Source organism: Oncorhynchus mykiss, chromosome 6, assembly GCF_013265735.2.
Source record: "Oncorhynchus mykiss isolate Arlee chromosome 6, USDA_OmykA_1.1, whole genome shotgun sequence".
Lineage (NCBI taxonomy): Eukaryota > Metazoa > Chordata > Actinopteri > Salmoniformes > Salmonidae > Oncorhynchus > Oncorhynchus mykiss.
The window spans coordinates 33796220-33940398 of record NC_048570.1 but is presented as its reverse complement, the minus strand read 5'-3'; the positions used below and the strand labels follow the sequence as shown (position 1 = coordinate 33940398).

At 42.2% G+C, this 144179-nt stretch overlaps 2 protein-coding genes across 8 annotated transcripts; both read left to right on the top strand.

Annotated features, from left to right (window-relative positions):
* The first annotated feature begins 13353 nt into the window (after positions 1–13353).
* On the top strand, positions 13354–57755 carry kcnip3a (Kv channel interacting protein 3a, calsenilin). 5 transcript variants are annotated; one of them, XM_036979966.1, is made up of 9 exons: positions 13354–13456; positions 34470–34644; positions 41710–41712; positions 52259–52383; positions 52650–52719; positions 53010–53188; positions 53611–53715; positions 53893–53955; positions 56869–57755. In XM_036979966.1, the coding sequence occupies exons 1-9, from the start codon at positions 13451–13453 to the stop codon at positions 56914–56916; spliced, it is 774 nt and encodes a 257-aa protein (XP_036835861.1). In that variant the 5' UTR covers positions 13354–13450; the 3' UTR covers positions 56917–57755. The 5 variants fall into 5 exon arrangements, with proteins under 5 accessions (XP_036835861.1, XP_021461949.1, XP_036835863.1 ...); XM_021606274.2 differs by lacking the exon at positions 41710–41712; XM_036979968.1 differs by lacking the exons at positions 13354–13456; positions 34470–34644; positions 41710–41712 and adding exons at positions 43737–44195; positions 51399–51411 and having other exon boundaries at positions 52266–52383.
* A 5538-nt stretch (positions 57756–63293) lies between these two features.
* LOC110525827 (solute carrier family 23 member 2) lies at positions 63294–140117 on the top strand. Of its 3 annotated transcripts, XM_036979964.1 has the most exons (16): positions 63294–63609; positions 105955–106062; positions 108973–109175; positions 113261–113359; positions 114080–114196; positions 118169–118326; positions 125451–125539; positions 126101–126171; positions 126647–126828; positions 127526–127646; positions 137147–137303; positions 137465–137612; positions 137760–137865; positions 138045–138312; positions 138447–138542; positions 138749–140117. In XM_036979964.1, exons 2-16 carry the CDS (start codon positions 106014–106016, stop codon positions 139018–139020), a joined length of 2136 nt encoding a protein of 711 aa, XP_036835859.1. In that variant the 5' UTR covers positions 63294–63609; positions 105955–106013; the 3' UTR covers positions 139021–140117. The 3 variants fall into 3 exon arrangements, with proteins under 3 accessions (XP_036835859.1, XP_021461947.1, XP_021461946.1); XM_021606272.2 differs by lacking the exon at positions 105955–106062 and having other exon boundaries at positions 108976–109175; XM_021606271.2 differs by lacking the exon at positions 105955–106062.
* The last annotated feature ends 4062 nt before the right edge of the window (positions 140118–144179 follow it).

The following is a 144179-nucleotide window of genomic DNA, read 5'->3' as shown; positions in this document are numbered from 1 at the left end:
CAACGAGAGCATACAGGTCGCAATGGCGAGTAGTATATGAGGCTTTGGTGACAAAACGGATGGCACTGTGATAGACTGCATCCAATTTGCTGAGTAGAGTGTTGGAGGCTATTTTATTAAATGACATCGCCGAAGTCAAGGATCAGCAGGATAGTCAGTTTTACGAGGGTATGTTTGGCAGCATGAGTGAAGGAGGCTTTGTTGCGAAATAGGAAGCCAATTCTAGATTTAATTTTGAATTGGAGATGCTTAATATGAGTCTGGGAGGAGAGTTTACAGTCTAGCCAGACACCTAGGTATTTATAATTGTCTACATATTCTGAGTCAGAACCGTCCAGAGTAGTGATGCTAGGCGGGCGGGTGCGGGCAGCGATCGGTTGAAGAGCATGCATTTAGTTTTACTAGCGTTTAAGAGAAGTTGGAGGCCACGGAAGGAGTGTTGTATGGCAGTGAAGCTTGTTTGGAGGTCTGTTAACACAGTGTCCAAAGAAGGGCCAGATGTATACAGAATGGTGTCGTCTGCATAGAGGTGGATCAAAGAATCACACGCAGCAAGAGCGACATCATTGATATATACAGAGAAAAGAGTTGGCCCAAGAATTGAACTCTGTGGCACCCCCATAGAGACTGCCAGAGGTCCGGGCAACAGGCCCTCCGATTTGGCACACTAAACTCTATCTGAGAAGTAGTTGGTGAACCAGGCGAGGCAGTCATTTGAGAAACCAAGGCTGTTGAGTCTGCCGATAAGAATGCGGTGATTGACAGAGTCGAAAGCCTTGGCCAGGTCGATGAAGACGGCAGTACTGCACAGTACTGTTTTTTATCGATGGTGGTTATGATATTGTTTAGGTCCTTGAGCGTGGCTGAGGTACACCCTTGACCCGCTCGGAAACCGGATTGCGTGCGGAGACAGTACGGTGGGATTTGAGATGGTTGGTGATCTGTTTGTTCACCTGGCTTTTGAAGACTAGAAAGTCAGGGCAGGATGGATATAGGTCTGTAACAGTTTGGGTCTAGAGTGTCTCCCTCTTTGAAGAGGGGGATGACCGCGGCCGCTTTCCAATCTTTCGGAATCTCAGACAATACGAAAGAGAGGTTGAACAGACTAGTAAGTAGACCAAAGTAATATATTTGGGCCAAATAACTCACACCGGAATCGGTCTGAGCCCAAAGTAATATATTTGGGCCAGATAACTCTCACCGGAATTGGCCCGACCCCCAAGTAATACATTTGGGCCAGATAACTCACACCAGAATCGGTCCGAGCTCAATCGCTGCATCCTAGCCATAAGTAATACTGCCTAAGGCGACCCAGACCCAGGCCACAAGACGTCGGCCGAGTCTGACTCGCAGCCGAGTGCCCCGACTCTCAGCCGGAATCAGCCCAGATCCACTGTGCCATCTGGGTGGCTCTCGTGCTAGAAAAGGTTGGCGATCTCTGCCTTAATCCAAATTGATTTATAGTTAACTTGTCCGACCGTGCGGGAATCAAACTCACATGGATTAGCATATGAATTAGATGTCCTCTTTGTCCACATTTTGTCAATCATATTTCCTAAGGACTTGAGATAGGAGAGGATAAAAAAAAGAGTGGAGAAAGGGAGAAGGGATGGAGAGAAGAAAAGAGAGAACTCATGTTTTAGTTCAACTAGGCATCAAGAGGAATGAACTGAAGTGAGAGGAGATTGAATGGAAATGTTGTGTGTGTCGTGCGTGCACGTAATTGTGCATGTGTGCTTGCGTGTGTGTGTTTGTAGGCTATTGTGGTGTAGGACAGCCAGACCCTGGTTATTTTTATCCTACCAGCCAAAGGCAGGGTCCACAGAGGGTAAAAGCACTTTAATGCTCCATGTTACACACACACTGTAACGGCTGTCGTTGGTGGAAGAAGGTGAGGACCAAGGTGCAGCGTGGTTAGTGTTCATGATGTTTAATAAACTAAACAGAACACTAAATGACCAAAAACAACACTGCGCGTGAACGACACAAAACAGTTCTGTATGGTAGACACAGAAAACAACTACCCACACCCATAGTGGGAAAACAGGCTGCCTAAGTATGGTTCTCATTCAGAAACAACGATTGCCAGCTGCCTCTGATTGGGAACCATACCAAGCCAAACACATAGAAATAGAAAACATAGAACACAAAACATAGAATGCCCACCCCAACTCACGCCCTGACTCAACTAAAATAGAGACATAATAAAGGAACTAAGGTCAGGACGTGACACACACACACACACACAGAGCAGCCCAAACTTCTATCTCTCTTTTATCAACACTGTATGCAAAAGGTTTTATTGTCTTCTCAGAAATCTTGCCTTCTCTGTGTTGCTCCCCACATCCCCAATTCCGTCACACTTCTGTAAAGCAGTAGGTGCTGTTGTGATGACATCCTGTAGGTCTGATATCTGATTGGAAGTTAGCTCAACAGTAATGCTATTGGTCAATAACTCAGATTTGGAATCTAAACATGGTCAAATGGTAATAAAAGGGTTTTAGCTTCACTGTGTCTCTCTTTCTCTGACCTTTGTTCCTGACCTGCTGTGGTTAGATATACAGTCTTTCTCCCTCTCCCATGAGCTATGGGCCATGGCTCAAGACATGGATTCCTTGTCTCTCTCTCCCTGTCTGATCATGTCTATATACTAAATTCCTTGATTAATGTCAGCATTGCCTTGTAACTTAAGCTTATGCCTTGTATAATGTTATCATTCATTTTACAATGTCATTAAATCTATTTGCCTTTAGTATTTTACTCTCAGACCAATTCTCACTAGTCAACATCAACTCTTTGCCTAATCCTTGCTTGCAGTCAGATTATGAAGTCAGATAATTAATTTAATATCATTTGTTAACATACAAATTAGATACTCTTATCATGGGTCGCATGTGATGTATAAATAAAAGACATAGGCTATATAATATATATTAACTCACGCACACACACACACAGGTCTCCCCCACTTTTCTCTGCTCTTCCTTCCTCACACCCTCACAGTTCCATCTCTGTCCCTCTTTCCCTGCATCCCTCGTTCCGCTACTTAGCAACAGTTTCCAGGGTTACAAAGTTTCTCCATCCATCGCCCCCTCCCCACCTCCAAGATAAGTCTCTGACTGTCCCTGAGCTATGTTCTGTCCACTTCCTAAAGCTCCACCATGAAGGCTTTATTGAAGGCTAAACATGTTGGTTTTAATGAGAAGTAAATACCTTTTATTGAACTTCCATCTTCCTCCCAAAGTAATCTTTATGGAAGTGTAGATTCTGTCCACTTTGTACATGGTCTTTCTCATGGATCAAACTGGTTGTTTGGCTGTTCATTGATTTTGACCAATACATCTTTATGTCTCATAGCCATCTTTATCTATTTGATTTTGAATTTTAGGTCCCTTGTAGGTATAACAAAACAAACAAAATATATATATATATATATATATATATATATATATACAGTATCAGACAAAAGTTTGGATTCTTTAAAGTAGCCACCCTTTGCCTTGATGACTGCTTTTCACATTCTTGGATTTCTCTCAACCAGCTTCATTAGGAATGCTTTTCCGACAGTCTTGAAGGAGTTCCCGCATATGCTGAGCACTTGTTGGCTGCTTTTCCATCACTCTTCTTGGTCAAATAGTTCTTACACAGCCTGGAGGTGTGTTTTGAATCATTGCCCTGTTGCAAAACAAATGATCGTCCCACTAAGCGCCAACCAGATGAGATGGTGTATTACTGCAGAATGCTGTGGTAGCCATGCTGGTTAAGTGTGCCTTGAATTCTAAATAAATCACTGACAGTGTCACCAGCAAAGCACCCCCATACCATCACACCTCCTCCTCCATGCTTCACGGTGGGAACCACACGTGGGGAGATCATTCATTCACCTACTCTGTGTCTCACAAAGACATGGCGGTCGGAACCAAAAATGTCAAATTTGGACTCATCTGACCAAAAGACAGATTTCCACCGGTCTGATGTCCATTGCTCATGTTTCTTGGCCCAAGCAAGTCTCTCCTTATTATTGGTGTCCTTTAGTAGTGGTTTCTTTCCAGCAATTTGACCATGAAGGCTTGATTCACGCAGTCTCCTCTGAACAGTTGATTTTGAGATGTGTCTGTTACTTGAACTCTGTGAAGCATTTATTTGGGCTGCAATCTGAGGTGCAGTTAACTCTAATGACCTTATCCTCTGCAGCGGAGGTAATTCTGGGTCTTCCTTTCCTGTGGCGGTACTCATGAGACCCAGTTTCATCGTAGCACATGATGGTTTTTGCAACTGCACTTGAAGAGACATTAAGAGTTTTTGACATTTTCCGTATTGACTGACCTTCATGTCTTAAAGTAATGACGGACTGTCGTTTCTCTTTGCTTATTTGAGCTGTTCTTGACATAATATGAAATATGAAAAATAGGGCTATCTTCTGTATACCACCCCTACCTTGTCACAACACAACTGACTGGCTGAAATGCATTAAGAAGGAAATACATTTTAAAAATGAACTTTTAACAAGGCACACCTGTTAATTGAAATTCATTCCAGGTGACTACCTCATGAAGCTGGTTGAGAGAAAACCAAGAGTGTACAAATATGTCATCAAGTTAATGGGTGGCTACTTTGAAGAATCTCAAATATAAAATATATTATGATTTGTTTAACACAATTTTGTTACTACATGATTCCATATGTGTTATTTCATAGTTTTGATGTCTTCACTATTATTCTACAATGTAGAAAATAACAATAAAACATATTGAAAAAAATATTTAATCAAATATATAACTTTGTCTTTACTGCTATAGCCCATAGAAACGCATTGAGTAACACATTCATAAATGGCAAAACAGACAGTCAAAAAGTAGGAGACATAATGAGATATAAGAAAGCTAAGCAAATATATATATACAGTGCCTTGCGAAAGTATTCGGCCCCCTTGAACTTTGCGACCTTTTGCCACATTTCAGGCTTCAAACATAAAGATATAAAACTGTATTTTTTTGTGAAGAATCAACAACAAGTGGGACACAATCATGAAGTGGAACGACATTTATTGGATATTTCAAACTTTTTTAACAAATCAAAAACTGAAAAATTGGGCGTGCAAAATTATTCAGCCCCCTTAAGTTAATACTTTGTAGCGCCACCTTTTGCTGCGATTACAGCTGTAAGTCGCTTGGGGTATGTCTCTATCAGTTTTGCACATCGAGAGACTGAATTTTTTTCCCATTCCTCCTTGCAAAACAGCTCGAGCTCAGTGAGGTTGGAAGGAGAGCATTTGTGAACCGCAGTTTTCAGTTCTTTCCACAGATTCTCGATTGGATTCAGGTCTGGACTTTGACTTGGCTATTCTAACACCTGGATATGTTTATTTTTGAACCATTCCATTGTAGATTTTGCTTTATGTTTTGGATCATTGTCTTGTTGGAAGACAAATCTCCGTCCCAGTCTCAGGTCTTTTGCAGACTCCATCAGGTTTTCTTCCAGAATGGTCCTGTATTTGGCTCCATCCATCTCCCCATCAATTTTAACCATCTTCCCTGTCCCTGCTGAATAAAAGCATGCCCAAACTACGATGCTGCCACCACCATGTTTGACAGTGGGGATGGTGTGTTCAGCTGTGTTGCTTTTACGCCAAACATAACGTTTTGCATTGTTGCCAAAACGTTCAATTTTGGTTTCATCTGACCAGAGCACCTTCTTCCACATGTTTGGTGTGTCTCCCAGGTGGCTTGTGGCAAACTTTAAACAACACTTTTTATGGATATCTTTAAGAAATGGCTTTCTTCTTGCCACTCTTCCATAAAGGCCAGATTTGTGCAATATACGACTGATTGTTGTCCTATGGACAGAGTCTCCCACCTCAGCTGTAGATCTCTGCAGTTCATCCAGAGTGATCATGGGCCTCTTGGCTGCATCTCTGATCAGTCTTCTCCTTGTATGAGCTGAAAGTTTAGAGGGACGGCCAGGTCTTGGTAGATTTGCAGAGGTCTGATACTCCTTCCATTTCAATATTATCGCTTGCACAGTGCTCCTTGGGATGTTTAAAGCTTGGGAAATCTTTTTGTATCCAAATCCGGCTTTTAACTTCTTCACAACAGTATCTCGGACCTGCCTGGTGTGTTCTTTGGTCTTCATGATGCTCTCTGCGCTTTTAACGGACCTCTGAGACTATCACAGTGCAGGTGCATTTATACGGAGACTTGATTACACACAGGTGGATTGTATTTATCATCATTAGTCATTTAGGTCAACATTGGATCATTCAGAGATCCTCACTGAACTTCTGGAGAGAGTTTGCTGCACTGAAAGTAAAGGGGCTGAATAATTTTGCACGCCCAATTTTTCAGTTTTTGATTTGTTAAAAAAGTTTTAAATATCCAATAAATGTCGTTCCACTTCATGATTGTGTCCCACTTGTTGTTGATTCTTCACAAAAAAATACAGTTTTATATCTTTATGTTTGAAGCCTGAAATGTGGCAAAAGGTCGCAAAGTTCAAGGGGGCCGAATACTTTCGCAAGGCACTGTATATATTTTTTTTTTACACTTTCCATACTTCAATGTAAAAAAAAACCTGGTACCGGTTACTATCAGATGAGTCCCGTGATACTTGTGGGGGTCGTAGAACCGAATGTAGAGCAAAACAGAGAACACCATCGTGTGACTCTTTCCGTACGTGCGTGTGTCTGTAGTGGGGTAATATGTATCAATTATTAGTTATCAAACCGTTCGGATGCTATAGACGTTTTCATGAGAAGATCGATTTTCGGCATGTCTCATGGTCTGACAGACACCGCTGTAGCTCGGCCACATTTTCCACCACAGATGTGGATGCGGTGGATTGATACGCAACCCATGCGTGAGTGTGTATGTGTGTGTGCGTGCGTGCATGTGTGCGTGTGTAGCGATGATCTCTACTATCATGTACTGACTTCTATGTGAAAACGTTTTCTGTCTGTCACACACACACACACACACACACACACACACACACACTGAGGAACATGAGGGCATGTCCTATTAGATAAAACCAGTTTGATGTGGTTTATGGAGACTTCAGCTTGTTAGATCAGTGCATGTTGTGTTTCTACAAAGGAATCTGGTAATCAGTGTAAAGCTACTTTATAATATTTAATTGAATGTTTATTTGTCTTGTTGATAAGATGGTAAAGTCCTGCATGGTCTAGTTTGGGAGCAGTACCAGTACTTACTGTACTGGGCTGTGCTGTTGTGAGCTAGGGATGGCTCAACGAGTGAAATATCTCCGCTAAAAACTTCAGTCCATAATCTGCTATGAGGACTTTTTCAATTATGTGAAGTGAAATAATTTTGCGGTTGAGATGGAATCGACCCTAACTCGGATTATTTGCCCTGCCGAGCCACTCAATCTTCTAATAACTGTAATCCTTCCTCAATGTAGCTATAGACATACACACTGCTACGTGCACGCACATGTGTGTGTGTGAGTCAGTGGTCTGCAGTGAAGGATCCGTGTGTGTAATGAGTATTGACCCAAGGAAGACCGCTTGCACTGGGTAATATGGCTACAAAAGAGAGAGGGAAGGCTGATGGCAAGCGAGATAGAGACAAAGAGAGACACCCTCACAGACAGCCATTTCAGTGAACAGTGTACAGTAGTGTGAGTGTACAGCAGTAGATGACTGATTAATTATGCACAACACATAGACATCTATGTTTGGTTCAGATTTGGTGCGTTCCGGCCTTGATTAAGTTAATAATTGTTATGTTGGATTCACATCTCCAACTAAAGGAAAAAGTTCAAGAATAGGATTAAGCCAGTGGCTCAGATAGAACTATTCAAGCAGTAGATGCATCTCCTTTAAATGTTTCAATAATGGTTGCGTTGTCCACAACAATTGAATACTGCTTTTGTAATACAGTGAATAGCCTGAAGTTGATGTAACAGTATTTATTCAACCTTTTAATAAGTTACACATCCATGGCCACATTTGGAGTTTTACTGTGTTCTATAAATGTATTCTTATGTGATCAAAGAAAGTGTGCATTTTCAGAATTGCAAGTCTGTGGAGATCTTCACAAGTGCTATAATAATCTGCCCAGAATCTCAAACCACATTGATCCTTTGTACTTTTAATGTAATCGCAACTGCAATCCAGGTAATTTGGTTATGCTATTAGCTGAAGCACAGGGATAACACATTAAACTGTTGTATAAATAAAGTAAATAACATTTAATTACCCATTTGAACTTTGTTGCGCTTTTAAATTGATTAAAGTGCAGTGATTACACATTTAGTTGACAACTAAACCAAAAATCAGACATTGTTTTCCCCTTGGAATTTTGTTGAGCTTTTAGATTGTTGTTTTAGATTGTTGAATGCATGATAACACATTGGGAATTCAACAAACGTTTGCCACCCACTCTTTGTGAGTGGGTGAATCTACAAAAGGTTGTAATCTCATTGATCAATGGCTCAACCAAATATTACCCAATTTTCCAAGTCTAAATGTTGTGGTCTGCCCAGTGGGTAGGCAGTATTTCTTAAACTTACAGAAGGCAAATCATTTCTGCAAAATGAAATATAAATGTTGATATTGGATGGAATGGGTCTTTACTTCAAGATTATTGGGTTGTGATGTATTTCTGATACCTTTTAATACTTTTTCTGCGAGATGTTTTCTAAGACCCCTTTTCCATCTGTTTGACCATAAATCAAAGAAAGCCGTTGCTTATTCCACATTTTTAGCATGGAAAATGGTTGAAACGTTTATATATGCTTTATAAATAGACTCTTAGCTTTCCTTTGACACCACATTTTAACTTGACATGTTAGAGCTCATGGGGCTTTTTACATGGAAATGGCTTTAGCTAAAGTAGGACAACAGCTGGGACAACCTTTTTGCCCTCACTCACATGACCTCTGTTTATGGTTTCCTTATCAAATAATTTATTGGTCGCGTACACAGTTTCGCAGATGTTATTGCAGGTGCAATGAAATGTTTGGAATGCTAGCACCTAACAGTGCACCAATAAAAAGTTATCAAAAACTACAAACAAGAAATCAATCAGTAATCCAAATGCAACTCATGCGAATATACACCAAAAATATATTAAGTAAGAATATGTACAGTAGTATACAGTGCCTTCGGAAAGTATTCAGGCCCCTTGACTTTTTACACGTTTTGTTAGGTTACAGCCTTATTCTAAAATATATATTTTTTTAATCCTTCATCAATCTACACACAATACCCCATAATGACAAAGATTAATAAAAAACTGATATCACATTTACATAAGTATTCAGATCCAAAGTATTCAGTACTTTGTTGAAGCACCTTTGGCAGCGATTACAGCTTTGAGTCTTCTTGGGGTATGACACAACAAGCTTGCCACATCTGTATTTGGGGAGTTTTGACCATTCTTCTCTGCAGATCCTCTCAAGCTCTGTCAGGTTGGATGGGGAGCGTTAATGCACAGCTAGTTTCAGGTCTCTTCAGAGATGTTCGATCGGGTTCAAGTCTGGGCTCTGGCTGGGCCACTCAAGGACATTCAGAGACTTGTCCCAAAGCCACTCCTTCATGAGGTAGTCACCTGGAATGCATTTCAATTAACAGGTGTGCCTTCTTAATGTGTTTGAGCTAATCAGTTGTGTTGTGACAAGGTAGGGGTGGTATACAGAAGATAACCCTATCTGGTAAAAGACCAAGTCTATATTATTGGCAAGAACAGCTCAAATAAACAAAGATAAATGACAGTCCATCATTACTTTAAGACATGAAGGTCAGTCAATACGGACAATTTCAAGATATTTTAAAGTTTCTTCAAGTGCAGTCGCAAAAACCATCAAGCACTATGATTAAACTGGCTCTCATGAGGACCGCCACAGGAAAGGAAGACCCAGAGTTACCTATACTGCAGAGGATACATTCATTAGAGTTACCAGCCTCAGAAATTGCAGCCCAAATAAATGCTTCACAGAGTTCAAGTAACAGACACATCTCAACATGAACTGTTCAGAGGAGGCTGCGTGAATCAGGCCTTCATGGTCGAATTGCTGCAAAGAAACCACTACTAAAGGACACCAATAATAAGAAGAGACTTGCTTGGGCCCAGAAACACGAGCAATGGACATTAGCCCAGTGGAAATCTGTCCTTTGGTCTCATGAGTCTAAATTTGAGATTTTTGGTTCCAACCACTCTGTCTTTGTGAGACGCAGAGTAGGTAAACGGATGATCTCCGCATGTGTGGTTCCCACCATGAAGCATGGAGGAGGAGGTGTTACGGTGTGGGGGTGCTTTGCTGGTGACACAGTCAGTGATTTATTTAGAATTCAAGGCACACTTAACCAGCATGGCTACCACAGCATTCTTCAGCAATACGCCATCCCATCCAGGCTGTGTAAGGGCTATTTGACCGAGAAGGAGAGTGATGGAGTGCTGCATCAGATGACCTGGCCTCCACAACCACCCGGCCTCAACCCAATTGAGATGGTTTGGGATAATTTGGACCGCAGAGTGAAGGAAAAGCATCCAACAAGTGCTCAGCATATGTGGGAACTCCTTCAAGACTGTTGGAAAAGCATTCTAGGTAAAGCTGGTTGAGAGAATGCTAAGAGTGTGCAAAGCTGTCATCAAGGCAAAGGGTGGAAACTTTGAAGAATCTAAAATACAGTGGGGAAAAAAAGTATTTAGTCAGCCACCAATTGTGCAAGTTCTGTAATATTCATCATAGGTACACTTCAACTATGACAGACAAAATGAGGAAAAAAAATCCATAAAATCACATTGTAGTATTTTTAATGAATTTATTTGCAAATTATGGTGGAAAATGAGTATTTAGTCAATAACAAAAGTTTATCTCAATACTTTGTACATGATTCCACATGTATTTCAGAGTTTTGATGTCTTCACAATTTTTCTTCAATGTAGAAAATGTTAACAATATATAAAAAAAAAACCTTGAATGAGTAGGTGTGTCCATACTTTTGACTGGTACTGTATCTGGGGAAGGGTATAAAACAATTGCTAGAATGTTGAAAGTTTCCAAGAGCACAGTGGTCTTCATCATTGGGAAATGTAAAAAAAAAAAAATATGGAACTACCCATACTCTGCCTGAGCTGGCTGCCCGACCAAAATGAGAAACTGGGCAAGAAGGACCTTGGTCAGGGAGGTTCCTTACCTGAGATAGGAGAACCTGCCAGAAGGACAACAGTCCCTACAACACTATACCAATCTGGGCTTTATGGGAGAGTGGCCAGACGGAAGCCACTCATGAGAAAAAGGCACATGACAGCACGCATGGAGTTTGCAAAAAAGCACATGAAAGACTGCGATCATGAGGCAAAAGATTATGTGGTCTGATGAGACAAAAATGTTACTCTGTGGCCTGAATGCAATGCGCTCTGTCTGGAGAAAACCAGGCACAGCTGTCTTACCTGTCTAACACCGTTCCTTCTGTGAAGCATGGTGGTGGCAGCATTATGCTATGGGGATGCTTTTCAGTGGCAGGGACTGGGAGACTGGTAAGGATAAAGGGAACAATGAATGGAGACAAATACAGGCCAATCCTTGATGAGTGCAAACGACCTTAGACTGGAGCGAAGATTTACATTCCAACAGGACAATGACCCCAAGCATACAGCCAAAGTAACACTGGAACGGCTTCAGAACAATAATATGCAACTCCTTGAGTGGCCCAGCCAAAGCCCAGACTTGTAGCCCATTGAAAATCTGTGGAAAGTCTTAAAGAGTGTTGTTCACCACAGCTCCCAATCTAATTTAACAGAGCTTGACAACATCTGAAAAGAAGAATGGGAGAAAATCCCCAAATCCAGATGTGCAAAGCTGATACAGACATACCCAAGTTGACTCAAAACTGTAATTGCCACCAAAGGTGTTTCTACAAAATATTGACTGAGGGGCGTGAATACTTATGTATATGAGATATATCTGTGTGTAATGTTTTATAAATGTACAAAAATGTCTAAAAACATTTTTTCACTTTGTCATTGTGAGGTATTGTGTGTAGATTGGTGAGAAAAAAATGATAATTTAATTCATTTTGAATTCAGGCTGTACCCAACAAAATGTGGAATAAGTCATGGTTATGAATACTTTCTGAAGGCAGTGTATATTAGAATGAGCTATGTGAAGAGTACAGTATACACAGTGTGAAAAACTATATAAAAGAAACGTGAAACTTGAATTGTCCAGTGTTTAATGACTCTATATACTGTAAGTGTGTGTGTTTATGAGTATAGGCGTATGTGTGTGAGTGTATATGTGAGTACAAGTCTGTCTGTCTGTCTGTCTGTCTGTCTGTCTGTCTGTCTGTCTGTCTGTTTCTTTCTTTCTAACTACAGGAGATGGTGTGATGGCCTGGATTCAGTCGAGGCTTTGATGCTCTTGTACTGTCTCTGTCGGCTAGATGGTAGCAGAGAGAATAGACCGTGACCTGGGTGGCCATAGTGCAGGGTCACTGTACTAGGAAGTAGAGTATGTTCAGAGTATATTACGTTTGTGCCTGTGACTCCTGCAGGCTATCTTAACTTGTTATTATGCAATAAACACTTCCAGAAAATGACTGACCTGATTGATTGCTATTCCACCCAGGTCTCTCTCTCACGCCTCTCTCCTACTCCCCCCCCCCCCTTTCTCTCTCTCAATCTCCCAATCCACCACCAATCTCTCTCTCTCTCCTTTCTCCTCTTTCTTTCTCTCCCTTCCCTCTCTCACACCCTCTTTCAATCCAATCCAATGTCTCTGCCCCCTTTTTCTCTCACACCCTCCCTCCTATCTTCCTCTCTCCATTTATTCCCCCCCCCCTCTCTGACACCTTCTCCCACTCCAACCCCTTTCTCTCTCTCTCTCTCCCCCTTTCTTTGCCCCTGGCAGCCTCAGACCAAGCCTAGGTCTCCTAAATGTATTTGGTTTTCACAGAGCAGGGTTTTAATTGTGTTTCTGTACCAACCATCACACACAAACACATACTCATAATTATACACATACACGCGCCACTGTCTTTCCCGTCTTCTCCACCTGAGGAGAATAAATTGGATGCAAATGAAACAGTAATGAAAGAAGAGCCCTTTTTGTGGGAAAATAATTCCCCTCGCAGCTCCCAGTTGATGCTTTAACAATCCATTACTTTGTGAGTTTTTCAAATTTACGAAACTGCAACTGTTCTCTCCTCAAATACGTATATTAAATTGCGTTTATATTTACATATTCAAATTGATTATGGAAAAGGCAAACGGCACAGTCCATAAAACGGTTAGAGTTCGAGAGAGCACCGTCCTCCTCGCGCCCCCTCTCTCGCTCTCACTCTCTCTGACACTCCCCCTTCCATCTCTCTCTCCGTGCAGTGAGATTCCTGGGGACATCACAGCGCGAGGCAAGTCTGCTTTGAGGAGAGCGCAAGGACAGATTAACCCTTCATATCGGAGAGCAAGCCTACTTCACATTAGACAACATGCAGGTAAACAAACTCAACTTCATTCATTCTATTAAAGTGGTCATGGTTGTTTTACATTTTAGCCTACCATTGCTTCTGAAATTGCGCGTCAATCCAAAACTGCATGTTTCACACCTTATAGGGGCAATCCGCAATAAAAAACTGAGGGATGGGGCTATAGAAAGAGCTATGGATGCAATGACTGACCATTCATGATTTAAAAAGTATAGTTTTTGAGGCTATACAGTGACGTTTACATTGACTTTGTTTCCAAACATTGGAGTAAAACAACCTTATTTTGGGGGTTCTGTTGTGGTAAGACAGTTTAACTAAGCTCATGAGGCATTTATAAATTACATTCTTCAAGAATCAATGGGTACATATCATTAATTTATTTACTGTAAATCCAAAAAGGAATGTAGCAACTGCAGATTGCCCCTTTAATAATTCGGAAGAGAAATTGCTATAAGTCATAGTAGCCTAAACAAATAGACAACTTGTTGAGTGTTTGATTCCGTCCTTCCATCCACATGTCCTTCAGCAGCACATTTCGCCCTATTTTAGCCAAAGCAGAGAAGTTAAGTAATTAGCCTGCTGGTAATTCTACAGTGCTGTGTGTCTTCTTGGGCTGGGGCGCACGCTTTTAGCGCGTACGGCACAGGGACCTCATTCTCGGCTGCTTCCAGTGAGGTGTCACAGAGAATCATGTCTTCCACCGCGAATGTGCTGTCTCTCTCTTTCTCTCTCTCTCTCCCTCGCGCTCTCTGTGTGTCTGTGTGTGTGTGTGGGCGTATGTGTGTGGGTTTGTGTTTGTGTGTGAGTGTGTGTCTTCCAATTTTTGGTGACTAGGACCGTATAGTCACCCCACCTGGGTCTATTGTGATGATTCATGTGTGAGCCTGACTATAAATCTTTAAATAGTCTGGTTTATAGAGGACTGTATTACCCTGTGTGTGAGAGTATTTGTTACTGTGTTTTATGTTACTGTTTGAATCACAGTTTCACAGTTTCAGAAAGAATTTCTGAGAATTGGGAGTGGACAGACATCATACACATTTGAGTGGTCTGGTAAGATTGGATCCTAAGTAGACATGGATTTAGTGTATTTATCACAAGTACACTACTTGTCACAAGTACACTACATTCCTCAAGCCTTACAATAGGGGGTGACAGTACAGAGATGTTGGTACAGGGATGTGGGCAGGGTAGAGAGTTTCTTTTAAATATTTACCTCCTGCGATTGGGTGAAGTGTAATAAATCAATCAATTGATCAAATTATTGGTAAAAAAGCTGATTGTTCCACAGAGGTGTTGGCTCAGGCTGGAGTGAGGGGTTGTGTGTGTATGCATGTGTGTGTGTATGTTTGTGCATGCGTGCATTTGTGGGCTTGTTATGTGCATGTGGCGACTTGTGATTTGAGTCATCATCGCGTGTTGATGCTAACTAGCTTGGAGTGGAAGATTGAGACAGGGCTGGCTCTGGGCTCAGAGAAACCTTTCCTCACTCTCTCCCTCTCTCTCTATTTCTCTCTCTTTCTCCCTCTCTCACTCTCACCCACTCGTTCTCTCTCTCTCACTCTCTGGGTCATTCCACCAAATTTGTGCTTTTTGCATCCCTTTGATATTTTAGGTAGAAATTGTGCACCAATATTGCATTTGAAAAGCCTGTTATATCAAATGAAGTGCCCTCTAATATAGACCACATGGAGAATTCAATAAATCAGATGTTTTATATGAATAAATACTTGCTAAAGTGCCCAAATTGTGCATTTAGACATGCCCCTCCGTGCCCCCTCTGTTACTTCGAGGAAGATTTTGACATGCCCCTCCGTGCCCCCTCTGTTACTTCGAGGAAGATTTTGACATGCCCCTCCGTGCCCCTCTGTTACTTCGAGGAAGATTTTGACATGCCCCTCCGTGCCCCCTCTGTTACTTCAAGGAAGATTTTGACATGCCCCTCCGTGCCCCCTCTGTTACTTCGAGGAAGATTTTGACATGCCCCTCCGTGCCCCCTCTGTTACTTCGAGGAAGATTTTGACATGCCCCTCCGTGCCCCCTCTGTTACTTCGAGGAAGATTTTGACATGCCCCTCCGTGCCCCCTCTGTTACTTCGAGGAAGATTTTGACATGCCCCTCCGTGCCCCCTCTGTTACTTCGAGGAAGATTTTCATCCACTTTAACCTCAACATTTCTCCAAGTTTTCACCATCATTGTAAACCTTAGTAATGTTGTTGCTGTGACAAAGTTATTTCTGAAGATGATTATTTCTATCATGTGATTAGTGATTACTCTCGTTTTAATATGGTGAAACTATTCCTTTTAAAATATTTATTTATAAAGAAACATTGAACATACAATAGTGAAATCGTGGTATAAAAGCTGGTGAGCTGGTTCTACTCTTTTTGGTAATTTGCTGGTGTTTTGTGGTGGAAAACTGAGCGAGTCGAGCATAACATGCTAACTCTGTTACCCATAGATAGACAGGGTAGAAATGTTTTTGCAATTTACATTTTGTTCTGAAGCTTGCATTCAAATGCCACTCCTTGTTTGATTTGATTTGAACATTTTATAATACATAAAGAAGCCACACCAGGCAACCAATACATGTACCAAAATTGCCGAAGATTATACACACAAAAAGTCTAAGACTTGTTTCTGTTGTGGTCCTCTATTGGTAGGCAAGTGGCTGCAGGGCAATCAGACACAAGGTCCACATATTTAGATTTATACAAAAAAAGCTAACACAATAGGCTTCCATTGTCCCTGTCACAACAGGATTTATGGCTGATTTAAGGTGAACTTGTTTCTCCCTCACTCCCTCTCTCTCTCTCTCTCTCTCTATCTTTCTCCCTCACTCCCTCTCTCTCTCTGTCTATCTTTCTCCCTCACTCCCTCTCTCTCTCTGTCTATCTTTCTCCCTCACTCCATCTCTCTCTCTCTGTCTATCTTTCTCCCTCACTCTCTCTCTCTCTCTCTGTCTGTCTTTCTCCCTCACTCCCTCTCTCTCTCTGTCTTTCTCACTCACTCTCTCTCTCTGTCTATCTTTCTCCCTCACTCACTGACTCTCTCTCTCTGTCTGTCTTTCTCCCTCACTCACTCCCCCCCCCCTCTCTCTCTCTCTCTCTCTCTCTCTCACACTCTCTCTCTCTGTCTGTCTGTCTTTCTCCCTTACTCCCTCTCTCTCTGCAGGCATGGCTGACATTGATGAGCTGTTGACATTTTGAAGTTTAAGTAAACAATAATGTGATATTTACATGTGTACAGTATTTACATAGATAGTTTTTAGTATTGAAGTAAGAGCGTTCGTCTAGTGCTGTAATTCAGGGGGACTTATTCAAGACAGACACCTTATTCAGCTTTCATCTTTTTTATTCAAGAACCATCTGTCTGTCTGTCTGTGTCCCTGTCTCCTTCCCTCTGTCCATTCTTACCTGTTCTCTGTTATAATCAGGTCTATACCAGGGCTGACCAACCAAGGATCTAGAGCCCAGGTTCCAGCTCTTTACTACACTAATTGTGATCTAAGTTGAAGACTATGTTTAGTTCATTATCTGAGTCAGGTATTAGTGCTGGGCTGGAACAAAGGTGTGCACACACTGTAGCCTTTACACACCTGTACAGTAGGAGCAGAATGAAATTACACTCCCAGTCAGCATCACATGGCTTTACACGTACAAGTTCATTTTAAAGCACAGACATTTTCCCTAGCTCTGTCAGTCCTCATCACTCAAAACACACACACACACGCACGCACATGGACGCACGCACATGGACGCACGCACACACACACACACACACACACACACACACACACACACACACACACACACACACACACACACACACACACACACACACACACACACACACACACACACACACACACACACGCAGGTGCATGCAAATACACCTGTTCAAACAAATTGGGGTCTTGCAACCACATCCCCTAGAGAGGCACACACACACACAGCACTGTGGTACTGAGTGACTGGAGCTACAAAGGGAGAGATTTACACAAGCTAAAACATCATTAGAATAGTACTAAAGATTACACAGAATTTAGAATCAGTGCACAACATGAATAGAAAGACTATAGTTTATATAGTACACAAAGAATGTGGGGCAGCAGGTAGCCTAGTGGTTAGAGCGTTCGACTAGTAACCGAAAGGTTGCAAGATCAAATCACAGAGCTGACAAGTTAAAAATCTGTCGTTCTGCCCCTGAACAAGGCAGTTAACCCACTGTTCCTAGGACATAATTAAAAATAAGAATTTGTTCTTAACTGACTTGCCTAGTTAAATTAAGGTCAATTAAATGTTGATGGAAAAGTTTCCATTCTTGATTTCTTTACAGGTTGAGCTCACATTGATCAACGTCCGCCCAGTACCCTGCCCTGAACCTTACTCACTGTTCTAGCCGGCTACTACCCAGTACCCTGCCCTGAACCTTACTCACTGTTCTAGCCGGCTACTACCCAGTACCCTGCCCTGAACCTTACTCACTGTTCTAGCCGGCTACCACCCAGTACCCTGCCCTGAGCCTTACTCACTGTTCTTGCCGGCTACCACCCAGTACCCTGCCCTGAACCTTACTCACTGTTCTAGCCGGTTACCACCCAGTACCCTGCCCTGAACCTTAATCACTGTTCTAGCCGGCTACCACCCAGTACCCTGCCCTGAGCCTTACTCACTGTTCTAGCTGGCTACCACCCAGTACTCTGCCCTGAACCTTAGAGACTGCTGCCCTATGTACAGTTGAAGTCGGAAGTTTACATGCAACTTAGACAAATACATTTAAACTCAGTTTTTCACAATTCCTAACTTTTAATCCTAGTAAAGAATTCCTAGTCTTAGGTCAGTTAGTTCACATTCTTAAAATAAGGTGGTTATCCTGTCAGAATAATAGTAGTTAGAATTATTTATTTCAGCTTTTATTTATTTCATCACATTCCCAGTGGGTCAGAAGCTTACATACACTCAATTAGTATTTGGTAGCATTGTCATTAAATTGTTTAACTTGGGTCAAACGTTTCGGGTTACCTTCCACAAGCATCCTACAATAAGTTGGGTGAATTTTGGCCCATTCCTCCTGACAGAGCTGGTGTAACTGAGTCAGGTTTGTAGGCCTCCTTGCTCGCATACGCTTTTTCAGTTCTGCCCACAAATTTCCTATAGGATTGGGGTCAGGGCTTTGTGATGGCCACTCCAATACCTTGACTTTATTGTCCTTAAGCCATTTTGCCACAACTTTGGAAGTATGCTTGGGGTCATTGTCCATTTGGAAGACCCATTTGCGACCAAGCTTTAACTTCCTGACTGATGTGTTGAGATGTTGCTTCAATATATCACACACACATAAGTTTCCCAACCTCATGATGCCATCTATTTTGTGAAGTGCACCAGTGCACCAGTGCCTCCTGCAGCAAAGCACTCGCACAACATGATGCTGCCACCCCCGTGCTTCACGGTTGGGATGGTGTTCTTCGGCTTTCAAGCCTCCCCCTTCTTCCTCCAAACATAACGTTGGTCATTATGGTCAAACAGTTATACTTTTGTTTCATCAGACCAGATGACATGTTCAGTTGCAAAGCGTAGTCTGGCTTTTTTTTATGGCGGTTTTGGAGCAGTGGCTTCTTCCTTACTGAGCAGTGTTTCAGGTTATGTCGATATTTGACTCGTTTTACTGTGGATATAGATAATTTTGTACCTGTTTCCTCCAGCATCTTCACAAGGTCCTTTGCTGTTGTTCTGAGATTGATTTACACTTTTCACAACAAAGTACGTTAATCTCTAGGAGACAGAACGTGTCTCCTTCATGAGTGGTATGACGGCTGCGTGGTCCCATGGTGTTTACTATTGTCTGTACAGATGAACGTGGTACCTTCAGGCGTTTGGTAATTGCTCCCAAGGATGAACTAGACTTGTGGAGGTCTAAAACAAAAATTCAAAGAGGCACTGGGTTTGAAGGTAGGCCTTGAAATACATCCACAGGTACACCTCCAATTGACTCAAATGATGTCAATTAGCCTATCAGAAGCTTCTAAAGCCATGACATCATTTTATGGAATTTTCCAAACTGTTTAAAGGCACAGTCAACTAAGTGTATGTGAACTGACCCACTGGAATTGTGATACAGTGAATTATTCGTTAAATAATCTGTCTGTAAACAATTGTTGGAAAAATGACTTGTGTCATGCACAAAGTAGATGTCCTAACCGACTTGCCAAAACTATAGTTTGTTAACAAGAAATATGTGGAGTGGTTGAAAAACGAGTTTTAATGACACCAACCTAAGTGTATGTAAACTTCCGACTTCAACTGTACAGAGTCATTGTTTCACTTTATATGTGCAATATATACTGTATTCTACTCATAGCTCATTCTACTCATAGCTCATTTTATTTTTCTGTGTATGCGACCAACTAACTTTGATTTGATTACTGTTATGTCTGTACACACACACATGTGCACACACGCACACGCACGGACAAACACACGCAAACACAAACGCACACACAAACCAGCCCTACACTCAAGTCCATATGAATCCGCCCCCCTCCCACACACCCGTGCTCTATGACAACCATGCATTTTCTCACAGATAGAGAGGTAGTCTTTGGACCCCCCTCTCCCGGTCACACCCCCCCCCCCCCCCCCCCCCCCCTATCTCTCTCTTTTCCTAAATCCTTCTCTCTTTCTTTTCACAAGTCTCTCTCGATCCCCCTCTCTCTCATTCTAGTAACCATGTTACCCAGTGTAACACAGATCCTTTAATGCAGACCACTGTCACACACACACACACACGCACACACACACACACACACACGCACGCACGCACGCACGCACGCACACACACACACACACACACACACACACACAGAAAAGCAGGAAAGAGAGAGAGAGAGAGAGCGAGAGTAGGAGGACAGGAGAGAGAAGACTAGCAAAGTGATTGACTGATAAATAAATTGGGAGCAATGAAGAGATGGAGATAGACAGAGAGAGTAGGAGGACAGGAGAGAGAAGACTGGCGAAGTGATTGACTGATAAATAGATAAATAAATTGGGAGCAATGAAGAGATGGAGAGAGAGAGAGATAGAGAGAGAGGTCTAATGAGAGAAAATGAGATTCTGGTGTGTGTGTGCATTAACGGAAAAACATGAAAATGTGGCACTGACTCACCCATCGATTGCTATTTCAGTATTGCCTCGATGAAGAGTTCACCGTTTGACTCGCTGGGTTATCCACGTGTGACATGCACATGCAATTACAAGCCTGGCTTGAGATAGCGGCAGGTGCAGGATCAATATCCACCTTCATAACATGCATGAAGCCTGAGTTGGAATGTAAAGCTAACTGAAGCTGGCTAGAATAGTTTCATTTGGCGTCATAATATAAACCTCTGGTGTCTTAGCCAGGTCTGAATCAGTCCCGATAAGGTGGGAAGGATGAAAACCAGTAGTGTTGAGAAACTGTAGGCCTACACTACAGTCTTTAAAAAATGAGCAATACATAGTGGGGGAGGAGAAAAGGACAGGAAGGGAGGAGAGAGGAGTAGAGGGGTGACAATGGCAGAGGAGGGCGAGGGAGGCAAACACACTCACAAACATGTAGAAAGAGAGGGACAGAGAGAGAGAGAGAGAGAGAGAGAGAGAGGGTAAAGAGAGAGGGTGGAGAGAGAGAGTAAAGAGAGAGGGTGGAGAGAGAGAGAGAGAGAGAGAGAGAGAGGGTGGAGAGAGAGAGAGAGAGAGAGAGAGAGAGAGAGAGAGATAGAACATATCTCACCAGGGTGGCCAGGCAGGATGTTAATCAAACATGACTTATTAATGGAATCACCCGTCTGTGACGCTACAGTCGAGGACTCCTCGTGTCTTCTCTCCTCCGCTCCCCCTCTTCTCCTCTCCTCTGCTCCTCTCCTTGCTTTGCTTCTCTCCTCTACTCCCTCTCTTCATCTCTCTCTTCTGTCCTCTTCTCCTCACTCCCCCTTCTCTCCTCCGCTCCCCTCTGCTCCCCCTCATCCCTCTCTTCTGTCGTCTGCTCCTCACTCCCCCTTCTCTCCTGTCCTCCGCTCCTCACTCTCCTCTCCTTCATTAGTGATGGGTCTATAATATCTCAGCATCTCTCATTCAGTACATCACCACATGAGGAAAAAGGCTATGTTAAACTTAAGGGTTAGGTTTAGGGTTAGGGTTACAATTAGGGTTAAGATTAAAATTAGGGTTTGGGTAAAAGCCAATTAATGCTTGATCCGAAAATGTGGTCGGAGGCTCCGTATGGAGGGGGTGGCGCAACCGCAGAGCCTCCAGAGGCATGCAGAGGCCATATTGAGCTCCGTACTGCGTTGCCGTCCTCCTGCCAAATGTAAATGCTGCACGGCCAATGCAGACATTGACTTGACCATGCAGAGCCTTTAAGGGGTTAGAGGTTAGGTTTTGGGTTGGGGTTAGGAGTTACGTTTAGGGTTAGGAGTTACGTTTAGGGTTAGGAGTTACGTTTAGGGTTAGGAGTTACGTTTAGGGTTAGGAGTTACGTTTAGGGTTAGGGTTAGGAGTTACGTTTAGGGTTAGGGTTAGGAGTTACGTTTAGGGTTAGGAGTTACGTTTAGGGTTAGGGTTAGGAGTTACGTTTAGGGTTATGGTTAGGAGTTACGTTTAAGGTTAGGGTTAGGAGTTACGTTTAGGATTAGGGTTAGGAGTTACGTTTAGGGTTTTGGTTAGGAGTTACGTTTAGGGTTATGGTTAGGAGTTACGTTTAGGGTTATGGTTAGGAGTTACGTTTAGGGTTAGGGTTAGGAGTTACGTTTAGGGTTAGGGGTTAGGAGTTACGTTTAGGATTAGGGTTAGGAGTTACGTTTAGGGTTATGGTTAGGAGTTACGTTTAGGGTTATGGTTAGGAGTTACGTTTAGGGTTATGGTTAGGAGTTACGTTTAGGGTTAGGGTTAGGAGTTACGTTTAGGGTTAGGGGTTAGGAGTTACGTTTAGGATTAGGGTTAGGAGTTACGTTTAGGGTTATGGTTAGGAGTTACGTTTAGGGTTAGGGGTTAGGAGTTACGTTTAGGGTTATGGTTAGGAGTTACGTTTAGGGTTAGGGTTAGGAGTTACTTTTAGGGTTAGGGGTTAGGAGTTACGTTTAGGGTTAGGGTTAGGAGTTACGTTTAGGGTTGGGGTTAGGAGTTACGTTTAGGGTTAGGGTTAGGAGTTATGTTTAGGGTTAGGGTTAGGAGTTACGTTTAGGGTTAGGGGTTAGGAGTTACGTTTAGGGTTAGGGTTAGGAGTTACGTTTAGGGTTAGGGGTTAGGAGTTACGTTTAGGGTTAGGGTTAGGAGTTACGTTTAGGGTTAGGGTAAGGAGTTACGTTTAGGGTTAGGGTTAGGAGTTACGTTTAGGGTTAGGGTTAGGAGTTACGTTTAGGGTTAGGGGTTAGGAGTTAGGTTTAGGGTTAGGAGTTACGTTTAGGGTTAGGGTAAGGAGTTACGTTTAGGGTTAGGGTTAGGAGTTACGTTTAGGGTTAGGGGTTAGGAGTTACGTTTAGGGTTAGGGTTAGGAGTTACGTTTAGGGTTAGGGGTTAGGAGTTACGTTTAGGGTTAGGGTTAGGAGTTACGTTTAGGGTTAGGGTTAGGAGTTACGTTTAGGGTTAGGGTTAGGAGTTACGTTTAGGGTTAGGGGTTAGGAGTTACGTTTAGGGTTAGGGGTTAGGAGTTACGTTTAGGGTTATGGTTAGGAGTTACGTTTAGGGTTAGGGTTAGGAGTTACGTTTAGGGTTAGGGTTAGGAGTTACGTTTAGGGTTAGGGTTAGGAGTTACGTTTAGGGTTAGGGTTAGGAGTTACGTTTAGGGTTAGGGGTTAGGGAAAATATTTTGAATTCAAATACATTTTAGGTCCCCACGAGGATATAAGAACAAAATATGTGTCTGTGTGTGTGTGTGTGTGCAGGCACTTGTGAGACAATTCTTGTGTGCCTGTAAGCCTACATTCTTTTTTATTTGTGTGTGTTGTGAAGGGCAGGATACCACTGTCTGTGCACCTTCTGTATATTTGATTTCCCAATTCCCAGAAATTCTTTCTGGATTATGTGAAACTGTGATTCGAGGAGTGTGTGGTGATGTCAGAGCGACCCATTGACCCCCAGTGCTTTCCCAGGCCAAAGTCATTTGGAGAGTTAAGAGAAAACAAGATAAGGAAATCCTGGCTGATACCACTACCATGGAGGAGGGCTAATGCAGGATGTTTTGCTCCTCTCCTCTTCGTTATACTTCTCTCCTCCTCTTCCTCCTCTCTACCCCCTCCTCTCCGCTCCTCCTTTTCTCCGTCCTCTCTTCTCTTCTTCCTGCATGCCCTCTCCCTTTACATTTTCACTCCAGTCTCCTTTTTACCTCATTTAACACCTGATTTATCTAGCAAAAGGCACATCTCAATAGGCGGTCCAGGTAGCCTCATGACCTGGTACAAGTGGGGGGTAGGGCTTTCATTTTTTTTTCTTTATTGCGCCACTATTGTTAACCTGAAGCAAGGGGGTAGGTTGATGATATCAAAGGGCACCACCAGACCAACTCCTTGAATGGCCAACTCCTTGAAGTTTGCAGTTTACCTCAAAACAGATTTTTGTGCCCTTATTGAGTGTGCTCACATTTCTGTATTCATATGTGAGATATTGTTTTTCAACAGGAAAAGTACAAATAAAAACATCTATGTATCTATGTGACATTAACACACACGCACGCACGCACGCACACACACACACACACACACACACACACACACACACACACACACACACACACACACACACACACACACACAGTACATACATACATACATACATACATACATACATACATACATACACACACACACACACACACACACACACACACACACACATACACGCATTTCAATTCAAGGGGTTTTATTGGCATGGGAAACATATGCAAATATTACACTCACACAAATTCCAAAACAATAGAGACATTTCAAATATCATATTATGTCTATACAGTGTTGTATCGATGTGCAATAGTTAACAGACAAAAGCTAATATAAATAAACATAAATAAATACTCTCTCGTTTTGTTGTTCTCCCCTACTTCTCTCTCCCACCTTATCTACCTCCATCTCTCTGTGAAATGCACAAAAATAGAACATTCCTTTTATATATACTACATCTCTCCTTTGTCTCTCTCTTTGCCTCCACCCCTCTTCTTTCCATCCCTTTTATCTTCCTCATCCCTCCATCATTCTCTCCCTTTCTCCCATGTCCCTCTCTCTCTATCTCTAGCCCAACACTACCTCCTCTCTCTCTATCTCTAGCCCATCACTACCTCCTCTCTCTCATCCCTCTCTCTCTCTCTCTATCTCTAGCCCAACACTACCTCCTCTCTCTCTATCTCTAGCCCATCACTACCTCCTCTCTCTCATCCCTCTCTCTCTCTCTATCTCTAGCCCATCACTACCTCCTCTCTCTCATCTCTCTCTCTCTCTCTCTCTCTCTCTCTCTAGCCCAACACTACCTCCTCTCTCTCTATCTCTAGCCCATCACTACCTCCTCTCTCTCATCCCTCTCTCTCTCTATCTCTAGCCCAACACTACCTCCTCTCTCTCTATCTCTAGCCCATCACTACCTCCTCTCTCTCATCCCTCTCTCTCTCTCTATCTCTAGCCCAACACTACCTCCTCTCTCTCTATCTCTAGCCCATCACTACCTCCTCTCTCTCATCTCTCTCTCTCTCTCTCTCTCTCTCTCTCTCTCTCTCTCTCTAGCCCAACACTACCTCCTCTCTCTCATCCCTCTCTTCCCCCTACTCCCCCCTCTCTCCTCTATCCTTCCTTTGCTCTCCTGCTTAGATAGCTTGGTATTCATTAGGATAAACCAAGAACAAACGCGTCCTTGTTTTCACAACATCCTCCCTCTCTCCTCTCTCTTTTTTCTCTCTCTCTCTGTATAAAGAGTGGGATGAGCTTGTGTGGTCAGACTCCCCCACGATCTCACAGCCGTTTACATTCCTCCACTGTGTGTGTTTTCTTCTCCCGCCGTACCTCGCTTCCATCCCACACGGCAGAGACCAAACAGAGCTCCCCTGTCTTCTCTCGACATCTCCTTCCCTCTTTCTCCCAAGGGGACCTAGCCAATCACGTGTGTGTGTGTGTGTGTGTGTGTGTGTGTGTGTGTGTGTGTGTGTGTGTGTGTGTGTGTGTGTGTGTGTGTGTGTGTGTGTGTGTGTGTGTGTGTGTGTGTGTGTGTGTGTGTGTTTGTGTGTGTGTGTGCGTGTGTGCGTGTGTGCGTGTGTGCTGCTGCGGCTGCAAGGGGAGAGACAGACGGCTGATCAATGGAGGCATTTTAGAAGAGTTTAGGGAAATGAGCTGTATCTTATCAGATCCCTCATCCATCCATACTGACATTCACATTGCCCTTGGACCACTCAATCACTTTGTTGAAACATCCTTATGTAAAGAGACAATGTTGTTCTGCTATGCTTTAGGATTAGCGGTTTGCGGTGGAAACACACATAAACCCTAGGACCAATGTTCCCTCTAAGCTGCTGGGGTGCGCTGGTGAGCAGCTCCCCCAGGACTGCCACCCAGAAGAAATATCAGCCCGCGCAGAAAAGCATGAGATTGAACTTCACTCAACTTTCTCGAGTTTTTCCCCTTAGTTAATGCCATCAACGTTTCCCTTTACTGTGGGAATTGAATCAATGCAATATTAACCACTTTCAATGCAACATACAAAAAAAATGAACTATGCAAGAGAGTTTGTTGTAGGCAGAACGCGTCAGAGTAGGATTCTACTGCATTGACACACATGACTCAGCCCATACTTTACAAAGACCAGTGCGGCATAACCAATCAGAGCTGCAGTAGGCCTATATGCAAATAGATCATTGCCATACATAGTGCATTCGGAAAATATTCAGACCCTTCCACATTTTGTTACGTTACAGCCTTATTCTAAAATTGATTAAATACATTTTTTTTCTCATGAATCTACACTCAATACCCCATAATGACAAAGCCAAAACAGGTTTTTAGAAATGTTAGCAAATTTAAAAAACAGAAATATCTTATTTACATAAGTATTCAGACCCTTTACTATGAAACACGGAATTGAGCTCAGGTGCATCCTGTTTCTATTGATCATCCTTGAGCTATTTCTACAACTTTTGGACATGGACATGATTGGACATGATTTGGAAAGGCACACAAAAAAACTAACCTCCATCATTCTTAAATGGAAGAAGTTTGGAACCACCAAGACTCTTTCTAGAGCTGGCAATCTGAGCAATCTGAGGACAATCTGAGGACAAGGGCCTTGGTCAGGGAGATGACCAAGAACCCGATGATCACTCTGACAGAGCTCCAGAGTTCCTCTGTGAAGATGGGAGAACCTTCCAGAAGGACAGCACTCCACCAATCAGGCCTTTATTGTAGAGTGGCAAGACGGAAGCAACTCCTCAGTAAAAGCCACATGAGAGCCTCGTTTGGAGTTTGCCAAAAGGCACCTAAAGGACTCAGACCATGAGAAACAAGATTCTGTTCTGATGCAGATTGAACTCTTCGGTCTCAATGCCAAGCCTCATGTCTGGAGGAAACCTGGCACCATCCTATGGTGAAGCATGCTGTGGGGATGTTTTTCAGTGGCAGGGACTGGAAGACTAGTCAGGATTGAGGGAAAGATTGATGGAGCAAAGTACACAGAGATTCCTTGATCAAAACCTGCTCCAGAGCGCTCAGGACATCAGACTGGGGCGAAGGTTCACTCTCCAACAAAACAACGACCATAAGCACATGGCCAAGACAAAGCAGGAGTGGCTTCAGGACATGTCTCTGAATGTCCTTGAGTGGCCCAGCCAGAGCCCGGACTTGAACCCCATCAAGCATCTCTGGAAAGACCTGAAAATAGCTTTGCAGCAACACTCCTCATCCCACCTGACAGAGCTTGAGAGGATCTGTAGAGAAGAATGGGAGAAACTCCCCATATACAGGTGTGCCAAGCTTATAGCGTCATATCCAAGAAGACTGGAGGCTGTCATCACTGCCAAAGGTGCTTCAACAAAGTACTGAGTAAAGAGTCTGAATACTAATGTAAATGTGGTATTTCAGTTTTTTTATTATTTATAAATTTGATAACATTTCTTAAAACCTAATTTTGCTTTGTCCTTATGGGATATTGTGTGTCAATTGACGAGGGGGGAAATAATTTAATCAATTTTCGAATAAGGCTGTAACATAACAAAATGTGGAAAAAGTTAAGGAGTCTGAATACGCTGTGTGGATCTGTGCAATTCTCTTTGAACTGGACATGTGTTTACAGCATGAGTGGCTTGTTTTGAGATCAAAGTAAGTGCTGCTTGTAGCCACATGTGCACATTTGTACATATCCTTTGCTAGTTAGTGAGTTATTAGCCCAGTTATAACTCATTTGTAGTCAACAATGGTGGAGTGATTGATTCCTTCAAGAGCACAAAATGTGTACATTTCTAGACATCTTTGAAAAGCAAGTCGGCTAAAGAGCTTTTGTATGTCTTAAAGGGGCATTGTTGTGTTTTGGGAGTCTTGAATAAGCTAAGTATCCAATAGGCAGAGGGTAGCATTATTTGTCTGATTCTCTGTAATAATGGTATGGGAATTATAATGAAAGTCTCAGGCCTACATTGAACACCACACTTTGGCTTCTACTGTAGGCTGAATGATAGAACAGATGTTCTATGTTAAAATGTTATGGGATGCATTTTCTTTTGTTAGTTTCTCATCAATTGTTTTTGATGGTAGGCCACTCTGGTAGTTCTACATTATGATCAAATAGCCACAGTAGCCTACTTGACCACTGTCTGAAACTGTAACTCACAGCGGGTACAGCCTCAGTGTTCACTGTAAACAAGCGCTGGACATTGCACAGAATTTTCACAACATTCTAGTTTACGCTCAGCAGATCAAAGGGATTAGAGGGAACATTACCTTGGACCTCTTACTCTCGCCCCCTTCGTTGTTCTTGTCCCCCCCATCCTTCTGTCCCTCCCCTCATCTGTCTGTTCTCATGTTGAATCTTTCACTAGAGTGTGATACAATGACCCTCTCCATCCATCCATCCCTCTCTCTCTCTCTCTCACTCACTCACTCACTCACTCACTCACTCACTCACTCACTCACTCACTCACTCACTCACTCACACACACACACACACACACACACACACACACACACACACACACACACACTCCATTCATCTTCATCCATCTCTCCTTCGCCCCGTAGCTTTTTATAGTCCTGTAAGGACTTTACAGACAGAAATTTGTCATGTTGCGTTCATCACTTTATTCACTTCTACATGTCCATTCATCTCTGGTGTTAGACCAGCCCACAGTTCTTAGAGCTGGCATGTGATGGATTATCTTCATTAATAAGCACTTCATTGATGAATGATTAATGATGAGCCATACAAATCAAATCAAACTTTATTTGTCACCTGCGCCGAATACAACAGGTGCAGTTCAAGAAAGAGTGATGAAAATGTTTACCAAATAAACTAAAGTAAAAATTAATAAAAAAGTAACACAATAAAATAACAATAACAAGGCTATATACAGCGGGTACCGGTACCGAGTCAATGTGCAGGGGTACAGGTTAGTTGAGGTAATTTATACATGTAGGTAGGGGTAAAGGGACTATGCATTGATAATAAACAGTGAGGGTCAATGTAAATAGTCCGGGTGGCCATTTGATTAATTGTTCAGCAGTCTTATGACTTGGGGATAGAAGCTGTTAAGGAGCCTTTTGGTCCTAGACTTGGCGCTCCGGTACCGCTTGCCGTGCGGTAGCAGAAAGAACAGTATATGACTTGGGTGACTGGAGTTTGACAATTGTCAATCATGGCAACCGCCGTGAGTGCTACGGAGGGTAATCATTTAGGCAGCTTGTCTTCGCTTCCTTGGGCACAGGGACTATGGTGGTCTGCTTGAAACATGTAAGTATTACAGACTCAGTCAGGGAGAGGTTGAAAATGTCAGTGAAGACACTTGCCAGTTGGTCCACGCATGCTTTGAGTACACGTCCTGGTAATCCGTCTGGCCCCCCGGATTTGTGAATGTTGACCTGTTTAAAGGTCTTGCTCACATTGGCTACTGAGAGCGCTATCACATAGTCGTCCAGAAAAGCTGGTGCTCTCATGCATGCTTCAGTGTCGCTTGCTTCGAAGCGAGCAAAAAAGGCATTTAGCTCGTCTGGTAGGCTCACGTCACTAGGCGGCTCACAGCTGGGTTTCCCTTTGTAGTCCATACTAGTTTTCAAGCCCTGCCACATTCGACGAGTGTCAGAGCCGGTGTAGTGGGATTCAATCTTAATCTTGTATTGACGCTTTGCCTGTTTGATGGTTCATCTGAGGGCGTAGCGGGATTTCTTTTAAGCATCCGGATTAGTGTCCCGCTCCTTGAAAGCAGTTGCTCTAGCCTTTAGATTGATGTGGATGTTGCCTGTAGTCCATGGCTTCTGTTTGGGATGTGTACGTACTGTCACTGTGGGGACGACGTCATTGATGCACTTATTGATGAAGCTGATGACTGAGGTGGTATACTCCTCAATGCCACTGGATGAATCCCAGAACATATTCCAGTCTGTGCTGGTAAAACAGTCCTGTAACGTAGCATCTGCGTCATCTGACCACTTCCGTATTGAGCGAGTCACTGGTGCTTCCTGCTTTAGTTTTTGCTTTTAAGCAGGAATCAGGAGGATAGAATTATGGTCAGATTTGCCAAATGGAGAGCTTTGTATGTGTCTCTGTGTGTGTAGTAAAGGTGATCTAAAGTGTTTTTCCCTCTTGTTGCACACGATAGCAAATTTCAATTTACAATTAAAAAAATAATAATTATGACGTTTTCGTCTTTTGAGCTTCTAGTCATGAAATCTATGCAGCCTACTCAATCACTTTTCATAGCTACTGTTGACAGGCCTCCTGGGCCATATACAGCGTTCCTCATTGAGTTCCCTGAATTCCTATCGGACCTTGTAGTCATAGCAGATAATATTCTAATCTTTGGTGACTTTAATATTCACATGGAAAAGTCCACAGACCCACTCCAAAAGGCTTTCGGAGCCATCATCGACTATGTGGGTTTTGTCCAACATGTCTCTGGACCCACTCACTGTCACAGTCATACTCTGGACCTAGTTTTGTCCCATGGAATAAATGTTGTGGATCTTAATGTTTTTCCTCATAATCCTGGACTATCGGACCACCATTTTATTACGTTTGCAATTGCAACAAATAATCTGCTCAGACCCCAACCAAGGAACATCAAAAGTCGTGCTATAAATTCACAGACAACACAAAGATTCCTTGATGTCCTTCCAGATTCCCTCTGTCTACCCAAGGACGCCAGAGGACAAAAATCAGTTAACCACCTAACTGAGGAACTCAATTTAACCTTGCGCAATACCCTAGATGCAGTTGCACCCCTAAAAACTAAAAACATTTCTCATAAGAAACTAGCTCCCTGGTACACAGAAAATACCCGAGCTCTGAAGCAAGCTTCCAGAAAATTGGAACGGAAATGGCGCCACACCAAACTGGAAGTCTTCCGACTAGCTTGGAAAGACAGTACCGTGCATTACCGAAGAGCCCTTACTGCTGCTCGATCATCCTATTTTTCTAACTTAATTGAGGAAAATAAGAACAATCCGAAATTCCTTTTTGATACTGTCGCAAAGCTAACTAAAAAGCAGCATTCCCCAAGAGAGGATGGCTTTCACTTCAGCAGTGATAAATTCATGAACTTCTTTGAGGAAAAGATCATGATTATTAGAAAGCAAATTACGGACTCCTCTTTAAATCTGCGTATTCCTTCATTCCTCAGTTGTCCTCAGAGTCTGCACAACTCTGCCAGGACCTAGGATCAAGAGAGACGCTCAAGTGTTTTAGTACTATATCTCTTGACACAATGATGAAAATAATCATGGCCTCTAAACCTTCAAGCTGCATACTGGACCCGATTCCAACTAAACTACTGAAAGTGCTGCTTCCTGTGCTTGGCCCTCCTATGTTGAACATAATAAAGGGCTCTCTATCCACCGGATGTGTACCAAACTCACTAAAAGTGGCAGTAATAAAGCCTCTCTTGAAAAAGCCAAACCTTGACCCAGAAAATATAAAAAACTATCGCCCTATATCGAATCTTCCATTCCTCTCAAAAATTTTAGAAAAGGTTGTTGCGCAGCAACTCACTGCCTTCCTGAAGACAAACAATGTATACGAAATGCTTCAGTCTGGTTTTAGACCCCATCATAGTGAGACTGCACTTGTGAAGGTGGTAAATGACCTTTTAATGGCATCAGACCGAGGCTCTGCATCGGTCCTCGTGCTCCTAGACCTTAGTGCTGCTTTTGATACCATCGATCACCACATTCTTTTGGAGAGATTGGAAACACAAATTGGTCTACACGGACAAGTTCTGGTCTGGTTTAGATCTTATCTGTCGGAAAGATATCAGTTTGTCTCTGTGAATGGTTTGTCCTCTGACAAATCAACTGTAAATTTCGGTGTTCATCAAGGTTCTGTTTTAGGACCAATATTGTTTTCATTATATATTTTACCTCTTGGGGATGTCATTCGAAAACATAATGTTAACTTTCACTGCTATGCGGATGACACACAGCTGTACATTTCAATGAAACATGGTGAAGCCCCAAAATTGCCCTCGATAGAAGCATGTGTTTCAGACATAAGGAAGTGGATGGCTGCAAACTTTCTACTTTTAAACTCGGACAAAACAGAGATGCTTGTTCTAGGTCCCAAGAAACAAAGAGATCTTCTGTTGAATCTGACAATTAATCTTAATGGTTGTACAGTCGTCTCAAATAAAACTGTGAAGGACCTCGGCGTTACTCTGGACCCTGATCTCTCTTTTGAAGAACATATCAAGACCATTTCAAGGACAGCTTTTTTCCATCTACGTAACATTGCAAAAATCAGAAACTTTCTGTCCAAAAATGATGCAGAAAAATTAATCCATGCTTTTGTCACTTCTAGGTTAGACTACTGCAATGCTCTACTTTCCGTCTACCCGGATAAAGCACTAAATAAACTTCAGTTAGTGCTAAATACGGCTGCTAGAATCCTAACTAGAATCAAAAAAATTGATCATATTACTCCAGTGCTAGCCTCCCTACACTGGCTTCCTGTCAAGGCAAGTGCTGATTTCAAGGTTTTACTGCTAACCTACAAAGCATTACATGGGCTTGCTCCTACCTATCTCTCTGATTTGGTCCTGCTGTACATACCTACACGTACGCTACGGTCACAAGAAGCAGGCCTCCTTATTGTCCCTAGAATTTCTAAGCAAACAGCTGAAAGCAGAGCTTTCTCCTAATGAGCTTCATTTTTATGGAATGGTCTGCCTACCCATGTCAGAGACGCAAACTCGGTCTCAACCTTTAAGTCTTTACTGAAGACTCATCTCTTCAGTGGGTCATATGATTGAGTGTAGTCTGGCCCAGGAGTGGGAAGGTGAACGGAAAGGCTCTGGAGCAATGAACCGCCCTTGCTGTCTCTGCCTGGCCGGTTCCCCTCTTTCCACTGGGATTCTCTGCCTCTAACCCTGTTACAGGGGCTGAGTCACTGGCTTACTGGGGCTCTTTCATACCGTCCCTGGGAGGGGTTCGTCACTTGAGTGGGTTGAGTCACTGATGTGATCTTCCTGTCTGGGTTGGCGCCCCCCCTTTGGGTTGTGCCGTGGCGGAGATCTTTGTGGGCTATACTCAGCCTTTTCTCAGGATGGTAAGTTGGTGGTTGAAGATATCCCTCTAGTGGTGTGGGGGCTGTGCTTTGGCAAAGTGGGTGGGGTTATATCCTTCCTGTTTGGCCCAGTCTGGGGGTGTCCTCGGATGGGGCCACAGTGTCTCCTGACCCCTCCTGTCTCAGCCTCCAGTATTTATGCTGCAGTAATGTATGTGTCGGGGGGCTAGGGTCAGTTTGTTATATCTGGAGTACTTCTCCTGTCCTATTCGGTGTCCTGTGTGAATTTAAGTGTGCTCTCTCTAATTCTCTCTTTCTCTCTTTCTTTCTCTCTCTCGGAGGACCTGAGCCCTAGGACCATGCCTCAGGACTACCTGACATGATGACTCCTTGCTGTCCCCAGTCCACCTGGCCGTGCTGCTGCTCCAGTTTCAACTGTTCTGCCTTATTATTATTGGACCATGCTGGTCATTTATGAACATTTGAACATCTTGGCCATGTTCTGTTATAATCTCCACCCGGCACAGCCAGAAGAGGACTGGCCACCCCACATAGCCTGGTTCCTCTCTAGGTTTCTTCCTAGGTTTTGGCCTTTCTAGGGAGTTTTTCCTAGCCACCGTGCTTCTACACCTGCATTGCTTGCTGTTTGGGGTTTTAGGCTGGGTTTCTGTACAGCACTTTGAGATATCAGCTGATGTACGAAGGGCTATATAAATACATTTGATTTGATTTGATTTGATGTGACATGCTGGTAGAAATGAGGTGAAACGTATTTACGTTTGCCAGCATTAAAGTCCCTGGTCACTAGGAGCACCTCTTCTGGATGAGCATTTTCTTGTTTGCTTATGGCCTTATACAGTTGGTTGAGTGCGATCTTAGTGCCAGCACCGGTTTGTGGTGTTAAATAGATGGCTACAAATAATATAGAATAATACATTAGAATTGATAACAGTCTATCAGTTACAGAGCTCAGAGATGGAGCATGGCATTTAGGTAGCACTGAATGGTCTCTGATGAGTCATTCACATGTGGACAGCTCAGCTTTAGAACACCTTATTCGTTTAATCGACTACTCATCTTGATTAGCTGAATCAGGTGTGTTAGTGTTGGGCTGGAACTAAAGCCTGCACACCCTGTATCTCTCCTCTCCACACAGAGCCTACATTGCTTCATTGATTCATTTAGCCTCTCTGTGATTGCACATGTCAATCATAAATGGTCTGCAGTAGTAACCATTAACTATCTGTCTCCCTATGTGGTCTTCTTTCCCTCTCTCTTGCTCTCTCTCTCTCTCTCTCTCTCTCTCTCTCTCTCTCTAGAAGGATGGTAAGGTGGTGGATGGCAGTCTGTTGGGGGATGCCAACGGCGTAGAGCCTGGTCCAGGAAGAGTGAAGGAGTCTGGGAAATGGCAGAAGCCCCAGTTCACACACAAAGCCCTGATGAACTGTTGTCTGATCAAATGGATCATAACCAGCAGGACAACACCAGACAAAGGTGAGGAGGGAGAGGGTGGGGGCGGCTGGAAGGTGAGGAGTGGGGAAAGGTGGAGAGAGGGGTATGGGACAGAGACAGAAAGGAGAGAGGGGGTGGAGAGAAAGGAGGAGAACTGTGTAGTCAAATGTTTAAACTCTAATTAACTGGATTGGAATTGATTCATGAATCGACTGGCCTGACCTCTCTTGGTCCCTTTGGTTGAGCCGACACGTTCAGTACCAGGAACATTTACCACGGGGTCAGAGTTCACACACACACTGTATTTGATTAATCAAAGGCCCTTCTTTTGCTCATTATTTTGGAGCTCTTAGTTACACTTCAGTGGCTAAGCTTGTATAGACCAGGGTTTCCCAAACTGGGTCCTGGTCCCACCCCCCTGGGTGTATGTTTTGGTTTTTAACTTACCACCACACAGCTGATTCAAATTACCAACTCATCATCAAGCTTGGATTATTTGAATCAGCTGTGTGGTGCTAGGGCAAAAAATGAAACGTGCACCCAGAGGGTGCCACAGGACCAAGTCTGGGAAGCCCTGGTATAGACTGGTAACAGCTAAAACGGCCATTAAAAACATCAACTGGTTGCGTACCTCTCCCTCTCCCTCTGCATGTCTCTAAATGTACAGCATTCACATCATACTGTTCTATCAGACGTCTGTTCCTTGAGTGAGTGCCTCAGAAGTTTACTGTAATGGCTCCTTAGCGCCACCTTGTGGCGTAAAATGGGAAATGCACATTTAAATATTTAGTGCATGATACTGTTGCGTTCACTCTGTCTATTCTGTATTCTGTTCTTAATAATGTAACTGCACCGCAAGGATTGAAAGGTATAGAGTTATTCTAGAATGTAACAATGTATCAAAAGCTGATGTTTCATGGATGTTATTCTAGCAGGTCAGTGAAAGGTGATAAGGAAGAGAGAATCACATCCTTATATATCCTATAGATTCTGTTTCTGTGGTCACAGTCACAGTGTTCTGTGTCAGCATCATGAACATCAGATAGAGGGAGAGAGAAAGAGAGAGAGAAAGCGAGAGAGACAGAGAGAGAGAGAGCGAGCAAGAGAGAAATAGGAAGGAGAGGGGGGAGAGAAAGACATAGCGAGGTGGAGGTAGAGTGAGATAGAGAGGGAGACTGGGAAGAGAAAGGGCGATAGAGAGGGGGGATAGGCTTTGGTCCGTTTGCTACCGTGAGTCCCTCTAATCTGCTGGATACACAGAAGCCTATTTCATGTAACGAACCGTTATATCACCTGTAGCATAGTCAAGCAAGTTAATGTTTTCAACAGGTTACTAAACATCTACTGATTTAGAACCACAGAGTTACCGCAAGTCAGCACAAAGACAACAGGAGCACTGCCTGCGCTATTCTAGCACCATTTCAGCTTAAACATTTAAACATAATCAAATCAACAAGGCAATATATGCTTACGTTTAATATACTGGAAACAAACTGAAAGATATATCAAACAAATTGTCCAATGTTGCTAAATATCATGTGGCTGTCCATGGTACTGATTTATGTATGTGTGTGTATGTGTGCTTGCAAGCAAAACATTTTTTTTTGCTCACTCTCCTCAAACATGTTGGCAAAACGGTCTATGGCTCTGTCATACAGTACACTTTTAGTTTTTGTTGTTATAGGCTACCTAGCTAAAATGCTTGCTTGTTTAACTTCCTCGCATGGACAACAATGAATCACAGAACCAGCTAAGTTAGCTAGCTAGTTAACATGAACCTACTAGGCGACATCTAGGCTACATATTGAACTTCAATGGTTTCCGGCCAGTGGCACAACATATTACATTGTGGTTAGATCATAATCATTGGCCTGTACAGAGAATTAAATCAAAACCACAAGTCCAAATCCAGGGCGCTAGCTACTGCAGGACATCAACACAAGCAGACCAGAAACAGACAAGATTTTCTGAAAATGACATTTTGCTTAAGAAGTGATTTGATTGGTCTGAAGCCAAATTCAAACTGGCCTCCCTTCGGGGGAATTTTGCTGCAGCAGGACAACCCACAGTTGAGCTCAGCTCAACGCTGATTGGCTATTTATTAATTTTTTTTTTTATCAAGGGAGGCAAAATGCTTGCTGGCATCAATCAATCAAAGTGTGTACCTGGAGTGATCACCCACTCCAGGTAATCTCTTCCTCTTGTGTGTCTCTCCAACATAGTGCCAGGCTCTTCTAGGCCAGTGACCTATACGTGTGGGAGACTAGATAGCGTGATGTTATTAAGTTACAGCATGGGTCAGAACAGAGCAGAGCAGGTCAGTGGGGTGCTTCATCCATTATAGGGTGGAACGCTCATTCTGGGCTTTCCTCCCGTCTGGATTGTGGTCTATCTTGCTCTCGGCAGTTTGTTAGTATTAGCAACCCTATATTGCCACTTTTCAGTGAGTGGGTGATTTTGTTGTTTTTAAGACTGGTACAGACACCAAGACAAATGCATGTCAGCGTTTTTGTAATGGCATTAACGTTTTTCGGTGTTCTCCTTGACTTCTGGGTCTGTCTGTCTGTCTGTCTGTCTGTCTGTCTGTCTGTCTGTGTCTGTCTGTCTGTCTTTTGACCTACATTTAATTAGATGTATGCCTGCCCTTCCGTTGTGCCATTGATTAGATGCAAACCTATCCCCCCATCCTCCTCTGTCCTCCTCTGTCGGTCTGGCCAACAGCACCCATCCATTCATCACTCTCTCTGCCACTGCTGAATCAGCAAGCTCATGTACTTCTCTTTCTCTCCTTTTTTCGTTCTCTCCTTTTTCGGACCTTCTCTGCTCCCATGCTGTCTTTCTCTTTCTCCGTCCTTTGTTATGTAGCCTAGGGGTGTCCGGGGAAAGCATTTTTTTTGTGTATGACAGTGTTTGCTCTCCCTTCTCTTTCTTAACTCCAAATGCCAGAGAAGAGATAGCTGATAGTTTCAAAAATGGGGCTGCTATGACTGTTACTATACTGTTAAGATGTTATTTTGAAAACAGATCTCTCTCTCTCTCTCTCTACCCTCCCCGTTTCTCTCTTTACTCAGTATGTCCCTTTGAAAGTTGGCTAATGCAGTTCACAGTCTAAATCCCCATAATTCACAATTCCATGCAGTTTAAATAGGGACATAATACCCTACAGATCTGTTACCTAAACCACATTCTGGCTCAAAATAACCCGGACAGATGGAGTTAGAGAAAAGAGGAGACAATGGAAAAAGAAAAGGTGGAGAAATAGAGATAGAGAGGGGTGATGATGGAATGACAGCGGGTGATAGATATGACTTCTTTTCATTTCTCAACATGAGAGAGAAGAAATGTGGGCAGGTGAGACCCAGGGCGAGAGGGAAAGAGAGGGGGGCATATTTCAAAGGGAGAGAAATTAGCTTTTGGGTAAAAAGTATTATTTTAATTGCCTGGCTGTGGCTGTCTCTAAACCTGCAGGGCTGAGGTGAAGTATGAATGAGTGATTGTCATCTGTATCAGAGGGATTGGTATGAGTTAAGATGAATTGGGTGTATATATGATTGTCCTTGTTCGATAGAGCTATTGGACTTCTTTCAGCGATGTTCCTATTGGCGGATTCATTGCCAAATATACAAGCAGACACAGTCTCTGAAAGACTACAACTTGTCTTGGGCAGTGCTTCGTGCTTTGGCCCACCTCCCTCCCCCAAAGCGGGCTTTATTTAAAAGAAGTCCAACACTAACAACAATCCTTTGACCCCCTAGTATGCATAGTAGCCCGGAGGGAGGAGTAGTTGTCAGTGGATGCAGTAAGCAGGTGTGTGTTTGGTAGGGCAAACTGGGATCAGTTTCAGGAGCTAAGTGAAAGGCTGGTCATGGGTCACATCAACACCATCATCCTGGAAACGCTACACACACTCCAATTCGCATACCGCCCCAACAGATCCACAGATGATGCAATCTCAATTGCACTCCACACTGCCCTTTCCCACCTGGACAAAAGGCACACCTATGTGAGAATGTTGTTCATTGACGACAGCTCAGCGTTCAACACCATAGTGCCCACAAAGCTCATCACTAAACTAAGGACCCTGGGACTAAACACCTCCCTCTGCAACTGGATCCTGGACTTCCTGACGGGCCACCCCCAGGTGGTAAGGGTAGGTAACAACACATCCACTACGCTGATCCTCAACACGGGGGCCCCTCAGGGGTGCGTGCTCAGTCCCCTCCTGTACTCCCTGTTCCCTCATGACTGCACGGCCCGCCATGACTCCAACACCATCATTAGGTTTGTGAATGACACAACAGTGGTAAGCCTGATCACCAGCAACGATGAGACATCCTATAGGTAGGAGATCAGAGACCTGACCGTGTGATGCAAGGACAACAACCTCTACCTCAACGTGATCACGACAAAGGAGATTATTGTGGACTACAGGAAAAGGAGGACCAAGCACGCCCCCATTCTCGTCGACTGGGCTGTAGTGGAGCAGGTTGAGAGCTTCAAGTTCCTTGGCGTCCACATCACCAGCAAACTAACATGGTCCAAGCACACAAAGACAGTTGTGAAGAGGGCACGACAAAACCTATTCCCCCTCAGGAGACTGAAAAGATTTGGCATGGGTCCTCATATCCTCAAAAGGTTTTACAGCTGCACCATCGAGAGCATCCTGACGGGTTTCATCACTGCCTGGTATGGTAACTGCTCGGCCTCCGACCGCAAGGCACCACAGAGGGTGGTGCGTACAACCGAGTACATCGCCGGGGCCAAGCTTCTTGACATCCAGGACCTCTGTACCAGGCAGTGTCAGAGGAAGGCTCTAAAAATTGTCAAAGCCTCCAGCACCCAAGTCATAGACTGTTCTCTCTGCTACCAAACGGCAATCGGGAACCGGTCTAGGTCCTTGAGGCTTATAAACAGCTTCTACCCCCAAGCCATAAAACTCCTGAGCATCGAATCAAATGGCTTCCCAGACTATTTGCATTGCCTCCCCTCCCCCCTTCTACGCTGCTGCTGCTCTCTGTAGTTATCTATGCATAGTCACTAATAACTCTACCTATATGTACATAAGTAATCACTCCTCTCAATGGTGCCCTTTCCTTGAGAGCAAAACAATTCACCTCTCTTGTCTCCATTCATTTAACGTGGAGCACTGACACGCCCTGGCCTTAGTATTTTGTGTTTTCTTTATTATTTTGGTCAGGCCAGGGTGTGACATGGGTATTTATGTGGTGTGTATTGTCTAGGTTTTTTTTTGTAGGTTATGGGATTGTGGTTAGTGGAGTTGTCTAGGAAAGTCTATGGTTGCCTAGAGTGGTTCTCAATCAGAGGCAGGTGCTTATCGTTGTCTCTGATTGGGAACGATATTTAGGCAGCCATATTCTTTGAGTGCTTCGTGGCCGATTGTTTCTGTCTCTGTGTTTGTTGCACCAGATAGGGCTGTTTTGGTTTTTTCACGTTTATTGTTTTTGTATATTGTTCGTATTTTCATCTTCATTAAAGATGTTTATGAATAACCACGCTGCATTTTGGTCCTCCTCTCTTTCAACGGAAAACCTTAACAAGCACCTGCTCCCTCTGACCAGAGGAAACATAATAAATTATCACCAGACCACTTCTGGTGACCTTCACCGATTCCACAGCACCCAACTCTGTTTTCACCCACCCCGAAAACACAAATTGATCAAAACATCACTCCTACTGTCACAGCCTCTCTGCTGCTGTATGTTGGTCACCATTATTCTAGTTTGTGGGCATACCTACCGGGCGGTATCAGTATTCGCTATGAATGCAGGAATTTGTGGTTTACTCTGAGCAGACGAATACATTTCAAGTTGGCATTTTAGTCATTTACGTAGCAGACGCTCTTATCCAGAGGGATTTACAGTAGTGAGTGCATACATTTGAATACTTTTTTCATACTGGTCCCCCGTGGGAATCGAACCCTCAATCCTGGCGCTGCTCTACCAACGGAGCAACACAGGAATACACAGGGAATGGACATTTCCCGATTCTACCAGTAAAATGAAAATGTGCTGGTTCTAGCTTGTGGTTTGGATAATTGTGATGTTTATGATAAAAACGTAATGTTGTTAATATAGTAATAACTACAGTGCCCTGCGAAAGTATTCAGCCCCCTTGAACTTTGCGACCTTTTGCCACATTTCAGGCTTCAAACATAAAGATATAAAACTGTATTTTTTTGTGAAGAATCAACAACAAGTGGGACACAATCATGAAGTGGAACGACATTTATTGGATATTTCAAACTTTTTTAACAAATCAAAAACTGAAAAATTGGGCGTGCAAAATTATTCAGCCCCTTTACTTTCAGTGCAGCAAACTCTCTCCAGAAGTTCAGTGAGGATCTCTGAATGATCCAATGTTGACCTAAATGACAAATGATGATAAATACAATCCACCTGTGTGTAATCAAGTCTCCGTATAAATGCACCTGCACTGTGATAGTCTCAGAGGTCTGTTAAAAGCGCAGAGAGCATCATGAAGAACAAGGAACACACCAGGCAGGTCCGAGATACTGTTGTGAAGAAGTTTAAAGCTGGATTTGGATACAAAAAGATTTCCCAAGCTTTAAACATCCCAAGGAGCACTGTGCAAGCGATAATATTGAAATGGAAGGAGTATCAGACCACTGCAAATCTACCAAGACCTGGCCGTCCCTCTAAACTTTCAGCTCATACAAGGAGAAGACTGATCAGAGATGCAGCCAAGAGGCCCATGATCACTCTGGATGAACTGCAGAGATCTACAGCTGAGGTGGGAGACTCTGTCCATAGGACAACAATCAGTCGTATATTGCACAAATCTGGCCTTTATGGAAGAGTGGCAAGAAGAAAGCCATTTCTTAAAGATATCCATAAAAAGTGTTGTTTAAAGTTTGCCACAAGCCACCTGGGAGACACACCAAACATGTGGAAGAAGGTGCTCTGGTCAGATGAAACCAAAATGGAACTTTTTGGCAACAATGCAAAACGTTATGTTTGGCGTAAAAGCAACACAGCTCATCACCCGGAACACACCATCCCCACTCTCAAACATGGTGGTGGCAGCATCATGGTTTGGGCCTGCTTTTCTTCAGCAGGGACAGGGAAGATGGTTAAAATTGATGGGAAGATGGGTGGAGCCAAATACAGGACCATTCTGGAAGAAAACCTGATGGAGTCTGCAAAAGACCTGAGACTGGGACGGAGATTTGTCTTCCAACAAGACAATGATCCAAACATAAAGCAAAATCTACAATGGAATGGTTCAAAAATAAACATATCCAGGTGTTAGAATGGCCAAGTCAAAGTCCAGACCTGAATCCAATTGAGAATCTGTGGAAAGAACTGAAAACTGCTGTTCACAAATGCTCTCCATCCAACCTCACTGAGCTCGAGCTGTTTTGCAAGGAGGAATGGGAAAAAATTTCAGTCTCTCGATGTGCAAAACTGATAGAGACATACCCCAAGCGACTTACAGCTGTAATCGCAGCAAAAGGTGGCGCTACAAAGTATTAACTTAAGGGGGCTGAATAATTTTGCACGCCCAATTTTTCAGTTTTTGATTTGTTAAAAAAGTTTGAAATATCCAATAAATGTCGTTCCACTTCATGATTGTGTCCCACTTGTTGTTGATTCTTCACAAAAAAATACAGTTTTATATCTTTATGTTTGAAGCCTGAAATGTGGCAAAAGGTCGCAAAGTTCAAGGGGGCCGAATACTTTCGCAAGGCACTGTAGGTACTGTCGCAGAGCCAGGGTGAAATTCCCCTTCAACTTTACCTGCTAGACCATTATTTTGGAATGAATGAATTAAAACAATTTTTTCGACATATCTAAAAAAAAAAAACATATTCTGTTGCCTCATATGTGTAATCGAATGGGTTTCTTTTGTTTCCATTTGGGTTCCTGTTTTGAATCGATTACATCCTTGTGGCACTGAGACACTGAACAGGAACATAGGAGTGACCAACCACGTGATACATTGTAGACCTACACATGTTACATGATCGTGACTGTTTCTGGAGAACAGCTGAGTAACACTTCATGTGATTCTTTAAATAGGCTGAACTCTCATTGGATCCATCCTCCCATGTTTCATCTCTAATTGACTGACAATGAGGACTGAAGATATCAGATCACAAACCTGTCAGCATCACTGTATACCAGAGCCGTATTTAGGTTAATGTGACTCTGCTGCATACATGATGTTACCGCCCTCTAGTGGGTATTGTAAATCATTACACAGCTTGGATTTTGTCCTTTTATTTTTTAAATTTTTTTTATTTCACCTTTATTTAACCAGGTAGGCTAGTTGAGAACAAGTTCTCATTTGCAACTGCGACCTGGCCAAGATAAAGCATAGCAGTGTGAACAGACAACACAAAGTTACACATGGAGTAAGTAAACAATTAACAAGTCAATAACACAGTAGAAAAAGAAAAAAAGAAAAAAAAAAGGGGAGTCTATATACATTGTGTGCAAAAGGCATGAGGAGGTAGGCGAATAATTACAATTTTGCTGGTTAATAACACTGGAGTGATAAATGATCAGATGGTCATGTACAGGTAGAGATATTGGTGTGCAAAAGAGCAGAAAAGTAAATAAATAAAAACAGTGTGGGGATGAGGTAGGTAAAAATGGGTGGGCTATTTACCGATAGACTATGTACAGCTGCAGCGATCGGTTAACTGCTCAGATAGCAGATGTTTGAAGTTGGTGAGGGAGATAAAAGTCTCCTTAGCATGGTTATATGATAAATTTTGTACTTTGTGTGGTTACGTAGTTAAGACCCAACTTTTACAACAGTTTGTACAGTTCCTCAGGTACACACGTGTTACAGGTGGTATATTTAAAGTCTTTCACATGTGATCATGGAACAAGATAGGAGAGCGGGAAGGGGAGTTGAAGGGTACTTAAATGTGAGGAATGTGGACAGAGTGAGAGAAACAGACAGAGAGAAGAAGAGAAGAAAGTGGTGGAAGTGTGTGATGTTTCATGTGAAAGGTCAGGCTCTTTAGAATGTCCTGTTTGATCTCTCTCCCTCTCTCTCTCTCCCTCTCTCTCTCTCTCTCTCTCTCTCTCTCTCTCTCTCTCTCTCTCTCTCTCTCTCTCTCTCTCTCTCTCTCTCTTCATCTCTGACTCAAGCCCAGTGTCACAAACTCCAAACAGACTGGGAAATGTGACACACACACACTGTCTGCCCTCTCCACACAGTTTTCAGCATCAGTTGATCTATCGGTCTGTAGTTTGATATGACGGGTAGGATAGTTATTATCTGAGAGTTCGCGTTTTTTGTTACTTTATTTACTGAGTGGATCACTTTGCGTGTGTCTCATTGACGTGTTAAGTTGTGACTAGTTTTTCTCCAATCGTAGCTGTCTCTTCTCGTTGGAATCTTGCATCGATTCTTCTAGTGTCATCTCATTGGAGTCTTTAGTTTGGCATTTGTGGCATCTCTATTCAGAGCTGAAGTCTCGTCTTGTCTAGTCTAGTTTATTCTCTTGTCACCTTGTGCTGTCTGGTCTCGCCTGGTTGCTATGGGTGCTGTGATGGCAGCTCTCTCCCTGGAGGCCAGGAGGCGTCTGTCTCGCCCCAGCTGTCTGTCTGACTGTCACCATAGGGCTGCACGCTACCACCGCTCAGGTAGGCTCTCACCCCACTCTCTACTACTCTTCTCTCTGGCTTTCACCTTACTCTCGACCTCTCTACTGTGGCTTTTTCTCTCTATGCTGTTTATTTCTATACTCATGTTCTCTGTCTGACTGTCACCATAATGCTGCTAGATACCACTGCTCAGGCATTGTACACCATCACATGTACCATCTCTCTCTTTCCACTCCCTCCCTCTCTTTCCTCAGTAAGTCCTGTTCTGAATATGGCTCTACGGTGTTTAAAAGCAGTATTTAGACATGTCCATATTGGTGTGTATCTTGTCTGTTTGTGTGTTGGACTCTGTTAGAGTAGGACTGTTTTCCCCAGCCAGATACGAATAGCATGGCTCAATCCTCAGGCGATCTATGGCTCAGCTGTCCAGAGGCTGGGTCTGGAGCTAATGATGATCCACTCACTGACCAGATACCAGACATTCAGCTCTTTCCTGTCTGTCTGCTCTGAAGCAAACTATGTTTTTTGTGTTGAACAAATTAGATAATGAGCTGATATTTGCAGTGATGCTGGCTAAAATGCCTCCATTGATCAGCCGTCTGTCTCTCCCCTCGCAGCCGCAGCAGCACACACGCACACACGCACACACGCACACACGCACACACACACACAAACACACACACACACACACACACACACACACACACACACACACACACACACACACACACACACACACACACACACCACACCACTCTGTGGAACCAAATCACTGTGGGTATTGAGTGACTGGAGCGACATACTGTAGGGTGAGATTTACAGTAGCTAAGTGTTTTCGTGAGGGTAAACTTTCCAACTGGTATTCACAGACAGACAGACAGACAGACATACATACAGACATACATGCACACATTTAGGATCACAGGTTATATGTCTATCTAATTGCCAAGAAGGCTTCCCTAACATGTCAGAGTATTGATGCTTGTAGTGTATAGATATAAGGATATGGAGTGGTATAGTTAGTGCTGTGGAGTTAAGAGCAGATGACAGGGGAGAGGCTCAGCACAGGTTCATTGATCTCTCTCACTCTGGCCTCTCGCTGTCTCCCAGCCATCTGCATCAATGCATTAGCGAGCGCTTACACACACACACACGTCTCCATCGCCATCTTACTCAAAGCATTAGCAAGTCCACACTCATCAACTACTGTATCTTATCCTCAGTGTTCCACCACTTATCCACAGATATGTCTCACACAAGTGGGCACATACACACATACAGAAACATCTCCTTTTATTGTCTTCTGAACACAGCCCTTGTCTAGCACTTGCTGTGTGTGTGTGTGTGTGTGTGTGTGTGTGTGTGTGTGTGTGTGTGTGTGTGTGTGTGTGTGTGTGTGTGTGTGTGTGTGTGTGCTTGATCCTCCTATCGGGCCTTCTGTCTCAGTCTGGAAATGTGACTTCACCCCTGGTCCCCAAGCACTACGTCTGAAAAGAGAAGATGAGAGGGGGAAGGTGGTCAGAAAGAGAAGAGAGGGAGAGAGAGAGAGAGATCGAATGGGAGATAGATGAAGAGAATAAAATAGGGAACCAAATGAGATACTGAGCCTGTGGTTAGAAAGTGTGAAGGAATAAATGTGGGGGATGGAGGTCGGCTGGAAAGAGAGGTGAGACGGATGAGATGAACAGAGGGAGGAGAGGAGGGGCTATATGGACAGAAAGAGAGGAGGTTTGGAGTGGATGAAGAGAGTCACTGGACTGCCCACTGTAGCTTCATCATCTGTGGTTTCTTACGGGACAGAGGGGAAAGAGAGAGATGAAAGGAGGGTGGGGGGGAGAGAGAGAGAGAGCGCAGAAGAGGAGAGAAGGGAAGGCTACTGGCGGTAAGGGATGGGCGGTGCTTGCTGGTAGCTCTTCAGTCCATCGGACACCTCTCAGCTCTACACAGACCCAATCCTCCGGAACCCTATGTAGTCACTACCTGGAATAAACTGGACTGAAAATACTGGCCGTGTGAACCGCATTAGCGTGAATCACATCGAACCTGGCGTGAACCCAACCAGATCTGGACCAGATTCGATTGGACTGGACTGGACCAAGTGTTACTGAGAGAAAGAGGAAGGAATGGTCGGGAAACAAAGAGAAATAAGTGCAAAGATTGTTCGTAACGTCTTAGAAAGTGGTGTTTGGTGAATTATCAGAGACTAGAGTACTGATATTTAACTAGTCTATTGATCTGTCAATTATAGTATTGATTATATTGTGGATTGATTGATTAACTGATTGATTTACACATATTGTATACTATGACAAGATCTAAAATAAGGAAGGAAGGAAGGAAGGAAAGGCACCCGGTATTGTGTTTCATTCACAGAGAGGGACTGTTTTAAGTTCATAGATTCTGTTTCTTTATGTTGTGGATGTTCTTATATTTCTGTTTATATCGTGGGAAAGATGAGATGATCACAGTGAGGTGTAGGATTTCACTCTCATCACTTCTACACACCTTCCTGACTCAGCAAGTTAGTCATCTGATTCACTTCAACGATTCACAGTTTTAAAACAGATCATGAACCGGATATCACAGAACATCGATTGGAATTCTCTGTAGTTCCTGAAGGTGATTTTATCCAGAGATGATTCAGTCATTCAGTCCCCCAAAATGACGGCTCTAAGATGATTGACGTTTACTATTTGGACTGTAAAGGTGTACAGCGATGCTCTATCAATGGCTATCTGTCTGGATTTTTGAGAACAACTGTGTAGGAATGACAACAAAGTTTACTTTAGACCGCTCCTCACCACCAAAATAAGTGGCCTTGGACTCAACCTCTATTTTCCCACAAGGTCAGATCTAAAGAGAGCGTTTTTTCCCCATGTCTACCCACTTTTTAATATTTTCCATTCCATAATCTTTGACATTTTACATCCATTTTCTTGTCCATTCTTTCATGCTGCCCTGCTCGTTATGTTAGCACCAGCTGATAAGCTTAGCCAAGCCTCCAAGTACCTAGCCTACCTGACTGACTGGTGGATAGCCTAGCATCTGTTGTTCAAAGACAGCGACTATCACTATCATTAACCTTGCACCTGCTGGAGTCTTCCCCCCTCCCCCCTCCCCCTTTCCCCGGGCACCAGGCCTCTGTGTGTGGGCTTTCCCTCAGCGGGCTCCTCTCCCAGCCATGGGGTTTCAGATCCAGGGCATGGAGCTGTTTGCCATTGGTGTGGTCATGATCATGTTTGTGGCCGTGCTCAAGGGCTTTGGCATCCTGGAGCCCATGTCCTCCTTTGAAGGTAAGGGCCCTGATGAGGCTCCAGTAGGCTAGAAATCCAATGAAATGGCAGGGAAGCAAAAATGCTGGGGGTCTGTATCTTTTTATTCCATGTTCACAAATGGGCACATGGCATTTAGCTCAATGTTTCAGCTAAGGCAGGGCATTAACTATCTGCTATCTGAGGTTGGGTGTTCAAACTGCATCTTGTATTTGGGAGGCAAAGTGGATTTTTCTATTTTTTATTTTACCTTTATTCAGTTAAGAACAAATTCTTATTTTCAATGACGGCCTAGGAACAGTGGGTTAACTGCCTGTTCAGGGGCAGAACAACAACTTGTCAGCTTGGGGGTTTGAACTTGTAACCTTCCGGTTACTAGTCCAACGCTCTAACCACTAGGCTACCCTGCCGCCCCTATGTGGTATCTGGGTAACTAGTATCTGGGATAGGGCATTTGGTGTTTGCTATTTTGGCATTTGATAGATTCTAAGATAGTATAGAAAGAAAGTTGCACACTCTATATATGTTCCCAACAATTGAATTAGTCAACTTAACCAAACATAAAGCTGCCATCTTCTAAGGCTGGGGTAGGGCAGTTGGGCATTCTGAGACAGGCGATTGTGGTATCGATTAGGAAATATCTCTCAAGAGAAAAAATGTTTTAGTGGGCATTAAAGTCAAGTTTACTGTAGAGAATAACATCATTCAGATTCTATAAAGTTCCCTGAATAATATATAGTTGTAGGCCAAAGGCCAGACAAAGTGTTCTGTAGCCACTGTGCCAAATCAATTACAATAGAAAGCCTTCAACCCCACATTAAAGTGCTTCGGTTCAGACTTATCACAGACATCATAAGCATTAGAGAGTAGTATAATTCCATATGTGCCTTTTATCTTATTATCTATGGATCAGGTAAATGTAGTATTTGACACATTCATTGCTCCTGTGGATAGACTCAAGCGAAGGTGGCGATGGTGAATCATGTTGATCATGCAGTTTTTTGTGAAGGAGTGGTTCACCCATTATTCATAGTATTCTTTTGTTCTATTTTTCTGAACCCAAACTTCTGTCCTCTCTTCTCGCTCTCAATTCCTCTACAATGCATCTCTCTTCTTCTTCTTAACATCCTGCCTGGCCACCCTGGTGAGATATGTTCTCTCTCTCTCTCTCTCAATTCAATTCAATTAAATTCAAATGGCTTTATTGGCACGGGAAACAAAATAAATAAACATAAATATGGGTTGTATTTACAATGGTGTTTGTTCTTCACTGGTTGCCCCTTTTCTTGTGGCAACAGGTCACAAGTATTGCTGCTGTGATGGCACACCAAGGTATTTCACGCAATAGATATGGGAGTTTATCAAAATTGGATTTGTTTTAAAATTTGTCGTGTGTCTGTTTAATCTGAGGGTCACTCTCTCTCTCTCTCTCTTTCTCCCTTCTCCCTCTCAGTCCTTCCACAGTGCACCATTCTCTCTCCTCCTCCCTCCCTCTCTCTCCATCTCTCTCATCTTCAGAGAGGCATGGCCGACACCCAGGTCTAGCATTACCTAGCATTAATTATACATGCAGTATCGAACAGGCTTTCTTTGAGACCGCCTAAATGTGGAGCCTGCAGTACTTTGCCAGGACCATGAAGGACACTGGCCATCCCGCAATGGTCCCCAGAATCCTCTCCCACTGTTCAAAAGTGTCCCGGCAATAGTTTTTCCTCATTTTTCTCTCTCTCAATCTCTCTCACTTTCTTTCTTAAGTGCCCCTCTGATATACACTCAGTCCCAGCAGAAAGGGAAATAGAGAAATACAAAGTCACATAGCCATAATAATAATAATAGTTACATAGCCAAATCGATCAGCAGTCAAATAAGGGCATCGGTTTTACCAGCTACATGATGTATATCCACCTAGCACCATTAACCACCATCCAATAATGGGTATTGGTGTCTGTTTGTGTGTGTGTGTGTGTGTGTGTGTGTGTGTGTGTGTGTGTGTGTGTGTGTGTGTGTGTGTGTGTGTGTGTGTGTGTGTGTGTTTGTGTAACACACAAATCCCTAGTTGTTGCTTTTGAAATGAGACTTTTTACCAGTCCTAATGTGTGTTGTATTTTGGATCTGTTTGATTTATTTCTGGCATGTGTGGTGGTGCTGTGTATTCTGGATTGTATGTGGCGTCAGTTAGATGAGAGAGTCTGGCCATTAATGTAATAATGGCCGTCGACTGATCAATACTGCTTGGACTCCTGCCTACTACTTCATTTCTACTGCCACCAGAGGACAGTATTGATCACCCCCTGTTTTTATCGCAATGGGGTCTTTGTGTGTGTGTGTGTGTGTGTGTGTGTGTGTGTGTGTGTGAGTGTGAGTTGAAAATCATTGGTATGACAACGTTTAAATAACAGGAGTTTTTGGCAAGTGTCACAGGCCTTGAGTGAACCAGCGTCCAGTGAATTACAGCAAAGCTGTATATGTTCTGACTGTGTCTGACTGTGGATTTGTCCCAAATGGCACCCTATTCCTTATATAGTGCACTACTTTTGACCAGGGCCCACAGAGCCATTTTGGATGCATCCTGTGTGAAGTGTCATCCTGCTGAGAGCTGTGTTTATGAACTCTGGAGAGATGAGAACAATTAGACTTGAACTGGATCACAGAGCCTGCTGGGGACATGGGATTTAGGACAGATGGCTGGGTCTCATTACTCTAAACTAAAGAGTCTTCCTTTCCTTGTCTCCTCTCCTTCATTTGCACCTATCTGAAACAGATGGTGATAACAATATGGCGCATGTCTATTGGGTGTCAGCTTCCATCTGTCTTATTCTGTCAGATCAGAGCAGATGAAGGAAAGAAGACGAGGAGAGAAAGCCACTTTAGACTATTGAGATGCAGCCATCTACACTGACTCCTCAATGGCAAATGGGTTCACTAACAAGTGCTGTGTTAATGTTGTGGAAACATCTTGTTAAACATCTTCATAATGGATGCAGACTTCTTGTTACAGATTTGTCTTGTACGCAGAGAGTGCGTGGGATTTCCTTTGTCGATGGAACTGTCCCTAAATGTGTTTTTTTTTCTCACAATTATTTAAAAAATAAATGTGGTAGGTTCTGTCTGTATCTGTGGGTAGTTTTTACAGGACTCCACGGGTTAATGGGATGAAGAGAATGAGAGGAGGAGGGGAAGCCAAGGAAATAAGTAGGGATGGAAGAGAGTAAATTTACACTGTTAATTAAGTGACGCATGTCTGTTGGCTCATCAGAGTTTGATTCAGCGGGATGAAATGTGTAACCTCTCACCTGGATGTCCCAGGACTTGGGAGTATAATGACGGGACAATTAGTAAACAATCGGAATAATCTTTTGGGAAAACAGCTTAAGAATTCACATGGAAAGAAGGATTGTATTTGTTCCTTGTAGTTTCAGTTTTATTTGAAAGGCTGTTTTAGGTCCTTTTGGATATCATTGAGGTTGAATCTGGTCCAATCGCTTTTCATGGCTTCTACTTAAATCTCTCTGAATCACAGTTGGAACTGTTCTCTCTAGAACCGTAGAACTCTCTGGAACGTTAAAGCATCCCAAGGATCCAAAGCAATATCTGTCTTTAGTTTGAGAGACAGATGGTATTTTATTGAGAGACTGGCAGAGGGAAAGTGGGTACGGAGGGAGAGATAACTGAGGGAGAGAGGACAGAGAGACAGAATTTTCACTCTTGGGGAAACAAAAAGACGGAAAGACTGAGGAAGAAGGGGAGTTGAGTGTCAGGTGGGAGTCAGCCTTGTACTAATGTTCCTCAAATTGATGCACTTACTGGGACTCATCGACATCACAGAGACTGGTAAGAGAGATGGGGATGGAGGGAGAAAGAGAGGGGGAGAGAGAGGTTGGATGGTGAGAGGGAGAGAGAGGTTGGATGGAGGGAGATGGAGACAGAGAGAAAGTGTCAGAGAGAGAGGTAGTATGGTGGGAGTATGGAGGGAGAGAGTGGGACTAACTGCATTTATAAAGATTGTCTGTTCCTCTCCTGTTCTCCCTAGTCAGTATCTGCGTTCCACAATTATTGACTTGACCATTTTCTCTGTTTTTTTTCTTCTCTTTTCTCACTGTCTCTCTATACCTCTCTTTACTCCGTTAACTGTCTTTACATTTCTCTGTCTCTCTCTCTCTCTCTCTCTCTCTCTCTCTCTCTCTCTCTCTCTCTCTCTCTCTCTCTCTCTCTCTCTCTCTCGTGTGTGTTTAAAGATGGTGAGTATGGAAGCAATAGAAATCTCTTGGTTTCTAGAAACTCCCCATTTTTTTGAGCTATCTTGCTTTTCTTTCTCACAGTGTTAGTGCTTTCTCTTACTTTGTTAGAACGAGTAGGACTAATACACATTTTTTTTAAATCATTGGATATTTCAGAATTAATTTCTTTCAATGCCTTGTTATTGAATATTACTAATTTGGCACCTGTTCACTCAAATGTAATAAGTAAAAACTAACAGAAAACGTAGTTTCTCTGCAAAGATCACACTTTAAAAGAAAGTACCTCCCTCTCTTTTTGAGTCCTCCTTTTTTTTATCTCACTATTCTTCAATTTCTTTCTAACTCTTAATCTGGCCGCTCTTTCCACCCCTTACATTTGTTTTCCCTCTTCCTCTCTTTCCCTGCCTGCCATGGTCTCCCCATCCCTCTCTCCCACTGTCCTTCCTCTCTCCCTCTCTTTCCCCTCTCCTTCTCTCTATCCCCTTCTCTTTTCTCTCTCTCTCTCCCTCTCTCTCTCCCTCTTACCCGCTCTTTCCTCTTACAGACAGTAGTGACAGTGATTTGGAGCTGTCTATAGTTCGTCACCAGCCAGAAGGCTTGGACCAGCTGCAGGTTCAGACCAAGTTCACCAAGAAGGAGCTCCAGTCACTATACAGGGGCTTCAAGAATGTACGTAGGGGAGCAGAGAGGATGGGGTAGGGAGGCTGTAGGACTGTATTTGGGAGTTTTTTTTTTTTGCCTTTATTTTAGCAGGTTGAGCTTGGATCTTTATTTGTGGGCAGTTTGGAGTTCTACATAAGAATGTAGAGTAGATTTGAGCTTATTGATGTACTGAAATTACTTCACCATTAATAGGCATATGGCTAATTTCCCTGTAACTCTCTTTATCTCTCTCTCTCTCTCTCTGTCTTTCTCTCTCTCTGTCTTTCTCGTAGGAGTGTCCGAGTGGTTTGGTTGACGAAGAGACGTTCAAGACCATCTATTCTCAGTTCTTTCCCCAAGGAGGTGAGCGGATATAACTATCTCCATTGAAGCTACTCTCTGTCTCTTTGTGCCTGGAATATGACAAAAGCACACCTGAACTACAGGGAGAATAACAGGAAAAGCTTATGGTTACTGATTATTTGAATGTCTGCCTACCCCCAACATTCTTTTCTCCCCTCCATCTCTCTCCTCTCCTCATCCCTTTTCCCCTAACCTCTCTCTCCCTTCTTCAACCCTTTTCCTGTACACTACCTCACTTATCTTTCCTTTCTTATGTTCCTCTCTTCTCCCCCCGCCCCACTCTCCTACAGACGCCACCACCTATGCACATTTCCTGTTCAATGCGTTTGATATGGACAGAAATGGCTCCATTCGTTTTGAGGACTTTGTGATTGGCCTGTCTGTTCTTCTGAGAGGGTCAGTCACAGAGAAACTCAACTGGGCCTTCAACCTGTATGACATCAACAAGGATGGATACATCACTAAAGAGGTACACTGTGATTGGCCACCATAGAAACACCACATATCTAAATGATTGGCTACAGATGTAGGATCTTAATTTGAGTACTATTTAGTTACTGAGATTTTTTCTGCACGGCAGGAAATGCAAACGTGTAGTGTATTCAAGATTTTAAAAAGGCTTCTAAAGTCTGTAATTTCCACTTAAAATTTCAGACTTGATTTGCCCTCATGAAAAGTGTATCAACCCCTAAAATTATTTATTTCATTATTATCCACATAATCATTCACATTTCCTGTTGCTGCAGGATTATTTACCTGCTGTAGCAAAGTGGCTCAAATTAAGATCCTCCATCTGTAGCTTTAGATACATCACGGTAAACTATGACCCCTCTCTCCCTCTGTCTCTTCGCTCTTTCTTTCTCTGTCTCCCTCTCTCTCCCTCTCTCTCAGGAGATGCTGGCTATTATGAAGTCCATCTATGATATGATGGGCAGGTACACATACCCAAGTGTACGGGATGAGGCACCCTCTGAACATGTGGATAAGTTCTTCCAGGTGCACACAGCGCTGTGCTCACAAACACACTCGCTCAACATGCACACACAACATGCACACACGCCTCAACAAAATGCTTCTTACTTACTGAACATGCTCTCGTCTTCTCTCCTTACTTCATTCATTCTGCTCCTCCCTCTCTCCATTCCTCCCTCCATTCCTTTCTTCTTTCTTCAGAAAATGGACAGAAACAGAGATGGAGTGGTGACCATTGAGGAGTTCATTGAGACCTGTCAGAAGGTACCACAGTTACAAAACATGCATCAGCAGACCTGTGCGCTACCTCACACTTTGACATAATTAATAAAAGACATAGACAACGTTAACAGAATCACTTGAAGGGGGTATGCATAAGGCATTCGTAACACCTCTATGAAACCAATCATAACACCGTTGAGTGTTGCAGTATCATTCATTACAAACCGTTAACAGATTTTTTCAACATTAGCCATAAGACGTACAGTGGAAATGTGTATGTATACTGCCGCAGTACCCAATCCTCTGATACACTATTCACATAACAGGCTGGGACCAGCACAGGGCAAGTGGTTTTGTGCATTGAGTGTTCTGTGTCCTCTCTCATGATCTTTCAACATAGCAGGATGCCACCTTGGAATTATCATTATTAGCTTACTGAATTATGAGCTTTTCTGGTAGTGGGGTGGTTAAGAATAATAATTGTTTAGTTTGTGATGAAAGCACCAAAACATATAGTCAAAGTTTAATGGTCACATGCACATAGTACAATGAAATGCTTCTGGGAACCCAGAGAGGAACATTTGGTGATGCACAATATTTGCAGTATGTGCTAAGGGAACTGCATCTATGTTGTTATCTAGCTGACATGTTTTAGCTAGTACAGTGTCAATGTCTTCATCAAATACCATCAGAACCAGTGATGTAGTGGTAAAGAAATAGGTGGCCGTTGGCTGTCAATGCAGTAACAGGTGGCAAAACACCAGTCTCAACGTCAACAGGGAAGAGGTGACTCCAGGATGCTGGTATTATAGGCAGAGGTGCAAAGAAAAAGCCATATCTCAGACTGTCCAATAAAAATAAAAGATTAAGATGGGCAAAAGAACACTGGACAGAGGAACTCTGCCTAGAAGGCCAGCATCACGGAGTTGCCTCTTCCCTGTTGACGTTGAGACTGGTGTTTTGCGGGTACTATTTAATGAAGCTGCCATTTGAGGACTTGTGAGGCGTCTGTTTCTCAAACTAGACACTCTAATGTACTTGTCCTCTTGCTCAGTTGTGCACCGGGGCCTCCCATTCCTCTTTCTATTCTGGTTAGGGCCAGTTTGCGCTGTTCTGTGAAGGGAGTAGCACACAGCGTTGTATGAGATCTTCAGTTTCTTGGCAATTTCTCGCATGGAATAGCCTTCATTTCTCAGAACAAGAATAGACTGACGAGTTTCAGAAGAAAGTAATTTGTTTCTGGCCATTTTGAGCCTGTAATCTAACCCACAAATCCAGATGCTGCAGATACTCAACTAGTCTAAAGAAGGCCAGTTTTATTGCTTCTTTAATCAGAACAACAGTTTTCAGATGTGCTAACATAATTGAAAAAGGGTTTTCTAATGATCAATTAACCTTTTAAAATTATAAACTTGGATTAGCTAACACAACGTGCCATTGGAACACAGGAGTGATGGTTGCTGATAATGGGCCTCTGTGCGCCTATGTAGATATTCCATAAAAAATCTGCCGTTTCCAGGTACAATAGTCATTTACAACATTAACAATATCTACAAGGTATTTCTGATCACTTTGAATTTATTTTAATGGACAAAAAAACTTGATTTTCTTTCAAAAACAAGGACATTTCTAAGTGACTCCAAACTTTTGAACGGTAGTGTATATATTTGAAAAATCAAGGGACAAGCAGCCACCGATAAGCATCCTGGAAGAAGCAACTGCCATGACCTGAGCTCCTCTCAACTGTGTGTGAGAGATGTGTGCTATCTGGGGAGTTATGAGTAATGAGTGCAGAAGACACATTTCTGTTGTTCGCTGTAACATGGACAAATGAAGTTGTATTGTATTGAATGGTGGATTTGAAGTAAACAGGCCAGATACTCTTGGGCTGGAGCACCAATCCTGCTCTTATGATAATACTTAGGGGGTTGGCTACTGTGGCTGTGAACATACGTATTTCTGTTGTACTATGGATTAACAAGGCAACAGTAAACATGTCCCCCGCAAATGATGCAGCTCCCCCCATTGGGCCAATTGAGATATCATGTGTGAGTAATACATTTCAGTTATTGTGTGTGACCACAGATTATCCATTATATGGGCCAGATACTCAAGTTGCCTCTTTAACAATGTGTTAAACAAGAAATGTCTTTAAAAAAAATGGAAGGCAGCAAGATCAGGTGGGGACATTCTAGCCAATACATGTGTGAACAACAGGCACCACTTCAATATAAATTGGGGGGTTTTCAAAGTTGCCAGGTGTGCTACTTATATTTAACCTTTATTTAACTAGGCAAGTTAGTTAAGAACAAATTCCTATTTACAATGACGGCCTACCTGGGAACAGTGGGTTAACTGCCTTGTTCAGGGGCAGAACAACAGAGTTTTACTTTGTCAGCTCAGGGAATCGATCCAGCAACCTTTCAGTTACTGGCTCAACGCTCTAACCACTAGGCTACCTGCCGCCCCTATATCAGTTCACTCATAACAAGCTAAGCACTACTAAACTTATTTTTGATCAAATGAGCCACATGTAGCAAATAAGCCATTACATTGTTTGTTAACCAAATTTGACACTCTCTCATTGACCTCCATACAAAAACTACTCACTTGGTGAGCCAAAACTAAATAAATAAAAAAACGCCACCTGCATTTTTTGGATCCAGTTATCCCTCTCACTTCGCATCTTCCTCTCTGGTGTGACTTGCAAATGTCAGTTAATTAGTGTAGCTCCCGCCTTGGGCAATCAGTATAACTTTGTAAATGTCAGATCTTCATGGCAAGATGCATCATTCACCCAAGTTTTGTCAAAATCGGGCCAGTGCTGTCTGAGATATCACGTGTGACTAACATGCGAACGGACAGACAGACAGACGGACAGAGATTTCATTGTGGGAACAAGAACCAGACTCATAACATTCGTTCAACAGTCTGTCTTGTTTGTTTGTCTTCCAGGACGAGAACATCATGAACTCCATGCAGCTCTTTGAGAACGTGCTCTAGAGCCCAGCAGAACATTCTACGTCATTCTCCCATCGTCCGATCCCGTCCTCCTGTCTATACACAACCCCTGTCCAATCCCACAATACACACACACACACACACACACACACATACACACACACGCACACTCAATTAAGTGCATCCTAATCTAGGATGGCTAATCCACAGATATGTACTAGCAGAGTTTATTTACTGCGGCGCTAGCTTCAACCTGCCACTGCTTGTGGACTAAAGAGCGCACTAGAGAAAGAAAAGAGGAGAGAAGAGAGCTACTGGGACTTCTTCTACTTTACAGCTTGTCAGCTTCCCAAAGAAAGAAGAAAGAAGGACCAAACTGCTCAACACTGATGATCCGAGGAGCTTCTAGAACTCTGCCTTCTCATTGGACCAAAAAGACAAATGACCAATCAAAAGATGGAGAGAGAATATGAGAGTGGCAATTGTGGAAACTCATCATGATGTTGCTGACCTCCAGACCAGGATCCTGCAGCTATAACACATAAGTACACTTACACAGCACTTACACATACTATATGGGGATGCACTGACACACTTCTTTGAAGAGTGTTTAAGAGAGTTGATGTAGCGTACAGCAAGTTGGATTGATCCTGGGCAAGGACGCCAGCACCAAACACCACAGAGACACTAAAAAGAAAAGTACTGAAGCATGCGCTTGCACTAAGAATCATTCATATTCTACAATATGCACCAGAAGAGAATGCATTGTAAATGTAGATAGTCACAGTAGACCACTAAAAGAAAACTCAGTGTGTATGTAGATATGTATAGACAGTAATATATAATAATAACATAAATAAAGTTAAGACGTTGTGCTCTCATCTGTACTGCTCTATTGGTAGTAAGTAGTAGGTGGGGTTAAGGTTAAGGCCAAACCAAATCTGTGGGCAGGTTTTCTTAACAGTTACAGAATACTAATTGATGGAATTGTAGCCTTACATCTTTAGTATGTCTTTTTGGATCATTTGATCGTACAGGTATTTTGTTTCATTTCAAGTCAGTTCTGGAGTTTTGAGTTACCCCTACGTGCGGTGGGCTCTAACCCTACTGGTTGCGTCTGGCCATAGTTCTAGGTGACACAGTGAGGGTCACTCTGTTCTGTCACCAACGGACCAGCGAGTCACCAACGGATAAGCATGAGATGTACAGTATGTCAGTGCCTCCTTATAATGTGTGTAACAACAAGACAGATATACTAAGATGTATATGTGTTATAAACTAAAGCCATCCTCAGATGAATACAGAGTATACAGCTATGGCCTGATCCCTCTTCTCAATCGTTCATCAGGGGAGGTTTTGTTTTGTTAATGTCCCAAAATGGCCCCCTTATTTCCTTTCAGGAATAGGGTCCATTGTGATGTGATCATCCGAGGTCTGAGCACTGACCGCTAGTGATGACATCACTGTAATTTCCTATCCTAAGCCCTGATAAGGTATGTGGTGTTGTTGTTGTACAGATATATGCAGTAGTGAATGAAGGAACAGTGTTCCTGTGGCAGAAAATATTATTACATGCCTGTTCTTCTCATTGAAACCAAAAGCATTTCTGGGACGGCAAAAATATGCCATAATCCTGATGCGGTAATACCATGGTAAATAATGGTAATACTATAATCCTTTATACCTGTAACACGTTGACTGCTCAGACTGCAGACAAACCCCATACCCACACCCCGCCCCACCCCATACTTTCATACCCCTACACCTAAGCCCTAACCACCAAAGCCCCTAGGCACCAGGCCCTATATATTGTACCCTGTGGCCCTGTTCTAGGAAATCACATTGTCTCAAAGGTAGAGTGTCGTAACAGAGGTTTTCTCTGTCTTTGCCATAACAACATAGCTCATGTGACCTGGCCTGGAGCCGATTAGTTCTGTTCACACGTGTGCGCGTGTGTGTTTGTTTGTGCGGTGTGGCATGAATGAATGAAACAGACTAGAGACCAAACCATAGAACTAAAGCATGCACAGATAGCATGGCCAAGCCCTGGTGCCTGGCCTAAATGTCATACACACACACACACACACACACACACACACACACACACACACACACACACATAGACATATATATACTCACACACACACTCCATGTGAGCCACTCTCTCCATGAGAAAACAATGTTGTGTTATTTACTGTTTGAAGGAGGGCCTGTTTTGAAGCAGAAAGACTAGAATGACCAGTGCAAACATGAGGGAATTCTTAACTCATAATTAATTTGAATTCTAAATGGCCTGATTGAGAATTCCCAGGATTCCTAGGCTGTATGTGTTGATCACTTCACTATCCGTGGGACGTCATCATGAGTGGGTGGGTGGGTGTGTATGTGAGCGTTACAAAGTGTACGCGTGTGCATGAGCGCTAGAACGTGTGTGTGTGTTACCAAGTGGAGCATGATGTAAATCCAGGCTTTAGCATCTCTAGTGCTACTCCTCCTGCCAAACACCTTCACAAACATGTGACTCCTGATTCTACTGTCCCAAATCCTCAGGTCTCAGCTCCCTTACACCACACATGCGCACACACACACACACACACACACACACACACACACACACACACACACACACACACATTAAGGTTCAAGTTCTGGAATACTACATGCCTACATAAGCCTTTACCTCACATACCTGTAGTCATTGTCATGTGGGGTACTTTATCTCACATGCATAAATAACCACCAGAGCGAGCACTGAGAGAGAGTTTGTGTATGTCTGATCTCACTCCCTGGTGTATGCGTCAGTGGCAGGTGCTGGTAGGGTAAAGGCTGATTGGGGATTAGTCAAGTGCCAGGCCATAGCAGGTCAGGAGGACACGGCCACTTTGGCCAATGAAAAATGAAGCACTTTAGTTAGTTCATTGAGTGGATAATATACTGTAGCAGATCTTACACTACAGAGCCAATAATAAACAACATAAAGAGTAGATCTAAGAGCAGGTGCCTGCTGTACATCAAATCGTATTCATTATTGTCTAAAAGGCAAAACTGATCCTAGAACAGCACTTCCAATCTGAGATGCTTGTTGATAAATACATGCCCAAATATGACTTTGTTTCTGGATGGAGACTGATTTGCCAGACTGCTGTATAAATTCCTCTGTTGGTCTTTGAGTTGACTGCCTGATCTGTTAGGTACCTGCTTTGATCATTGATTTAGTTGCTGTGAGTTTTATTGTTGTTATTTATCTGTGTTGGAAAATGGCGGTGATAAAATAACATGGTTATTGCTTATTGTGGTGGAAGGGAATTGGAGATGAGCAGAGTAATGTGATGATGAGATGAAAACAAATGGAATGTGATAAGATGTGATATTGTTGCATAACATGAGAATATCACCACTTGATGCCGACGAAGAGCACCACTATGAGGAAGTTGGACTTTCACATTGAGAAACAGAAGGGCGAAAGCTAGGAGGATAACCTAGGTTAACGATGTGGGCCTGCAATCGGAGGGTTGCCAGGCTGAATATCATGCCTGATCTAGGATTCTAGATAAGACCTCACACTTAAAAATCAATCAACCTCAGGTGAACTTTTAATGCAGAGAGCTAAATCAGGGTCACACAGTGTTTGAACTTTGAAACAAAAGTACTTTGAAACAAAAGTATACACCTCACACACATGGTTATGAACCATGGCAGATATAGAGTTGAAATGTATTTAGTTTTGAATTTGCATCCCAATATTATACTTTATATACATAATTTAAGACTGAAATATAACAAAACCGTTTAACATAGAAACACAGGATTTTCAGCGTTTAATTTTTTTTAATGTTTATTAACTATAAAATGTTATGAATAACATTCCACCCATGAGGCCACTAGGTCATTTGACTGCAGGAAAGGTCTATGCAGTAACATACTACAGGCCAAATAGGCAACTGACTTCAGGTAAAGTATTAACGTTTTACTGCAGTAGGTTAAATCAGGGTCACACAGCGGGATTCTTGGTAGTCTTAACAAATCTACTTTGAAACAGAGGTATACACCTCATACACATGGTTATGGGCTTAAAAAAGAAGACACCTGTACCATGTCAGATATAGAGTTTAAATGTATTCAATTTTGAGTTTGCAGTCCAATATTACATGTTATATACATCACAGAAGACTGAAATATTAACAAAACCCGTTTGACACAGAGACACCAGATTTTCTGCGGGTTTTTTGAAATGTTTATTAATTATAAAATGATGAACGATATGAATAACATTCCACCCATGAGGCCACTAGAGGGAGATTTGGTCCTTTGACTGCAGGAAAGAGCTACCAGAAATGAATGTAACCAATAACAGTACATTTACTACTAGTAACATACGATATGTAATGGGGAATTTATAAAAAATAAACAATCAAAGGGCAAACAGTTAACACAATAAAACAATGAATGCGCAAGAATTGGTGGGAGACAGCTGGGTGCATTCTGGAGAGAGATGTGCCAACATCTTCGCCACACATCCCTCCCCTTCTTCTTGTCTCAACATTTCAAATGATACTAAAGGCACATCATCTTTACATCATCTTTACACACATTTTAGATGTGATTGCTTTTTACTGACAGCTGCATCTCAATAATCAGCTAGGCCTATATTGCCAAGCTCGCTGCCCAAATTGCGGGATTCCCAATTAGGCATGTATATGTGATTTGAAACAATCCACAGCTTTAAAAGAAGCAAATTATCCCCTGTGGCTAAGTCATGCTCTCTGGTGAAGTATTTTGAATGATTTTATTTATTTCTGTTTTTTTTATTTTATTTATTTCACCTTTATTTAACCAGGTAGGCTAGTTGAGAACAAGTTCTCATTTGCAACTGCGACCTGGCCAAGATAAGGCATAGCAGTGTGAACAGACAACACAGAGTTACACATGGAGTAAACAATTAACAAGTCAATAACACAGTAGAAAAAAGGGGAGTCTATATATACATTGTGTGCAAAAGGCATGAGAAGGTAGGCAAATAATTACAATTATGCAGATTAACACTGGAGTGATAAATGATCAGATGGTTATGTACAGGTAGAGATATTGGTGTGCAAAAGAGCAGAAAAATAAAAATAAATAAATAAAAACAGTATGGGGATGAGGTAGGTGAAAATGGGTGGGCTATTTACCAATAGACTATGTACAGCTGCAGCGATCGGTTAGCTGCTCAGATAGCAGATGTTTGAAGTTGGTGAGGGAGATAAAAGTCTCCAACTTCAGCGATTTTTGCAATTCGTTCCAGTCACAGGCAGCAGAGAACTGGAACGAAAGGCGGCCAAATGAGGTGTTGGCTTTAGGGATGATCAGTGAGATACACCTGCTGTATAGACGGGAGTAATTGTATACTTTTGACAAAAGTATTTCAATTTACTTTAGGCTACAGTGACTACTGTTACCGAATCATGTCCTATGCTTAGGTTACTCATCACATTAGGAATTGTATTTTATTGTTGGCCTGCAAATTCTTTATTATAAAGGGGATTTTTCCCCCCAACCCCCTGCACTCAGCACCCCCTACTCAAAACAAAATCCTGCTGCTATGCAGACAGACAGGCAGACAGACAGACATGCATACATGCAGTATAGAGAGATTGAATTATCAGGAAACTGGTTAATATTGGCACAGTTCACATTTCAACAGTGAGATGACTGCACAATATTGCAGTACTTCAGTCTACAATGCAATCTGGAGACCGTTTTTTAGAAGGCCTACATTAAACCATTATTGTGTTCCTCCCCCCTCTTGGTCTTGTTTTGGATATGTAATTATTTGGGTTATATATTTGGGCAGCATGTCTATGTTTGTGGAGCATGGGTCTTGAAGAACTGTGTTGCTGCGATACGCCTAGAATACCACTAGATGTGAGTATGGAACGGTGCAAATATCCACAGAACCAGGGAGAAAGTGGAAGACGACATTTTGTGTTCATAAAAACAGGGATAAGCTTGTCGAAACGAGAGCACTGAGAAAGAGGGGGAGATTGGAGGAGAAACATTGAGAGAAAGAGGAAGGGTAGGCTTCTGGAACCGGCGTGCCCAGAACACATTGAATTTTGCCGCGTTCTAAAACCTGGAAACTCGGAAATATCCGACTTCAGTTTTGTTCAAGACAACTGTGTACGAGCTCCGACTGGGATAAATCTTTTGAACGGTCAGCCAACTCGGAATTCATAGTCGGAAACACGGGTATATTTATAGAGCCCCGACTTTCCGACCTGAAGATCACTGACGTCATGATTTGACCTCATTTTATTCCCAGTTGTCTTGAACGCACTAAAGTCGTAAGTCAGAAGTTTTTGAGTTCCCGGTTGTCATGAACGTGGCAGTAAGCACAAAGAGGAAGGGCGTGACGTCAGGGCCTATCTGAGCATGCGCTGTTATGTGTCCAGTCAACCCCGTGCCTATCTGTAGACTACATAATACACACTCTTTCTGTATCTACAGACATTGCTGTCTGACAGCCCCAAACACTGGCGCAGGAGACTACATGAATAGTTATTTTCTACCTACTAAGAACTGGACCAACACACATCTAACGCTCATTTCGGCGTCATTTGAAGGTTGTTGTTCGGGTTTAACCTACCTTTGGCTGTATCACCCCTAACCAACCCTAACCTCACCAGCACCGCCACGGGGACTTTACCATAACCCTGAAGGGAAACGGGTCCTGCCGGTGTTCCTTCCCCAGGACAGGTGAGTGTTTACCTGGGGAGCCAGCTGTTTGGTGCTCACTAGCAGTATTTGCATCATTCTCGTGATGGGGAATATGACGCCATAGCTAGCTACAGTGTGACAGAGAGAGGGAGATATACAACATCCGAGGATGGACCAATAGCAAACGCGGAGGGAGCAGAAGGATCATGTCTATAGCAATGCATGCTCATAATCAGAGGGCCTCATAATTTAATGAAAAGAGATGCGCAGTGGAATAGTATGAGTAATTGCTTTCTATTGATTAGCATATAGGCAATTTCATGGTAACAGAATGACGCTGAGACTACGATTTTTGGCAAAGTTAAACAAACCATACAACTCTATGCATAAGGACTACTTTCAAAAATGTCCACATAAAACAACCCATATACTTGAAAAACAGTGCAGATGTAAAGTTTTGTAACACAATGACAGTAAAATGGCCCTTTTTATGTGACCAAGTTTTGCAAAAACTCTGTTCAACATCTACTCTGAATTGAGATTCAATGATGTCTGCATAAATAATGGGCTGCTTGGACATCGCAGTAGAGCACAGTACATTGTACCCTAGTGTGCTTTACTGTACAGACCTATACACTACTCTACTTTGAGTGTGTGAGAGAGAGAAGACTGTTTTCACAATTCTGTCAATAACAGAATGCCAGTGGAAGGGAGGACAGTAGCTGGTGACCTAACTGCGGTTTCCGATTTCACCTTTTAATTGCTTAATAAATCATAAACACAACTGTTATCAGTAAAATTAAATATAAATGTTATTAGTTTCCAAGGGTCTTAACTTCAACATTATTGTGTTTTGATTTACAGTACCAGTCAAAAGTTTGGACACACCTATTCATTCAAGGGTTTTTCTTTATTTTCTATATAGTAGAATAATAGTGACGACATCACAACTACGAAAACACATATGGAATCATGTAGTAACTAAAAAAAGTGTTAAAGAAATCTAAATATATTTTATATATGAGATTCTTCAAAGTAGTCACCCTTTGCCTTGATTACAGCTTTGCACACTCTTGGCATTCTCTCAACCAGCTTCACCTGGAATGTTTTTCCAACAGTCTTGACGAAGTTCCCACATATGCTGAGCACTTGTTGGCTGCTTTTCCTTGACTCTGCGGTCCAACTCATCCCAAACCATCTCAATTGGGTTGAAGTCAAGTGATTGTGGAGGCCAGGTCATCTGATGCAGCACTCCATCACTCTCCTTCTTGGTCAAATAGCCCTTACACAGCCAGCCTGTAGGTGTGTTGGTTCATTGTCATGTTGAAAAACAAATGATAGTCTCACTAAGCGCAAACCAGATGTGATGGCGTATCGCTGTAGAATACTGTTGAAGCCATGCTGGTTAAGTGTGCCTTGAATTCTAAATAAATCACAGACAGTGTCACCAGCAAAGCACCATCACACCTCCTCCAGGCTTCACGGTGGGAACTACACATGCAGAGATCATCCGTTCACCTACTCAGCATCTCACAAAGACACAGCGGTTGGGACCAAAAATCTCAAATTTGGACTCATCAGACCAAAGAACAGATTTCCCCCGGTTTAATGTCCATTGCTTGTGTTTCTTGGCCCAAGCAAGCCTTCTTATTGGTGTCCTTTATGAGTGGTTTCTTTGCAACAATTCGACTATGAAATCCTGATTCACGCAGTCTCCTCTGAACAGTTGATGTTGAGATATCTGTTACTTGTGATGCATTTATTTGGGCTGCAATTTCTGAGGCTGGTAATGAACTTATCTTCTGCAGCAGAGGTAACTCTGGGTCTTCCTTTTTTTGTGGTGGTCCTCATGAGAGCCAGTTTCATCATAGCGCTTGATGTTTTTTGCGACTGCACTTGAATAAACTTTCAAATAACTTGAAATATTCTGTATTGACTGACCTTCATGTCTTAAAGTAATGATGGACTGTCTTTGCTTATTAGAGCTGTTCTCGCCATAATATGGACTTGGTCTTTAACCAAATAGGGCTATCTTCTGTATACAACCCCTACCTTGTCACAACACAACTGATTGGCTCAAACATATTAAGAAGGAAAGAAATTCCACAAATGAACTTTTTACAAGGCACACCTGTTAATTTAAATGCATTCCAGGTGACTACCTCATGAAGCTGGTTTGGGATGGGATGAGATTTGGGAATAGTTGGACCGCAGAGTGAAGGAAAAGCAGCCAACAAGTGCTCAGCATATGTGCGAACTCCTTCAAGACTGTTGGAAAAGCATTCCAGGTGAAGCTGGTTGAGAGAATGTCAAGAGTGTGAAAAGCTGTCATCAAGGTAAAGGGTGGCTAATTTGAAGAATCTCAAACATAACATATATTTTGATTTGTTTCACACGTTTTTGCTTACTACATAATTCAATTTGTGTTATTTCAGTGTTGATGTCTTCACTATTATTCTACAAAGTAGAAAATAGTAAAAATAAAGTAAAATCCTTGAATGAGTAGGTGTGTCTAAACTTTTGACAGGTACTGTATTTCAAATACATTTTTAAGACTTCTTCTGGTAGATATTTTTCGAGACCTCTCTTCCATCTGTTTGACTAGAAACCAAAGCCTTTGATTATTACTAGTTTTAGAATGGGAAATAATAATAAAAAACTGTGTGTGTGTATATAATATATATAATTGAAAGGTGTGTGTGTGTGTGTGTGTGTGTGTGTGTGTGTGTGTGTGTGTGTGTATATATATATATATATATATATATATATATATATATATATATATATGCATGCCTTCATTTCTGTAAAATATAGACTCTAAAATATAGAAAAAATAGTCATTTTACCTCTCCCCCTTCCCTTCATCTTATAACGTGTGTGTGTTAAAATTTGTTGTTACATAAGAAGGACTATTCATCGATATCCATCCATCAATCACCATGTAGGGATTGCATCTGATTTTTAGGGTGAGATTTATTACCATGGTTGTCCTGGAAACAATGCTTGGAGGAATGTGTGTGTGTGCGTCACTTGCGTGAGCCAACATGAGGAAGAAAGATTTGTTTTGTCCTCCGGTTACCAAAAAGTTATTCGTAGCCTATAATCTATGGCGATTTCTACACAATTAAAGGCTCCAGCAGAACCTTTGGTTTGTAGGTTAGGCTGCACAAGTTAGGCCATGTCATTATGATCAATATGAACCATGCACGCTCTCTCGCCACGGGGAGTGCGTGAGTGTGAGAGAGGATATGCTCCCCTCTGATCCCCTTCATTAATGTAGCTTACAAATTGTGTTTTAGGTGTTATTTAAATCACATTCTCAAATAAAATGTTTAACATAATGGCTTAACTTTGCCTCCACAGCTGTTTCATGGGGATTTGGCTATTAAGCCTGTAGCCTACCGTTATTAATAATGAATATTATTACTAGTGTGAGAGCTGGGCCACCCGGTTGACTTGTGCTGCAGTGGGTCTCAGACCAATATAGTCTGACTGCGACCCGCATCCGGGGATGTTCTTCCCGCCCCCTCTTTCAACTGGCTCCTGGATGCTTCTCTTTCTATTGATTCTTGGCTACTTCCTCGTTCTAGTTTACTCCTGCCGGAATTCTATCTTTTAACCTGCACTTAAGCCTACCTTTCCCTTCAAGACATTGGGTTCTATGTTAATATATTTCTGACTGCCGAACGAAGCTCTCCTCTTGTGCACACGACATGGCTCTGGTCGTAGTGGCTGGTGCGTAGTTAGGATAAATGAAACGGCAAATCATTACAGTTAATAAAAAGTCTCATAGATCAGACTCCAATCTCAGGTGTGTCCCGAGATGATAACAAATACTTAAGAGGCACGGCAAACAAAAGGTTTAAGCCAAACCATTGGCAACCAAGCCTAGCGTTGTACTTTCTCCTATGTCAGTGGCACACGCTTTATGATTGGAGCTTATACTATTGCCCTGCGGCCACCTCCATTGGACAATGCTGCAAGAAGTGTGCTGTAAGGACAGCTCCCCGTACCCAGTTCACGTTGGACATGGATAGCTCAGATTTGATCACACTATGCTTCCTTACCATAGGCCTACCTCTGCTCTATACCCCACTTTTCTAGCCACTCCACCATCTCCCTACAACCTGCCCTTTTGCCGTAGGCCTACCTAATTTCCTTAAATTACACTTGGTATAGGCCTATAAGCAGCTCTCACCTTCCTATGATGTATTAAACCACCGACCCGCCTCCACCCCGCTCGCCTCCCTTCTGCCCCGCTGGGAAGGCCAGTTAAACCCAGGGCCGTGCCCTAGGGCTGACTTTCTAGTGGGGAACGGACCATCTCCTGTAAAGGACCTGGTCTTGCAGGTGGGGGGTGGTCAGCACAATTCCGGCCTGGGGATGTGGGCCTGGTCCGAGGTCGGTTGCGTTCCACCTGACTAGCCTACGTCAACGACTAATCCTCCACCTGTTCCATTATCAATCCTAAGGGTTTTTCTACTAAAATATGTGATATTTTGTGTAATTCGTTGACCATTCATGCGTTAAGTTTCTTGACAATGTTGAACTTTGAAACCTGTGTCTTTTTGATAATCAGAAGCTGAAACTCATGAAATTCAGGTAGAAAAAGCATGATTTATTTTACGTAAGTCATCAGCGGTGGATCCGGTGACACTAAGGCGCAATTACGCATGCGACACGATAGGCCTATTAATTAGCCCTACTACTATTACATTCAGGACGCCAGTGTCGCTCACTAAAACAAACACAAATGAATAACCAATTACTTAATAATATTAATAATAATATTAGGCCAACATGGGAATCAAGTATACCACAGTTAGATTGCTCAGATTTGTGGGGCACTGTTATGGATAATTGGCCTGAAAGTATCATCTTCTCCCACTGCCAAGCAGACTATAACGGCTGACATAGAGCAATAGCCTAGCATTCCAGCTGACTAGTTTAAAAAATATTTTTTCTTGGACACACACACACACACACACAATGAATTCCTGGTGGGCTGGGACCTGGGAGGGTTCGCCAAGCAACAGGCCCTCCCAAGTGGCAGTTTTTAGAGGTCGGTCGTCAGGAGCACCATGAGGGTTCTACCCTCGACACTAATTTGCCTACTTTAATAGCCTAATAATAATAGGCCTACCTGTTATTTTAACAGCCACTGGTCAATGAATAGGGTAGGCTACGGTGTTAGAATGTCTACAATTAATCAAGAAAATAAATCTTACATTTCATAAAAGTAGACCTATAGGTGTTGCAAACTGTATCTGGTGACTAAATGGAAACTAGATGACTAAGGAATCCAATCCATCTCAATGTTCCCGAAATAATCCATGAGATCAGATTAACTCACTGCATTTATGCGTGAGAATATTTACACCTAATGTAAATATTCAAGTGTACATTCACCTTTTTTATTTAAACTTTTTGATGAGGCAAGGACTGCTGACAATCTAAACCTATAATCGTTTGTATAGGACACGTAGGTAGGCCTACAGTAGTATAGTGTTGATAAAGAAAAACCTGAGCACCATTCAATTCTGTATTAAACTTCACAAGTAGTTTGTTGGACATGATGATTAGATGGTAATGGCCATAGTGTTATATTCTAACATTTGAATTTGGGTGAATAATTGCGGTCTGGATGAAGTTAGTGTTCAGGCTAAATTTACATAACCTTTTGCGATTAACCAGCTGGTTCCGATGCTTATTTTGTGGGAGAAGAGACAATGTGGATAACTCCACAATAAACACCCATGTGTAACAACAGGTGAACGTGAAATCAAACGCGTCACATTATTCTGCGTATTCTTCACACCGTTTCTATTACTCAACATGCTCCAGCTGTGACGGTGCCGAGGGTATTCACTCACCTCCCAGACACCAGAGATCACGTGGCGTAGTTGTCTTTCTGATGAACCTATGTAACGTAGAGCGGAGGCAATAGATAGGCCAATAATTAAGTCTCTCTTTTCAAACTCATTTCTTGACACCTTCCAGTCAAACATGAATGGGGCCGTAGATTATGGCAGTCATCTCTCGATAACGTTTTTAATTGAACAATAATGTGCATTTTATTACAGAATGGTGAAATGAAATCGATTACCACCTCCTCACAGCTGTAGCCATACTGATACTATTGGTTAAAGCTGCAATCAGCAGTTGAAACAATAACAAAGTGGACTCCCCACCACGGTGTGAACCCGGAGGATTGGGCTGGAGAAATGTAACCGCTCTCAAAGTCAAAGGAGCTATGGATGCAAGGACTGACAATCCATGATGTCAAAATTATAGTTTTAACCATGTTACATTTACTCTTTACAAACATTGGAGTAAAACAAGCTCATATTCTGGGTTCTGAAGGGGTGTGACAGTTGAACTAAGCTCACAAGACATTTATAAGTCATATTCTTCAAGAATGAATGGGTACATTTAATTAATTTATAAGTCCAAAAATGGATGAAGCAACTAATGATTGCCCCTTGAAGTGATGTTTGTTTCCACCTCAGTCTGGGATCAACAGGATATCCTTCTTTAGATTGTCCCACGCTGGCCCACACAAGTCTTTCCAGCTCTGTCTCTGTGGAGTGATGTGGGTTTTTTGTTGACCATGTGTTGTAGCTGTCTCCAGCTGTTCTGTTTCCAGATATTCAGGATTACCAATTGAAGATGACTGATCAGTCAGACACTTCTCTGTACAATCAAGAAGTTTCTTTATTCACCGCACACAGGATCCTGGGGAACATGATATCACATCCAAGCATGGCGGAAACATGTTCAAAGACCAGGCTACACAAGTCAGTCTTTTTTTATATTTCTGAGTTCACGTTACATCACCGTCTTGGCTCGTAGGGAGATATAAGATCTGAGATCTACAGTAGGATGGGGTTAAACCAAGCCTAGACTTAAACATGATAAATGGCATTTGAAAATCTATTCTAAAAGGTTACCGGTAGCCAGTGTAGAGAAGCAGTTGTGATATGGTTACATTTCCTGGTGTATATACTAGAGGTCGACCGATTTATGATTTTTCAACGCCGATACCGATTATTGGAGGACAAAAAAACCCGATACCGACTTAATCGACCGATTTTTAAAAATTAAAAAATATTTAATTTATTTATTTATTTATATATATATATATATATATATTTTTTTTTAAATTTATTTTATTTATTTGTAATAATGACAGTTACAACAATACTGAATGAACACTTATTTTAACTTAATATAATACATCAATAAAATCAATTTAGCCTCAAATAAATAATGAAACATGTTCAATTTGGTTTAAATAATGCAAAAACAAAGTGTTGGAGAAGAAAGTAAAAGTGCAATATGTGCCATGTACGAAAGCTAACGTTTAAGTTCCTTGCTCAGAACATGAGAACATATGAAAGCTGGTGGTTCCTTTTAACATGAGACTTCAATATTCCAAGGTAAGAGGTTTTAGGTTGTAGTTAAATAGTCCTATAAATACTATATTATCTCTATACCATTTGTATTTCATATACCTTTGACTATTGGATGTTCTTATAGGCACTTTAGTATTGCCAGTGTAACAGTATAGCTTCCGGCCCTCTCCCCGCTCCTACCTGGGCTCGAACCAGGAACACATCGACAACAGCCACCCTCGAAGCAGCGTTACCCATGCAGAGCAAGGGGAATAACTACTCCAAGTCTCAGAGCGAGTGACATTTGAAACGCTATTAGCGCACACCCCGCTAACTAGCTAGCCATTTCACATCGGTTACACAAGCCTAATCTCGGGAGTTGATAGGCTTGAAGTCATAAACAGCAGAGCACGAAAGTGCTGTTTCAATGAATGCTTACGAGCCTGCTGCTGCCTACCATTGCTCAGTCAGACTGCTCTATCAAATCATAGACTTAATTATAATATAATAACACACAGAAATACGAGCCGTAGGTCATTAATATGGTCGAATCCAGAAACTATCATCTCGAAAACCAGACGTTTATTCTTTCAGTGAAATACGGAACTGTTCTGTATTTTATCTAACGGGTGGCATCCATCAGTCTAAATATTCCTTATTACATTGCACAACCTTCAATTTTATGTCATAATTACGTAAAATTCTGGCAAATGAGTTCGCAATGAGCCAGGCGGCCCAAACTGTTGCATATACCCTGACTCCGCGTGCAATGAACGCAAGAGAAGTGACACAATTTCACCTGGTTAATATTGCCTGCTAACCTGGATTTCTTTTAGCTAAATATGCAGGTTTAAAAATATATACTTATGTGTATTGATTTTAAGAAAGGCATTGGTGTTTATGGTTAGGTACACGTTGAAGCAACGACAGTCCTTTTTCGCGAATGCGCACTGCATCGATTATATGCAACGCAGGACACGCTAGATAAACTAGTAATATCATCAACCATGTGTAGTTATAACTAGTGATTATGATTGATTAAGTTTAATGCTAGCTAGCAACTTACCTTGGCTTCTTACTGCATTCGCGTAACAGGCGGCTCCTCGTGAGGCAGGTGGTTAGAGCAATGGACTAGTTAACCGTAAGGTTGCAAGATTAAATCCCTGAGCTGACAAGGTAAAAATCTGTCGTTCTGCCCCTGAACAAGGCAGTTAACCCACCGTTCCTAGGCCATCATTGAAAATAAGAATGTGTTCTTAACTGACTTGCCTAGTTAAATAAAGATTAAATAAAGGTGTAAAAAAAAAATCTGCAAAATCGGTGTACAAAATGACCGATTTCGATTGTTATGAAAACTTGAAATCGGCCCTAATTAATCGGCCATTCTGATTAATTGCTCGACCTCTAGTATATACAAATAGTTACTGTAATCTAGGCATGAGGAAATAAAAACGTATAACCTTCTCCAGGTCAGTGATTGACTAGCTATATTTCTTAGATGATAAAAGTAGAAGCCCTGCAATTCCCCCTTTTCCCCCTGCTGTCATACCATGCGAGAAACACCATACAAGGACGTAATATATCACACAAACTTTGCTGTCTCTGGTTATATGTATGTTATGCCCAGCAAGCATTTTACGTAAAAAAAATATAAATAAAATCAATAATCCATGAATATGAATTCCAAGTTACAACACCTGCGTAAAAAAATTTATGTTATCTTGTCAATGTACTAAACCAGTGGTTCCCAAACAGTGGGGGGGGCACAGTTTGGAACTCTCCCAGCAAAAGGGAAGCTGTAATAGTAGAATGCACAAGGTGCAATTTTTAAATTGGGTAGTGCATCATCAGTTATTCTTGTCATGTTAGTCATTGCATACGTTAGAGAGCTATTTATAACTAATCCGGAATGTCCAGATCAACTAGCCCATGTCAGCTAACGTTTTTTAGCCTTTAAATAATGTTGTAATTTTTATGTTTCTCAAATATCACATGAATACACAGACATGGCAAAATGTATAGAATTGCAAGAACATTTGCTTTAAAACGGCAAAATGTTTTTGCATCCCATGACAAAATGTGTACAATTGAAGGAAATAAGCTTTAAACCTGCAAAATTATCTCCACCAACAAGAGGGCTGTGAACAGTTTGTGTCATGAACTGTACTTGTGCCCATAGAAATACAGTTGAAGTTGGACGTTTACATGCACCTTAGCCAAATACAGCCTGAATTCAAAATATATATATTTTTAAACACCCATCTACACACAATACCCCATAATGACAAAGTGAAAACATGTTTTTAGAAATGTTTGCAAATTGATCTAAAAATTAAATACAGAAATAACTCATTCACTCCCCTTAACTAATACTTTGTTGAAGCACCTTTTGGCAGTGCTTACAGCTGTCTCTAAGCTTCCCACACCTAGATTGTGCAAAATTATACTTTTCAAAATTCTTCAAGCTCTGTCGTATTGGTTGTTGATCCATGCTAGACAACCATTTTCAGGTCTTGCTGTAGATTTTCAAGCCACTCAGGAACATTCAATGTCTTCTTGGTAAGCAACAGTGTAGATATGGCCTTGGGTTTAGGTTATTGTCCTGCTGAAAGGTGAATTCATCTCCCAGTGTCTGGTGGAAGCCAGACTGAACCAGGTTTTCCTCTAGGATTTTGCCTGTCCATTCCATTTCTTTTTTATCCTGAAACTCCCCAGTCCTTAACGATTACAAGCATACCCATAACATGATGCAGCCACCCCTATTCTTGAAAATATGGATAGTGGTACTCAGTAATGTGTTTCTAAGCTCTACTAAGCTATATGGAATAAGCTATATGGAAATGTTTTAAGACGGTCATACCAAGGATCATTTTGCTATTTGATTTTGAATTTTAAAACCACTTGAAGTATAAAAAAGAAAACATTTGTATTTATTTTTATGAACAATTATTTTGGCCTTACTGCTGTTAGCCCATACAAACACATTGAATAACAGATTCACTACAAGGAACAACAGAACAAACATCCTTTAGATTTTTTTGAGGGGACTGCTGTGTCTCCTATAGCTGAGAGATATGAGGGAAAAAAATAGAAAAAAAACATATTTATACATGTATTTAACCCCTTATTTTTGGCACTATACCTTCTACATATATACATACATTCAGTTTTTTCAACTGGTTCCGGGGGGACATCGAACAAGTCTTGTGAGGCATGTGGGCATCCTAGAGCAAAACAACTATACAGTTTTTTGCGATGTATGCACGGACCGGTTTGGGTTTTTACCTTACCTTCTATAACAGTACTTGAATGTTTGGTTTGTTAAATGTGATAGGCTATTTGTAACATCCATTTTTATAGGTTACTTCGCTACTTTAGTCATTTCTCTCCACCCTCTCTCTCCATGCCACTTTCCACACAGACCTAGCCCCGGCTTCTGTCTCACTCAATGAGCGCATTTGTTGTTCCTCGACCACGAGACACTTGCGTCCAGTCTTCATGGTCAATGCAGCATATGTAACAATGTTGATGACAACGATGCAGTTGTCACTTTGCTTTTTAATATAAATCTACTAGCATTCTATAATTACACTATTAGCTTGTATTTCTTACATCAGCAAACAGCTAGTTTGTTCCTAAATCTTGTGAGACAATAATTGTTAGCCGCTAATGCTAATCGCTAGCTAGCTAATAAATGTACTGAGTAAGAGCAAGCGTCTAGCTATACAGCCTGATAATACTAGTGATGGTGTAGACCTAAATCAGCATATTGTTTGTGCAACAGAATCTTATCAATTTAAAGAGGAATACGCAAAGCAAGAATATGTTAGCTACACAATGTAGCCACAGATTATAGGGTCCCCTAGGAAACACCTATCAACACTAGTTCATACCCTGTCACAATAACTCCTCCCTGGCATTTTCATTCGTTGTCATGTCAAACAACACTGTATTAAAAGTGCCCACCATTATATTCTAACTACATAATTAGAATAGACATTCTATTTCCACGATTCCAACAGTTAACCCAAGTGTTTTGCTCTAAATCGCAAGTCAAATTGCAACATTTGGTTAAAAATAAGGCCCAGATATCGTGCAGCCCTATGTGGCAGTGTGGAAATGATTTCATTTGCAGAAATTGACACCTTTTGGGTTGAAGTTTAATTGTTTTATACTGTTCAATCAGAATGGAGAAAGACCAATGGAAATCACTTAGAATGTATGTGTTGCCACCCTAGGGTCATGCACTACTCATAAAGCAAATTTAGAACTTTTATTAATAAAAAAACATAAAATATCCTCATAATTAAAAAAAAAATGTAAATATATTTTGCCCATATCGCCCAGCCCTACTTTGTAGGCCAAACCGTTCGAACGCTACAGACGATTTTGTGAGAAGACAGAAGTGCGCCATTGGCGGATGCGATGGATTGAGACGCATCCAATGCAAAAAAACATCTCTCTAGTTTAAACTGACAGATTTTTATGGGATTTTTTAAATTATTATGCTAATTAGATTGTCGCAGGGACTTGAACATCTGCCTTTGGGGGTTAAAACTGTTGTAAATAAGCATGCTCCGTTTAAAATTTTGAAAAAACTTGGTATAAAAAAAACTACGCGTGAAGGATAGATCAATCCCTTGGTTCACGCATGAATTGTATGAACAATTACAGGAAAGACATTTAGCTTGGGCTGAGGCTCGATTGAATGATACTACTTCTGACTGGCAGACATTTGAGAAATCGATATCTGTCTCTGGTTAGAAAAGCAAAGTCAACATACTTCCCGAACTGTGTATTTGAGAATCGTGGGAATCCACTTCTGGAAAGTAGTCAGGTTATGACAGCCTCTGGTCCCATAATAGACCAAATAGAAATGTGTGGTGCTTTTAATAACCATTTTGCCTCAGCTGGCCATATATTTGAAATAGTTGTTTCTGAAAATTCCTCTAATTCCAGTAGAGAGTCCTTTTATTCACCTTGAAACAGACTGTAGAGAATGATTCACACCCAGATAGAGAATGTCTATTTTCATTTCAATCATTTTATATCTATGATGTGCTAAGTGTATTGCTAAAAATCAGTGGGAAAAAAACATCCACAGGGGGTAATTCTCTTGATCCTTTTTTTACTGCAACTCTTTGGCTCTCTTATTGCAGAATAATTAACCTATATTTCAGGTGTTATCCCTAAGATCTGGAAAGAGGCACATGTCCTCCCCCTACCTGAAGGAGGAGAACTTGGAAATTGGACGGTTATCTTGCCTTTCCAAAGTTTTGGAATCCTTGGCCTACTCTCAACTAATAACTTTTTAAACTTCTTCTCATTCTATTCTAAATGTGCACCAGTCTGGTTTTAGACCTGGACATGGCACCGTTTCAGTTGCTACACTTGTTCTAGATGTGTTACATTTCTTAGATCATAAAAACCATTGTGCTGCCTTATTTATAGACCTTTCCAAGGACTTTGACACTGTTGACCATAACACTATAATGCAAAGACTGAAATAGGCCCGGATCAGGCTTCTTGCAAGTGGTTTGAAAATGATCTGTCAGATAAGACGCAATGTGTGATTTCTGAAGGCCTCAAGTGTAGTTTCCTGGATATTAAAGGTGTATTATTTTAATTATTTTTATTTAACCTTTATTTAACCAGGTAAGCTAGTTGAGAACAAGTTCTCATTTGCAACTGCGACCTGGCCAAGATAAAGCATAGCAGTTCGACACATACAACAACACAGAGTTACACATGGAATGAACAAAACATACAGTCAATAATACAGTAGAAAAAAACAAAGTCTATATACCGTGAGTGCAAATAAGGTCAAATAAGGGAGTTAAGGCAAAAATAGGGCATGGTGGCGAAGTAATAACAATATGGCAATTAAACACTGGAATGGTAGACGTGCAAAAGATGGATGTGTATAGCAGGGGTCTGTATTGGGACCTGTTCTCATAACTATTTATATAAATAATATTGGTCTATCTGTTGACTTGTAATATTCTTATGTATGCAGGTGACACTTATGTATGCCATTGCCCCAACTGTTGCCCAGGCTATGTTAGTTGCAATCTGACTTTGTTGCCTTACAGAGAGCTCTGGTTGGTTTAACTTGTACTTAATCCGGGAAAGACTAGATATGTTTTTTTTCTAATTCTCACAAAACAAATTCAGATGGACTACATATTTATTAATTGGATGGTTCTCCCATCGATCGGGTTCCCGCCTATAAATATCTGGCCATTTGAATTAACAAAAATGTAATGTTTAAAAACATACGGGTGAGCTAGTGAAAAAGCTGAGATTTAAAGTGGGCTTCTTTTTTAGAAATAGGATTAGCCTCTCCCTAAATAGCAGGAAGCAGATTGTGTAGTCATCTTTCCTGACTGTTCTTGACTATGGTGACACCATTTACCAGATTGCAGCAGCCACTTTAAAGCTTTGGTTGCAGTTTACCATAGAGCACCCTTCGCTTTATCACAGGTGACAGTTTTAATACTCTACTGCATCCTATATAAAAAAGTTGTCTGGTCCTCATAACATTTCCAAAGCTCACTTCATTATTCCCTTTTGTTAACAAAGCTGTACTAAACAAGCTTCCAACTTCACTGTTAAAATATAAAAATACCAAACCCCTTCACAAGGTTTTTTAACTCTTGACGTTCCTCGGGTCTCCACCGAACTAGGTATATCCGCTTTTACACTGAATCAAAATATAACAGTTCATATAAGGAAATCAGTCAATTTTAAAACAATTCATTAGGCCCAAATCTATGGATTTCACATGACTGGGAATGCAGATATGCATCTGTTGGACACAGATACCTTAAAAAAGGGTTGTGGATCAGAAAACCAGTCGGTATCTGGTGTGACCACCATTTGCCTCATGCAATGTGCCACATCTCCTTTGCATAGAGTTGGTCAGACTGTTGATTGTGGCCTGTGGAATGTTGTCCCACTCTTCAATGGCTGTGCGAAGTTGCTGGATATTGGCGGGAACTGGAACACGCTGGTGTACACATTGATCCAGAGCATCCCAAACATGCTCAGCAGGTGAACATGTCTGGTGAGTATGCAGGCTATGGAAGAATTGGGACATTTTCAGCTTCCAGAAATTGTGAGCAGATCCTTGTTACATGGGGCCGTGCATTATCATGCTGAAACATGAGGTGATGGCGGCATATGAATGGCACGACAATGGTCCTCAGGATCTCATCATGGTATCTCTGTGCATTCAAATTGCCATCGATAAAATGCAATTGTGTTCATTGTCCGTAGCTTATGCCTGCCCATACCATAACCCCACCACCAGCATGGGGCACTGTTCACAACGTTGACGTCAACAAACTTCTTTCCCACATGACGCCATCCACGTCTACCATCTGCCTGGTACATTTTGAAACCGTGATTCTCCGTGAAGAGTGCACTTCTCCAGCATGCCAGTGGGCAACGAAGGTGAGCATTTGAAGTAGGTTACGACGCCGAACTGCAGTCAGGTCAAGACCCTGGTGAGGACGAATAGCACGCAGATGAGTTTCCCTGATTCAGCTGTCCAGGTGGCTGGTCTCAGACGATCCCGCAGGTGAAGAAGCCGGATGAGGAGGTCCTGGGTTGGCTTGGTTACACGTGGTCTGCAGGTGAGGCCGGTTGGACGTACTACCAAATTCTCTTAAACGTTGGATAAAAATGAACATTCAATTCTTTGGCAACAGCTCTGGTGGACATTCCTGCAGTCAGCATGCCAATTGCACACTCTCTCAAAACTTCAGGCATCTGTGGCATTGTGTTTTGTGACACAACTGCATATTTTAGAGTGGCATTTTTATTGTCCCCAGCACAAGATGCACCTGTGTAATGATCATGCTGTTTAATCAGTTTCTTGATATGCCACACCTGTCAGGTGGATGGAGAAATGCTCACTAAAAGGGATGTAAACACATTTCTGAGCTTTTTGTGCGTATGGAAAATCAAACATGGGACCAACACTTTACATGTTGCATTTATATTTTTGTTCAGTGTAGTTTTCAAGCACCTCATTGCTGGAAGCAACTACAAAATACATTACAGTTGGATGTTCTGGTGCTGCTCAGGCACAAAAAAATATTGATTAGGGACCATCTCTTATTGAGGAATGTAATTTATTTTTTGAATATTTGTGTTGTATTGTTTGTATTTGATTTAGATTTTGTCTTATGAAATTGTATATGCAGGTCTCCCTTGTGAAAGGGACCCTGCTTAAATAAAATATAGGATAATGTTGGTCATAGCCAGTCAACTGAGTTTTGTGAGTTCATCATGACTTACTTGAGGGTTCGTTTTTGATTTCGACAACGCTCACTTGCCCACTAACACGGGATACACATCTGCGGTAATTGTGCTATATCCAATCCTATCACAGAACTTGAAGGTGAGACAGACTGCCCAGCAGCACAGTGGATCGGACTTTGTTTACATAAGACAATATGTCACTTTTTTTTAACTTGAGAAATGCTGCACCAAACACTATAGCTAGTTGTAAAATTGTGTGACTAAAACCTCCTTGGCAAAAATGTCAAAATGAAATGCCCAGTGCAGTCAAATATCTTTTTGTATTTTATATACTGTATATTTCCTCTGAGTTTGAAATAATACTGTGAAATTGTGAAAATGAGGATGTCCTTTTAATGTAAGAGCTGTTTGTTAATTTCAGCTTGTTTTGGTGGGATGGAGTTTTGCCCTTCCATGTTGACATCATCATGTGCTAAATGGGTTAATAGACCAATAAGAGTTCCAAACCTCTCTGTCAATAGCAGCACATTTTCAGTTTTTTCCTCCCCACTCAGATCAGCCCCAGACAGTCCTAGCAAATTCTTGCTTGAGAAATTGTCCTTTTCTAAGAAGCTATTTTTGTTTATTTGTGACTGTTTAAAAAAAAAACATTTGTTTACTTAAAATAATCACAGTAAGGTGCTTAATTGTTACCCAGAAATGATTTTATATTAAGATAAAATGGCTGCATTGGACCTTTTTCTAAATGACAGATTTCTTCAGTTCTCTTCAATTCATTCGGACTATTTTGAGTAAGCGATACTGTCTTTGTTCCTATGGTTTATCATGGGGACAAACATGAATAACTGCCACATCGAACCACACACCAAAGACTGAAATCTCGTTTTTTCCTAATGAGCAACAGAGAAACACATGCTGAATCGGTGCTTTCGGTCACTCTTTAAATTTCCTGTATTGCATAAAAATCCTACATCTGTATATCCCAGTCACTGTGTTTCCTAAATGTTTTGACATGCACCAGCCGTTTAGACTTCTGTTATCAGATTGGCAGTGCACTTTGCTGTCGGTACATAGTTACCATACAGTTGAACTGATGAGAACTTACTTCCGCACAACAGTTCTGAGAGGACTATTTTGTGGGGAATCTAATTTGTACAGATATTTTGTTGACTTATCCTTTGGTGTTGGAGTTCTCGAGCAACATGGCACACCACCACCTTCTCAATGCTGGCATGTCGGTGTAAACGAGGGGGGAGTGGATTGCTATTGACAAGCACAACAAAAGGTACATTTTACAGTATTATTGCGATCTGTACACATGTAATTTCAAGGTGACTGTTATTTCAGCTAACCTGGGAGAAGTCAAACGGGGCATCCAGTGCCATGTACAGTGCGTACTGTAAAAACAAGAATGTACGATACTAAACAATTGTGTTACATCAAGATATGGACACTAAAACTATTGGTCTTACCATCAGAATAAATATCCCACAGTCCCCGTGGTTCTCCTGTCAAGGAAAAGCACCAATTTAAAGAGGAAAAAATTATTACACACACATTTTTAGCACAAAGAAACATCAACACTTTGTGGACAGCAGGAGTTGATATGCAGCAATGTTTGAAATAATGTGAAGGCTGGTAAAAAAAAAAATGTCTGTTCCACCTATCTGAGTCCACTGACCCTGTGATATACGCTGTGCAATGTCCCTGAAAGGGACATAGTTATTATGATGCATTATACAACTGGTGGGTCTAATTCTGAATGCTGACTGGTTAAAACCGCATTCCAGCTGTGTCTATTTCACAAGTTACCACCGGCTGAATCTATGATGTTAAAATGCCTATTTACTCTGTTCCATCTGACTGTGCAATCCACTGTCTCATCAGCACAGCCAGGCAACTTATAAACTTGATCTCCACTATAAAAGCATCTTGACATTTATCTCACATTTTTTTCTTTTAGACTAACATTTGGTTTTCAACACCGGAGATTTGTATAAACCTTGCTGTCTCTCTTCGACATTTGCTACATTGTTTCAATATTCAAATTCAATCTCCACTTGTCGCATAGTAATGAACTAGTCAGGATCAGACAGACAGGCAGCTTTTCTCAGCCAATCAACATGCGAATCAGCATCATTTTTTATGTATATATATATTATACACACACACACACCCACACACAACTAAATATCAATAGAAAACAGATCAAATGAAACAGTGGAGCTATTTTGCAGTCTTTCCATCTCAGTTTGAAGTGATTGTGTTAACCGTGTTGTTGGCTAGCTCCTCTGAACAACAGTGACCTGACAAGAGAGCACATTTTTCTATGCCAGATGAAATCGCACATCATTCGCTTATTTTTATGGATGTATCCAAATAAGTGTCACTAGAAAACAGCTTATGCAAATGCAGCTACTTTGTTGTTAATTAGTCTGCGCTGTTTGACGTGACTAAGTTGGCTGGCTAGCAAGCAAGTGATAAGAACGTTGCCAGTCAGTATGGCAATAGAACATTTAGAACGAACAACTGGGTCGCGTCTATAGAGACAAAACAAAAAGACTGAACAACTGGGCAACCGAACCGATAGAACAAACACCCAACCAGCTTGGGTACCAACCCTAGATTTGTATCTGGAGTATATCTTGTGGAAGGATAAAATGGTATGAATAAATTAATCAAAATAACATTTTTACTGAAAATATGTCAATCATTATTTGAATATGTTGCTAACCCGCTGTATAAAAGTGATAATGCCCTCGAAGCCTGTGTTTTGGAGGATATATTGGCACGTTTTGCCAGCCCTCGACTTTGTCCCGGGCCTAACAACACCCGTTCCAATATATCCTCCAAACACCGGCTTCGAGGGCATTGTCACTTAAGGAGAATACAACATTAACACACACACAAAATGAAAGGTTCTAGAACATGACTGGAATTGTGTGAAATTAACACTATATACCAACGGTCTGCAGAACAGGACCTTGTGTTCTAACAAAGCACATCTTTATCTGGCCAACTGCGCAACACAAATATAACTCAACTAAAGCTGCACACAGCAACATATGATATGTCACCGTATCCAAGCAATCTGTTCTCCAAGCATACAGAGTCAAGAAGGTAGATGACCCTCTGCAGTGGCTTCAAGACCTACAGTACAATTATAATGTTTTATAAAATTCAGAAGCTTATCAGTTAGTTGGGTATAATGACATACAATGAAAATAAATTGTGTTTTAATAAAATGATTTGAATAAAAAAATATATATACTGTAGCTACATACTGTAATGATATTCAAACCACCTACACATAGCTTGATGACAGATTCTTTCACATGATCATCAGACTGAAATTAAGTACAGAATGTCCATCGTTCATTTGAAACCATATTACTCATTTGATACCTAGTCGGTTACCATTTAGAACTTCTGGAAGTGTATTGGACGTCAACTGACAGATGTGAGTCAAATTGTATTTCAATAATTTAAATGGCAACCATATTTTATGTTTTTACTTACAGGCAAAGTGGTGAAAGGGTCTGCTCCAATGGAAGGCACCCAGGTGTCACATACAGACTTGCCACAAATATATCCTTGCCCTGCACAATACAGTAAAAACCAAATGATTATGTAAGGCACTGCCTCTAAAACATTTTACTGTGTTTGTGTGGATCAGTATTTCATAGATCAAGGCAGAGATGGGACCAAGTCACAATTTAGCAATTCTCAAGTCTTAACCTTTGAGTCTCGAGTCAAGTCCCAAGTAATAATGGGCAAGTCCCAAGTTCCAGAGCTGAGGTCAAGTCACAAGTCCCTAATTTTGGGTTTTGAGTCCTCAAGTCAGTGGTTAACACTAGAACTACCAAGGCGGTCAATCTGACCGTTTTCAATATTGTCATTTCATTAACTTAATTTCAATAAAAACCTTGAAACCAACTGTCCCTGACTTTTCCTAAATATGTGTGTTTTACACTATCAGTACTTTTAGGTAGATGTCAAACTTTCTGAGCATTTCATCCTCAAAGTGCCATGGCAGTCAAAATGACCCTATGCATATTTAACAGTAGAATACCTGGGCCTCAATGAGTACCAATAGCTGCCAGTCTAATAAATCAATTTAATATACACAACCTAATATAACCTAACCTAAATATTAATGGATTTATTTTTGAAAGGTCAGTAAAAACATGATACGAAACTATTTATTTCATAAGAACAGAATAGCATGTTCTTGAGTTTTATCTGCTTAGTAGCTGAGGCTATATGGCTGTGCCATGCCAATGAAATCAGCTTGTTCATTAAGCAGACATCACAGGCTTATATTCTGCTGCCCTACCACAGTCAACACATATTTTACATTAAGAATATAACAGAAGAAAATATATACTGAACCAAAATATAAACGGAACGTGCAACAATTTCAAAGATTTTACTGAGTTACAGGTCATATAAGGAAATCGGTCAATTGAAATAAATAAATTCGACCCTAATCTATGGATTTCACATGATTGGGCAGGGGCGCTACTGTGGGTGGGCCTTGGGGGAGCATAGGCCCACCCACTGGGGAGCCAGGGCCAGCCAATCAGAATGAGTTTTTTTCCCCACAAAAGGGCTTTATTACAGACAGAAATACTCCTCAGTTTCATCAGCTGTTCGGATGGCTTGTCTCAAACGATCCCGTATGTGAGGAAGCCGGATGTGGAACATTTCTGGGAAATTTGATTTCAGCTCATGAAACATGGGACCAATACTTTACAGGTTGCATTTATATATATTTTCAGTATAGAGAGAATATTTCTTCCCAAATAGCAATTTGGGATTGTCGCCAATACTCACATGAGGAACGCGTGCGTGGAGCTTCGTTTATTCTAGGAAAGAGTTGTATTTTTTCACAAAAAGACCATCTGTTCAATTTGTAGAGTTGTTTGGGGAAAATAGGTTAATTTAGAAACCTTGCAATCTACTCTTTCCAGTAGGGTGTAGAAATCAAAACGTCTGGCCTGCATGGACTGCTATAGAAGGCTATTGAAGAAGTGCTATTTTTGTAAGCTCCATTCTCTTTGTCAGTGCACGCTGCACTGGTCATCAGTCTATTCATTCTCAATTTGATAATATTGTTACACGTCAGACTATTGTCAATTTAATCTTGTTTTTAGGCCACATATATTATTATATGTGTGAAATTTGTTTCAGTATAGCTTAGGTGTAGTTTGAACAGGCCAGCTGGGCAGGTAACTTATTTTAGTATTTACACTCTATTCGCTTCTGGATCAATCAATACATTTTCTTAACAATTACAATTTACATTTGGTGTCCTGAGGTTTCTTACGACCTAATTTATCTTATTAAATGCTTTGATTTAGCAATTACACAATTTGAAATATCAACAGTCTGAATGACTGTCATGGCCAGTCTATTAGTTATGGAATTCCAGCGCTACGCTCCGAGTGTTGTTTTATACCAATTTCATTGCAATCTTTTAATTTAGGTTATATTTTCTGTTACAGTACATAGGCCTATGTAATAAACTTCACATATAGTGAAATTAATGTTGTTTGAATCATCATTACTAATAGAAAGGCCACCCAAATGATGATTTATAGCTAGTGTTGATAGTACAGCTACAGTTTGACTGACATTGTGAAATCTCTAATTAGAATCAAGTGTTTCCCCCCCGCCCACTACATTGGAGGTTGAGAGGTCTGTGGTTGGCTGAGAATGAACATTCATGGAAACCCATGCTGAGAGTGCATATTTTCAAGCGACACGCAGTGAAAATATGAGACAGTGCACAATTTTTTTCCCCTATTGCTTTTCCGCATCTGCCGGCTCAGCAGCACTAGGCAGAACAGAATTTTTACGTTAATTTCCCATATAACCCAATGCGCTTTGAGCAATAGAATTGCCATGAATGTATGTTCACGGTGTAATAGCAGAATTTAACAGAATCTCTTTTGAGAGAGGTTCATTCAAGTATCTCGAGCATCTTGAGAGTTACAGTTCAAATTAAGTCCTGAGTCATAGATGCTCTAGTCCAAATCGACTGTCAAGTGTTTACATTTTCTTGTCTCAAATCTCAACATTTGCGACTTGAGTTTTACTCGAGTTTAAGTCACGTGACTCGGGTCCAGATCTCTGATACAGGGTATACCCGTTTAAATGTGAAACAAACTGACACAGAATTCATCAAGACAGCCTGACTCACTAATAAACTGTGCAACATAAACATACCTTACACCTGGTTATCTGCTAAACTATTTGGAAAGATGTGTTCCCCACCCCCCAAAAATAAAAACATTTTACATAATTTAATTTATTTTTAAAATATTTTTTACAGAGGACCACTTAATATAGTTTGTCGGTACAAAAATAAATAAAATAACTTCCCGGTGATTCCATCAAACTGTCCAGCCCAATCGTTTCAAAGCCTGACTAACACAGCCAAACACCTCCAACTTCAACAATCCTCTTGTCTTTCGATCTGCTGCTGTCCAGTCAATCTAAGAAAAAGACAATTCAGGGTTACCTATAAACAAATTCCATGGGAAGTAACATTCAGCAATGTTCAACTTTAATACTACAACATATGGCATAGACAGATAAACCTGAGTCTGTTTGTGGAATTGTTATGCCAACAAACTTGGATATACATTTGAAGTCAGAAGTTTACATATACACCTTAGCCAAATACATTTAAACTCAGTTTTTCACATTTCCTGACATTTAATCCTAGTAAAAATTCCCTGTTTTAGATAAGTTAGGATCACCACTTTATTTTAAGAATGTGAAATGTCCGAATAATAGTAGAGGGAATGAATTATTTGAGCTTTTATCTCTTTCATCACATTCCCAGTGAGTCAGAAGTTTACATACACTCAATTAGTATTTGGTAGCATTGCCTTTTAAATTGTTTAACTTGGGTCAAATGTTTCAGGTAGCCTTCCACAAGCTTCCCACAATAAGTTGGGTGAATTTTGGCCCATTCCTCCTGACAGAGCTGGTGTAACTGAGTCAGGTTTGTAGGCCTCTTTGCTCGCACACGCTTTTTCAGTTCTGCCCACAAAATTTCTATGGGATTGAGGTCAGGGCTTTGATTGCCACTCCAATACCTTGACATTGTTGTCCTTAAGCCATTTTGACACAACTTTGGAAGTATGCTTGGGGTTATTGTCCATTTGGAAGACCCATTTTCGAGATTCTTGAGATGTTGCTTCAATATATCCACATAAATTTCCTCACTCGTGATGCCATCTATTTTGTGAAGTGCACCAGTGCCTCCTGCAGCAAAGCACCCCCACAACATGATGCTGCCATCCCCGTGCTTCACGGTTGGGATGGTATTCTTCGGCTTGCAAGCCTCCCCCTTTTTCCTCCAAACATAACTATGGTCATTATGGCCAAACAGTTCTATATTTGTTTCATCAGACCAGAGGACATTTCTCCAAAAAGTATCATATTTGTCCCCATGTGCAGTTACAAACCATAGTCTGGCTTTTTTATGGTGGTTTGTGTGGCAGTGGCTTCTTTCTTGCTGAGCAGCCTTTGAGGTTATGTAGATATAGGACTCATTTTACTGTGGATATAGATACTTTTGTACCTGTTTCCTCCAGCATCTTCACAGGGTTCTTTGCTGTTGTTCTGGGATTGATTTGCACTTTTTGCACCAAAGTACGTTCATTCTCTAGGAGACAGAACGCATCTCCTTCCTGAGCGGTATGTCGGCTGCGTGGTTCCGTGGTGTTTATACTTGTGTACTATTGTTTGTACAGATGAACGTGGTACCTTCAGGCGTTTGGAAATTGCTCCCAAGGATCAACCAGACTTGTGGAGGTCTACAATTTACAGTGCCTTGCGAAAGTATTCGGCCCCCTTGAACTTTGCGACCTTTTGCCACATTTCAGGCTTCAAACATAAAGATATAAAACTGTATTTTTTTGTGAAGAATCAACAACAAGTGGGACACAATCATGAAGTAGAACGACATTTATTGGATATTTCAAACTTTTTTAACAAATCAAAAACTGAAAAATTGGGCGTACAGTTTTATATCTTTATGTTTGAAGCCTGAAATGTGGCAAAAGGTCGCAAAGTTCAAGGGGGCCGAATACTTTCGCAAGGCACTGTATTTTCTGAGGTCTTGGCTGATTTCTTTTGATTTTCACATGATGTCAAGCAAATATGCAAGGAGTTTGAAGGTAGGCCTGGAAATACATCCGCAGGTACACCTCCAATAGGCTAATTGACATCATTTGAGTCAATCCGAAGCTTCTAAAACCATGAAATAATTTTGGGGAATTTTCCAAGCTGTTTAACTTCTTGACGCACCCATCCCGTTAGTGGGATCATTTTCATCAACACCCGCTGAATTTCAGCACGCCAAATTCAAAGTAAATTACTAAACATATTTCATTTTCATGAAATCACAAGTGCAATATAGCAAAACACAGGTTAGCTTGTTAATAATCCACCTGGCGTGTCAGATTTCAATACAGCTTTTCGGCGAAAGCATAACAAGCGTTTATGTAAGAACGTCTCTCTCAGTAGACAAAATATTAGAAACACCTAGCAGCCAAGTAGATTGGTCACGAAGTCAGAAAAGCAATAGATTAAATTGCTTACCTTTGATGATCTTCGGATGTTTTCACTCACGAGGCTCTCTGTTACACAATAAATGTTCCTTTGGATTCATAAAGATTATTTTATATCCAAAATACCTCCATTTGTTTGGCGCGTTATGTTCAGAAATCCACAGACGCGAGCTGTCACGACATCGCAGACAAAAATTCCAAATAGTATCCGTAATGTCCACAGAAACATGTCAAATGTTTTTTATAATCAATCCTCAGGTTGTTTTAAAAATATATAATCGATAATATATCAACCGGGACTGTCACTTTTTCAATAGGAGAGGGGGAGACAATGGCTGCCCCACTCTGTTGCGCAAGCAAAACTCATGCGAACAACCAGCTACCCACTGACGCGATGTTATCTTTCTTGCTCATTTTTCAAAATAAAAACCTGAAACTGACTGTTGACACCTTGAGGAAGCGATAGGGAAATTAATCTGGTTGATATCCCTTTAAATGGAGCGAAGGCAGGCTATGGAACATGGGAGCTTTCAAAATAGAAGCCACTTCCTGGTTTGATTTTCCTCAGGTTTTCGGCTGCAATATCAGTTATGTTATACTCAGACAATATTTTGACCGTTTTGGAAACTTTAGAGTGTTTTCTGGGCCTGAGAAATAGGCAGTTTCAAATGGGTACGTTTTCTTTAGCCAAAAACGAAAATCCTGCCCCCTACACTCAAGAAGTTTAAAGGCACAGTCAACTTAGTGTATGTAAACTTCTGACCCACTGGCATTGTGATTAAGTGAAATAATCTGTCTGTAAAGAATTGTTGGAAAACATACTCGTGTCATGCACAAAGTAGATGTCCTAACCAACTTGCCAAAACTATAGTTTGTTAACAAGAAATGTGTGGAGTGGTTGTAAAACGAGTTTTAATGACTCCAACCTAAGTGTATGTAAACTTCCGACTTCAACTGTACGTATCAAGCGCTTTCTTATAAACTCTCACTGAATCAGCATATACAGTGGCTCCAAAATTACTGGCACCCTGACTGGCAATGCACAAACAAGACTTAAAATAATATAAACAATATAATTATAGAGAGAAACTCAAAATACCAACATGTGAGAAATACTGTACTTTATTAATGTTTCAATGGAACCCACCAAAATCATATAATTATTTAATACAAAATAGATTTCACCAAAATCAATGTTTCATAATTATTGGCACTCCTTATTTAGCACTTAGTGCCACCACCTCTGGCAAGGATAACAGCATGGTATTTTCCTGTAATGTTTGACAAAGTTAAGGAACACATTTGGAGGGATTTTGGACCATTCCTCTATGCAGATCCTTTCAAGATCCTTCACATTCTTGGGTTTGCACTTATCAACTGCCCTCAACTCAGCCCACAGGTTTTTGATTGGATGGAGGTCTGGTGACAGATGGCCATGACAGAACATTGATTTTGTTGTCACAGAACCATTTCTGTGTGGATCTTGAGGTATGTTTTGGGTCATTATCTTGTTGGAAAGTCCACGTACTGCCAAGTCCCAGCCTTCTGGCAGAGGCAACCAGATTGTCAGCAAAAATTGCCTGGTACTTGGTGGAATTCATTATGCCATCAATCTTAACCAGTGCCTCTGGACCTCTGGAATTAAAACAGCCCCAAAACATCACTGACCACCCACCATATTTCACCGTGAGTAGGAGGTGCCTCTCCTTGTATGCATCTCTGTTTCGACACCAAACATGCCGATGCTATATCTGACCAAAACATTCAATTTTGGTCTCATCTGACCAGACCTTCTTCCAATCGTAATTTAAATGACGTTTGGCAAACTCCAAGCGCTTGCATCTGTGTCTTGGTGTCATTAAGGGCTTTCTTCTGACAACCCTTCCAAAGAGCCTGTGGTTGTGGAGGTGGCATCTGATGGTGCTTTTTTAAACCTGGTGACCCCAAGACGACGCCAAGGCCTGCAATTCTTTCACAGTGAGTCTTGGGGATTTTGTTGCTTCTCTCACGATCCTCCTCCCTATGCTGGGGGGCAAAATGCATTTGCGTCCTCTGCCCGTGAGGTTTTCAACTGTTCCATATCTTTTAGAATGTTTTAATAATTGCCCTGACAGTGCTCAGTGGTATATTCAATCGTTTGTGCATCTTCTTGTAGTCATTACCAGATTTCTGAAGGTCTACGACCAGCTGTCCCTTTTGAACTGCCAGTCCTTTTCTTTTCTCCATGGTGTTGGATGACAAAGGAATATTGCATGCCTGTTACCTCATTTTTATACCCTAGTTAAAAAGAAAGTGATGTAATGGCTTAATATAGTTTCTTAGATAAACTTAAATAAGTGGAATTTAATTCCTGGTTTAATGTTGGTAGATGTTATTTACAATAATATTTAATCTCTTGCACTTAGCCATCCCGGATCCGGGATCGTGAATAATATTTAACCTCTTGCACTTAGCCATCCCGGATCCGGGATCGTGAATACAGCCTCAAGCTCATTACCATAACGCAACGTTAACTATTCATGAAAATCGCAAATGAAATGAAATAAATATGCTAGCTCTCAAGCTTAGCCTTTTGTTAACAACACTGTCCTCTCAGATTTTCAAAATATACTTCTCAACCATAGGAAAACAATCATTTGTGTAACAGTATTCATAGCTAGCGTAGCATTTAGCATTAGCATTCAGCAGGCAACATTTTCACAAAAACCAGAAAAGCATTCAAATAAAATAATTTACCTTTGAAGAACTTCAGATGTTTTCAATGAGGAGACTCTGTTAGATGGCAAATGTTCAGTTTTTCCTGAAAGATTATTTGTTTAGGAGAAATCGCTCCGTTTGGTGCGTCACGTTTGGCTATCAAAAAAAAAACGAAAATCCAGTCATTAAAACGCCAAACTTTTTTCCAAATTAACTCCATAATATCAACTGAAACATGGCAAACGCTGTTTAGAACCAATCCTCAAGGTGTTTTTCGCATATCTCTTCGATGATATATCGTTCGTGGAAGTGTGCTTTCTGTTCTGAATCCCAGGAGAAAATGCCTGCAGCTGAAGATTACGCACCAATTTAGACAAAGGACCCCGGGCGGGCCCCTGGAAAATGTAGTCTCTTATGGCCAATCTTCCAATGATATGCCTACAAATACGTCACAATGCTGCAGACACCTTGAAGAAACGAGAGAAAGGGCAGGCTCATTCCTGGTGCATTCACAGCCATATAAGGAGACAATGGAAAACAGAGCTTCAAAAATTCTGCTCATTTCCTGTTTGAAGTTTCATCTTGGTTTCGCCTGTAGCATAAGTTCTGGGGCACTCACAGAAAATATCTTGCAGTTTTGGAAACGTCAGACTGTTTTCTTTCCAAAGCTGTCAATTATATGCATAGTCGAGCATCTTTTCGTGACAAAATATTGCGCTTAAAACGGGCATGTTTTTTTATCCAATAATGAAATAGCGCCCCCATAGTTTCAAGAGTTAAGGGTGCCATTAATTGTGAACTTGATTTGGAGGACATTGATTTTATTTAAATCAATACATTATTTTGTTGGGTTCCATTGAAACATCAATAAAGTACAGTATTTTTCACATGTTGTAATTTTGAGTTTTATCTCTATAATTATATTGTATATATTTTTTTAAGTATTGTTTGTGCATTGCCAGTCAGAGGTGCCAGTAATTTTGGAGCCCACTGTACATCTATATTATTCTCTGAGGCTACCCGAAACATGTCCCAGTCCGCGTGATTAAAACAATCTTGAAGCGTGGATTCCGATTGGTCAGACCAGCGTTGAATGGTCCTTGTGACGGGTACATCCTGTTTGAGTTTGTGTATAGGATGGGAGAAGCAAAATGGAGACGTGGTCGGATTTTCCCGAACGGAGGCTGGGGGAGGGCCTTGTATGCATCGTGGAAGTTAAGAGTAGCAGTGATCCTGTGTTTTGCCAGCTCAGATACTGCAATTGATATGCTGATTGAATTTAGGTAGCCTTGTTCTCAAATTTGCTTTGTTAAAATCATCAGCTACAATAAATGCAGCCTCCAGATATATGGTTTCCAGTTTGCATAGAGTCCAATGGAGTTCCTTGAGGGCCATCGTCGTCTCCCTTGGGGGGATATACACCGCAGTGACAATAACCAACTAGAATTGTCTTGGGAGATACTACTGACCGCATTTGATTGAATTCTAGGTCCTGTGAACAGAAGGACTTGAGTTCCTGTATGCTGTTACAATTACACCATGAGTCATTAATCATGAAATATACACCCCTCCCTTCTTCCCTGAGAGATGTTTATTCCTGTCGGCGCGAGGCACAAAGAATCCCGGTGGCTGTACTGATTCCGACAGCATGTCCTCAGAGAGCATGTCCTCCAAGTTTCTGTGAAACAGAGTATGTTACAATCCCGGATGTCTCTGGAAAGCAACCCGAGTAAAATACTCTGGAAGCGGTGGGTGATGTGTGCGCCTCTGAAGTCTGACCAGAAGGCCGCTCGTCTACCTCTCCTGTGACGGTGTTGTTTTGGGTCAGCCTCTGGAATCAGTTTGAATGCCTTGGGTGGATCGAACAAAGGATCCGCTTCGGGAAAGTTGTATTCCTGGTTGTAGTGCTGGTAAATTGACGTCACTCTGATATCCAATAGTTCTTCCCGGGATGTATGTAATAACACTTAAGATTTTCTGGGCTAAAAATGTAAGAAATAATACATTAAAAAAAACGAAATAATGCTTAGTTTCCTAAGGATTAGAAGCGAGGAGACCCTCTGTCTGCGCCATCTTGCAATATTTTTCAGGTGAAGGATTAAGTAGCTAGCGTAATACAAAGTGTGTGCTTTTACAATCAATTCATGCAATTATTCACTATAAGCAGGTATTGCTGAAAAATAGAGTTGAACAACTATGGTTTAATACACTAACAGTCAACGACCAAAAGTACATTTTTATTACCTGATGCACCCCAGACCTGCTGAAAGACCTTGTCTTGTGTAGCTTGGGTCTTCGTCTTCTCTCGGCCTGATGACAAGGTCTATGTTTGAGCCCTTGTTGTCTATCCCACACTATTTGCACAATGACCTTACTTCTTCCACCGATTTTGTCAAGAGTATTGAAAAGTAAGTGTTTGTTGATTGATTCGTTACATTAAAAAGGACATTTTTGGGATACAGTCCCAAAAATGTACATCACTTCAAGTGAAAAGCAAAAACATGCAAAACACTAATTTGATCAAATTCATCAAAAGGGTTGGGAGAATGTCTGAAAATTGACTTTGTGAGAATTATGATTAAAATAGGGCAACTAACGTTACTCCTCACTATCCCTAAACGAGGCCAGTAACAATCATTTTAACTGCTATGCATTGTCCTTGCCTTAATTTATAATACGGGGAGTAACTTTGCATTGCTATGCTACATCTGTACCCATGACTAAGCTAGTGAGCATTGTTAGCTAATGTTAGCTAGATCAGCTAAAAAGTAACATTTCTTGTAGCACTCAGAACAACTTGGAAACTAACAGTACTAGAAAGGTTTTCACACGTTTCAAACATACTTATGGTTGGTTGTGTATACAATACAGTTACAGGGGTTTATCAACTTTACGGATTTATATTCAGGAGCGATAGCACCACATGTACATACACTATATATACAAAAGTATGTGGACAACCCTTCAAATTAGTGGATTCGGCTATTTCATCCACACCCGTTGCTGACAGGTGTATAAAATCGAGCACACAGCCATGCAATCTTCATAGACAAACATTGGCAGTAGAATGGCCTGTACTGAAGAGCTCAGTGACCTTCAATGTGGCACCATCATAGGATGCCACCTTTCCAACAAGTCAGTTCATCAAATTTCTGCCCTGCTATGAGCTGCTCCGGTCAACGGTAAGTGCTGTTATCATGAGGTGGAAACGTCTAGGAGCAACAACGGCTCAGCCACGAAGTGGTAGGCCACACAAGCTCACAGAACAGGAACACAGAGTGCCGGAGCTTGTCGCGCATAAAAATCACCTGTCCTCCGTTGCAACACTCTCACTACAGAGTTCTAAACTGCCTCTGGAAGTAACTTCAGCACAAGAGCTGTTCGTATGGAGCTTCATGAAATGGGTTTCCATGGCCGAGCAGCCGCACACAAGCCTAAGAAGTACCATGGGCAATGCCAAGCTTTGGCCTGAGTGGTGTAAAGCTTGCCGCCATTGGACTCTGGAGCAGTGGAAATGCGTTCTCTGCAGTGATGACTCACGCTTCATCTGGCAGTCCAACGGACAAATCTGGGTTTGGCGGTTGCCAGGAGGATGCTACCTGCCCTAATGCATAGTGCCAACTGTAAAGTTTGTTGTAGAAGGAATAATAGTCTGGGATAGTTTTTCATGGTTCGGACGAGGCCACTTAGTTCCAGTAAGAGGAAATGTTAACGCTACAGCATAAAATTACATTCTAGATGATTCTGTACTTCCAACTTTGGCAACAGTTTAGGAAAGGCCCTTTCCTGTTTCAGCATGACATTGGCCCCATACACAAAGCGAGGTCCATACAGAAATGGTTTGTCGAGATTGGTGTGGATGAACTTGACTGGCCTGCACAAAGCCCTGACCTCATCCCCATCGAACACCTTTGGGATGAATTGGAACACCGACTGCGAGCCAAGCCGAATCGCCCAGCAACAGTGCCTGACCTCACTAATGCTCTTGTGGCTGAATGGAAGCTAGTCCCTGCAGCAATGTTCCAACATCTAGTGGAAAGCCTTCCCAGAGGAGTGGAGGCTGTTAAAGTATCAAAGGGGGGACCGACTCCATATTAATGCCTATGATTTTGGAATGAGATTTTCAACGAGCAGGTGTCCACATACTTTTGGTCATGTAGTGTACCTTTTTCTTTGGAGTTCAAAAGCTGGCTGCTACTGCAACCCTGTAGAATGAGGAAGTAAGCAGCTACTGCGACCCGTAGAATGAGGATGTAGCCAAGCCAATAGAAAGAGAAGCATCCAGGAGCCAACTGAGAGAGAGTGCAGGTTTTGGGCGTGTTGCCTGGTCAGGGAAGAACCGCCCAGGACACGGGTCGCAGTCTTACCAAACTCTCTGACGCGGATTGTGGTGTGTTTGCCTGCCGTAGGTAACATGTGACTAAGATTACACTGCTGTGCTGGGTCACAACGTGTCTCTGGACCTCAGAGAGAGGGAGAGAGAGAAGAGCAAAGGAAAATGAAGAAAAGCGAGACAGTGACACCGTGTGGAGGTGTAACTTCTGTGGCTCAGAGTGCGATCACTGAATCTCTCACGTGCATGTTCCATTTCTCTGAATATCATTCCATTCCAGCCTGGGGCGCAGGCAGGTAAGTAAGCAGGCTTCAAAGCTTAGGTCTTCAGCAGCAGCCTTTATAAACAGAATACAATGGTCACAAATAGGGCTGTTGCGGTGACAGTGTTTCCACCACATCGGCGGTCACGAGTCATGACGGCAGTACAATTCCACTTAACCTTTTAGTCACGATATTTTTGCTTCTCCAAACTCTGATGCTGCTACTGGTCATTAGTAGCCTACCAAACTTGCTAATTGCCTGGTACTCAGCACTCTATTGTCCCGCTAATCACTCTGACATCAATGCAAATGTAATTGAAAATCTAATCAAACACTTCATGAGCTCATATTGCGCAACATTTCTATAGGCTATGCAAATGTGTGAGAAAACAAGAGTTTTTATGGCCTCTATTACAAATAGGATCCCATCAGCTTTCTATAGGTGTGGCCTACTATATTTATTTATTACTCAACTTTCCTAATATTAAGCACATTGCTTCTCTTTACAACAGGAGTATAGCCTACCTGGCTGGCATGAAAATGAACCAATGGACAATTGTCCTCTATTTGCTATTTAAGTTCATAGATGACATGTATTTTTCCCCCGCTGCTCCTGTTTTGAGACAGGTGCATGATGATGGTCCATTCTAAATCAAAACAAATTTTGCACATACAGTTGAAGTCAGAAGTTTACATACACCTTAGCCAAATACATTTAAACTCAGTTTTTCACAATTCCTGACATTTAATCCTAGTAAAAATTCCCTGTTTTAGGTAAGTTAGATCACCACTTTATTTTAAGAATGTGAAATGTCAGAATAATAGTAGAGAGAATGATTTATTTCAGCTTGTATTTCTTTCATCACATTCCCAGTGGGTCAGAAGTTTACGTACACTCAATTAGTATTTGGTAGCATTGCCTTTAAATTGTTTAACTTGAATAAAACGTTTCAGGTAGCCTTCCACAAGCTTCCAACAATAGGTTGGGTGAATTTTGGCGAATTTTGCTCGCACATGCTTTTTCAGTTCTGCCCACACATTTTCAATGGGATTGAGGTCAGGGCTTTGATTACCACTCCAATACCTTTGGCGTTGTTGTCCTTAAGCCATTTTGCCACAACTTTGGAAGTATGCTTGGTGTCATTGTCCATTTGGAAGACCCATTTTCGTCCAAGCTTTAACTTCCTGACTGATGTCTTGAGATGTTGCTTCAATATATCCACATAATTTTCCTCCCTCATGATGCCATCTATTTTGTGAAGTGCACCAGTCCCTCCTGCAGCGAAGCACCCCCACAACATGATGATGCCACCCTCGTGCTTCACGGTTGGGATGGTGTTCTTCGGCTTGCAAGCGTCCCCCTTTTTCCTCCAAACATAACGATGGTCATTATGGCCAAACAGTTCTATATTTGTTTCATCAGACCAGAGGACATTTCTCCAAAAGTACGATCTTTGTCCCCATGTGCAGTTGCAAACCGTAGTCTGGCTTTTTTATGGCGGTTTTGGAGCAGTGGCTTCTTCCTTGCTGAGCGGCCTTTCAGGTTATATCGATATAGGATTTGTTTTACTGTGGATATAGATACTTTTGTACCTGTTTCCTCCAGCATCTTCACAAGGTCCTTTGCTGTTGTTCTGGGATTAATTTGCACTTTTCACACCAAAGTACATTAATCTCTAGGAGACAGAACGCATCTCCTTCCTGAGCGGTATAATGGCTGCGTGGTCCCGTGGTGTTTATACATGTGTAGTATTGTTTGTACAGATGAACGTGGTACCTTCAGGCGTTTGGAAATTGCTCCCAAGGATCAACCAGACTTGTGGAGGTCTACAATTTTATTTTCTGAGGTCTTGGCTGGTTTCTTTTGATTTTCCGATGATGCCAAGCAAGGAGGCACTGAGTTTGAAGGTAGGCCTTGAAATACATCCACAGGTACACAGGCTAATTGACATCATTTGAACCAATTAGATATCAGAAGCTTCTAAAGCCATGACATCATTTTTTTGAATTTTCCTAAGCTGTTTAAAGACACAGTCAACTTAGTGTATGTAAACCTTTGAACCACTGGAATTATGATACAGTGAATTATAAGTGAAATAATCTGTCTGTAAACAATTGTTGAAAAATGACTTGTGTCATGCACAAAGTAAATGACCTAACCGACTTGCCAAACCTATAGTTTGTTAACGAGAAATTTGTAGAGAGGTTGAAAAACAAGTTTTAATGACTCCAATTTAAGTGTACGTAAACTTGAATGTAAACTTCCTCTCTCACTAATTGATTGTACAATGTGTTAACATATAGTATTATATTATGACGTCAGTTTGTGATTGTGTGATTTGAGGGTTAGATACATGTTAATTTCGACATTTATAAAAAAAAATGTATGAACAATGGGAACACTGCCTTGTTCATCTGAGCCGTGCTGTTTGAAAGCTGTCGCAGATGCACTTCCCCCGACTTCACTCCTCAACTTACTTCTACAGTCAGTTGCTTTAGCCTTACCACTCAATCACACCTAATATCTGTGGTGCTGCTCGTGGCATCGCCGTCTTGCTGAGTCTAGCTTTTGACTGTTATACATTTAATCTCAATGTGACCTGCCAGATTAAGAATCGTAAACCCCATCAGAGAAAAAAGCTGAAAATAATTGAACATAACTGAAAGGAATTTTCATTTACTATAATAGCCTTGCTCTGTAATATTCAGGGCCGTACAGTAGAATATAATACATTTAACTACAGTTGAAGTCGGAAGTTTACACTTAGGTTGGAGTCATTAAAACTAGTTTTTCAACCACTCCACATATTTCTTGTTAACAAACTATAGTTTTGGCAAGTCGGTTAGGACATCTACTTTGTGCATGACACAAGTCATTTTTCCAACAATTGTTTACAGACAGATTATTTCACTTATAATTCACCGCATTGCAATTCCAGTGGGTCAGAAGTTTACATACACTACGTTGACTGTGTCTTTAAACAGCTTGGAAAATTCCAGAAAATGATGTCATGGCTTTAGAAGCTTCTGATAGGCTAATTGACATCGTTTGAGTCAATTGGAGGTGTACCTGTGGATGTATTTCAAGGCCTACCTTCAAACTCAGTGCCTCTTTGCTTGACATCATGGGAAAATCAAAAGAAATCAGCCAAGACCTCAGAAGAAATATTGTAGACCTCCATAAGTCTGGTTGATCCTTGGGAGCAATTTCCAAACGCCTGAAGGTACCACGTTCATCTGTACAAACAATAGTACGCTATTATAAACACCAGGGGACCACGCAGCCGTTATACTGCTCAGGAAGGAGACGCGTTCTGTCTCCAATAGATGAACGTACTTTGGCGTGAAAAGTGCCAATCAATCCCAGAACAACAGCAAAGGACCTTGTGAAGATGCTGGAGGAAACCGGTACACAAATATCTATACCCACAGTAAAACAAGTCCTATATCGACATAAACTGAAAAGGCCACTCAGCAAGGAAGACTGCCATAAAAAAGCCAGACTACAGTTTGCAACTGCACATGGGGACAAAGATCATACTTTTTGTAGAAATGTCCTCTGGTCTGATGAAACAAAAATAGAACTGTTTGGCCATAATGACCATCGTTATGTTTGGAGGAAGAAGGGGGAGGCTTGCAAGTCAAAGAACACCATCCCAAACGTGAAGGACGGGGGTGGCAGCATCATCTTGTGGGGGTGCTTTGCTGCAGGAGGGACTGGTGCACTTCACAAAATAGATGGCTTCATGAGGGAGGAAAATTGTGTGGATATATTGAAGCAACATCTCAAGACATCAGTCAGGAAGTTAAAGCTTGGTCGCAAATGGGTCTTCCAAATGGACAAATGCCCCAAGCATACTTCCAAAGTTGTGGCAAAATGGCTTAAGGACAACAATGTCAAGGTATTGGAGTGGCCATCACAAAGCCCTGACCTCAATCCCATAGAAAATGTGTGGTCAGAACTGATAAAGCGTGTGCGAGCAAGGAGGCCTACAAACCTGACTCCGTTACACCAGCTCTGTCAGGAGGAATGGGCCAAAATTCACCCAGCTTATTGTGGGAAGCTTGTGGAAGGCTACCTGTAACATTTGACCAAAGTTAAACAATTTAAAGGCAATGCTACCAAATACTAATTGAGTGTATGTAAACTTCTGACCCACTGGGAATGTGATGAAAGAAATAAAAGCTGAAATAAATTGTTCCCTACTATTATTCTGACATTTCACATTCTTAAAATAAAGTGGTTATCCTAACTGACCTAATACAGGGAATTATTACTGGGATTAAAAGTTAGGAATTGTGAAAAACTGAGTTTAAATGTATTTGGCTAAGGTGTATGTAAACTTCTGACTTCAACTGTACATTTACACCAATTTACACAGGGGGAATTCATATCCAGGTTTGGATTCTTTACATTGATAGAACCATGTGAATATACTGTTTAGTCAACTCCACTGTGTTAGTATTTGGAGTGAGCGGTGCTCAGTCTGTGTGTACTGTACAATATAGGTTTGGAATCCATAGACGGCTTCTCTGTTGCAATACACTACACACCCTTTCTGCCTGCTGTCTTTCATTAGTATTTAAGCCCTTTTGTGTTGTAGGTGTACTGTATAGATGTTATAGCTGTCATCTCAACAGCGACCCCAATCTCCCCTGCCACGCACCAACACCACACACCCCAGCATAGTTCCGTGGCCTCTGAACTTTCCAGGCCAATGCTCTCTTGACCTTTTATTGTTGTCCGATTGAGAGGAGATGGAGATTCAGGAGTGATGGAAGAGAGATGGAGAGGAAACGGATAAGCAGCAAAGCTGCATAGTTGCAATCCACACACACACACACACACACACACACACACACACACACACACCCTTTCTGCCTTCTGTCTTGCTTTAGTATTTAAGCCCTTTTGTGTTGTAGGTGTACTGTATAGATTGTTTAAACATAACCATGTTTGATTAGTATTTAAGCTCTTTGTGATGGGCTGTATAGCGGTGGATCATTAACATGGTTTAATAGACCTTCCTGGGGTGTCGGCATTCTTTCATCCTCACACTCAGTCAGTGACAGTCGGGGTCTATTGTGGTTAAATAGTGCCCCCCACCCCCCCACAGAGTCAACTAATGAATTGCAACTGCAACACCAGCCACAGCTGCTGTAATGAAAAGGACTAGAGAGATTTACAGCCAATAGCTCTTATCCCCTCTGAGGGAAACGTCACAATGCCACTCTTACTATTCTCTTCAGCTACTTTTGTTAGAATTTTCAACAAAGAAGAGTTGGCCGTGTTGCTTCTGTTCTGTATCTCATAGGTTACGAGTATTTAGTGTTTTAACAGATCTGTCTCCACCAACAGTACATAAAATAAGTGCTGTAGTCTTGACTCTTGTTCAATTCAAACTAGAGGTTGACCGATTTTATGATTTTTCAACGCCGATACCGATTTTGTTGGAGGACCAAAAAAAGTATATACCGATTAATCGGCCGATCTTTCTTTTAATTTTTTATATTTGTAATAATGAAAATTACAACAATACTGAATGAACAATGAAAACTTTTTATTTTAACTTAATACTTAAAGAAAATCAATTTAGTTTCAAATAAATAATGAAACGTGTTCAATTTGGTTTAAATAATGCAAAAACACAGTGTTGGAGAAGAAAGTAAAAGTGCGACATGTGCCATTGTATAAAAGCTAACGTTTAAGTTCCTTGCTCAGAACAAGAGAACATATGAAAGCTGGTGGTTCCTTTTAACATGAGTCTTCAATATTCCCAGTTAAGAAGTTTTAGGTTTTAGTTATGAAAGGAATTATAGGACTCTTTCTCTCTATACCATTTGTATTTCAAATACCTTTTTACTATTGGATGTTCTTATAGGCACTTTAGTATTGCCAGCCTAATCTCGGGAGTTGATAGGCTTGAATTCATAAACAGTGCTGTGCTTCAAGCATTGCTAAGAGCTGCTGGCAAACGCAGTAAAGTGCTGTTTGAATGAATGCTTACGAGCCTGCTGCTCTCTACTACCGCTCAGTCAGACTGCTCTATCAAATATCAAATCATATACTTAATTATAATAAACACACAGAAATACGAGCCTTTGGCAATTAATATGGTCAAATCCAGAAACGATAATTTCGAAAACAAAACGTTTATTCTTTCAGTGAAATACGGAACCGTTCCATATTTTTATCGAAAGAGTGGCAACCCTAAGTCTAAATATTGCTGTTACATTGGACAAACTTCAATGTTATGTCATAATTATGTACATTTCTGGCAAATGAATTACGGTCTTTGTTAGGAAGGAAATTGTCTTCACACAGTTCACAACGAGCCAGGCTGCCCAAACTGCCGCATATACCCTGACTCTGCTTGCGCTGAACGCAAGAGAAGTGACACATTTCCCTAGTTAATATTGCCTGCTAACATGAATTTCTTTTAACTATATATGCAGGTTTTAAAAAATATACTTGTGTATTGATTTTAAGAAAGTCATTGATGTTTATGGTTAGGTACATTTGTGCAACAATTGTGTTTTTTTTCCCCGCTAATGCGCTTTTGTTAAATCATCACCCGTTTAGCGAAGTTAAATGACACATTTAATAGGCACCCCATTGATTATATGCAACGCAGAACCAGCTAGTTAACATAGTAATATCATCAACCTTGTGTAGTTAACTAGTGATTATGTGAAGATTTTACTGTTTTTTACAAGATAAGTTTAATGCTAGCTAGCAACTTACCTTGGCTCCTTGCAGCCACAAGGTCCTTTTGATGCTGCACTCGGGTAACAGGTGGTCATCCTGCCACGCAGTCTCCTCGTGGATTGCAATGTAATCGGCATCCAAAAAGACCGATTACCGATTGTTATGAAAACTTGAAATCGGCCCTAATTAATAAATCGTCCAACCTCTAATTCAAACAGTCTGTTTCTGTTGCTTAAACTAGTGACGGTTACATATTATTTATTGAGGAGAAGAGTGCCCATGCTTTTCTGGAGCAAGTGGCTTTGTCTTCTGATTTATTTTGCACAGAGAACTGTAGGAAGAGGACTTGAAGTTTGTGTGCGTGCGTCTGTCTGTCTCTTATTGCTGGGGGGGAGGACGCCCCCCATCCAAACAAGAAAGGACGGCCCCCATCCAATCTGCACCACCACATCCCATGACAATCCACCATCACACAAACCCTGGTCCAAAGCTGTCATCTCAACAGCGATCCCACCCTCCCCCGTCACACACCAACAACACACACGCCCCAGCATAGTTCTGTGGCCTCTGACCTTTCCAGGCCAATGCTCTCTTGACCTTTATTGTTGTCCGAGTGAGAGGAGATAGAGATGCAGGAGTGATGGAAGCGCGCTGGAGAGGAAACTGATAAGCTGCAAAGTTGCAATACATACACACACTTTCTTTACTATTTAAGCCATTTTGTGTTGTAGGTGTACTGTATAGATGGTTTAAACAACCATGTTTGATTAGTATTTAAGCTCTTTGTGGTGGGCTGTATAGCGGTGGAGCATTAACATGGTTTAATAGGCCTTCCTGGGGTATCGGCATTCTTTCATCCTCAGGACCAGAGAGATTTACAGCCAATAGCTCTTATCCCCTCTAATGAGGGAAACTTCACAGTGCCACTCTGTCACTCTTCTCTACAGCTACTTTTGTTTGAATTTTCAACAAAGAGTTGGTCGTGTTGGTCCAAAGCTGTCATCTCAACAGCGACCCCACGCTCCCCTGCCACACACCAACAACACACACACCCCAGCATAATTCTGTGGCCTCTGACCTTTCCAGGCCAATGCTCTCTTGACCTTTTATTGTTGTCAGAGTGAAAGGAGATAGAGATGCAGGAGTGATGGAAGAGAGATGGAGAGGAAACGGATAAGCAACAGAGCTGTATAGTTACAAAACCTTCCCAGAGACACTGTCTGTCATGAGCAATACTATTATGTAGAGTTCAGGGCCTTTCATACTAAATTGGTTTGGAGCCTTTTTAGATCAAACTCTGGCGTGTTTCCCCCTTAGTGTTCACACCAGTCCAAATTAACTGAACTATCTGCACTTGGGAGCGCAATAAACAACGCACTGTGGTTCACTCAAAAATAGTGACCTCGGTCCAATTCCATTTGTACCAAATACTTATTTTCCACCAAAATTTGTAAATAAATTCATAAATCCTACAATGTGATTTTCTGGATTGTTTTTTCTCATTTTTGTCTGTCATAGATGAAGTGTACCTATGATGAAAATTACAGGCCTCTCTCATCTTTTTAAGTGGGAGAACTTCCACAATTGGTGGCTGACTAAATACTTTTTTGCCCCACTGTAACTATATTATGATTATTTGTATCAATTTGGTGGCCATTGTTTAACAAACTGTGCCATGACATGTGCTGCAGCAGTAGGCCAAACAACAGAAACATCGCTAGACCAACACATTCCTCACTTTCCAGTTGCACAATTTAAAGGGGAACTACACAAAAATCCCAAACTGTTTTTTTATTTTTTATCCCCAGACCTGAAAAATGGTCTTCTGGTGGGATTTAAGAATTGACATGAACTCAGAACATACATTTTGTTGTGTCTCTATGAATAATTGTAATATTGAGAGTAAAAAAAAATGTAGAAAAAAATCCCAAACCAGGAAAAATAAAACTGAGAAAATACCAAATATCATTTTGAGGGGCCAGTCATTCCAAATACGGGTTGCTAACCATTATTGTCACAGGTAAATTGACAGAAGAGAGGAGTGTGCCTGTTTGAACGCTTTAATGAATGAGTAGCTCGCAACCTTTCATTCTTTTTAAGTAGCTCTCATGCTAGAAGATGTTGGAAACCCCTGGCTCGGAACTGTGGGTGAAAATGCACTTCGTTTGGCTGTTATGTCCCTTTCACATCCCTAGTACGAAATTATTCAAGGGCAGATCAAATACAGATAAGATCATAGGTTATCTATTTGGTTTCTGAATAGAAAAGTAACAGCAGAAGCCTCTCATGAATAGGCCCCAATGCCTAGGTTGCTTAGCTCTCTGACATTTGTTGTAGATTGTTGGCTAGACTAAGCATAACAATTTATCGTTCTTGCAAAGACCTGGCCATGCTTAGCTGTGGACAATTATCTGGTAAGACTGGGATACATGCATACGCGCACACACACACACACACACACACACACATCTGATGGGCAGGGATTGTGTTCCTCCTCAAGTGGAATCTTACATCACAGTGGAACAGAGCTCAGGTTACCATGGTGATGTAGCCAGCACTGTCAACCATGGGTATACTGGGTAGGGTTAAAGTTAGCGTTGCATGTGTCTTTCTCCTCTTTCTCTGTTCCCCTTTTCTCTCTGTCTCTGTCTTTTTCTATTTCTGTCTCTCTCATGCTCTCTGTTTCTCTTTTTACCTTCCCTGTATCTCCACACATTCTAGTCCATAGAGTATGTGCTTCTGATAAAGAAGTTGTCTGTTGAAGCAATAAAGCACTATGGGGGTGTGGTAAATGGCCAATATACCACGGCTAAGGGCTGTTCTTATGGACAACGCAGAGTGCCTGGATACAGCCCTTAGTCGTGTTATATTGGCCATATACCACAAACCCCCCCGAGGTACCTTATTGCTATTGTAAACTGGTTACCAATGTAATTAGAGCAGTAAAAATAAATATTTTGTCATACCTGTGGTATATGGTCTGATATACTACAGCTGTCAGCCAATCAGCATTCAGGGCTTGAACCACCCAGTTTATAATTGTTGTTATAGGACTGTGTTCATAGGACTATATCCCTCTAGGTGGACAATAAACAGATTGTACATGAAGTTATTCTAGGTGCTTCTGTAAAGTTCTGATTTTGTATTCTTGTAAATTTCACATCTGTTTCTCTGCAACTAACCTGTACCCCTGAACATTGACTAGGTACCGGTACGCCCTGTATATAGCCTTGGTATTTTATTGGGTTGCATTTTATTTTTAGCTTTAGTTTATTTAGAAAATATTTTTTAAACTATTTTTTGAACTACATTGTTGGTTAAGGGCTTGTAAGTACGCATTTCACGGTAACACCTGTTGTGTTCAGGGGATGTGACAAATAAAATTGGATTTGAACTGCAAGGATTCACAACTGACTGAAAACACACTCACACATCCACACTGAAATGTGTACCCTTCAGAAACCAGGGTTTGAAGAGAGGGTAATGGATTGTTGTCAACACTAAGACATCAGCTCCATGGATCTCTCTGTAACTCTCGGTTTCTCTCTGTGTCTCATGGTGGACGCTCTCTCTGACAAATGTGATGAGCCCTTTGATGTTGTTGATGTTCATGGTTTCCGTGGTTTCCATGCCCCCGGGGTAGTAATGGTGTGCAAGTCAGTCAGCCGCACAGACACAAAGTCTCTGTCTCTGTCTCTCTCTCGTTCCGCTCGGCTCACATGCTAGTGTCTCCTCATGTTAAAACTAGGCTCATCAGAACGAATTGAGCCGGGAGAAACAGAGCTGTGGTAGTCTCTGTCACACATAACACTGTAGCCTTTGGGACAGACCATACACACACACCACTGTAGTCTACTATGGGACAGACTGCCACTGTAGGACAGCCTGTTAGGGCACCAACTCACGTGTTTTATTATTATGTACATGTCACGAAAAGGTGTGTGTGTTTGTGTGATAGGCCTATGGCTTTGTAACAAGCTTGTGTGTGTGTGTATAGAGAGAGGGCTCAATTAATCAATCTCATTAATTACCTGACTGATGAACGGTTAATGAATGTTGGCTGTCATTTTTAACTACTATCTCACCCTCTCCCCTTACCCCTCAACTGTCCACCTCTCTCCTCTGTCTCTCAGCCTCTTTCTCCCCCTCCCCTCTCTATCGCTTTCCCCCCTCTTTCAGCCCTCCCACACAGATGCACCCCGCCGCCCAGCTCGACAGGAGCGATGGGATGTGTCAACTAGGTACTTTACTTGCCAACATTAAACACTAACTGGGGGAAGGAAGGGGTGAGAGGTTTAGAAAAGGGGGGGCATGATGTCAACTAGGTACAGTGCCTTGCGAAAGTATTCGGCCCCCTTGAACTTTGCGACCTTTTGCCACATTTCAGGCTTCAAACGTAAAGATATAAAACTGTATTTTTTTGTGAAGAATCAACAACAAGTGGGACGCAATCATGAAGTGGAACGACATTTATTGGATATTTCAAACTTTTTTAACAAATCAAAAACTGAAGAATTGGGCGTGCAAAATTATTCAGCCCCTTTACTTTCAGTGCTGCAAACTCTCTCCAGAAGTTCAGTGAGGATCTCTGAATGATCCAATGTTGACCTAAATGACCACTGTCAAACATGGTGGTGGCAGCATCATGGTTTGGGCCTGCTTTTCTTCAGCATGGACAGGGAAGATGGTTAAAATAGATGGGAAGATGGATGGAGCCAAATACAGGACCATTCTGGAAGAAAACCTGATGGAGTCTGCAAAAGACCTGAGACTGGGACGGAGATTTGTCTTCCAACAAGACAATGATCCAAAACATAAAGCAAAATCTACAATGGAATGGTTCAAAAATAAACATATCCAGGTGTTAGAATGGCCAAGTCAAAGTCCAGACCTGAATCCAATCGACAATCTGTAGAAAGAACTGAAAACTGCTGTTCACAAATGCTCTCCATCCAACCTCACTGAGCTCAAGCTGTTTTGCAAGGAGGAATGGGAAAAAAATGTCAGTCTCTCGATGTGCAAAACTGATAGAGACATACCCCAAGCGACTTACAGCTGTAATCGCAGCAAAAGGTGGCGCTACAAAGTATTAACTTAAGGGGGCTGAATAATTTTGCACGCCCAATTTTTCAGTTTTTGATTTGTTAAAAAAGTTTGAAATATCCAATAAATGTCGTTCCACTTCATGATTGTGTCCCACTTGTTGTTGATTCTTCACAAAAAAATACAGTTTTATATCTTTATCTTTGAAGCCTGAAATGTGGCAAAAGGTCGCAAAGTTCAAGGGGGCCGAATACTTTCGCAAGGCACTGTACTTCACACATTGACCAATCCAAAACCTGAAGATGGATGAGAAGGCAAGGGGGAAAAGAGGGGCGCAGTCAACACTGCTGGCAGACACAAGAGAGAAGGGGGAGGTAGAAGAATGGAGGATGGGGGAAGAGGGTTGGTGCAGAGGAGGTAGAATAAGGGTAAGGAAAGGCTAAGGACAGAAGGAAGCTCAGGGCTAGTTTCCCGGAACTAGATTAAAGCTACTCCTGGACTAAAAAGCTCTGGAGACTGGAGAGGAGGCTTAGTCTGTCATTTTTAAAGCAGAGGGATGGGTGAGGGTGTTGATGGAAAGGTATTAGTCTGAGGCCTTGTGTCTCATGGGGGTGAGACAGTGGGTGAGGGTGAGACAGTGGGTGAGACAGTGGGTGAGGGTGAGACAGTGGGCGAGACAGTGGGTGAGGGTGAGACAGTGGGTGAGGGTGAGACAGTGGGTGGGGGTGAGACAGTGGGTGAGGGTGAGACAATGGGTGAGACAGTGGGTGAGGGTGAGACAGTGGGTGAGGGTGAGACAGTGGGTGAGGGTGAGACAGTGGGTGAGGGTGAGACAGTGAAAGATGACATGAGGGGTGAGTGGAGTTGACATGACGCCAGAAATAACACCACCTCCTGACTAACAAACTTAACTCCCTGCTTCTATCCTGCTCTCCTTCTCTCTCCTCACGCTTCCTTCTCCTCCTTCCCATCTCTGACCTTTTATCCCTCTACCTTCTTTCTCTCCTCCTTTGTCTATCCCTCACTCTCCCCCGTAATTTCCCCTGTCTACTCTGCTTTACTTTTGACCCTATCTGCCCCTCCCCAATGCCCTGTCTTTACCCTTCTCAATGCCCTGTCTTTACCCTTCTCAATGCCCTGTCTTTACCCTTCTCAATGCCCTGTCTTTACCCTTCTCAATGCCCTGTCTTTACCCTTCTCAATGCCCTGTCTTTACCCTTCTCAATGCCCTGTCTTTACCCTTCTCAATGCCCTGTCTTTACCCTTCTCAATGCCCTGTCTTTACCCTTCTCAATGCCCTGTCTTTACCCTTCTCAATGCCCTGTCTTTACCCTTCTCAATGCCCTGTCTTTACCCTTCTCAATGCCCTGTCTTTACCCTTCTCAATGCCCTGTCTTTACCCTTCTCAATGCCCTGTCTTTACCCTTCTCAATGCCCTGTCTTTACCCTTCTCAATGCCCTGTCTTTATCCTTCCCAATGCCGTCTTTATCCTTTATCCTTGCTCTCCTCCCTCGTCCCCTACCCCCTTCTCTGTTTGTAATCGACAGCATGTACTGTATGAGTACATACATCTGGGTTGTGTCCCGAATTGCACCATATTCACTTTTTAGTGCAGTACTTTTGACCAGGGCCTATAGAGCTCTGATCAAAAGTATTCCACTATAGAGGGAATAGGGTGCCATTTTGAACTCATTCTGGGTCTTCCAGGCCCATCCCAGTATCAGGTCTTTCCACAGTCCTGGATTCCCTCTGACCTTTTGATGATCCAGTCTAGGGTAAAGAGAAGGTGACTGTGCAGATACTGTTGCCTCAGGTCAAGTCTTGGGCTCTGGAACCAGGACCAGACCACTGTCTTTCTGTAAACTCAGCTTTAGGTCCAACCCTGCTTCCCAGCCCCAGCCACAGCCTCAGTGACCCCCGTGGAGCTTTTGATTCAGTGGACAAAGGGCCCAGGTTCTAAAATACTCTACATAGTACAGTGCCTTCTGTACTACTCTAGTCTAGATGGCCTCATGGCCACACTCAGGAAATTCATAGTAAATAATCAATCTCTCTCCCTCCCCTCTTTCTCACCCTCTCTCACTCTCTCTTTCTCTCTCTCTCTCAGTAGATGACACAGTCCTGGACCATGTAAGGGAGCTGAAGGAGCAATCTGCAGTGTTTCTACCGGAGAGAGCGACGGGGAGAGTGAGGGAAGAGGAGGAGCGAGGAATGGGCATGGGGAAGAATATCACCTCTAAGTCGATGGAGGGAGAAGGGGCGAAGTATGAGGAGGAGAACAAACACAGAGCAGACTTCTACCCCATTCCGGTACAGTATACTTGTGTGCGTGTGTATGTATTTCTGTCTGTATGCATGCATCTGTGTGTGTGTCTGCTTGCACAGGGGGATTTAGGCAGTTAAGGGTCATCAAGCTGACACACTAACAGAGGATTGATTTGTAATGACAGGGTTAGGCCACCATACACACAGACCTGTCATTAGGATCACTTAACACTCTTCAAGGTCACACACAAACACACATGTCGTGACAGTTTTTTTTGTTCTGGCCATTCCCTCTTGGCTGCAGCACAGTCCCCTCATGGGCGTCACACAAGTCAGCTAGAACGAGGGTTTCCGAGCCACAAACAGATGGACGGACGCATGTGATACTGAGAAACCCCAACACAAAGCCTGTTCTGTTTTTGATTCCATCAGAGATTTACAACCATAGTGCCTTAACGTATTCACATTTTCTTGTGTTACAGTCTGAATTAAAAATGTATTTAAAAAAAATATAATAATTCTCACCCATCTACCCCATGAAGAGAACGTGTTTTTATAAATGTAAATTTGCTAATTTATTGAATATTCACACACTTGAGTCAATACATGTTGGAATCACCTTTGGCAGCAATTACAGCTGTGAGTCTTTCTTGGTAAGTCTCGAAGAGGTTTGCACACCTGGATTGTACAATACAGTGCATTCTGAAGGTATTCAGACCCCTAGACTTTTCCCACATTTTGTTACGTTACAGCCTTATTCTCAAATTGATGAAATCTTTTTCTTCTTCTAATCAATCTACACAAAAGACGCTATAACGACAAAGCAAAAACAGGTTTTTAGAAATGTTTGCAAATGTATGCAAATAAAAAATCTTTACTCAGTGCCTTGTTGAAGCACCTTTGGCAGTGTGTGCTTAGTGTCGTTGTCTTGTTGGAAGGTACACCTTTGCCCAAATCTGAGGTCCTGAGTGCTCTGGAGCAGGTTTTCATCAACGATCTCTCTGTACTTTGCTCTGTTCATCTTTCAATCGATCCTGACTGGTCTCCCACTCCCTGCCGCTGAAGTAATCCCCACAGTATGATGCTGCCACCACCATGCTTTACCGTAGGGATGGTGCCAGGTTTCCTCCAGACGTGACGCTTGGCATTCAGGCCAAAGAGTTCAATCTTGGTTTCATCAGACCAGAGAATCTTGTTTCTCATGGTCTGAGAGTCCTTTAGGTGCCTACAAGTGGCCTGTCATGTGCCTTTTACTTGATGACTGGCTTTTGTCTGGCCACTCTACCGTAAGGTTCTGATTGGTGGAGTGCTGCAGAGATGATTGTCCTTCTGGAAGATTCTCCCATCTCCACAGAGGAACTCTGGAGCTCTGACAGTGCCCTTCTCCCCCGATTGCTCAGTTTGGTCGGGCAGCCAGCTCTAGGAAGAGTCTTGGGTGGTTCTAAACTTTGTCCATTTAAGAATGATGCAAGCCACTGTGTTCTTGGGGACCTTCAATGCTGCAGACATTCTTTCGTACCCTTCCCCAGATCTGTGCCTCGACACAATCCTATCTTGGAGCTCTACGGACAATTCCTTCGATCTCATGGCTTGGTTTTTGCTTGGACGTCAACTGTGGGACCAAATCATGCCCAATAAATTGAATTTACTACAGGTGGACTCCAAGTTGTAGAAACATCTCAAGGATGATCAATGGAAACAAGATTCACCTGAGCTCAATTTTGAGTCTCACAGTAAAGGGTCTGAATACTTATGTAAATAAGGTATTTCTGTTTATTTATTTTTTATATAAATATGCAAAAAATTTAAAACATGTTTTCGCTTTGTCGATATGGGTATTGTGTGTAGATTGAGGATTTTGTTTTATTTATCAATTTTAAAATAAGGCTGTAACGTAACAAATTGTGGAAAAAGTCAAGGGGTCTGAATACTTTCCCAATGCACTGTATTTGCACATTATTCTTTTTAAAATTCTTCAAGCTCTGTCAAGTTTATTGTTGATCAATACTAGACTGACATTTTCAAGTCTTGCCATAGATTTAAGTCAAAACTGTAACTAGGCAACTCTGGAACATTCAATGTCATCTTGGTAAGCAACTCCAGTGTATATTTGGCCTTGTATTTTAGGCTATTGTCCTGCTGAAAGGTGCATTTGTCTCAGTGTCTATTGGAAAGCAGACTGAACCAGGTTTTCCTCTGGGATTTTGCCTGTGCTTAGGTCTACTCCGTTTATTTTTATCCTAAAAGAACTCCCTAGTGCATGCCAATGACAAGCATACCTATAACATGATGCAGCCACCACCACGCTTGAAAATATGAAGAGTGGTACTCAGTGATGTTGTGTTGGATTTGGGGTTGAATCTGTGTTTGAAATTCACTGCTCGACTGAGGGACTTTACAGATAATTGTATGTGTGGGGTACAGAAATGAGGTAGTCATTCAAAAACCATGTTAAACACTATCCACACAGAGTCCATGCAACTTATTATGTGACTTATTAAGCAACATTTTTACTCCTGAACTTATTTTGGCTTGCCATAACAAATGGGCTGAATGTTTATTAACTCAAGACATTTCAGCTTTTCATTTTTAATTAGTTTATTAACATTTCTAAAAACACAATTCCACTTTGACATGATGGGGTATTGTGTGTCGGTCAGTGACACAAAATCTCAATTGAATCCATTTTACAACAGGCTGTAACACAACAAAATGTGGGAAAAGTCAAAGGGTGTGAATACTGTCTGAATGCACTGTTTTATTATAAGTATCCAATTCACATGCTCCTCTCTGCTGTTACTGAATGGCTGAATGGGACAGAGGTGGACAAAGGGACACAGTGGCTATTCTCAATGACCTGTACAGCAATAGTCCCACCTCCCTCCCTTATGTCATTTTTTTTCTTCTTAATCCTCACCTCGCTCTCCCCTCCATAGCTCTCTCCCTGCATGCCTTCCCCAAGGTTACTAGTTTTGTGATGTTCTGGGACATTAGTTAATGTCCATTAATACAAATGACAGACAGACAGAAAAACCAAACAAAAACAGACCGTGTAATGTATAATCTTTCATTTAGGATCCATTGTCTAGAACCTAATATTCAGTTCATTCTAAGGTCTCTCATCTGTTGTCTGCTCTGCCAGAAGTGATCTTTACAAGCTAGTGAAAAATGGGCAGTAGGATCAAATATAATGTGTCCCCAGGCAAGGTTCTCTATCTCTCTCTCTCACACACACACACACACACACACACAGTTTAATGCCGATGACATTTGAGTCAGAACGAAAGTCATTTGTTATTTTTCATGCCTGACAGACGAGATGCAAAGACGCATCCTCAAAGTGTGTGTGTTCGTGACTTTCATCTATAATTTGCTAACCAAGTCACAGACAGAGAACACAACCATCAAACAGGATACAACACACACCCTGGATCCTTAGAGCATATGTGTGTCTGTCAGTGTGAAGAATAGACCAGTGCATGTACTAATGAAGGAACTAATTTACTTATGGCCCTCTTTTCCCCTGGTTCCTTTTTATTAAGCTGAGCTGCAAAGGCCCCCAAAGCAACACTGAGGCTGTCCTTGTGTGTTAGGTCCAATAGTTTTGTTAACCTTACCCAAGCATTATCAATGTCCTTGCTTTGCTTTCCTTGAAATGTACTCTCACTTGCAGATCCACACACACACACTTGTGCGTACGCAAGTGTGTTAGTTGTGTTACTTTTAACCCTTCCTTGGTTAAATAAAAAAATAAAGTGTGTGTGTGTGTGTGTGTGTGTGTGTGTGTGAACTGTTTGCAAAACACTTAAGGGGGCGTTTTTGCTCTGCCAAAACAGACGGTATCACTGCAAATGCACAGTGTATGAGCATAACACTTAATTCAAAAGTTTGGAATGCAACAAACCTACCATAGCACTTTCTATTATATGTGTTGTAAACATGCATTATTATATGTTCTGCATGATACGATCTCTACCGCTCCTCCTTCATTGACATGTTGTAAACCTGCTGTTGAAGGGTCTGAAATACATGTTTTTGGGAGTAAGACAGTGATAATGACATTGTTTGTGTATGTACTGTCCTGTAGATGGATAGAGTATTGCCATGTATCTGTCTGTGCTGTACTGTAGGTGGTGGTTAACGGAGTGGGACAGGCCGCTGGAGAGCAGGACACTGAAGACACTGAGCTGATGGCCGTCTACACTGAAGAGAACCAGGGAGGAGAGAAAGTACAAGGCGCACGCACACTTCAAACTCCTAACTCTCCCTTCTCATCTCACTAATCGCCCTACATCCTCTGTTTATCCTTACCTTCCTCCCCCTCTCTCCCCTAGCTTGCTCTTTTGATCATCCCCTCCTCTCCCTGTCACTGTGACTCTGCACTTTTCCCCTCGCGTGAGAACAAGACAAGAGACTGAGAGAGAGAGGTCACAGAAGCAGGAAGAATTTCTCATCGGTGTCTGTTTGAATCTCTCTTTCTTATTCTCTCTCTCCCTCTACGTTTCTAAATCCTTCCCTCCCTAGTCTTTCTTCATTACGAAACTCTCTTGCTGAATCTTTTAGTTTCTCTCTTTCATTCTGAATTCCCCGCTCCCCACTCCTCCCCCTCTGTCTCTGTCTGGACATGTGGCTGTGACCTCATCAGCCTGTGACTATGGGCCCTGGTCGAAAGTAGTGAACTAAATAGGGAATAGGCCATTTGGGCCTATAATTCATCCTACCAAATGTGACTCTTGTCAGTAACTAATGCTTTAATGACAGCCCCTAGAGTGGTTGGGTTCAGGTTTTACCTCCCTCGGGCACACACACTTACAAAGAGATTGCTACCTGTAACACTAAACTACACTTAGACAAACACTTAGTCTTAACCCTTTACTCCAGAGACCATATAGCCTGTGGTGTTTTTGAGGTTGTACATCTATAGTTCTCACCATTTTGTTTGTGTGTAGAGTTCCATGTCGGAGACTTTGGACAGTGCAGACAGTATGGACGCCAGGAGAATGGACATGATCTACACCATTGAAGACACTCCTCCCTGGTACCTGTGTATATTCCTGGGCTTACAGGTGAGACGCATGCAAGCACACACACACACACACACAAACACATCCCCCTTGGTTCCTCTGGGTTACCTTTTTAAAGGGGTATTGTGAGATTCTGGCAATGAAGCCGTTTTTGAATGTCAGATGAACTTGTTGATACCATTTGTATGTCTCGGTGTACAGTATGAAGGAAGTTAGAGGTAGTTTCGCGAGCCAATGCGAGCTAGTATTCGGGCAATGACAGGAAGTCTACATAGCGTACCTGTAGACTTCCAGTCCTTGCGCTAATTAGCATTGGCTCGCGAAGCTATCTCTAACTACCTCCAACTAGTCAGTTAAGAACACATTCTTATTTACAATGACGGCCTACCTCGGCCAAACCCTCCCCTAACCCGGCCTATGCTGGGCCAATTGTGCACCTCCTTATGGGACTCCCGATCACTGCCGGTTGTGATATAGCCTGAGATCGAATCCGGGTCTTTAGTGAAGCCTCTAGCACTGCTACTACACGCAGAGACAAACATGGTATCCACAAGTTCATTTGACTCTGGGTCTGTAGAAAAACGTCTTACAGATGTCTGATCTTAACTTGATCAGTCTTTTGTTGCAGAGAATTTTCCTGAAGGTTCAGGAAATTAAAATGAGTCTTGTGATTGGCTAAAAAATTAGCAGTTCTCTTTCTCTCCATTCGAGGGCAGTCGAGTCATTGGGATCAGGGCTCGCTATCTTAAAATAATGTTCTCGCTCGCTCATGCTATAGGCTTAGGTTGTATTACTGCAACACTTAAATGTGCAAGAATGTATCTGAGATGCAGCCATACACATCAACAACCGTCATTTTACATAGCTTAATAACGCATTGTAGTTATTGGTCTCTACTAGGCTATGATATACAAGTGTCTAAACGAGGAAAGGCTTTATTTCTATTGTACAGAATGCTTGTAAAATAGATCAATTGCCCTTAGTCTGTTAAAAATGGACCAAATTGTTTCGATGACAATGCCAACCAGAGGGCGAACATATCTTTAAAGACTTTGGCTGCAAGCAGGCCTAAAGGCAGAGAGGAAGAGGCAAAGTGAGAAGGCTCACTCTCGGCAAAATAAGCCCAATGCGTTTCTATGGGCTTAATATGCAGATCTAAGCTTGTTGCCTGCCTTTGGGACGACCCCCATTGGGCAAAGACATGAGCATCTTGTCATTATCTACAGATCTCTGACTAAGGTAATAGAGGTGACCAATAATGCTTGCAATTGAGATCAGCTGTGTGGGTGAATTTAGCGCATATTGATGGTTTAACGAGACCTCAGTTGGCAATAATTTAGTGCCATCGATGGTTGCAATAAGCCCCTTGTTATTTTATTATATTCCTATAGGCTACCCATTAGCTTATTCAGTCACAGATAATCTACTGTTTGTGTTTCCCTGGCTAAATTGAGAATTGACAGATGTAGGCCTACAGTACTGTAGAACGATGAACTTTCCTCCAGTGTGGATGCTCGCCCATCTTTTATAGTTAGGCTATGTATAATTTGCAGAGGTGGGTAGAGTACTTAAGTAAAAGTACCGCTAATTTCAGCCTTAAGAAACTACTGAAGTAAGAGTAAAAATAGTATCTGGTCAGAAAACTACTTAAGTACTAGTTACAAATTTTGTTTGGTAATTTTTTACACCTGTTGGTAAACTGTGAAAGCGAAACAAAAGGATAACAACTTAGTGCAATTTATTTATTATTAAAGCCTGACAGCATCATCTTGCAGATGTCCCCCAGCACAGATACTCTCCAATGAAAACTGACATTAAACAAAGTCCGTAGGCTGTACAGTTTCAATGTTGACTTAATATCTTTCAATGTGCACAATTTCATAAAGCTATATGGTACTCGAGACATTGGAACTATTTTACAATTTCAATACCATTAATGAAGAGACATTGGAACTATTTTACAATTTCAATACCATTAATGAACTTTTATTTCACAATATAATTTCAAGTGTATGTGATGGTAAATGCATACTAAAAATATTTACAGCAAGTGTGATGTTTAATTTTTCACTCAGAATGAACAGGTTAGTGTTACAACAGTCAAACAATCAGTCCTGAAATGTCACTATCAATCATGTTACTAGTATGCAAATCAGACACATTTCACCATGGATTTAAATTTACGTAAAAAAATTATAGATTTTAGCTAATCCTAACCCTTTTCCTAACCTTAATCTACTCTAACCTTCTACGTTAATTCTCCTAACCTGCTTCGAAAAGTCAATTTTTGATTAACTGTATCTCTTCTAGAGAACCGGATTGACACTCCCTCCTTCTCTTCTGAACATCCTTTCCACTTTGAAGAGCATGTTCTTTTCTTAGCTGGCCCATTCTCCTCACCCTCGGTTGTGCCGCTACAAGCTGTAAATAAAGACACACACAAAAAAAAGTGATTTCTAGTCTGGCACAAAAAGCTTACTGAGATGATACACTGACTGTATTACAGAGGTGCTTATAGGCCCTGTCACAAAAACTGAATGACATTTAGACAGAGAGAGAGAGAGAGAGAGAGAGAGAGAGAGCAATGCATGGGAGGATGCTGCAGTTGATCTAGCTAACGTCAGCTAGTTACATGGTTGACACTACAGTTAGCTAGCTTAGACAGCGTATCTAGTTTCAACCTAATGTGATAGCTAGTTAGCTATTGCCACACACATCTGATTACTCTATTCACTCTTTTTGCCAATAACAAAGTGACTAGTTGGGAAACGAAGATCGTATGAGGAGCTTAAAACAGACATCTTTTTCTGTCAAATTCTGGGTTAGCCAAAACTAGCTAGTTAGCTACCTAGGCATTTCATTTGCACTTGTCCTCAACTCAATTTCAGCAGCAGAATTATATCTTAGAAATACTTATCTTACTCCAGAAATATATAATATTGCAAACGCAGAAGGTAATTAAAGTGCAATTTACCTCGCATCTGGATAAGAACCCAAGAACAAAAATATGAAGAGCTGTGGTCGAGATTGAACTGCGTTTGACGGACGACTTTTGAGAGTCAATGGATTTAAGAGTTTTGATGACAAGCTATTTTGAATACATTTCCTTGGTCAAGGGGTTATGAAGTGTTCATACATGTAAAAGGGAACCAATAGTTTGATTCAATGTACATTTAATTTAATTCGCTACATTTGGTTATTATTATATAATAATATAAATCTATGTAACAAAGTGATTTGGTCAAATATAATGGAGTAAAAAGTAAGTTACTTCCTTCAGAAATTGCTTGAGTAAGAGTACTACTAGTTCCTCAAAATATATCAAGGGCAGTAGTGGGCCGGATTCGAATCCATGCCTACTCTGGCGTATGTGTGCCATTGTCAGCAGCTGTACACACTGGACCACAAAGACACTGAGATTAACCATGAATTTAGTTAGCCTATTGCTTGCCCCACCTGCCCTGAATGACGTGTCGCCACTGGTTTTTATGCAGTTGACTGTCTGATTATATGTGTAATATGCAAATAATGCCATGTTGACTCTCTATGTAATATGCAAATAATGACAACTGCCTTGTGTCCTCAGAGATATTCTATTACCTAGGCTGCAACTGAATAACATGGCTTCCTCTCCTTGTCTCCTCTCCTTTATCTGCACTGATGTGAAATACTTGGAGAGGTGAAAGGCAATGCCTGATCGGGATCCTCCCTATTGCTTTAACCTGTCCTTTGTTACCAGTGCAGATGAACAAGAGGAGACAAGAAGTGGAAGCCACTTCAGACAATGTTCAGATGCAGCCATGCCCAGATCAAAAAATGCCATCTCACTGCTTATTCAAGTGTCCTCCTATTTCCCCTTCTATAACCCATATGATGTAACACAGTCTCCCCACTTCTGATGTAACTAAGCCCCTCCCCTTCACACTGATGCTTATGAAACATACTCTTATGAAAGTTGTTGCACGTGCACACACACACACTTTCACAATTTAACCCTCTCTTCTCTCACTCTAGCACTACCTGACATGTTTCAGTGGTACCATTGCGGTGCCATTCCTGCTAGCTGAAGCCATGTGTGTAGGGTTTGACCAGTGGGCTACCAGTCAGCTCATAGGAACTATCTTCTTCTGTGTGGGAATCACCACCCTGCTACAGACGACACTGGGCTGCAGGTACACACACACACACACACACACACACAGTGATGGGTTTAGGGCATATGCAGGCACCAAGGGAAACTGTAGGCCAGTGTTGTGGCTACAGGCCTATGTCCATAATACTCTAGAATACTCTGCTATTGATCTTCTCTCCTGCACTTTCCCCTTTACTGCTTGTAAAATGTTTTACATCCCTCTCTCTTTCTCTAGTGTTCTCTCCATCTCCTCTCTCTCCTTATACCCTCTGCCTCTCACCCCCTACTCTCTCCTCTGTCCTCGCTCTCCCTCCTCTCTCTCTCTCCTTCTACCCTCTGCCTCTCACCCCCTACTTTCTCCTCTGTCCTCGCTCTCCCTCCTCTCTCTCTCTCCTTCTACCCTCTGCCTCTCACCCCCTACTCTCTCCTCTGTCCTCGCTCTCCCTCCTCTCTCTCTCCTTATACCCTCTGCCTCTCACCCCCTACTCTCTCCTCTGTCCTCGCTCTCCCTCCTCTCTCTCTCCTTATACCCTCTGCCTCTCACCCCCTACTCTCTCCTCTGTCCTCGCTCTCCCTCCTCTCTCTCTCCTTATACCCTCTGCCTCTCACCCCCTACTCTCTCCTCTGTCCTCGCTCTCCCTCCTCTCTCTCTCCTTATACCCTCTGCCTCTCACCCCCTACTCTCTCCTCTGTCCTCGCTCTCCCTCCTCTCTCTCTCCTTATACCCTCTGCCTCTCACCCCTACTCTCTCCTCTGTCCTCGCTCTCCCTCCTCTCTCTCTAAGTACCATGTTGGCATAATAGACAGTGAAGAGATTGTGAAAATACCCTCTCTCCTCTGTCCTCGCTCTCCCTCCTCTCTCTCTCCTTATACCCTCTGCCTCTCACCCCCTACTCTCTCCTCTGTCCTCGCTCTCCCTCCTCTCTCTCTCCTTATACCCTCTGCCTCTCACCCCCTACTCTCTCCTCTGTCCTCGCTCTCCCTCCTCTCTCTCTCCTTATACCCTCTGCCTCTCACCCCCTACTCTCTCCTCTGTCCTCGCTCTCCCTCCTCTCTCTCTCCTTATACCCTCTGCCTCTCACCCCCTACTCTCTCCTCTGTCCTCGCTCTCCCTCCTCTCTCTCTCCTTATACCCTCTGCCTCTCACCCCTACTCTCTCCTCTGTCCTCGCTCTCCCTCCTCTCTCTCTAAGTACCATGTTGGCATAATAGACAGTGAAGAGATTGTGAAAAGTCACTCCTCCATCCTTTCTCTTCCTCTGTTCCTCCTTCATTCCTCTTTATCCCTCTATCATTCGTGTGTGTGTGTGTGTGTCAAATCAAATCTTATTGATCACATACACATTTAGCAGGTGTTATTGCGGGTGTAGCAAAATGTGTGTGTGCATGTAACTCAACAGTTTCTGAAAGCACATGAGCCAGAAGTTGTACTGTTGGTAACTGGCATGGAGTGGGTTAGCACCAGGGCAGGAAAGTGTGGGTGTGTGTATTTGGCCAACTGTAGAGCTGCATCCCCCTCTTCCCAGACTGACCATTAAACTTGAAATGTTCTGAGTGTCCGGGGTTTCCTCCAAACTGGCACCATATTCTAACGGCTCTGGTCAAACGTAGTGCACTATGATATAGGGAGCCATTTGGGTTGTCGGCCTGAGTATGTAATGAATGTTTGGTGTCAACAGTAAACCAGACTGTGGGAGAAGATATCCTTAGCTTTACATTCTACACAATGTGGTTAGCGTTAGGGATATGTTTAGGGCTACATGGTGAGGAGCATTGACTGAATGGACAAACAAGCACTCCTTTTTATTTCTTTCTCTCTCTTCCACCTCTCCCTCTACAGGAAACACTCTATCCTTTTCTTTTTCTCTCCTTTTCGTTCCCTCTTTCTTTTTCAGTTCTTCCTCTCCTCACTGTGGTTAGAGGTTCAAATTTGACTCCGTGAGTCAGTGTGACCTGAGATGCCCTTCTGTTCTCTCCTCTCTGTCTCTCCCTCCCCTTGCCCACTCTCTCGCTCACTCTAGAAATACGATATCCTTTAGAAATACCACAGCCAGGTTTCATCATTGTTGCCATGGTTATTATCGCTACCACACGTGAATGTGTTGCTAGATGCCATGTCACGTCATGGTAATCTGTTTGTAATTGTGTTTGCACGTCTCAGTCTCATGGCCAAGACACAGCAGCACTGACAGGAAATCACTGGACACACATACTGGACACACACACTGGACACACACACACGCACACACAGAAGGTACTCCGCTAGTCTCATGGCCTTGAGTGATTCCTGTGTGAAACGAGAGAATTAAGCAGTATTTTACTGTTTCAGCGGCTACAGTGTCTAATAGTCAGACTACAGCCTTGAAAAGAACTGCACATACACTCTCAGACCAGTGGTATGGCAGACCTCTGTCTGCCTGGCTCTCACACACTCCTCTCAGCTCAAGGAGAAACCAGGCGTTCAGCCACATAGGACTGCTGTGAAAAATGGGTTGATGTAATTTAAGCTGTGTCCAACTGAACCCTTCAACCGAAGAACCATAAATGTGGGCCAAAGAGCTCTATTTTCATGTCATCTGACCATAGCACCGCCTGGAGTTTGATAAACGCCATTGGCACTTGGATTGGAACCGGTTCTACGGTCAGATAACATTAAAACATAGCTATAAGGCCATGCACACCAGTGGTGGGTTTGTCGTTTGAAAAAAAAGAATATGCAGAAAACTACCTCATACTTATGGTAAAATATAATTTACATTTTGAGCATGCAATATAGCACAGTATTTATTTTAGTATTTTTTTGCTCATCTTTATCAAGGGTATCAATAGTTATGGACCTGACTCTCCTGTCCTTAGTCCTGCAGTTAGGACTGATCACACAGAGAAGCATACACAGAGGATTAACCTATACATAGCAATTGTGCACCATAGAGGGCTGCGATTTCCGACAGATAACTTAGGGATAAATATTTTTTGTTGTCCCGCAGATTGTTTGGGAAAAGTTGTCTTTCTGCTTCATACGTGTTAGCCTACCTATTGTAATAAAAGCAAAGGTGAAAGACCTTCCAACTAAGGAGATGGCAACCAGCACAGGTGTAACACATAAGGAGGTGACACGAATCGGTGTGCCCTATGCACTAACGAGCTACATGTGCTAAAGTCCAACCTAAAACAAAAGCTGTAACAACATAGAAGTAAAGTTGTGTTTGCAAAGTATTTCAAGAAACTGGAAAACATGTCAAGCAAGTATTTTTATGTTCCACAAGTATTATCAGAGTAACTGTTTTGTACAGATAATTATCAGACTCAAGTTACAAATGCTGGTAAACACTCAAATATATTTTGTTTACATTTTTTCACAAAAGTAATGCCCTGGGCCTTTACTAATCCTGTATTAGCAGACCGATATAGACATATTCAGCGCCAGCAATCAACATGTTTTTCTACATGTAACAATGTGCAGGGCTCTAGCTGTGCCACTAGAAATTCTGGTTCGAGTCCAGGCTCTGTCGCAGCCGGTCGCGACCGGGAGAAGCATGAGGCAGTGCATAATTGTCCCAGCGTCGTCCGGGTTATGGAGGGTTTGGCTGGCTTGGATATTCTTGTCCCATCGCGCACTAGCGACTCCTGTGGCGGGCTGGGTGTTGCAGCGATGGGACAAGACTGTAACTACCAATTGGGGAGAAAAAGGGCTAATTAAAAAAAATATATATATATATATATATATATATATATAACAATGTGGAGGGCTCCGCATTGACATGACTAGTTGACGGTAGGTGGGGGCGTGAAATCCTGTATAAACACAAACTCACTTCCTTTACAACTTCCTTCACCACAGATTAGCGAAGCGAAAAAAGTATGTTTACTCTGACGTCTGCGGAGTCCGCCTCACAGTAAATGCTGTATGGCCACAGCAGACGTTGGAGTGACCATGTATAGCCTATAAGTCGCTTTGGATAAAAGCGTCTCATAAATGCCATTTATTTTATTGTTATTATTATATTCATAGAGTGGGCTATATAGCCTATGCATAGGTGGAGAAGCACTGGGCAATTATCTTTCCAAGGAAATGTACTAAATAAATATGATTAGGCTATAGTTTACTACATTGACATAAATATTGATAAATACCTAGACATAAATATTGATCACCCGTATTGTCTCCGTCTGAACATCGTCCCACTCCTATAAAACATAGCTCAAGAGAATATGCAAGTCTCTCCAACTCTGCTATATTAAAACTACGTCTAGCCTATTGGCTGATATATCTGGGTAATACCGATAGTCTAATATAATGGTTCACGTGAGATTCAGTGTTAATTTATGTATTTCTTAGATTATATTTGCCCATTTTGATATTGCCTATGCGCCTAAAATTGCGGTACTGCGTTTGGTTTCGCGACCAATTCTTTTTGTAGTGGGAGTCGGCGGGTGCGGTATGAAAGCTGCGGGAGCGGTATAAATAAATCCATCCCGCGCAGACCTCTAATGCCCCGATCAGTTAAAAAAAAAAAACTTCTGTGCCATGTAATGAACATTATCACAGGCTGCGAGAACTCAAAGAAGCATTTGAGAAGTTGTTAGTAAGAGCTGTTCTCTGCTTCATTGTATATCTCTCACAACACAATCTGTAGCCAACTGATCAAACGTCAAAATGACGTCCATCTTTTCACTAATGACTGTCATTTCTGTGTCACAAATCACAGCTATCTGTGTCACCTCTGCAACGTGGAGAGGGCGGGAGTGGAGGGGAGGAGGGGGGGGCAGCTGAGGTTGAGGGCTGAAGAGATGGATAAGAGGCGACAAAGGCATGAGGGTAGGGCGGAAGGGAGGCAAAGAGAAATGGAGAGTGAGTGGTGAGGAGTGCTAGTGGCTGTGTTTGATGAGTCACAGTGTCCAGTGAGGTCAGATCAGTGAGCACACACACTGTTCTAGGAAAGGTGACTCGTTTGTGTGTGTGCTGACATGTGCCCCTACCAGTGTATTTCTAAAGTGTTTCTGTCTGAGTGTAGCGCTGATGTGTGTGTGTGTGTGTGTTTGCGTGTCAGTGTGTGCACAGCTGGTCCCACCTGGGGACAACATGTGACCCTCTGAAGTAGATGAGTGCTGCTGGGTAAATTGGTGTCTGTGTTTGTCACGATCTCTCCCCCTTTCTCTCTTGTTCTCTCTCTCTCTCTCTCCATCTGTCTCACTCCCCCCACACACACACACGTCAGTGAAGATGACACTCAAATGGCCTACTTTCAGTCTAATCTACTATATACTGAGCAAAAATATAAACGGAACATGCAAATATTTCAAAGATTTTACTGAGTTTATATCAGGAAATCAGTCAATTGAAATAAATTCATTGGTTCCTAATCTATGGATTTCACATGACTGAGAATACAGATAAGCATCTGTTGGTCACAGATACCTTTAAAAAAATAAAGGTAGGGGTGTGAATCAGAAAAGCAGTCAGTACTGGGTGTGATCACCATTTGCCTCATGCAGCATGACACATCTCCTTCGCATAGAGTTTATCAGACTATTGATTGTGGCCTGAGGAATGTTGTCCCACTCCCCTTCAATGGCTGTGCAAAGTTGCTGGATATTGACAAGAACTGGAACACACTGTTGTACATGTCGATACAAAGCTTCCCAAACATGCTCAGTGGTCAACGTGTCTATGAGTATGCAGGCCATGGAAGAACTGGGACATTTTCAGCTTCTAGGAATTGTGTGCAGATCATGGGGCCGTGTGTTATCATGCTTAAACATGAGGCGATGGCAGTAGATGAATGACACAACAATGGGGCTTAGGATCTCATCACGGTGTCTCCATACATTCAAATTAACATCAATAAAATGCAAATGTGTTTGTTGTCCGTAGCTTATGCCTGCCCTCACAATGTTGACGTCAGCAAGCTGCTCGCTCACATGACGCCATACTCTAAAACGACGTTGGAGGCAGCTTATGGTAGAGAAATGAACATTCAATTCTCTGGCAACCGCTCTGGTGGGCATTCCTGCAGTCGTCATGCCAGTTGGACGCTCCCACAAAACTTTTGACATCAGTGGTATTGTGTTGTGTGACAAAACTTCACATTTTAAAGTGGCCCTTTATTGTCCCCAGCACACGGTGCACCTGTGTAATGGATCATGCTGTTTTAATCAGCTTCTTGATATGCCACACCTGTCTGGTGGATGGATTATCTTGGCAAAGGACAAATGGTTACTAACATGGGTGTAACCAAATTTGTTCATAGAATGTGAGAAAAAATAAGCTTTTTGTGCATATGGAACATTTCTGGGGTCTTTTATTTCAGCTCATGAACACATGGGACCAACACTTTACATGTTGCGTTTTATATTTTTGTTCAGTGTAATAACAATAATGTTAGTAAAGTGATAGTTAATTTGATGTATGTCAAACATTCAAATACAGAGCAGCTTTTAAAGGTTCTTAACAGGCAAATGCCTTTATGTGTCATGACTGGTTATTAGTTGTCCTCCTATTTTTATTCATTGTTGACATAGCTAATTTCACCTGCCTTGTACATTTCCATGGATATAAGTTCCATGCTTATTCATCATTTATTGATCTCATCAATCTGGTTGTTGATTAGAGTTAATAATGATGTCCACCTGCACACTGACTGGCCAGCATTCAAATGAATGCTAATTATCAGCCACCACCTGCTCCATTCCAGCGCCACAGCTCTGTAAGTTTCCATGCCGTTGCTGTTACCTAGCCAGGGTAGACCCTGCTTCTGTGTTCACTAGTGACACCTATTGGACAGACAGGAGAACTGTTGGTTACATGACTTGAATCCACAGCCATAAGGGCTACGTAACACTGGCATATTCATCACATAACCATCATATGACAGCTGTTATCACACACACTATGATAACTGACTTTACAGTTTTCAGCAATTTTACATGTGAGTTGCAGTCACTCCTTGTCCATAAACTGCATTCAAGGAAACTACATATTTATTATTTTCATTCTAAAGCACATATATCACTTAAACAAATATGCTTAGTGTGTGTATTAGAGGAATGTGTGTGTGTTCTAATTGGGTGAGTTGCTGGTGTGTGTGTTGTCACTTAGCTAAAAATATAATAATCTGTTAATAAGATGCTTAGTGTGTGTATTGGTGTGTGGTTGTTGTTCCAGACTTCCTCTGTTCCAGGCAAGTGCCTTTGCCTTCCTGGCTCCCGCCAGAGCAATCCTGTCACTAGACAAGTGGAAGTGCAACGCTACAGGTAAACACAAACACGTGTATACACATACACACACCCCACGAGTGCCTTCATTATGACCTGGTCTCACCCTCACTCTCCTGTCCACGTGAGCTGGCATCAGTAGTGCTGACTGGCACCTCAGTTGGCATCAGATGAGGTTTTCAGGTTGGCATCAGATGAGGTTTCCAGGTTCGGTGCCAGTGTGCTAATATATAACGTCGGTGTCCTGGAAAAACCTTGTATCTCACTTTTTGTAGATTTAGATTTTATTAAATTTAAATCGATAGTAGTCATGCCCCTCCATGTTCCATGAAAGTTTCATTACTCTGGAAGTAGAACTAATAAAAGTAATGAAAAAACGCCTTGTGAACTAGCCTGGCTATTTGAGAACTGGCGTCAGCCAGAGTACTTGTGATCCTCCATGGTGATAGATCAGAAAACAAACCGTGACTTAACTTTTTTTATTTTACGATAACAGAATGATAAATATGTGTTTTAAGCTTTCTTTTATGTTCTTTCTGTTTTCTTTTATTTTTTCTCACTCCATATTTCTCTCTGTTACCTTCTCCGTCCCTCTGTCAGTGGTTCCTTCCATGTTCAACGAGACTGAGCTGCTCAACACTGAACACATCTGGCATCCCCGGATACGAGAGGTGAGAGAGAAGTTAAATGCGAGACGGAAGGGGAGAGAGCAGGAGACATGGGGGATATTTTATAGTATTCAATCTTTACACTGCATAGTGTACAGCGAGAGGTCTACTCCTGTGTTCTGTGTCAGTATTGTTCAAAGCCCATGTTAGATAGCACATCCCAGTGATACCCTCTGGGCCTACACTGAAACGTAGAGTAGATAGAGTTCTAAATGATGATGTTTGTTTAAACCTGTTGCTGTGACTCAGCCTTTGGCCTTGTGTGTTTGCGTGTGTGTGTGTTTGTGTGTGAGAGTGTGACAGAGGCCTTTAACTCGCATTAACCTTTTATAAGGCTTGTGTAAGCGGGTTTGGTAACCCTGTTTTGATGCGTGTGTGAGGCGGTAACTCAATCACGATGTCACAATGAATAGAATTAGAGACGAGGACGTCGATAGACTATCAAGGCTGTACCAAAGTCTGTCTCTTTGCCCTCCAGATCCAGGGGGCTATCATTGTGTCGTCTCTGATAGAGGTGTGTATTGGCTTCCTGGGGCTCCCCGGGCTCTTGTTGAAATACATCGGGCCCCTAACTATCACCCCGACTGTGGCTCTCATCGGCCTGTCTGGCTTCCAGGCTGCAGGGGAGAGAGCAGGGAAACACTGGGGCATCGCCATGCTGTGAGTAGTATACTGTGGCTCTAATCTCTGCTGACTGACTACTTGTATAGTCCCCTATACATTCCCCAGCCCTCTATATGTTTTGCTATAGTGTCTGTTGTCCTTGTCTTGTTATGATGCATGGCAAATTTAGGTGAAAACAGAAAGTAAAATGATTTCTTATCGATCTTTTGTTATCCTATAAGACTGACTCCCGCCCCACAGAGGCATCCTTAGCCAATCAATTATCATAGCAGCCCATTAAATAGCCAATCAGAATGAATTACCGGCAGACGCAGTCGCCCCTGCGGAATGGAGGTGGGAACTCTTAGTGCTCCAGACAGAGTCCTCTAGGCCTAGGTTCAGAAGGACTGTTGGTAATTGTTTGTGTCTGCTACATTGTTATTCATTTATTTATTTAGTCTCTTTCGGGAAAATTTGTCTTGCGACTCATCTCAAACAACATAACATCTGTGTTTCTTTGCTATGTAAACTTCTTTGAGTTATCAATGAATTGATTTCATTGTGTTTTTTGAGAATTACACCTTTGGATTCGGCTGTCTTTTTTTTGCAGTCTTCAACAACGGGTTATTGGTTCTCTTGACAAAACTGTTCTACATATCAAAGCAGATAGTGGATGTTTGCAAGTGTGCTTAGTGCTTTTCCTTGACCCCTGACTTCTGTATTTCTTGCTCGTCCTCTCTCTCCCTCTCTCTAGGACTATATTCCTGGTGTTGTTGTTCTCTCAGTATGCGAGGAACGTACAGCTTCCTCTGCCCATCTACAAGGCTAAGAAAGGATGGACCTCTTATAGATTACAGCTCTTCAAGATGTTCCCTGTGAGTACCCTGACACACACACACACACACAGAGAGAGAGAGATGTGCATGCACAGAGAAATACACTGGTAGGAGCATACACACCTAAATACACATCCCCTTTCCTGGAGTGTGCTTATTGATCCAGTCCATCACAGTGCCATGTGAGGTAAGATAAATGGGCACACACTCCTCCATCTCTCTCCGTCTTTTAGATACCTCTTTCCATCCTCCCATTACCTGTCAAGTCCTGCTGTTCAAATCTTATTCACCCTCCCCTGTCTCCTCCCCCGTTCCTCTTAATAAGATCTGAAATGATTCAGCCCTCTGTGGTGCCCTTTTGACTTTGTTTTTCCCTGTTCTGAGCTGTATATATATCTCCTGTGTGCCTGTCTGTCTGTGGCCTTATGTGAAATGTGTTTAGCCTACTACTTACTAAAACTGCATTCTGTGTACTAATCGTACTACATACTATTTAGAACATACTGTTTGGTAAAAACGTATGCAGTAAGCAACAAACATATCAACATACTACTCATCCATACTGAGAATGTGTCATCTAATGCGCAATCGTGCTTGTTCCTTACCATTTGTAACTTTCTGTTTTTGCATACCCAAACGGCCTACTATTTAGTATGCATGTACGGATATTCGGACGTGGCCTGTGTGTTGTAGACCGCCTGTACCCTCCATTCTGTTGGCAAACGTGCAATCACTGGAGAATAAGCTGGACGAGCTCAGTTTGAGACTATTACATCAACAAAACATTAAGAAAAATAATATCCTATGCTTCCCGGAGTCATGGCTGAACAAGTACATGGATAATATACGGTTAGCTGGGTTTTCTGTGCATTGGCAGGAGAGAATGGTAGTGTCCAGTAAGCTCCGGGGGAGGCGTGTGTCTCTGCGCAATGTCTTATATTAAGGAAGGCTCAAGGTTCTGCTCGCTTGTTAGAATATCTCATGATAAACTGTTGACAACTATTTAACACAAGTTTTCATCTATATTTTTCATAGTTGTTTATTTACCACCACAAACCGATGCTGACACTGAGACCGCACTCAACTAGCTGTATAGGGCCATAAACAAACAAGAAAATGCTCATCCAGAGGCGGCGTTCCTAGTGGCCGGTGATTTCAATGCAGGAAAACTCCAATCAGTTTTACCTAATTTCTACCAGCGTGTCACCTGTGCACCTAGAGGGAAAACAATTCTAGATCAGCTTTACTCCACACACAGAGGCGAATACAAAGCTCTCCCTCCATTTGATGTCTGACCATTTTTTTTATTTTATTTTTTTTTAAAAATTTTTTTTTTAACCTTTATTTAACCAGGTAGGCAAGTTGAGAACAAGTTCTCATTTACAATTGCGACCTGGCCAAGATAAAGCAAAGCAGTTCGACAGATACAACAACACAGAGTTACACATGGAGTAAAACAAACATACAGTCAATAATAAAGTATAAACAAGTCTATATACAATGTGAGCAAATGAGGTGAGAAGGGAGGTAAAGGCAAAAAAGGCCTTGGTGGCAAGGTAAATACAATATAGCAAGTAAAACACTGGAATGGTAGTTTTGCAATGGAAGAATGTGCAAAGTAGAAATAAAAATGGGGTGCAAAGGAGCAAAATAAATAAATAAATTAAATACAGTTGGGAAAGAGGTAGTTGATAGGGCTAAATTATAGGTGGGCTATGTACAGGTGCAGTAATCTGTGAGCTGCTCTGACAGTTGGTGCTTAAAGCTAGTGAGGGAGATAAGTGTTTCCAGTTTCAGAGATTTTTGTAGTTCGTTCCAGTCATTGGCAGCAGAGAACTGGAAAGAGAGGCGGCCAAAGAAAGAATTGGTTTTGGGGGTGACTAGAGAGATATACCTGCTGGAGCGTGTGCTACAGGTGGGAGATGCTATGGTGACCAGCGAGCTGAGATAAGGGGGGACTTTACCTAGCAGGGTCTTGTAGATGACATGGAGCCAGTGGGTTTGGCGACGAGTATGAAGCGAGGGCCAGCCAACGAGAGCGTACAGGTCGCAATGGTGGGTAGTATATGGGGCTTTGGTGACAAAACGGATTGCACTGTGATAGACTGCATCCAATTTGTTGAGTAGGGTATTGGAGGCTATTTTGTAAATTACATCGCCAAAGTCGAGGATTGGTAGGATGGTCAGTTTTACAAGGGTATGTTTGGCAGCATGAGTGTAACCATAACCAAAACTCTATCCTCTTGATTCCTGCTTAAAAAAACTCAAAAAGGAGGAATCAGTGACTCACTCAATACGCAAGTGGTCTGATGAAGCGGATGCTAAGCTACAGGACTTTCGCTATTGAGGAGTTTACCACATCAGTCACTAGCTTCATAAATAAGTGCATCGATTACGTTGTCCCCACAGTGACCATACGTACGTGCATATCCCAACCAGAAGCTATGGATTACAGGCAACATCCGCACTGAGCCAAAGACTAGAGTCTACGCTTTCAAGGAGTGGGCAGCCCAGCAATGCAAGCCTACCAGACAGGCTAAATATTTCTATGCTAACTTCAAGGCAAGCAAAACAGAACAATGTGTAAGAGCATCAGCTGTTCTGGATGACTGTGTGATAACTCTCTCCGTAGCCGATGTGAGTGAGCCCTTTAAAAAGGTTAACATTCGCGAGGCCTCAGGGCCAGATGGATTATCAGGACGCTTACTCAGAGCATGTGCTGACCAGCTGGCAAATGTCTTCACTGACATTTTCAACCTCTCCCTGACCCTGTCTGTAATACAGTGCATTCCAAACGTATTCAGACCCCTTAACTCTTTCCACATTTTGCTACGTTACAGACTTATTCTAAAAATAATTAAATTGTTGATCCCCCTCATCAATCTACACACAATACCCCATAATGATGAAGCAAAAACATGTTTCTATAAATTAGCAAATGTATTAAAAATAAAACACAGAACTATGACATTTACATAATTATTCAGATCCTTTACTCAGTACTTTGTTGAAGCACCTTTGGCAATGATTACAGCCTCGATTCTTCTTGGGTATGATATGATACTACAAGCTTGGCACACCTATATTTTGAGTTTCTCCCATTCTTCTCTACAGATCCTCTCAAGCTCTGTCAGGTTGGATGGGGACCATCGCCGCACAGCTATTTTCAGGTCTCTCCAGAGATGTTTGATTGTGTTCAAGTCCGGGCTCTGGCTGGGCCACTCAAGGACGTTCAGAGACTTGTCCCGAAGCCACTCCTGCATTGTCTTGGTTGTGTGCTTAGGGTTGTTGTCCTGTTGGAAGGTGAATCTTAACCCCAGTCTGAGGTCCTGAGCACTCTGGAGCAGGTTTTCATCAAGAATCGCTTTCTCTGTGCATCTTTCCCTCTATCCTGACTAGTCTCGCAGTCCATGCCGCTGAAAAACAACTCAACAGCATGATGCTGCTACCACCATGCTGCACCAGGCCAAAGAGTTTAATTTTGTTTCATCAGACCAGAGAATCTTCTTTCTCATGGTCTGAGAGTCTTTAGGTGCCTTTTGGCAAACTCCAAGAGGGCTGTAGGTGCCTTTTACTGAGGAATGGCTTCCGTCTGGCCACTCAACCATAAAGGCCTGATTGGTGGGATTCTGCAGAGATGGTTATCCTTCTGGAAGGTTCTCCCATCTCCACAGAGGCACTCTGGAGCTCTGTCAGAGTGACCATCGGGTTCTTGCTCACCTCCCTGACCAAGGCCCTTTTCCCCGATTGCTCAGTTTGGCCGGGAGGCCAGCTCTAGGAAGAGTCTGGGTGGTTCCAAACTTCTTCCATTTAAGAATGATGGAGGCCACTGTGTTCTTGGTGACCTTCAATGCTGCAGACATTTTTTCGTACCCTTCCTCAGATCTGTGCCTCGACACAATCCTGTCTCGGATCTCTATAGAAAATCCCTTCAACCTCATGGCTTGGTTTTTTTCTCTGACATGCACTGTCAACTGCCTTTGCAAATCATGTGCAATCAATTGATTTCACCACAGGTGGTCTCCAATCAAGTTGTAGAAACATCTCAAGGATGATCGATGGAAACAGGATGCACCCAAGCTAAAATCCGAGTCTCATAGCAAAGGGTCAGAATACTTACAGTACCAGTCAAAACATTGGACACACCTACAGTGGGGAGAACAAGTATTTGATAACCTGCCAAATCGGCAGTGTTTCCTACTTACAAAGCATGTAGAGGTCTGTCATTTGTATCATAGGTACACTTCAACTGTGAGAGACGGAATCTAAAACAAAAATCCAGAAAATCACATTGTATGATTTTTAAGTAATTCATTTGCATTTTATTGCATGACATAAGTATTTGATACATCAGAAAAGAAAAGCAGAACTTAATATTTGGTACAGAAACCTTTGTTTGCAATTACAGAGATCATACGTTTCCTGTAGTTCTTGACCAGGTTTGCACACACTGCAGGGATTTTGGCCCACTCCTCCATACAGACCGTCTCCAGATCCTTCAGGTTTCGGGGCTGTCGCTGGGCAATACGGACTTTCAGCTCCCTCCAAAGATTTTCTATTGGGTTCAGGTCTGGAGACTGGCTAGGCCACTCCAGGACCTTGAGATGCTTCTTACGGAGCCACTCCTTAGTTGCCCTGGCTGTGTGTTTCGGGTCGTTGTCATGCTGGAAGACCCAGCCACAACCCATCTTCAATGCTCTTACTGAGGGAAGGAGGTTGTTAGCCAAGATCTCTGGCCCCATCCATCCTCCCCTCAATACGGTGCAGTCGTCCTGTCCCCTTTGCAGAAAAGCATCCCCAAAGAATGATGTTTCCACCTCCATGCTTGGGATGGTGTTCTTGGGGTTGTACTCATCCTTCTTCTTCCTCCAAACACGGCGAGTGGAGTTTAGACCAAAAAGCTCTATTTTTGTCTCATCAGACCACATGACCTTCTCCCATTCCTCCTCTGGATCATCCAGATGGTCTTTGGCAAACTTCAGACGGGCCTGGACATGCGCTGGCTTGAGCAGGGGGACCTTGTGTGCGCTGCAGGATTTTAATCCATGACGGCGTAGTGTGTTACTAATGGTTTTCTTTGAGACTGTGGTCCCAGCTCTCTTCAGGTCTTTGACCAGGTCCTGCCGTGTAGTTCTGGGCTCATCCCTCACCTTCTTCATGATCATTGATGCCCCACAAGGTGAGATCTTGCATGGAGCCCCAGACCAAGGGTGATTGACCGTCATCTTGAACTTCTTCCATTTTCTAATAATTGCGCCAACAGTTGTTGCCTTCTCACCAAGCTGCTTGCCTATTGTCCTATAGCCCATCCCAGCCTTGTGCAGGTCTACAATTTTATCCCTGATGTCCTTACACAGCTCTCTGGTCTTGGCCATTGTGGAGAGGTTGGAGTCTGTTTGATTGAGTGTGTGGACAGGTGTCTTTTATACAGGTAACGAGTTCAAACAGGTGCAGTTAATACAGGTAATGAGTGGAGAACAGGAGGGCTTCTTAAAGAAAAACTAACAGGTCTGTGAGAGCCGGAATTCTTACTGGTTGGTAGGTGATCAAATACTTATGTCATGCAATAAAATGCAAATTAATTACTTAAAAATCATACAATGTGATTTTCTGGATTTTTGTTTTAGATTCCGTCTCTCACAGTTGAAGTGTACCTATGATAAAAATTACAGACCTCTACATGCTTTGTAAGTAGGAAAACCTGCAGAATTGGCAGTGTATCAAATACTTGTCCTCCCCACTATACTTATTCAAGGGTTTTTCTTTATTTTTACTATTTTCTACATTTGTAGAATAATATTGAATACATAAACTATGAAATAACACATGTGGAATCATGTAGTAACCAAAAAAGTGTTAAGCAAATCAAAATATATTTTATATTCTTCAAAGAAGCCACCCTTTGCCACGATGACAGCCTTTGCACACTCTTGGCTTTCTCTCAACCAGCTTCACCTTGAATGCTTTTCCAACAGTCAGCACACAAAAAAAATATCATTTCATCCTTTTTAGAAAAAGACTGTAATGTGGAAAAAGTCAAGGGGTCTTAATCATTTCCGAATGCACTGTACCTACTTGTTTCAAGCAGATCCTGTGCCCAAGAACACAAAGGTAACCTATCTAAATGACTACCATCCTGTAGCACTCACATCTTTAAGCATGAAATGCTTGGTCATGGTTCACATCAACACCATCTTTCCAGACACCTTGGACCCACTCCAATTTGCATACCACCCCAACAGATCCACAGATGACACCATCTTTATTGCATTCCACACTACCCTTTTCCGCCTGGACAAAAGGAACACCTATGTGAGAATGCTATTTATTGACTACAGCTCAGCGTTCAACACCATAGTGCCCTACAAGCTCATCACTAAGCTAAGGACCCTGGGACTGAACACCTCCCTCTGCAACTGTATCCTGGACTTCCTGACAGTCGCCCCCAGGTGGTGGAAGTAGGAAATAACACATCCGCCAAGCTGACCCTCAACACGCGGGTCCTTCGGGGTTGCATGATAGTCCCCTACTGAACTCCCTGTTCAGCCACGCAAGACTCCAACACCATCATTAAGTTGGACGACAATGAGACAGTCTATAGGGAGGACAGAGACCTGGCAGTGTGGTGTCAGGACAACAACCTCTCCCTCAATGTGAGCAAGACAAAGGAGCTGATCATGGACTACATGAAACGGAGGGTCAAGCATGCCCCCATCCCCATCGACGGGGCTATAGTGAAGCAGATCGAGAGCTTCAAGTTCCTCGGTGTCCACATCATTAAGGAGCTGTCATGGTCCAACCACACCAACAAAGTCATGAAGAGGGCACGACAACACCTGAAAAAGATTTGGCATGGGTCCTCAGATGAAAAGATTTGGCATGGGTCCTCAGATCCTCAAAAGGTTCTACAGCTGCACCATCGAGAGCATCCTGACTGGTTGCACTGGTTGCAACTGCTCGGTCTCCGACCGCAAGGCACTTCAGAGGGTAGTGTGTAGGTCCAGTGCATCACTGGGGCCAAGCTTCCTGCCATCCAGGACCTCTATACCAGGCAGTGTCAGAGGAAGGCCAAAAAATGTTAAGACTCCAGCCACCCATGTCATACTGTTCTCTCTGCGACCGCACGGCAAGCAGTACCGGAGTGCCAGGTCTAAGTCCAAGAGGCTTCTAAACAGTTTCTACCCCCAAGCCGTAAGACTCCTGAACACCTAATCAAATGGCTACCCAGACTATTTGCACCCCCCCTCTCTCTCTTTTACACCGCTGCTACTCTCTGTTGTTATCATCTATAGCATAGTCACTATAATAACTCTACCTACATGTACATATTACCTCAACTTAATGGTGCCCCCGCACATTGACTCTATACTGGCACCCCCCTGTATATAGTCTCGTATTGTTATTTTACTGCTGCTCTTTAATTACTTGTTACTTTATTTCTTATTCTTATCCAGATTTTTTTTTTTTTTTACTGCATTGTTGGTTCGGGGCTCGTAAGTAAGCATTTCCCTGTAAGGTCTACACACCTGCTCTATGCGGTCCATGTGACTATACATTTTATTTTATTTGCTCTGTGCCCCCTGCTGGTCATTTGATGTCATGATAGCTCATATACAGTGCCTTGCGAAAGTATTCGGCCCCCTTGAACTTTGCGACCTTTTGCCACATTTCAGGCTTCAAACATAGATATAAAACTGTATTTTTTTGTGAAGAATCAACAACAAGTGGGACACAATCATGAAGTGGAACGACATTTATTGGATATTTCAAACTTTTTTAACAAATCAAAAACTGAAAAATTGGGCATGTAAAATTATTCAGCCCCTTTACTTTCAGTGCAGCAAACTCTCTCCAGAAGTTCAGTGAGGATCTCTGAATGATCCAATGTTGACCTAAATGACTAATGATGATAAATACAATCCACCTGTGTGTAATCAAGTCTCCGTATAAATGCACCTGCACTGTGATAGTCTCAGAGGTCCGTTAAAAGCGCAGAGAGCATCATGAAGAACAAGGAACACACCAGGCAGGTCCGAGATACTGTTGTGAAGAAGTTTAAAGCCGGATTTGGATACAAAAATATTTCCCAAGCTTTAAACATCCCAAGGAGCACTGTGCAAGCGATAATATTGAAATGGAAGGAGTATCAGACCACTGCAAATCTACCAAGACCTGGCCGTCCCTCTAAACTTTCAGCTCATACAAGGAGAAGACTGATCAGAGATGCAGCCAAGAGGCCCATGATCACTCTGGATGAACTGCAGAGATCTACAGCTGAGGTGGGAGACTCTGTCCATAGGACAACAATCAGTCGTATATTGCACAAATCTGGCCTTTATGGAAGAGTGGCAAGAAGAAAGCCATTTCGTAAAGATATCCATAAAAAGTGTTGTTTAAAGTTTGCCACAAGCCACCTGGGAGACACACCAAACATGTGGAAGAAGGTGCTCTGGTCAGATGAAACCAAAATTGAACTTTTTGGCAACAATGCAAAACGTTATGTTTGGCATAAAAGCAACACAGCTGAACACACCATCCCCACTGTCAAATATGGTGGTGGCAGCATCATGGTTTGGGCCTGCTTTTCTTCAGCAGGGACAGGGAAGATGGTTAAAATTGATGGGAAGATGGATGGAGCCAAATACAGGACCATTCTGGAAGAAAACCTGATGGAGTCTGCAAAAGACCTGAGACTGGGACGGAGATTTGTCTTCAAGACAATGATCCAAAACATAAAGCAAAATCTACAATGGAATGGTTCAAAAATAAACATATCCAGGTGTTAGAATGGCCAAGTCAAAGTCCAGACCTGAATCCAATTGAGAATCTGTGGAAAGAACTGAAAACTGCTGTTCACAAATGCTCTCCATCCAACCTCACTGAGCTCGAGCTGTTTTGCAAGGAGGAATGGGAAAAAAAATGTCAGTCTCTCGATGTGCAAAACTGATAGAGACATACCCCAAGCGACTTACAGCTGTAATCGCAGCAAAAGGTGGCGCTACAAAGTATTAACTTAAGGGGGCTGAATAATTTTGCACGCCCAATATTTCAGTTTTTGATTTGTTAAAAAAGTTTGAAATATCCAATAAATGTCGTTCCACTTCATGATTGTGTCCCACTTGTTGTTGATTCTTCACAAAAAAATACAGTTTTATATCTTTATGTTTGAAGCCTGAAATGTGGCAAAAGGTCGCAAAGTTCAAGGGGGCCGAATACTTTCGCAAGGCACTGTATCTGCTGCTCCAGTAGACAGACGCTTGTATTGGTGACTCCACTCTAATAAAGTTCTCTTCATCACTCTCTCTCCCTGTCTGATTAAAAGTTCCGCTCTTTATCAATCTGTTCTTTACAGTTTGAACTGGTGACCTCACAACTCCCATATTGAAAAAAAGTAATCATCACTCTCTGTTTAAAGGGCATTCTATAGAAGTTCTGCAGATTTATTGTGGTGTTCTTCACTGTAACTCAACAGGACATAATGTAATTCTCTGTGTGTTTTGAGGGTCATGTTTGACCTTTAGTGTTTCTGCCTTCCTCAGATCATCATGGCCATCCTGGTGTCATGGCTGATTTGTTTTATCTTTACCGTAACCAATGTTTTCCCACCGGAGAAAGACAAGTACGGTTACTACGCCCGCACAGACGCACGCCAGGGAATACTGGCAGCCGCACCCTGGTTCAAGATCCCCTACCCTTGTGAGTTACCACTCCTTATGGTGTTCAACCCACCCCTAGCTAAGCCCAAATTCTGAATGAGAGCATCCAATAGCTTCGTAGGTTCCTCAAGTCTAGAATGTTTTGGAGTTGTTTGTTCCACATCAGTGTGTCAATGTTTTTTTTGTTTTTTTTACCCATAGTTCAGTGGGGTGTTCCTACGGTGACAGCGGCGGGGGTGATTGGTATGTTCAGTGCCGTGGTCGCCAGCATCATTGAGTCAATTGGAGACTACTACGCCTGTGCCCGCCTCTCCTGTGCCCCCCCACCCCCCATTCACGCCATCAACAGGTACTTGACCTTGCTTTCATAGCTCCTTGCCTAATGCACCTCATAGAATATGCTTACCTCACACAGACACAATGGTTTGAATCATGAATTGACATCCGTCTCTCGCTCACTCTCTCCCTCTTTCTTTCTGTTTTTCTCTCTTTGTAGGGGTATATTTATGGAAGGTCTCTCCTGCGTGTTGGATGGGCTGATGGGGACAGGAAACGGCTCTACTTCCTCCAGTCCTAATATAGGCGTGCTAGGCATCACTAAGGTAACCATCACACCCTTCAATGCACAGAGTCCTACTACAAGTTCTATTCAAATATTAAATATTTGTTTTAATTGGCTAGTAGTCTGCTTGGATTTAATTTGCTCTGTAGAGTGGGACTATTTTATTCTTCCTGCTTCTTCGCTTTCTTACTCCCTGCTGCTCTCTGATTGGTCCTCCAGGTGGGCAGCCGGCGTGTGATCCAATACGGTGCTGCTATGATGCTACTGCTAGGGCTGGTGGGTAAATTCAGCGCATTGTTCGCCTCCCTGCCTGACCCTGTCCTGGGGGCGCTGTTCTGTACCCTGTTTGGGATGATTACAGCTGTGGGACTGTCCAACCTGCAGTTTGTAGACCTCAACTCTTCCAGGAACCTTTTTGTTCTGGGCTTCTCCATTTTCTTTGGCCTGGTGCTGCCCAGCTACCTCAAACAGAACCCTCTGGTCACTGGTGAGTAGAGGACAAGTGGACTACAGATTTAGCTCATTGGCCTACTCCTTCAGTGTTCACACATCTAAAAGGACTGGGTAGGTCTCTGAACCCTCTCTCTCGTTCTCTCTCTATCCCTCTTTTCTGTCTCTCAGGTATAGTGTCGATTGACCAGGTGTTGAACGTCCTCCTGACCACAGCCATGTTCGTAGGGGGGTCAGTGGCATTTGTGCTGGACAACACTATCCCTGGTGAGTGGACTGTACTATCCCACTATCACTGATAGACTAAACTATCACACTACTACTATTAATCTACTACTGTACTCAACCATTTTGAGTGCATTTTGAGATAGGACAAGCATATCACAAACTGTTGCCTCCTCCAATCGCTCACCCCCTCGTCCTCTGTCTTCCTCTTCTCTCTCTCTCTTTCCTCTCTCCTTTCCTCCTGTCAGGTACGCCAGAGGAGCGAGGGATCAGGAAGTTGAAGCGTGGGTCGGGACCCAGTACTGCGGAGCTGGAGGGGATGAGAACCTACGACCTCCCGTTCGGCATGGACTTCCTGCGCCGCCACACCGTCTTCCAGTACTTCCCCATCAGCCCCACCTTCAGCGGCTACCAGTGGGGCGCGATCCGCAAGGCCTGCAGACTTAGGGGGGGACGGGGTGGGGTAGGGAAGGCAGCAGAGATGGAGGGAATCACAGATCCAGGGGAGAGCGGGGTATAGCAGACTGGTAGAACCGGGCTGGAGGGAAGAGAGATGGAGTTTGGTACCATGGAAGGAAGGGAGGGGTGGAGGTTTTTGGGTAGCGTCAGTGCAGTGTGACATGCTCAACCCTGTCTTGTATGTATGTGTGTCTGTATAACACTGTCTATGGCCTATTCATGCTGTTGTTAGCATGTTATAACCAGTGTCATGAGCGTGTAATAACAGATGTCCTTATAGGGAACGTTTCAGATGGAGTTGCAACGTGCTCTTGTCTCTGCCTAGTATGTGAGTGAAAGAGCATAGGAATGCCTTAGACAGCCCATTATTGAGGTCCCTCTCTTCCCATTGCACTATTTCTTCTAGATCTTCAGTTAACACTTATTTTCTCAGTTAACCTGTCTACATCAGTCAATCTGTCTACATACATTCCAAGGGGAATGGTAAGAAAAGGTTTGTTCTCTGCTGTTTAACCAAAATACTCTGATGTATTACACTCCCAGTGGCCTCTGTGTGTGTGCGTGCGTGTGTGTATGCCCACCCATGACATTGTGATGGGGTTGAGTGTGTCACTTGCGCTGGCACATTTCCTGTTTCCGGACAGAGACAGACAGACAGACAGACAGATGGACGGACAGTATCTCGTTTACGGCAAAAGTTTAAAGCTCAATGATTGACACCTTACAGACCCATTGAGAATCAGACGCAGCTGGTCAGTCAGCCCTGTTTAGCAAACCTACACTTCCCACGGTGGTTATGGGAAATGTAGTCTCCTGTTGAAAGGGGATTGGATGGAATTGAGGCTTTATGAAAATTCACATTCAACTAATAATTGGCCTGCATACAAAATGTACACACACACACACACACACGCACACTACCAAACACAAGCAAGGCAAGGTCATGCAGATACTGTTGATGAAAGTGGCTTGTCAAGTGGTAGACCTTAGCCATGCAAAGTGATTGTGGTGTTCGTTTTACATTATTATAGTTAATGCACATTTTGTTTACTGGAACCTGCCCCTCTATTTGGTTTATATTACCCGTTTAAGTCAAACACACAATTAGGGCTGTTATGGTGACCGCATTATCACAACACCGGCAGTCACAAGTCATGACCGCAGTCAAATTCCACGTGACCGCTGAGTCATGGAAACTCTCCAAAACTGCACTTTGATGGTCATTAATAGCCTTGTACTCAGCGCTGTATTGTCCCTCTAATCACTCTGACATCAATGCAAATGCAATCAAAAATAAAATTAAACACTTAATGAGAGCCCTGGAATTCAGAGTTGGAACGGAATAGGATCACCTTTGTGCAGCTAGATAGAGCCAGCTCCTCATAGCTCAACCTGAACTCAAGGGTAGATGTAACATAGTAAATGTCAATCCGAGACACTCCATTAAGTATGACATGTTACATTTCATATGGCATGCATTAATTTGCTGTGATAACCATACCAAACGTAACATATACTAATTACTGTCCCAGATATACGTTTACTACACAACATGACCAAAAGTATGTGGAAACCTGCTCGTCGAACATCTCATTCCAAAATCATGGCCATTAATATGGAGTTTGTCCCCCCTTTGCTGCAATAACAGCCTCCACTCTTCTGGGAAGGCTTTCCACTAGATGTTGGAACATTGCTGCGGGGACTTGCTTCCATTCAAGAACAAGAGCATTAGTGAGGTCGAGCACTGATGTTGGGCGATTAGCCCTGGCTCGCAGTCGGCGTTCCAATTCACCCCAAAAGTTTTCGATGGGGTTGAAGTCAGGACTCTGTGCAGGCCAGTTAAGTTCTTCCACACGGATCTAGACATTTCCCTAGAGAACGAACAGTTATTGTGCTGACGTTGCTTCCAGAGCCAGTTTGGATCTCTGTAGTGAGTGTTGCAACTGAGGACAGACATTTTTTACGCGCTTCAGCACTCGGCGGTACCGTTCTGTGAGCTTGTGTGGCCTACCACTTCAGGGCTGAGCCGTTGTTGCTCCTAGACGTTTCCACTTCAGAATAACAGCACTTACAGTTGACCGTGTCAGCTCTAATAGGGCAGAAATTGAACAAACTGACTTGTTGGAAAGGTGGCATCCTATGACGGTGCCACGTTGAAAGTCATTGAGCTCTTCATTAAGGCCATTCTACTGCCAATGACTGTCTATGGAGTTTGCATGGCTGTGTGCTCGATTTTAGAAAAGGGGTGAAATAGCCGAATCCACTAATTTTGGAGTGTCCACATACTTTTGTATATATAGGGTATGTTATGTCTAGTCTATGAGACCATGCTGCATAGCTGGGTCTGTAATTTTTTCCCCCGCTACAGACGGCTATACCGTTTCGGCTATATCATATTGGTTCGCTAATACAAGACTATGAAAAGACCCAGTGCACTACATTTGTGATTGTTATATATACAGTACCAGTCAAAAGTTTGGACACCAACTCTTTCAAGGGTTTTTCTTTATTTTTACTATTTTCTACATTGTAGAATAATAGTGAAGACATCAAAACTATAAAATAACACACATGGAATCATGTAGTAAGCAAAAAAGTGTTAAACAAATAAAAATATGTTAGATTCTTCAAAGTAGCCACCCTTTGCCTTGATGACAGCTTTGTACACTCTTACCATTCTCTCAACCATCTTCCGCTGGAATGCTTTTCCGGCAGTCTTGAAGGAGTTCCCACATATGCTGAGCACTTGTTGGCTGCTTTTCCTTCACTCTGCTGTCCAACTCATCCCAAACCATCTCAATTGGGTTAAGGTTGGATGATTGTGAAGGTCAGGTCATCTGATGTAGCACTCTATCAATCTCCTTCTCGGTCAAATAGCCCTTACACAGCCTGAAGGTGTGTTGGGTCATTGTCCTGTTGAAAAACAAATGATAGTCCCATTAAGCGCAAACCAGATGGGTTGGTGTATCGCTGCAGAATGCTGTGGTAGCCATGCTGATTAAGTGTGCCTTGAATTCTAAATAAATCACAGACAAGTGTCACCATCACACCACTTCCTTCATGCGTCACAGTGGGAACCACACATGCGGAGATCATCCGAGATCATCCGAGATCATCAAAGACACAGCGTTCTCAAATTTGGAATTCAGACCAAAGGACAGATTTCCACCGGTCTAATGTCCATTGCTCGTGTTTCTTGGCCCAAGCAAGTCTCTTCTTCTTATTGGTGTCCTTTAGTAGTGCTTTCAGCAATTTGACCATGAAGGCCTGATTCACACAGTCTCCTCTAAATAGTTGATGTTGAGATGTCTGTTTCTTGAACTCTGAAGCATTTATTTGGGCTGCAATTTCTGAGGCTGGTAACTCTAATGAACTTATCCTCTGCAGCAGAGGTTACTGGGTATTCCTTTCCTGTGGCGGTCCTCATGACAACCAGTTTATCATAGCGCTTGATGGTTTTTGCGACTACACTTGAAGAAACTTTAAAAGTTCTTGAAATGTTCCAGATTGACTGACCTTCATGTCTTAAAGTAATGATGGACTGTTGTTTCTCTTTGCTTATTTGAGCTCTTCTTGCCATGATATAGACTTGGTATAGACCAAATAGGGCTATCTTCTATATACCACCCCTACCTTGTCACAACACAACTGATTGGCTAAAACGCATTAAGAAGGAAATAAATTCCACAAATAAACTTTTAACAAGGCACACATGTTAATTGCATTCCAGGTGACTACATCATAAAGCTGGCTGGGAGAATGCCAAGTGTGCAAAGCTGTCATAAAGGCAAAGGGTGGCTTGAAGAATCCCAAATATAAAATATATTTTGATTTGTTTAACACTTTTTTGGTTACTACATGATTCCATGTGTGTTATTTCACAGTTTTGATTAATCCGCTTTACAACCGGTGTAGCCTATCTGGCATATTAAAAACAAAACCGCACAACCTCCATTTGCTATTCGAGTGCAGGCTTCGTATTACATGTTGATTTTTATTTTTTATTTTTTTGTGGGCCATTAATTTCAAAATAATTCCACACATTTATCATATGTGAAAGACCAGATGAAATTGAAAATAGTCTGATGGGTGAGAATATGATCAAGCGCTTGACAAATTGCGAATGAAAGACGGATGAAGTGTGTGCAGCCTGCGCAAGAAACAGAGCAGAGCGCATGCCTTTTCATGCAACCTTTTTCAAATCATCATTACAGCATTTGTCAGCCTTTGGCTATATGTTTGGATTTCTAATACATTCCAAGGTTTGTATCACAACTACAGTTGCATAAATAACTCTAAATGAAGCATATAGGAGGACTTGTTTCAAGTTATCACTTTGTTAACTGCTCAACACAGAATAGGGAGTGCAACACGTGTGCACTCACTCCCTCGGACATCGTTTTGGGGAAATATCCATTCTATTTTATTCAGCTATGTTCAGTTGTATTCTTCTTACTATGAAATAATAATATAAAATAATTCCACAATAATTCTAAGCAAATCTTGTGCGTTAAATGAACTAATGCCACAGCCATATGGCATAGCCAGATCAGGGCCGAACATAAGGATGACTCAGAATATACTATTCTGTTCTTCTGAAATAGGCTACATCTTCATATAATTTCTTTAGACCTGCCTAAAATAGGCTATATTACATGGATTTATTAAACTTTTGAAAATGTAGATGTTCCAAAGGTCCACATCAGTGGCTTGTAGACTATGCGTGGAAGCCCGGAGATGCTAAACGTGTTTATGTTAATTAAAGGTCATTTTAACGTGAACCCAGCAATTATTTGCATGGCAGTTAGGCTGACAACATTTCATGACTGCCACTGCCCTACACACAACACAACAGATCTCCCAACAAACTGTCAATGTCCTCCACTGGACAGAGGGTCCGGTCCCAAATCAACCTCTAGTCCTGGACACTTCTCCTAGTCCCCTAGTCGGGACACTTCTCCAAGTCTCCTAGTCCTGGACACTTCTCCTAGTCCCCTAATCTTTGTACACTTCTCCTAGTCCCCTAGTCTTGGACACTTCTCCTAGCACCCTATACCTGGACACATCTAAATGCTCTCTCATGCTCTCTCATAGATCTGAAAGAACTAGAATGGATGTATGGAAATATCATGGTAACAACCCTCCTGAAGGGTTAGTTGACGCTAGTAGGCCACCACTTTTGATTACACCTGTCTGTTTCTTTCACATCCAGGAAGCGCC

Bases quoted from the DNA above. Each gene is read 5' to 3' on its own strand.
- LOC110525827 (XM_036979964.1), top strand. From the start codon at position 106,014: ATGCACCCCGCCGCCCAGCTCGACAGGAGCGATGGGATGTGTCAACTA. The intron at 109,176-113,260 runs GTACAGTATACT...GCTGTACTGTAG, and splicing joins CAGACTTCTACCCCATTCCG to GTGGTGGTTAACGGAGTGGG. The intron at 126,172-126,646 runs GTGAGAGAGAAG...TTTGCCCTCCAG, and splicing joins GGCATCCCCGGATACGAGAG to ATCCAGGGGGCTATCATTGT.
- kcnip3a (XM_036979966.1), top strand. The intron at 52,384-52,649 runs GTACGTAGGGGA...TCTTTCTCGTAG, and splicing joins TATACAGGGGCTTCAAGAAT to GAGTGTCCGAGTGGTTTGGT. The intron at 53,189-53,610 runs GTACACTGTGAT...CCTCTCTCTCAG, and splicing joins ATGGATACATCACTAAAGAG to GAGATGCTGGCTATTATGAA.